A 144,179-nucleotide genomic window follows, 5' to 3' on the forward strand; every position below is an offset into this window, starting at 1 on the left:
GACTTATCACTCCAAAAGTCTCATCTCTGGCCAAAAAAACTGTTTATCATAGAATACGTGTTTGTTTTACCCCACAGCTAAACCTCAGGCTGTTGGTTAGGTTTTGAAGTCCTTCCTGTCAGAGGCTGAAATACTAAGATAGAGTCAGTGCTAATGTTTCAGTTAGAGTCAGAACAAAGCATATTCCTACTGGAGCAAGGAAGAACATCGGCAGGTACAGCCAGGTATGATGCCTCATTATGCTGAAAGATCCTCCTCTTCAATTCAACAGGACTCCTCTGACGATGTGAAGAAGGTGTTAAGGCGAGAGAAGAACCGAATCGCAGCTCAGAAGAGCAGGATGAGGCAGACACAGAAAGCAGACACTTTACACTTGGTAAGGAATGGGTGTACAGTGTGGCTAGCAGACACCTTCACATATCCGCCAACCTCCCTGACAGGTCACTGTAGGTCAATCCCATGATGCTTTGTACACAGCAACCACATAGCAAATTAGAAGAATTAGAAATATGTTCTGTATGACAAAGCCAATTTTAATGTTCAGTTTAGCCCTTATAAAAGTTTACCCTGGTAAAGTGTAATAAAGCATAGTGAAAGCATGGTAAAGCATAGTGGAATATAGTAAACCATATTAAAAAACATGGCAAACCAGGGTAAACTATGGTAAATGAATGGGAAAGCATGGGAAAACTTCAAAAATACCATGGTAAACTTTTATAAGGGAGGGTTTGGGGCAGCATGATACAGCATGAAATAAAGTATTATTTCCTATTGATACAAACTAATCATGAATTAGTCCTCCTTTATTTAGAACGTAGGAACATTTACAGACGAGAGGAAGCAATTCGGCCTAGCAGTGCTGTTCAATCAAGTCAGATCTTAAAGGCTCCCAATGATTCAAAATCAATAACATGAACTGTCATATTCTAACCTTTGTTTGTATGACTTACTGTAACTTGTGTACGTGCCATTGGTTCAATTTGCTCTTGCGAACTTGAAGTTATGTTTTTGTTAATCTGAAGAAACATGAGATGCCCCACTGTTTTGAAGCCCACTGCTTCCACAATTAGGGAACCATAGAATCCAGGAGGCCTCTGAGTAGGGTACTGACCCCTGGCTGGAAATAAGACTGGTTTATCATGAGGGTTCAACTCAACAGGGCTGCATTTGGAAATACTAAAAATAAATGTTTCAACTGGAAGCCTTTCTCAATAAAGATTTCTAGTTGAGCTATTTGTCATTGCATTTAGTTTCTTGTAGTATTTCTAAATATCACTAGGTTAATCATTTCTCTAAAGAGCTCCAGATAATGAAGAAAGCACAGGGAGGAAGTAGCAGATTCGCTGGAAAGGGCTTCCTCAGCTTCTCCTATTGCTGGACAGCAGAGCTTAAAAAACTAATTCATGAGAATTTTTTTCATTTCTAACCTTGACAGACTTGAGTCATTGACTCATGAGCGGTCCAGTGGCAGATTGAGAAATCTCCAGAGGCTTAAAGTAGTTGGTATCCTGAGAGATTATGCGTATGGCTGTTCAGACAGCAACAATATTGTTTTCCAAACTTGTTGAGTTTATTTGTTTCCAGACACACTTTGCACATAGGCGATCTCATACCTCACTAACCTGGGCTTTACACTTCTGTGGGATTAAGTGATAATGTCATCGCCTATAACGCTTGTTTAGATAACTGAAAGTGTCCTTAACATTCAGTTTTTGTGAAAATCTCAGGCCACCTTCAAGTCTGTTTGTTTTACAATGAGGTGTTCATTGGAACAGTTGCAAGCCTGCCTCCTGGGCTGTGGTTGTAAATGGCTATTCCTGGGTAAGCAGCAGTGTTGATTACCTCAGTAGCTGGACCTATTTGCATTGCATCTATTTATACTTTATTCAAGGATTGTGTACTTCTACTATAACACGTTCTGTCTAGAAAAGTGACCAAAATCATACATGGTTTCAGAGTCATTGTGGCTTTTCATTGTAAACTATTGTGGCTACTCATTGACTGGATGAACATTCTAGCGTTACCGGTAGTGCTTTTAGTCATCCGTTTTCACAGGGAGGAAAATGAATTACACAGAAACAATCATGAAACAACTTTCTCTGAAGTGCAGGACAAATGCATTGAATGATGTGCTGGGCAGACCTCAGGCATTGCCAGTCAAAGAACACTGTCACCCAACGAGTACCAGTAAATGAAATCCTGAGACGGTGAGCAAAACATGAGACGCATTAATAAGAATTAATACCATTGCCTTTTGAGTTCATTGATGAGTTCAAGAATTCACAGCACACTAAAAGCAATTATAGAAGCTGAGAGATTCACCTGAAGTTTAAATTCAGTCTTTCATTTCTTATATGTTCTCATAACTTTGATCACCTCTGAAGGTATAACATTGGAGTTCTAAAATCATTTCTTCAATAAGACATTTTAAGGGTTTTCCAGCTATGTGTACAATAGTGTTGTGTCACAGAAGCAGGTAATAAGATATGACCTACATAGTCTCTGCTGGTTATATTGTGCTTGACCTTGTAAGCACTACTTTCCAGCATTGTACAATAAAGGGCTCCCTGAACCTGGAGCTGTTAAACACTTTTTTACTCATTCAGATATCTGCTGATAAGATCTAATATTATCAGATGCCTTTGGTCCCTGTTCAAATTCTCATGCTAAGAGGAAAACACCCACTTACTTCTGAAGAATTTTGTGTTTTATAAACCTTGAAGACCACAGAACCTGGGGACATGAAATTGAAACTTGAAACAGGTCATTCAAATGAAGTGTAGTGGGTAGGAAACATTCAACTTTTCCAAAACATATCACAGCATAGGTCACTGTTTGTGATCTCCTTGATCCAAACACCTTTAGCTGGTGATAGCATTGCAATAAAAAAGAGGAAACGATCTAGGTGTACTGTAGTAGGGTTTGGTATAGCTGTTGGCACCTAATTATTTTAGTAATGCTTCTCAACAAGGCCGTTCTAAAAGCCAGGACTAGGTGCCGTACAATTCATTCCTCCTACTGGCTGGATTTTCCAAACCAGCCACATATGCAAATCTCTCAAAGACCGGGATGCTGTTTCCTTGTACCAAATGACTGAATGACCTTTTTTGACCTAAAGCAAAAGTACCGAATGTATCTTTAGCCTCGTATTTAAAATACTGGTGTAAATGAATAATGATTCCCCCAAATATCTGTACCCCCAGGGGAACAAACAATTGATCCCCCTACATGCATGTTTGTTATTTATCCTATTCTTTTTGTAAATTGTGCCTGTATAATGCTAGTGAATGTGAGCTATGTTTGCAGGCTGTTCTCATGTATTATTGTATAATAATAATAATAATAATTATTATTGTAGGTGAAACTGGACCTGTCAGAGGGGGGCTGGATGGTACAAGTGTAGGGTTAGGGGTAGGGTTACAGTTCAGGTTAGGGTAAGTGATTTTAAAATGAAGGTTGTAGATGAAAATGTAAGTGAAAAATCAAACAAAATACATATCTCAGCAGAATGCACGTAATTATGTAAGCTGAGAGGTAAGTTTCAGTTCAAGTTTAATTTCAGACTTTCATTTCTTATATGTTGTCATAACTTTGGAACATCCCTGAAGGTACAAAACAGTATCTGTACTGGACAGAGTTCAATTAGTACGAAAGACAATAAATCGCAGATAAATGGACTAAACTTCATCCATCGCTCACCAAAATAGACTTAATAGGCCTATATGCCTTTAACATCACTATAAACTATTGGAAACAATGGAAAAACAACAGAGCAGTCTAAGCTTATAAATGTCATTGATTATTAAATGTTCTGTATGTAGTTTGTACATTGATTTACTAAGTAATGTCCATTTGAAGTTAATCTACATCAGAGACTTTTGGATCTAAGAGCCAGCCATTGGCCAGTAAACCGTATTTATTGTTCAGTATATTCTGTGGTTTCAATTTCACCAGCAAGCTCGATAAACAGGAAGCAGCGAATCTGTTTTTCCCCAACCAGTGACACGTTTCCTGCCCCTTCTGTGGTTTTTCTGCTTATTTTTTCTTCAATGAAACGTTTTTATTTTGGAAGTGGGCAGATTAAAATGTTCAGGTGTCATTTCTGGTAACAGGCAAGCGCAACGAGCTAAAATGTGTGACGTACAAGGTGCCTCGCGTGGGGCTTGCCCTGGACCTTGTTTACAGTAAGTCAACGCGTGGTAAAACCTCCATATGGCGTGTAAAAGCCTTTTAGCTGTGTAAGCTTTCCCCACACACTTTAGAAAACCAATAACAGCATGCGCCCCATTGGTCTGGATTTGTAGTTTTGACTACAGTTCAGTCTACAGCGCTGGCCAAAAGTTTTGCATCACCCTATAGAATTAACCATACAGCATTGTAGTTTTCCATTTACTTAACATTCACTGATCAGGCTTATTGTATTCTTTAGGTCTGGAAAGACCTAAATATACATATAAATGTATACATAACTTTTTACATTACTTTTTAAGTTCTTTTACCTTTTATTTGAACCCTTTAAGGTACAAGGGACATCTGTGTCCCACAAATAAAAAGGATTCTACCTTTCTTATTTTTGCAATGAGGTGCATGAAACAGAGTTTAAGGTTTACTGACAGGTTGGATCTGGTCATCCAAATGGTCAGTTTCCTCCTCGTGATACTTGAGTCACTCTCAAATGTATTTTGAGAAGAAACCATTTGAACAACCGCTCAATTCCTTGTGTACATTAAGGGGTTAATATACAGGTATGGTCAAGAGTTATGCATCACCTAGAATTTTAGGATTGAGACATAATAAAAAAAACCAAAAAACTATATGAACATAATTTAGATATTTTCTTTAACATCATGTAATCAAAGAAACTACAAAATGATATTGCAAAAGTCTGCCGGAAGCCATGACAGTATTTCAGGTTAGATTTTGAAATGCCACTTTTTTCAATTTTTGTCTGTTTTTTGTTAAGTATATGGAAAACTACAAACAGTATGTAAAATTCAATATGTTTACGTAACATTATTCAGCAGGTTCCATTCGACTTCATGAAGCACAATTAGACAATTCTATAGGGTGATGCCAAACTGCTGGCCATAACTGTACACAGGAAAACAGGTGCTTGATCGTTTTCTTGTAACTCTTTCAGAATGACTCATTCTCTGTTGTTATTTGTATTCTTCAGGAGAGTGAGAACCTGGTGAAAGAAAACGCTGCACTGCGGAAGGAGGTGAAGAGACTGACGGAGGAGGCCAAATACCTGACCTCTGTGCTGAGCAGCCATGAGCCTCTGTGTTCAGCACTGAGCTCCCAGGCATCCGAGATCATCTACTCTCCACACGGGGCCTTCCACCAGCCCCACATCAACTCTCCACGCTTCCAGCACTGACCACGGGAGCACTCCACACTGCCACGGTGTCAAACTCAGGGAATAAGAGTCCAAGGGGTCATTTCCTGTGGAAAATAATATGGGACTTGCTAATTTAGAGTCACAATGACTCACGTGTATTTGTTGTTTGTTTTGTAAAGCACACGAAGCAAAGATTAACTGAGCACATCTAGAGCTTGTGACGAGATTGAGTAACTTGAACTGTGGCACAGAGACATGGCTTCGAAGGGGTGGCCTCATTATGTTCGGTGTTCTTCTCAGTGACACACAAAACGATTGTAAGTGAGCTTTTGTTAAAGCTGATCACTGGTAGTTAATTTATAAAACGTGATGAGCAAAATTACGCTAACATGACTCCCCCCCTCCCCCCCCCCCCCCTATATTTTCATGTATTGAATGGTATTTTCGCTTAGCTTGCACTGCCACCTCATGGCTGAATGTTGAAATAGCAACTAGAGAAAGTTTAGTGTGTGGTAGAATTCTTATTGAATTCACAGTCTGGGTCATAAACAAATTGTTTCTGATTGTAAGATCCTTTTGTAAATACATTCATCGTACAAGAATGTTTTAAGAGATAAAAAAAATAGGCTGCCACTGCCTGCTGATATAACAGAAAGCATATGCAGTAACTTTGTAAGTAGTCATAACGTTTCTTTAAAAAATTCCAGCTATATAGATGAAACTGAATGAAGTTTAGTTTTGACACCTACCTCTCTTTCAGTTTTTGGTGTTGTGGATTCTGCCAATGCATGGTTATGTGGTGCACCCTAGCTTTTGGAATTTCACATCCCTGCTATGTATACGTTCAATATTACTGTTTTCTCAATTGCCCTACCTACTCAATTTCTAAACCCCATAAATCAAATGAATTGTGATTGACGGTTTCTTTAATTACTGTAGCAGCAAAATCTGGAAACACATCTACTACACGTTCAACTAAAATCTGAATGCACTGATAGAAATACTGACATATCACTTGCATCACTGTAATACTGTCATTTGAACTGCGTTTGTATTTTGTATGTTAAAGAGTAACATGCACTTGCTGAATTAACTCAGGAAACCAGAGGTTTAGATTTTGTTCTTATTATATTCACATGATATTTATTGAAGATTGTATCCAAGAGCTGTGGTAATGCTTTCTCCATATTACAGGCCGTATTTTCAAAGCGTTTCATTCTATAATGAACTCCTATTGGACAAAAGAAAAGTATGTTAGTGTTACAAAATAAAAAACAAACTCCCTTGAGAGCACTCAAGAGAACTTCAAATATAGTTTGGTTCCAGTTTTGTAAAATGAACAATGGGACTTAATTAAAGAGTAAAAGCTTTAAAATGATGGCCTACGTTTCTTAACGTTGTGAACTTCCGGTGGTAATCATAGACATTATAGATCACACAAACAGTCCGGAGTCAGTTTTAAACGTTGAAAGAAAAATAAACCTAATATTTATACTGTATAAACCTTGTTTTGGTCTGGACACCAGGTATCACTATATGTCAGGTATCAGGCAGTGTTGTTCTTCGTTATAATGTTATTATATTTTGAATGTCAGACAAACATGAATGTATTTTTTATAGTGATTTTTAGAATGGTCAGGTCTACTTTTGTATCAGCAGGGATTATAACTGTAAAGTAGTGTTTGAAAGTATTTTGGACATTGTAATTGCAGCTTAATCAACTTTTTAAGTGTCAAAGTTTGTTGGTAATTGCAGCTTGTAGTTTTCAAAATAAAGCTTAAATGACAAAATGTAATGTGCAGATTCTTCTAACCACTAGAAATGGGATGCAACGTGTGTTACTGTTTTCTCACTGGTTACCCAGTACTAATTGAAGTAGAGCCATTTACATGGGTTAGAAAGGGATGAAAACTTCCTGTCCTATGTAAATGTTTCAGAAATTGCCTTTTAAGGGTTAATGTCATAGAAATAGTCATTTATTTCCCATACTCAGTGATAAACTTGAAGCAAAATAACATAACATGGGGGTCAATGGTCACTTTGCCTTAAAAAAAAGTATATCTTTTTTTAATACATTATATGTGGTCTGTAAATGTGGTCACTAATGATACAGATCAACCCAAACCTTAGTTAAGCCTTATATTTTTTCAAGTTAAATTATATAAGCTTTATGTTTTCAAGTAACACATGCAAATTCCAGTGCATACAGTATGACCTAATCTTTCCTAGGTTTGAAGTAATTTGATGTGACAGGACAAAGGAAAGAAATAGCTCTTGACGGGCCGCCCCCACATAACGGTACAGCTACACCCACACACTAGGCCCCCCACCCCCATCCTGTGTGGTCCCAAAGTACACAGAAAGACATTTGATCAACTCTTATCAGTGTTCCCCACATCTATCCCAATCTGCATGCAGTCCCTCACTGAGATGGGAGATATGCAGCTTAAAGCAGTAGTAATAACATTTCATGTATCTTTTTTTTTTTAATTGGAAGATTTCAAGAAAGTGTATTTATTAGGTTCACCACAGAACATATGTACAGAGTATCTAAAGATAACATTTGTTAAAAGGACGTAATGAAAACAATAGGATTAGTAATTTTGTACAGAGCTTGCCGATATTATCATTATTCAATGAGCTAATATCATTAGAAAATCATATTCTACATCACAGCGTTTTCAGAAACTGTTTTTTTTTTGTTTTAAATTTGGATTCATAACCAGCACTGAATTATTTCTCCTGTGACTTTCTGCCTCTGACTCGAGCATGCCAACATTATATTTTTAATTTCAGTTTGTGTAAATGAGTACCTCATCACTGAAAGTGTTTGAATATTAAACAGTGTGCTAGTGTGAGAAAACAGGTATGTGTAGGGTATCCTGTAATGGGCTGCACCTTCATTTGATTCCTTCATTCCTTCATCATGGACTTACACAGATGACGCCAGGTTCTGAAAAAAACAAAAAACAAAAAAAGAAACACCAGTTGCCTCTCAAACAATTACCCAGTGTAATAGTGCAATGTCCTACATTTACATTACAACAATCTCTCCACAATATAATAACGAGGATCTGGGATGAAAGTAACCGTCTACCCAGAAGGCAACAGTGTCTCAATCACACAGAATGTGGAGGTCAAATAGCTTGAATTCAAAACAGACAATTTTAGAATGATTATCTGCAGCCCGCAAAGCAGGCCACAGAATACTAAAACGATGCTTTCCGTCCGTCTTTCACACTCCATCACTCACAACCTAAGTAGGCTACGGAGGTCATTGTCAAACAGTTAGACTGTACAAGTATTGTTGGAAACTTTTAACATTTGACCTCCAGGTCTAGGTCATAGAATACCAAGCCGATTATCTGTTATCAACGTTCACACGATAAAAGTAGAAACAGTGATCCGATTTGGATAAAACATTGTAAAATTCAACAATTAGGCACGAACTTAGTTCCTATTGTATTTGAAGTATATTTGTGCATCGCAAGTAGGTCAAAATGCCTCTGTCATCGCTATCAAGAACCAAAACCATTGATCCGATAATGACCGGCTAATGATGACACATATTTACCAAAATATAATCACTTTGTGAATATGGTTAAAAATTACTGCAGATGTGTGAGATTTGCAACCACTAGAGGCCCTCATATAATATGGTAATAGCTTACCTGGCAAGAATGAAACAAAAAATTGCGAGGAAAAGCAACGCCCATTGTGAAGAGCTTTTGTGGTAAGTTAATTATCTTCAGATCTAACTTTTGTTTTTCCTTGATTCCTTATATATTTTTCTGCATAATATGCCAAATAATTCTAGGAGGGTTGTATCATTTTGGGACAGTAATATTTATTATTATTATTATTATTATTATTATTATTATTATTATTATTATTATTATTATTATTGCTAGAACATTGATTCTATCTATGTAACACTTTCAGTTTAGATGCATTATAGTGTACTGTTAGTTTCTAATTATGTAATAATAATAATAATAATAATAATAATAATAATAATAATAATAATTTCTTATTACGCGATTATAAGGACCCTTTGTATAAGCTTGCACTAGTTTTAATATAAATACAACAGAGGATACATGTAAATGAGTACTGTAATTTTAATATAAGTGCAACAGATACATGTAAATGAGTACTGTAGTTTTAAATCCCGACCTTTTGAAACGTGTACTTTTATTAACTAAAAGGAAAGCTTTGGATCCTGCGACTGACTGTGATAGGGGTGTAAACGTCATTAGGATCATTGTCAGGCTGCAATATTTATTTATCATATTCTTTTGAAATGTTACTATACATTATTTTTGTACTCATCTGTTTTTTATAAAGAGGTTAACGTCTTCATGGTTGTGTAAGATACAATCGGTAAAGCTGCAGAGGTCCGCTCTGCAATCATTGTGGCAGATAAGGTTGTTTTTGTATTGGTCTGTATACGTTTTGTGTTTGTTTAATATTTTTTAACAGAAGGGTCGTTGTTTTTGATAAGCACGTGTACTTAGATGAATCTATGCCTAATATACATTTGTATTGTGTGGAGTAGTGGTTAGGGCTCTGGACTCTTGACCGGAGAATTGTGGGTTTAATCCCAGGTGGGGGACACCTAGATTACTCCAGTGAAGACCCAACTGTGTAAGTGGGTAATTGTATGTAAAAATAATGTGTAAGAAATAATGTAATTGTATGTAAAAAAAAATAATAATAATAATAATAATGTGATATCTTGTAACAATTGTGAGTCGCCCTGGATAAGGGCGTCTGCTAAGAACTAGCCTAAATAATATTTGTGCTTATATTTTGATTAAGACTTTTGCAACATGTGACTGCCACAGGGAATGACAGTAAATATCTGTACTGTAATAAGTGCTGCTGCTTTGTTTAAAATTCTGTATTGTTTCTATAAATTTCTGTAAATTAGGCTAAATTATGCCACGGCTATTAAAGTAAATTAAGTTTGAAAGAATATTAAATGGACCATTAGCCTACTACATTTCAGTTTTATAACCGCATACGAATGCAATGAGGTATGACACAGGCCCGGTTTTTGGGATGGAACCGCATAACAGTTTCACGTTTTGATTGGTCCATGTCTGTCACATGAATATGTCGTCACACGAGTGGAAAAGCGTGCAGGCATTTTTAACATTGTGATCAGATAGAGAGAGTGATCTGCTTTCCACAACCTTACCATTAAAATATAATGTGGTATTACACTGTACTGATATTACAAACTATGAGGAATTACTTTATATAAATTATCATGTTATGCACGAATGTAAGAATTGGCTTTCTGTGGTGGTGTACTTTTTTCTTTCAAGTAGTATCTGTAATCGTTTTTGCGATATATTTTAATATAAAACATATACGCTATTGCAGTTTTCTTACAGGATACATTAGTTTATCTCTAATGTAATCACAGTTTTACATATAGACTGCCCCTGTTTTTATTTACGTCCCAAATTCTGGGCCGCTTTGCTTTTCAGATAATGTCCCAAATTCTGGGCCGCCTTGGTTTTTAGATAACGTCCCAAATTCTGGGCCGCTTTAGTTTTTAGATAACGTCCCAAATTCTGGGCCGCCTTGGTTTTTAGATAACGTCCCAAATTCTGGGCAGCCTTGGTTTTTAGATAACATCCCAAATTCTGGGCCGCTTTGCATTTCCGAATTCAGCCCAGTTTTGGGGAATCAGCTGACAGCCGATTTTCTAAGTCATGCATGCACAGTTTACCATAAACTGGATCGTGAATTCATTTGAGAGTAACCCTTAGTACATTAATCAAAGTTCATGTATTTTTTACTCTCCCCAGAAATCTTTTTTTTTTTTTAATGAAAAAAACAAAAATGTAAATGTTAAAAAACGTATTTCTTATTACATGAAGAAACTACATTGCACTGAAATACATACATGAAAATTAATTTAAGCAGTCGTTTTCCTTTATTAAAGGCTAATATTAAAACACATTTTTGGAAAGGAACATGGTATTCCGAAAAAAGGACATCTCGTTTTCTTATGTAACGTCCATCAATATATTGTAGTGTTTCAGGTTCTTTTTGGACAGAAATGAGACTGCAACTGTGAGTAGATGAAGGCAGTTTATTTTGACAATAATTAAATAATCACAAAATAAAATCATAAAGTGAGGGAAAGGAGACTGGGAGTCGAAAGTGAAAATAAATGATTGTATTAATTTTTCTTTTACCCTACCCTTCCCAGTCTTTTCCCCGCCCCTCTTGTGCGCAAAACCTGAACTCCAATTCCCCTCCACACACGTGTACCACCATGCAACCCCTGCACGCATACACCCACCATGCAACCCCTGCACGCACACACCACCATGCAACCCCTGCACGCATACACCCACCGTAGCAATTCTTTGCAAAATATATTTTCGGGTATTCAGCCACATTCATGTCTATGGCAGTGTTATAAAACACATTTTCAGGAATATCTCTCGAACCCGAGCACGTAGAACCACCATTCAAAGTGATATAGACTCAGGGGAGCACCCCAAACCACCCCCTAAAAAGGTGTGGTGGTTCACCCAAAAACTCATGTCATGACGAAAAAATTCACTTTGCCAAGCCGTCCTGGCGTTTGAACCATGAAAATGGTGACTCCTTGTGCGGGGCCCCATGGGGCCCCAACGCAAAAAAAAAATCAAGTTCCTAACCCCCACAGAACCCGAGATACACCCTGTCAAAAATGTCCAAAAACTACCCTTTTCGGGGTCATATCTCCATGACCCCGGGGCCTAGAAACCGGGTTGAACTTCCTAGGGTCATGTCTGGGGGCCCTCTTTCACAGGGAGCCACCCGTTTTCAAATGCTACATTTTCAACAAATTTTCACATTTTCAGCATGATGGCATGTCAAGGTTGCATTTCCAATAGCTTTTGAGCTCCAGGTTGGCAAAAAAAGTCTAAACTGGTGTCCTTTCTAGCTGGGGACACGTCACTTGGGGCAGGGGCCCCGAGGTGGACCTCCATACCGATTTTCAAGTCTTGGGGACCCCCGGAACCCGAGATACAGCACCCTAAAAAATGTCTATGGGAAATCCCATTATAAAACCCCTTTGGGGCAACGCCCACCATCTGGCGGTGGGGTGGCGTATGAACCCGTGGCTGATGTCTTTCTTTAGCTAAGACTCTTGTGCACGCAAAGAATGTCCTTCTGAGTTTGTTGGCCCAGGGGTCGTGGAGATACGGGTACGATAAGAGACCACCCCCTTCCCTATGGCAAATCCCATTATAAAAATACCATCGGGGTAAGGCTCAGCTAATGGCGGTCGTGGGTCTTACGAACTCGAAGGAACCCATTTTCTTTAGCTAAGATTGTTGTGCATCTAAAAAAGAGTACATAAGCTCCAATTTAAGTCCATTCCAAGTGTTTTGTGATCACAGTATCAGCCTGAGTGTATCGGAGCACAGTTTTGCACCAAAAGCGAGGGGAGGCGAAAAAAAGCACTATATACCCTATTCTTTAAGATATCACTTTGCAGTGCAAATTTGAGGAACGCAACCACTTAGCAACTTGCAAATTGGTACTGCAATTTAAAGGCCTGTAGTGTCAGACTGGTAGTGCCTAACTGATTCAAGTGTTTTTGGAATGATTCTTGCAAAGACTGATTTATAAGTAAAAAGAGAGATTGACAAACAGCATTTTGCTTTATATGCAGAAACGGGCAACTACAAGAGGGTGTCAAACAAGCTGTGAATGTCCCAGGAGGCTACAGAGTACCTCTGAGTATAAATCCAGATGCTCGCAGTACCTGTTCTTAGATGTCCGAAACCACTGTATCGCTGTATAACTGTATACCCTGTAAATATCACTTTTTATTGTGTATTTGAGGAACACAACAAATTACAAACTTCATTTGAATTGCTGTGCTATCAGAATATCAGTGTATAACTTTGCTGGGTATTGCAGTGTATGCTGGGTATCAAAAGGCCTTCAAACTTTTACAAAAGGCCGTCAAAGTTACAAAAAAATAGGTGTGCTCCTAACCCAATACTTGTCTTTTTAATTCTGTGCATCCAAATACTTGTAGTTAAAAGTTTTAAGAATTAAGCTTACTGTTTGTTGTTCTGTCCTAAACCAGCAGTTTGTCACCCAGATTTATTAAATAAACGGGGGGGGGTCATCAGATTATTCTCCATTTTATTGTAACTGAAGTACCGTTCAGTTGAGCGAAAATTGTAAAGGGGTACTCGAGCTGAAACCTCCAGATAGAAGGGGTACAGTTTCAAAAAAAGGTTGAAAACCCCTGACCTGCAGTATAAACTATCAGGAATAGATAAGGGAAATGCTGACTAATACAATACAATAGGATTTATTTGAAGTTGTTGAAGGGCACTGGTCTCTTAAACCCAGAAGTTCTGATAAACCCCTATGCCTCACTATATATTGACGGATATATTGATATTACTTAAGCAAATGAGATGACCTTTTTTTTTTTTTTTTGGTATACCATGTTCCTAAATGTTTTCTGAGGCGAGTAAAAAATACATTAACTTTGATTCATGTACTCTTAAATGAATTAACGGTCCAGTTTATGGTAAACTGTGCATGCATGACTTAGAAACTCGGCTGTCAGCTAAGCAGAATATCTCAAAAACTGGCCTGAATTTGAAAATGCAGAATTCGGAACGTTATCTGAAAACCAGAGCAGCCCAGAAATTGGGATGTTATCAAAGCGGCCCAGAATTTGGGACGTTATCTAAAAACCAAAGCGGCCCAGAATCTGGGACGTTATCTGCAAACCAAATCGGCCCAGAATTTGGGACATTATCTGAAAAGTAAAGCGGCCCAGAATTTGCGACGTAAATGAAAACAGGGGCAGTCTATATGTAAAACTGTGATTACATTAGAGATAAACTAATGTATCCTGTAAGAAAACTGCAATAGCGTATATGTTTTATATTAAAATATATCGCAAAAACGATTATAGATATATGCTACTTGAAAGAAAAAAGTACACCACCACAGAAAGCCAATTCTTACATTCGTGCATAACATGATAATTTATATAAAGTAATTCCTCATAGTTTGTAATATCAGTACAGTGTAATACCACATTATATTTTAATGGTAAGGTTGTGGAAAGCAGATCACTCTCTCTATCTGATCACAATGTTAAAAATGCCTGCACGCTTTTCCACTCGTGTGACGACATATTCATGTGACAGACATGGACCAATCAAAACGCGAGACTGTTATGCGGTTCCATCCCAAAAACCGGTCCTGTGTGATACCTCATTGCAATGATCTGCACTACAGCTCCGCCCTGCTGGTGGAAGGCGGAGTTTAGACTGTCGTACCACGTGGGTTAGATTTACTCAGTTTTGCCGGTGTTGGAATGCGGTATAAAACAGACTGGAAAAGGGTTGGAAGGGGAGACGAGAAGTATCACTGTGGTGATTGTTTATGTTTTCGTATTTGAGAAAGTTTAAATATAGGACCAAAACGGAAACTTTTAAAAAAAATCAATCCAGGTCGAGTTTAGGAGAAAGAGGGCCTTCCGAACCAGACGACTTTCACAAGTGGAAATTAGTTTTGAAGAAGTTGACTTAGTTTTGAAGAAGTTGAAGTTGTGTTTTTTTTTTACACCATGTTTTATTCGTTGTTCGTTTATTACAGTAAATGAGATGCAGGTAGCAAACATTTGGCAAAACGTGTGAGCTAACGCAGTGTATTCAAGGTTTTTTTTTTAGTTTTTTTAAAAAAATTTATTTAACAAACCTCATGTTCTGTATATTTCAGTATTGATGAGTCTGAAGAGCCAAGCAATAGCTTACGCACATACAGGGATTTCCGCTGAAATGAGAACATATAAGCGCATGCACAAAATAGTCGTGAGCGTTAAGAGAGTCTGAAAACGAAAGTTTTTATTTTGACTCGTATAAGCGTTGAACATAAAAAGAAAAACTACACTTAAGAACGCTCTACGTGGTACCATATCATAACACAAACTGCGTCCCGTGACCATTGTACTTAAGCAAAGTGACATTCCAAGGGTCGCAAGTAGCTTTGCTAGTACAGTGTAAACGCTTTGTGAAACCTAGCCTACGCAATGCCCGAGAAGATCACATATTCAGAAGGTCAGCTGATAGAAAATCAGGATTGTGAGAGTCTGGAAGATATGAAAATATCGAAACCCGTAAACGCTGAAATCGCCCCAGAGACGCAGGAATTAGCAAATGGGAGTGAACAGGCGCCGACCACTCAGCTTTACAAGAGACGCTGGGTCATACTCTTTCTCTTCAGCGCCTATTCAATGTGCAACTCATTTCAATGGATTCAGTACGGGATCATTAATAACATATTTATGAAGTTTTACAACGTAACCTCGTTTACCATAGACTGGATGTCCATGATCTATATGTGCACCTATATCCCCTTGATATTCCCAGTGACTTGGCTGTTGGATAAAAAGGGTCTGCGAGTCATAGCGGTGCTAGGGTCCGGTTTGAACTGTGTAGGGGCATGGATCAAGACAGGCAGCGTCAGACCGGATCTCTTCGGCGTCACGTTCTTCGGGCAGTTTGTGTGTTCGGCGGCCCAGGTGTTCATCCTTGGAATGCCGTCTCGGATCGCATCTGTGTGGTTTGGGTCTGAAGAGGTGTCCACCGCTTGTTCCATCGCTGTCTTTGGGAACCAGGTATAGTATGCTATGTGTTTAGTTTTATTAAATGGTTACAGTTCCACTTTTAGACTGCGTGAATGTTTAAAGGAGTTTTTTTTTTACTCCATATTTTGTTCATTCACTTTTCTGTTAAATTCCAGCAAAAGTTGGTGCATAGCAGTTTGATCCAGTCCTGATTTTACTATGAGTTTGAGACACACCTGCCTGAGCTTTTTTTTTTTTTTTTTTTTTTTTAAAACCTGCACACAGTGGCTAATCAAGCACATATTCAAACCCTGGTAAATGAATCAGTAAGCCTATTTACACACAAGTGTGTGCTATTGCAGGTGTGATTAAATAATCCGTGTGTATTCTCAACCTGTTCTGTGGTTTCCAGTGTGTTGTAGGAGCTGAGCAAATGTAACACACAGCTCCTCTTAATTCATTTAGTGCAACATCTTGGGACTGGATGGCACAGTGTGTTTGCCCTTTGATAACAGCTGCTTTTGTCTGATCTAGACTTGCATCCGGTTAGGTGGGAAACACAAATAAAAACATGGAAGGATTTGGTGTCTTGATGATAAAAAAAAATATAGATATTTATAAATGTATACATGTTTTTTGTTAAATGTTTAACTAGTTTTATTGTGTATGAATAGCTTATCTCTGGAGATATATATGAGATTGGTAACACTGTGAAAGTGGACAATGTGATTTTTTTTTTTCTGGAAGGTGAACAATTTGAGGTTAATTTACAAAGGTTTTGTAATTTGTTTCATATATTGGGTTTGCATGAAAAGAGACTGGCTGGAAAAAGTGTTCAAGCTTAAAGAAGGCAAACTCAGGAATAATCAGTAGACTTCAATTTAAAACAGTTGACGGACAATCTGATGAAAAGCCCTTTTGTTACCGAACAGGCTGGACAGACCACTCGCCTGTGAGTGCAGGTGAGAATAGATTGGATCTGTGGTTTTCTAGCCTAAAGGTGATTTTGCAAAATGCCTTCATTTGAAACTTTTAAATTTGTATAAAGTTATCTAATCTCTGTAAAGATAATGGGACAGCTATTTGCAGCACAATAACTCATTTTAAGTTATCTCAAAAAGCACCAGTTATCCACAGATAAAATGAGCTGGAATTGTTTCTGTTAAGCCCAGTCATGCGTGATCTGTAAGACAAGCAAACCAGTGGTTTAGGAGAAGAAAACACAAAGAACAATGTGCCAGGAACACAGAATTGAAAGTGCTCACTTGCAATTACCATTGACAGTCATGTGATTGTCCTATTAATGTGTCTAGGGGATTGTAAAAGATTAACTGTGAGTGCATGGATTCGTACAGTTGAATACAAGTGCATAGACGCTGCATCCATAGGAAGATTTTTCACTATGATCTTAGTTTTGTCTTCAGCCTAATTTTGCATGTGCAAATCTTTTCCAGTTTCCCAAAAGTTTGGGGGCGGGAGGGTCCTAGTAAAGGACTGGAACAGTGTTGAGCTGGTCGTTCTGTAGACTTGGTCATATGGGTGTCATTTTCTGTGTTTTATAATATTCCAGCCACTGTATACTATACTGCTGGAGTTTAGACAGAGTAGACGTATAGTGTTATTGCCTAGGTTAATAACACATTTGACAAAAAAAAATATGGATGTAAAGAACTTTTAAATTGTATTTTTATAAAAACTAAAACCATGCCTTTGTTTTCCTAGACTAAAACAAACTAAAGAAATGACTTTGAATCCAGATAGTATGATAAAACTCAAGGCCACAGCTGTTTGTGAAATTCCTTCAAATGAGACTATTGACAAAGCCTTGAGTCCAATCTAGTAGCAACAGCAGCAGCCTGCAGACGCCCTGGCAGCGTGGTCTCTGGACCCCTTGTACCAATCCGGGCAGTGACATAGTTTGAGGGAACAGGCCAAACAGCTGAGGCCTGTAACCTGAGGAAATGGAGTCGCGTACACTTTTATAAAACCCTCGACTGGTTTCTACAGCAAGACAATTTAAATGACTTTATTGACTCCGTGCTTCATGTAATAAAACACAGCAAAGGTCAGAACAGACGGTTTGGTTGGATTGAAGATATACCAATACATTGCATCTAAGATGTGCTTGTTAAGACCACTGTTCCCAAAATAATCCTGCAGTACGAACGATGACCTCAACTGGTGGCATTGTCCCCACTTCCTAAGTTGGTATGTTGAATTTGGCTAGCTGTGCTGGTGTGAAGAGCTGTGCATCACAGCTGTATTCACACAGAGGACGTGTATGGAGCCTGCAGGTGTTTCCACTCATGGCTGAGTGCATGAATATACTGCACTGCTCAGTAGGTTGCAAGTTATTGCAGTAATAGTTTTATCCACTCTGGAACATTTACTGTATAAACCTCCACCTTTCAATGCCAGCAAGTGAGTAATGGACCTGTAGGTTTAGGCTAAGTGTGAGGTATTGGCATGCCTTTTACCTTCTGTTCTTGAATTACATTACAGACTTGTGGAAAATACATATATTTGTCAGTAGGTTTAAAGCACATTTTTTATTAAGTCTTGTAGGTGTGTGAAGAAAGTATGAAGCAGTTTATTTTCCTGCATCAAGTTTTGTATCTCCTTTGACTACGGGAATGGCCTAACAGGCAAAACAGGTTAATTTGGCAATAAATCTGTTTCTCTTGTTCCTCTCTCTGTTTCACCGCAGCTGGGGATTGCTGTTGGGTTCCTCATTCCTCCTCTGCTTGTTCCCAACTTGGATGACTTTGATGAGCTTGCACACCATGTCAGCATCATGTTCTATGGGACTGCCGCCATGGCAACTCTGCTGTTCATCCTTGTCATTTTCGGTAAGCGATTCATTAGATTTTTTTATAACTCAAAGGGGTTTGGACATCACATGATGTAGGTTTCAGGGTAGACTCTTTGGTTGCCGTATTAGGGAGGGAGAAAGTGTTATTGGTAGACAAATACCCCTTTACCACTGGTATATCCGAGCCGTGAGGGCCCCAGGTGGTTTTCCGCTGGCTATTTGTCGATCCGAGCGAGATCCAAACCGCGGTTTAGTTTAAGAACGTTTCTGACAGAATTTCTGTTGATTTCACCCGTCGTTGCATTCCAGTTGTACTCGGTGATAAATTAAAAACACAACCATAACCTGTGGATCCGCCGTTCTCAACTCAAATACGACGCCTCTTCGTACTGCACCATCTACATGCAGTATGTTTGTGCAGTGCTTGTTGCGTCACGCTGGTTGCATGGCTCGGGCTCTGCAGTGGAAAGACAATCAGGCTCCTTGTCCCTGGGGTGGAGTGTGGTGCGTATGCAAATACACAAAGGCACTGTATTTGGTGTCCATGACAACACAACACAAGGTACCCCACAGTCCCGTTCACCACAACGCTGCTGTTTCACCCAGGTGCTAGTGCCCTGTTCCCTGGTAGGCTCGTCGTGGCACTGTTCTCCCACCCATCCAAAAGAGCTCCACTCCCAGCGTCCATGCTCCACTACTCCCTGGAACCCTGGGTTAAAAAAAAGTCTGGTGTAAAGAACACAACACAGCGTTCCCCAGTCTGTCTCCCCAAGCACATTTCCCTGCGGATCAACACAGTTCCCTTCTATGCTCCAAGCCACACCCCCAGCAATCCTCCACGACTAGCCGATTGTGTCCATGGAAAAACACTGGCTTTGCTGAATGTGCAACTTGAAACTCCTGTGTGATTGCCCTTCCCAAGATGGTCGCCACAAGCTGTATGTCCCATCTTGGTGAGGACCTGATTGCTCTAGTGTCAGCAGCTGTTGGGATGCCAGGTTTTACCCCACCTTATTACCTTCACCCTGCTACACTGCTCCTAAGCCACACTGGGATGACTCGGTTGTACAGTGGAAAAGAACAGTAGTTCTACGAAGAACTGTTCTCGCATGATCCTGCAGCGATAATAAAAAATATATTGGTAAAATGTAAAGCAGTAAAGATTTATTTTTCTCCTGTGAATGAAGTACAGTATTACAATATAGTGTGGCAATGCTATCTTCTGTAGATGAAGGCAATGCTAAGCTGGAACGCATTGTTTTTTTAATGTTTTTTTTAACTAATAAAGTGCTTTTTGATGTGTGAGTTGCAGGGTTTTCATTACTTTGTTTATTTTTTTTATACCCCTTCTATAGAGCAGGTACCTTAAGACCGCTAATGCCACGTTTTTATTTTCAATTTTAAATAGATATAAAGAAGTTTGAAGAAGCTGCCCGGCTTGAATCCTGTAGTGTGCCTCAGTCAGCGTATGTGTTGCCTAGTTACTGATTCTCATTTTAACCCTTTGCGGTCCTATGTCGGACCTGGTCCGACATTGCAATTTTCCCTTTCAAGTCCAATGTCGGACCCTGTCCGACATCATCAAAAAGACCTCTAGTCTCTAGTCGTTTTTTCTCCAGAAAAAGCCGAGAAAACCATTCAATGACCGAGTGAGAATGATAGGAGCCGAGAGAAGCCGAAAAAATAAATAAATAAATACATTTTTAAAAAAGGGGCGTATCTCATAGATAACACGGACATAAACAAACAAGATAGCTGCTTCTCCATCCAGCGCTCAAAGAATATCAGACATTTGCAGAGCTTTTTTTAGATGTTATAGTAATAAAATAATGGATCGCATTATTGAGGAGTTTGGTGATAAAATGAGTGATCAGGAGATGATTTATCGGTATGCACTACTATGAAGAGGTATGTGAAAAATACAATGAACAATGGGTGGGGCGGGGCTGGAGATGCAGTACTGAGTGTCCTGTTGATGTGCAGTGCCTTTTAAACCTGTTTTACTGTGAAAAAAAATACTTTTAAACAGCGCGTATAAAATAAATTGCGCGTGTGAAAATAAATTGAACCTGAATAAGTGGACCGTTAAGGGTTAAACATGTGCCAGTGGGGGGTGTGTCTGGCATTTGCCCTTGCTGTTTTCTGATTGGGAGAGAACAGAGGGCGGCATGTGCTCTGCTAGCTTTGACTTTGACTTGGCGAACGCAGGACCATTGATCTCTACCACCGACCCAACCCACGGTTACACATTGACACCCGCTGGAATCATCTTACTACTTCTAAAAATACACCAGTCTGTTTAGAGAGCTCTCATTAACAGCCATGAAAACACAGAAACTCTGTGTGAAAGGGGTTTCCGAAGTGACATTGCCCATATTAGAAATAAAAAAACAGGGCTGTGTTGCAACTGCTTCATAGAGTAAAGCTTTTATCTATGAACCAGGGGAAATGTCTTCATTTTTTGATAAAAGAAAATGTACGAAACTTACTGCTTGTCAGGCTTGTCTTTGCACTGTCAAATCACCAAAGCATTTCAACATTGTATTTGTTTCTTTTTAAATACAAAGTTCCAAGTGTACGAGCTGCTTAGCTCGTACTCCAAGCTACATAGTAACCATAAACGAATAAATTAAGATGTGTTTAGTAAGGTCAACATAAAACTGTTGCAACATGATTTTTTTCTCAACCTATTACAACACTTTTCTAATGCAAGACACATTAGACTGATCCATGCACAAGCCAAAGAGATGGTCTACTTGACCTGGTTTCCTTGTATACATTCTAACTTATGATTTTAAGAGCTTTTAAAATTATGGATGGATCAGTACTGTACATAATGACTTGTTTTACCACATAATAATAAACCTGCAATCTTCTGACAGCCCAATGTTTTTCTGGGACAAAGAACAATCAGGCTCTATGTATAGCTGTTAGAGACTGGAGGGCTGCTATGCACGATACTGCCCTGTGAATGCAGTCAAAAAGCTGTCATCTACAAGACCTGTTCTCCCAACACGCACTAAACAATGTCCAGCTGTCTGTTACAGCCATTTCCTTTGTATAGATTTTTCTTGTTTTGATGAATCAGTGTTTGACTGCGTGAAGATGAGTGGGAACTTTGACCCAGTGAGGAAATGAACCCCAATTTGGACTTTGTATTTTAATTGTCCAACTTGTATTTATGTGCTAGGCCCTTGGGATGGGAGTGCCAGATTCATTTCTGCTTCCAACCTGTAAGTAAAGGTTAGCGGTCTGCTTCTGTGCTGTGTTGCTGTACAGTGTGACGACAGGGTGACTGTTTTATGATCGACTGAACTTTACTCTTGTGGTGCAAACTAAAAAAGCCTTGCCCCAGTGGCAGCTAATGGTCTCTGTTCACAAAGCATTCACTTGCTTGTTTTAAAACGTTTTTTTTTATATGCAGTACTCTCCCAACTCATGTCTATTTCTTATGCTGTGTGGGCTTTGCATTTGACGGTTCTTTGCATTTGATATATTCACGCTGTACACGCTGGTCTACAAAAGTTTGGGCTAACAGACAGGGAAGACTGGTAGGACCAGCTTTGTATTCAACTTTGTCTTCATCTATAATTCTTCCACTGTCCCACCTCATGTATATATACTGTACCGGTCATGCCACTCAAAGCCAGGCTTTGGTTTTATTGACAAAAACACTGGTGTCTAGTTTTGAAATTGTTGGACAATTGGTGCCCATCCACGTTCAGTCTGTGGTCTACGGTTTTACTGGATTACTTTAGATTGCCCTGTTTAAAGTGCTTAAACTGGCAGTCGCAATTATGGTGTGCAGGATTACCGCTCTCCTTGGAGAATGTATTATTATTATTATTCTCTTGCTGAATGTGTCTTATGTAACATATAATGGCTACCACTGTGCCTGTAAGGTTATTATTTCGCCTCTTCTAATGTAGCTTTCTCTAGGCGCGTCAAAGAAATTGATCTGCTGCTGTTGCTTGAAAGAAAAGCCCAGTGTTTGAGGCATTTGTGTTGCTGCTGTTATGAGCACAGATGGTCTGCACGTCCTGTCCAGGGTGTCGTTCTTGCTGAAGTTTCTTTTGTAATTTTCTTCCCTGTCATTTCCTCAGTTTTCCAGGAACAGCCCACGCTCCCCCCCAGCAAAGCCAAGGCAGCTATCCAGGCCATCCCCAGTGAGCAGTACTCCTACCTGCAGTCCATCCTGAAGCTCATCAGGAATCCCCCCTTCATCCTGCTCATCGTCACATACGGTACGCCAGCACAGCACTGGCACCCCTTTACTACCGGGGACACTGTTCAACTTCCAGGGAACTGTGGAGCGTGTAACCGATTAAATATATCCAATTACAGGGATGGCAATAAGACTCCCTTTGCATAGCGGTTTCACCCGTTCTAGGTTTGAATACATGCTCGATTGGCAACAGTGTATAAGTAAGAAGCTCAGATGACGGTTGGATCAAACTGCTGTGCAATGGGATTTCCATCCCTGAATTAGCTTGACACAGCATACCAATACTGGGATATTAATGGCTTGCTGCATTGTCTCCTCTAAATGTTAAGGTAATGATGAAAATACCTGAAGAGTCCATATTTGCTGTCGTAAGTGCTGCACAGTCCACGTGAATACATTTCGTACAATTGAGTCCTTCGCTTTAACGTGACCAAAGAGTGTGTAAGGTAATGTAGGTCAGTTATTCCAGTGTTAAGTGTGGGTGTCCGGATTAGCATGAACATAATCCAAGCACTTAACCACTAACACTGACTCCTTTGTACAGCACATTCCACCAGTAAGATGTCATCTGAAGGTCACTAGTTTCCTGAGGAAAGTTTTCTATTTTATATGATTAATATTCCTTTAGGTCAAACCCTTTGGACTCGGGGTCTGTCTGTCAACAGCAGGACTGTCATGTAATCAGTAAATATCCAAAAAATGTCCTGAACGTTTAATGATGTGGATCGATTCCCAGCCAGCTATACAAGGTTGGACTGGATCTCCAGTCCGTTCAAAGAAGTTTGTCAAAAGAATAAATTGGAGTCTTTAAATGGAATGTTTAGCTTCGACAGGAAAGAAATAGCTGCAGAATGTTCTAGATTTAGACATTTAAAAAGCTCGGAATGAGCAGGTTAAATGGACAGCACTGATCCTCAATATGTTCATCACTGTATGCTTGCTGCATTCCCCTGGTACCAGGGTGTGCTGTTGATTAGAGAAGTATGGCCCTCTACTTCCCCTCTATATACACACAGCACATTCAAATAATGAATTATCTGTAACCAGACTTCTTTCGTTGCAGGTATTAATACGGGTTGCTTTTATGCTGTATCAACACTACTGAACAAGATGATTATAGCGCACTACCCAGTACGTACAATCCCGTGGATATTTTACACTTTCCAAAGGTTACAAATAGCATCACAAACCAGAGCTGCAGTGCTTTCTCTGCTCTGATTGGATAAATGGTTCCACACTTTAGAGTCTTGGTTTGGACATTCTATTGCATAAGTTCTTGAGAGTAACATTAGTTAGGAGTATGTCTGTCTTTACTGACGTACGTATGTCACATGGGCATAAGGTGGCTGTACAGAAAGTAATGGGGATGTACGTTTATGAGGCAGATGGCTTTAATTCTGTATTTAGGGCTGTGGCTGGATTTTCAATACATTAAGCCTGTATTGCTGAAGTTGTCTGGCAGGAAAATGTTATTGAAACAAAAGATCGAACATAAAGAATGAAGATTAAGTTTGAGCATGAATGGATGAGTAACGTATACTTCTTTTTAATAATTCTAATATAAAAAGAACATGATTCTGCTCATGTTGATGATCACCGCTGTTGAGAGGTTTTAATAAACAGGAAGCTGCCATCACTGCAGGAAATGTCACGTACAACTTCTATTTTAATCCAGGGCTTTCATCTTTCAACTCGGGGATACACTTTTTAAAATGTATTTATTAATTATATCTGTTAAATCATTAACTGAGGATAATGATCATTAAAGTGCAGCACTGCTAATGATATTTTTAGGTAGTATTTTCAGTGTAGCGTCTTACTACTATGAGTATTTCTAAAGCTATTTGCTCGAAGGTGCTTCTTTCCTTGGATAAATAGAAGCTAGTGCATTAAAACCTGAATGTCGTAACCTGATTTTTACATTTTCAGGGTGAAGAGATCAATGCAGGGAGAATTGGTCTCACGATTGTCCTTTCCGGAATGGTTGGGTCACTGATCTGTGGCATATGGCTTGATAAAACCAAAAGTTACAAGTAAGACTTGTTTTAAATTTTTTTAATGTATGTATTTTTTTTTTTTTATCTTATTCCTGTTTATTTAATATATAATTTTTCACAATAGTCTGGGACTGACAAACTGCTGAGACAGAAAACCAAACAGTAGGCTTCATTCTTAAAACATGTCTTTAGATGCACAGAATTAAGACACAGTATTTACTAATCTTTGGAAACACTGGTATTTGCTTTCTAATACAAAATAGTCGGCACTGTAAATGTTTATCATGTTACTATTTACTTCCCACCTCAGCAAATTATGTGCCGTTTAAAATGTTTACAGCAGCCTATCAAAAACATTAACCTCAAGATAAAACTATAATTACTAACAATAAAAATGATCTAAAGAGACTTCTTCCTTCGTTTTTATTTTGCAAGTAAGAAATGTATCCATTTCAAACACCGAAAACATATTCAACCAGCCGCTATTGCTGTTACTAAAATGCAGCCGTGGTAATAAATACAACAAAAACACTCAAAGTATGAGTATTGTGATGACTATTTATGTTTACCGGAGCATTTATACTTCTGAAAAATGCAGAAACACAAGATCATGAGCAGCACACAGCTCTCTCCTGACTTATGACATTACAGTGGGCATCCTGCAGGATCCTTCTGGCACCCTGCTGCTTGCCACAGCTTGTTGTATACAGGAGTCAATATAACAAGAAGGTCCAGGATACAGGTAGCAATATCTGACCTATCGCAAGATAACGCTGTCTTCCGTGGCTCAAGCTTCCTCTTTTGGACGAAGCAAAAGTTGCTGAGCTAGAACTGTTCCCAATCTAATAAGGAAGACCTTTTGTGGTGCAGTTTACTGTGTATTTACTGCAAGGTCAGATCTGAAACTGCTGAAGATTTTCTGTTTTTTTGTTTGCTTATGTGATCTGCAAAGCATTCCCACCACAGTTTCCGTTGGTTTCCGCTGTGCTTGGATTCATTACTTTGGTAAGTGTGCCCCCTGGTTTGCTCCAATGTCACGTGTATCTGCTGCAACTTTAACACACTTCCCCCAGAAAACAGCAATTCATCATTTTGATTAACTCTTAATGCACCAAGAAAACAAAATCCAAAAGGAGACCCATTATACAATACCCTCCAATACGCTTTGGCAGGGATGGAAATAAGACTTGCATTGCATACAGTTTGATCCATACCTGGTTTCAATTTGAGTTTAAGACACACCTGAGCTCCTTACCTATACACTGTGGCTGATGGAGCCCCTAGTAAAACCTGGAATGGGTGAAAATGCTGTGCAATAGGAGTCATATTTCCAACCCTGAGCCTTGGGAATTTGATGGAGGTTTGTGCATCTTTGGAGTATGTCAGGAGAAGAAACTGGTTAATGCTGCTACAAAAAGCAATGGTATACTAAACACCTTTCATTACAGTTCACTACAGGGTGAGAACATTAACATTCAAGTTACCCTAACGGCTAAATCTGCCTGCATATAATTACAATTCCCTACTTGAAATGTTTGAATTTTTATTTCCAAGGGAACTTGATTAAAAGTTTTAGTGGAAGCCTCTTTTGGTTCCCAGAGAGCTGAATGTCACATCGTATAGTCAAGTCATCCAAATAGAGTCTGACAGGCTTTATCTAAATGTCCTTTGGGATAAATCCTGAAGATATGTAGTGTGAAAACCTCTTTCAGAAATGCAGTGTTCTGTCCACATTGGACTTAACTGCGGATTATATAAAGTTTTATTTGGCCGTGTTTTGGAAATAAGTAGCGTGCAGTCAGCTTCAGGAACGGAGGATTTTGTTTGTCATAATGAACTAGTTGTGAATTTGTCCCTTATCAGATAATCCTCTTGAAACCACAAACGAGAATTGCCACAGCAGTTATTATACAGAACGGTGGATTCATAAAATATTTGATTTGCCCAGGATTAAACACAAAGGATTTAGCTGTTAAATGGAACATACCCTTAAAAAAAGAAAAAAATCCAGTATTGTAATAAAGTGTAGTACAATGCAGTATTCCAACTCAGTAACTTGTAATTGGTGTATAATATTGCAGCACTGTGTTATTACTGCAGATTTTCTATACCAAGGTAGTGCTGTAACTCCGTGTTCCGTAATCCTCTTCAGCTGTTTCTACATAGATGTTTACAGATACTTGCATACAGATTCTATTTACAATCCCTAAAGGTAATTTCAGATCCATGCTTTCTCTATGGAATTTTGACACTTATTTTTCAAATGACATTTTATAGGAAAGGCCCTCAAATACTTAACAACCCTCAATATGTATAAATGTTGTTTTTTTATTTTTTTAAACTGTTTGGAGCACTACGAGAGCACTGGAAACAAAAGAGAAATTTAAAAATAGGTTACCCGGTTTGACAGGTTGTGTACAAGCGACATGTGATGTTTTAGAGCTGTCCTCCCCTAGAATTGGATCAGACATGTGCATAGAATAACAAAGGGATTTGTTTAAACCTGTCTGTCCCAGTTGCTTCACAGGAATCAACACCACAGAAATGTCAATACTCCGAGCCAAGCATTTCAATAATGATCCCGCATGCAAATCACGCTGTCTTTGTTTTGCATACAGAAGTGCCTTGGTTTTATGATTTTAAGAGACCCAGTGAAGCTAATTTTCCTCTATAACCCTTACTGTGTTGACAGTCCTGAAAAGGAAGCAAAGCTCCTTTTATTGTTGCATGATCATCACTGTCTCACTGATGTTTGCTTGAGATGACTTGGTGCCACTTTGAATTCATTCCACTGCTATCTTTCTGGGCCAATGCTTTAGCCCTACACAGATGCAAATATTTTCCAGTAATTGTTTTTTTTTATACTAGTAATATCAGTTATTAAGACCTGCCACGGTTTAGATTCTTAAAGTAGATGTCACAGACAGTGTTTAATGTATACTGTAGTTCTGAGTAATGACTGTCGGTTTGTTTTTGTGTTTTTTCCCATCAGAATGACGACCCTGATCGTGTATGTTATGTCCCTTGTTGGAATGGTAGTCTATGCATTCACACTGAATCTGGGTCTATGGGTAGTGTTCATCACTGCTGGGTCACTGGGGTAAGTTTGTACTGGGCTTCAGCATAAATTTGGATGATTGACCAGTTGTTTTGATTGTCTTTAGGGCCATTTGCCTTTTCAATTTGATTATAAATGTAATTCCTTCAGAAGGCGGACACAACTCTCGTAGAGTTAAGTGATACTTTAAGTGTAGTGTAGGAGGAGGTAAATAGTCTGCATTGTAATAAACGATGAGGCCTGCAGAGTTGTTTATTTTAGAATTTGTAATGTTTACCTCGGAGTTCACTGCACTTAAAAACAAACCATCGCTATTATACATCATTACTATAGAAAAAAGACAGTCAAAAGTGTTTTGTTTACTTTCTGTTGCTTGTTACTTTCTCGGTTACCCGAATAAATCCTAGATATTTTTTTGCTTTTTACTTTGCTCTCTTCTGTTGTCTCCATGATTTCCAGCTTAAATTAGTTCCATTGGATACACTTCAGAAATTAAAAAGCTGTAGTGAATCTTGACGTATCCCATGGCAACGGAGCGACCTGGTTGGCATGGTGTATAATTAGATTTGGTTACACAGCTGTGGAAGGTTATTAAACTAATGAGGTTAAACCAGTCAGTAACAGTGTAAGCTTTCCTATTGAGCTCTAAACACTTAAAATGTAAAATTCGGTTTTAACAAAAAAAATAATAAATAGGAGCTATGTAACTGTATGTTGTCCAATTTTTAGGTTTTAAGAAAACTTTCTGTGAATTGAGCTTTAAAAACTGGTTTAGTTTGTCATGCCAACTTGTTTGACATATATTGTAGCTGTGATATGTAATATATTTTATTTAAGGAGCCAGTTGGCTCTTTTGAAGTGTACCTGGTGCTCCCTCCCATGGAGATTATGAGGTACTGCAGCATTGTGTCTTGTTGCATTCAAGCATGTGCCTCGTGTCTGGCTCTTGTTTTCCAGGTTCTTTATGACTGGGTACCTGCCCCTAGGCTTTGAGTTTGCTGTTGAACTGACCTACCCTGAATCAGAAGGTACCTCCTCAGGGCTCCTCAATATGGCTGCCCAGGTAACGTACAACTGAACAGCCCAAAACATTTACTCTCCTAGCAGAGCTTTTAATGACAGTGGTGGAGCATGAAAAACACTGTGTAATTCAAAATATCAAAATATTCAAATAACAGCCTGAATCTGAGTCAAATCCTCAGGCAGTAGATACTAAACCTTTACCTGCGCAGAATTCTAACGTGAAACCTCTCAACTTTTTTTTTTTAAACAGGTGTTTGGGATCATTTTTACCATAAGTCAGGGGAAAATCATCGACAATTTTGGGACTTTACCTGGAAACATTTTCCTCAGTGTTTTTCTTTTACTGGGCACTATTATGACAGGTAATACCTTACATGCTGTTAAATTACAGGAAGTCTGAATACTACACATCTCCATTGCTATACAGAACAGATATTTACTTGCATTAGTGCCAGTAATATGGAAATTGAACATAATAATTCCTATGGAAATTACTTGGTCTGAATTTGCTGGTATTCCCTATACCATACTTCAAAATAATACTTTAGGACTTTTTCCCACCTTGTTCATTTGGAAGTGCTAATCAATTTTTAGTGTTTGTGCTCAAATCTAAAAGATCTGAAACATCTGACAGTCAAAACTGAGGGTGGCAGGTGGGCCTGCAGTTTAATAGGAATGTGTTTGTTTTGGTAATAGCTCATTATATAATGCATTACAACAGAATAACTGTGTTTCATGCTGTTTCCCAAGGGAAATGTACAAAATGATTTTGGAGACCAATCCTTTAAAACTCCTTTCAAATCCTAACAGAACAGCCTCTTAAACAGCTTAAAATGTACATTTCACTCCTGTTTTTTCCCCAGGTTTTATAAAAGCAGATCTTCGCAGACAAAAGGCCAACCAGTCAGCTGGACCCACTGTAAGTAACTCCTAACCATTCAGCTCTCCAGCTCGTGCATGTTGCCTGCAGTGGGGGTATGCGATTGGATTTGGTTATGTTGGCATGCAGTCTTTTCTGAAGGTTAAGTGCATGTTCAGTTACTGGGTCAAAGTTACTGTAGTGAATCTGGAGTTTCTGCTGTAACTGTTGGTCTTGTTTCTCATGCTAAAGAAAACCCCTCTTGCTTGACCCCGGGACTGTGCTGAAGTGTTCATGCTTGTCCATCCACATGCTGTTGTCCTTCGCTTTTGTCTTTTCGAGTTCATCTTGTGAGCTTTAAATTGGTTTATCATGAACCTAATACAGTACATGATGTTTGGGAAGGAAACTTGTCTAAAGTGGGTGTTTTTTTACAAGCCCTCAGTTCTGTTCTGGTCAGGTGAGTTGTCGATCTGTTTTGTGTCTGTGTGATGAATCTTTTATAAGGAATCTCATGCAGACATTCGGAGCAGAGAGAACACCACACTGCCTTTGATTGTAACCCTGTCAATCCGCACCACCCCTGAAGACATTCTCACTAATGCTTTTTTAAAAATAATGACATTTCCAAATCTAATGAGAATAGCTTGCTCCTCAAACTGTTGCAGAGCACTATCAATGCATTGCAATGTACTATGTACTAACATTCTGCTTTGGCTTTTGCTGATTGGCTATATTTAATTAAATTGTATATTTTCTTGCACAAGGTATGCTTTACTTAAATTGCTCACCTTGCTAACTTAACTTCACATTAATTCCTGTGATCAATGCCCAAGTGACCCCTAGCTGTTGTTCAGTCCCTAGGGAGTAACTGCTCCAGGGATTATGGGGGGACTGCTGCAGCCGTGCCAACCTTGAATAAATGATAAACAAATCAAACAATCAAAAAGCACTGGAAGGTAGGATAACCCACCTGTAGCATGATCAAACACTATTCAATTTATAATTTCATTGAACAATTCATTCTTTGGCAGTCAATTTTATTTAATCAGCAATTCCTGATGGCTGATAATTATAACAGAGTGGAGGAGGTATCACTTCCTGGTATGCCCACTAATCATGTGCATGTCTAAAGTAGGATTTTTTTTCATTAGAAACACCAAACTGTTGGTCTGTCGTCTACCATTTATTATCTTGTAGTATTACTAAATTTCTTAAATGATTAACTATATAAAGGTGTGGATGGTAAGTTGCTCTGCTCTGAATGATAGTTCTGTAATATTATTTAATATAATTTGCAAATGAAAATGACTGCACAAATACTTGGTTGGTGCCAAATTTGATTTAATGTTTTTTTTTATTAATTGTGTTGATTTATGGTGTTCACATACTGAACCCACAGTCTTAGCCATGAATTAGAAAGTATTCCTGATTTATCATCCAAAAGCATTATTGATTAGTTATTGGGAGTGTGAAGATCCAGGGTAGCGACTTATAAAACCGTGTATAGAAAATATCCAAACATTGCATTTTTTGCCAAGGCAGTAATCAATGCTAAAGAACAACCCACTAAGTACCACCAATAACTTGTAATAAACCTCATAGATATTTTGTGTTGGTGCATGATCATGTTTGTATGCGTGTTGTTCTGTGAGGATGTTGAAAGTTGCAATACGTGAAAAACAGGACATGCCAGAAAAAAAGTTTCTTTTGAAAATGGTGTTGAGCAAAAAAACATGTTCATAATATTTTATGGGGGTTGGAAGTAAAAAAAAAAAAAAAAAAAAAAAACAAACAAATTAAAAAAACACGCTCTTAGTATTTTACGCTCCCCTTTCCCTGTCAGTTTTAGTCCCAACAGGCAAGACTGAAGATATTCCAGATGCTCTATCCAAGCCTGGACACGTTACTGGTGTTGGCAGTGTAATAGCAGGCGTTTCTCACCCCTGTATTTTACATTTAAAACATTGGTTCACACTCCTTAGGGAACGTTTCAAGTAAAGTTATAGAGTTGTTCTGCCTTACCACTGGGGTTTGTAATAACCACTCCATGTATTTTGCTTGTAATACAGAGACCGGAAGGTGATTTGCAAGATTCGGCCTCTTCTCCAGTGATCATAAAGGAAGAAAAGTTTTAGAGAGGGGGCATCTCATCTCGCACTACCCAGCCCTCCTCTAACTTACCTTCCTGGTGTCTTCACAGCATAGGGAAACTGGGAATGAGTTTATGGGGCCACAAAGCTGGTATTGAAAGATACTGCATTCTTTGCTAAATGTGTGTTGTCTTTGTTTACAGAATCCTGTGTTTTCTATCAAGGAATTCAAAATAGTATTTGCATACATACTATTATTCAGCATTAACAGTTGGGTTTTTACTGGAGCAATCTAGGTAAAGTACCTTGTTCAAGGGTACAGCAGCAGTGTCCCCTACCTGGGATTGAACCCACGAACCTCTAGTCAAGAGTCCAGAGCCCTAACCACTACTCCACACTGCTGCCCAGTTACTGTAACATCTCCACCTGGTTGCCAAAACTTGTAATTTATGGGGGTGGGATGGTTCGTGTTTCATATAAAAATCTAATCTGGATTTTTAAAAAACTTTTTTATACAAAAAGAAACAACTGTCCCTTTATACAATCCCAGATGGGCATACTGTACATGAATCATTCAGGTAATGATATTTATTTTAATAATGTACAATTTATTTTTATGCCAAATATTACTCTTTGGAAGTAGTTATAGTCCTGAGTGCAGAAACCAAGGTATTGATGGCACTACAAAGCAGCCTGTAAAGAGGACTACTATTGCTTTTTAAAGGGGAAATGAGCTCCCCAATAACCCAGTTGTGACGTTCATCTCCTTACATTTAATATTGTGTTTTCAGTCATTCCTGTTCCATTTACTGTGCTCCACACCTCATGCTGCTTTTAAGTTACCTTCCTGCAGATTAAATTATAAACCATTGATTAATAACACTAACCACATTATATATATATATATATATATATATATATATATATATATATATATATATATATATTATAATATTTTTTATAAAGTGTATTTTAATGTTTAATTGGGAGTCTGTAAATCTACTAATATTTATGGATATGGACAGAATAGTACTAGAATAAATTGGTAGTGCCAACACTGAAAACAGTCTGTGTGTCCAGTTGTCTTACGTGTATAATAAAATACAGTTCAGTGACTTTGGAAATATCAAAGTTTCCTAAATTTAAACTGAACCTTGAATTTATATTTGTTTAACTATTAAGTCACACACGAAACATATTTAACAGTTTATTTTTATGGATTTTATTTATTTATTTTTTTAAAAATGGTCTTGATTCTATTACGTACATATACCGGTAAACAATAAATCCAACATGCCCCTGGCTTGTGTATGTCACTGCAAGTAATAGTGTCCCGATTGTGTCCAACATGTACTCATGCACACACCACGTAGTAAGACAATAAACAACGTACCTCACCAGAAGGGAGAGGACATCGTCGAGTAAGATGCAAGCTTAAATACAAGGCGCCATCTAGAAACTTTGACATGCCAGGAGGTGTCAGCAGTAAGATTTGTTTCAAGTTAATACATATATATATATAGAGGTTAAGATGTGCACAGTAATTACATTTTTTCCTGAACCTTCTCCTGTCCATCCCCCCCTCCCAGACATTCAGTTTCTTTTTTTCTGACGGGCTCCCATCACTTCCTCTGGCTCTGCCACACACTGAAAACCAATCAGCATCCCACCGATAGAAACACCTGTCAACAGAAGAGAGTGGTAGCTGAATATCGCTGAGAGCTGTAAGCACCAGCGAGGTGGAATGCCTATTCCTTCACATGGGACATGTTGATATATCTTGAGAGAGTATACACAGGGCAGGTATGCTGTAACGTGGCCATTTAATAACTGCTGGGATAGTATACGAACAGGCAGAGGAGGCACCAGATGATGGGCAACTACATTCTAATACTAGCACCATGAGAGACAGGGGGTCTGTTACTGCATTAACTGCTCAAGAGTTGCATGCAGTTTGTCTGCAATACTTTTTGGGAGTACTAAGCGACTGGATAGCCACCCTGTATTACAAGTTGCATGCTGTAGTGATTTTAAAGGTTATGGTCATTGTACAGAGTCCTGGTAAATTCCACCTCGGTTCTACTTACTTGCTACTATTAGAGGTGCCATAACACCAATTGTCAGTGGAGCAGTTTTGTAAATAAACGCCTCGGACAGGAAATGACCAAGAGCCAGAACAAAGGTACCCAGTGTGATGTGATACAATCTGTAAGATATAAAAAATGTATAGGGTTATTAATTACAATAATACTCATTGTTTACACCAGCTCAACTTTAGCACTAAACAATACCAGTAATGCCCTTGTTGAAACCAAATATCCTTGGACCTGAGGTTAAACGGTTTCCCTGAAATAGTTGTGCTGATCTGAGTCTGTATTCATTATAAGCGAGGTTTTAGAAGTAAACACAAAGTAATCATATTGCTGGTTTGTGCCCAAATACTGCAGAAGTTAAATGAATAAGGTTATTTAAAGAAATTAAAAATAAAATAAAAATAAGAAAAGTAAATTCTCCCCAGTACACAAGTTTTTTTTTAGTTTTTTTATTTTGTATATCTATCTCTCTCTCTCCCCGGTACAATATTGAAATACAGAGTGCATTCATACGTTTTGTTCTGTATGTCCAATGCACAGGCACATCGAATGACAGAGGAGAGAAGGGTCCAGATTCCAAAGGTTCGAGCTTGAAGACCATTTACTGTACACACGCAAAAAAAAACAACAATGACAATAAGCATATACATTTGCTGTAAAATTCACAACAGACTTCCATTAGATTTTCTGGGGCTGAGAAAGTACTCACCAAACTCTGGCATTCCGGTGTATAGTTTCTCCGAGAGGAAGCTGTGATCGCGAAAACTCTGGACTGAATTTCCCAAGGCAATCACTGACACAATTACCAGCCAGCTGCGGAGCACATTAAGGAACCGACCCATTTCAGCACACGTCTGGTACCTACAAACCACTACAAAGGGGGGAAATACACATACAAATCACATATAATGTGTTTATTTATATTAAAAAAAGATTCCTTGAATGGCCATGTAGTTTAGTTGTTTATACAGTATGTCTCGGGTTTTGCATGATAAACTCACAGCACAAAATATTTGGCGCTCCATACACAGTTACAAATATGTGTTCTCTGTGCAATGTTGGTATAGTAATAAAGACACACTTGTAACCTCCTTTTACTGCATGTGGTGGCAGGAGCGTGTATATTCTGTCTCAGTTAGGTATTGCATGTAGCTTTGAAGTGGTGATGAAGCTAGCGATCCCTACAAGTAAAATCTGTAAACAAACTCGAATGCACTGTATAAGCAAGGTAGGACTAGAAACAGGGCTTGTTTTCTAGTAATAGTAATTTGCAGGCAGCATTGTCGATGAATGTAGCAGACAGATATTTCTGTGTGAAAATGTGCATGCTTTTTTGGAGACATCCCCTATTCAAGCAACCCGTCGTTTTTGTCATTGACAGTTCATTTGTCAATTGTTTCGTCCTTAATAAATCAGCGTAGCCTACACAGATTTATTATCTCTGGATTTGAAGAATAGTGGAATTCGCAATCGATATCCTCCAGTTCCTCTTGCCAAAACATATTCTACTGTGAACCCCTGTTAGAGACAGGTCGTATCACACGAAAAATACATATCTGAAAAAGAAACCGCAAATGCATTCATATCTTACTGTTTAAAAAAAAAAAGAAAAGAAAAGACACAACACCACAAATTACATGACTAAACCTGCACCGTGGATCTCATAAAAACGTTGCTAAAAAATAAGTAAAATAATTAGTATGCATTACAGAGTACATTAGATGAATATCCTACCTTAACAGCGTACCACCTCAGGTATTAATTGGCTATATTTGTAAAAACTTTTGTCAGAAATGCGACGAGTCCTTTGGCTGAAATGTTATTATTTCGTAAGGTTTAGTGTGATAGACACGTGTCATGGCTAATCATAGACGTCCAATGTAACACCACCAGGTCGTTAGGTGTACAAACGTCATTGTGGTACCGCCTTACTTGAAGTATTCCACCAGTCATTGGGTTGCTGCCTTCTTTAAGAAGACAAATCATTTTGAAGACCCGGCGCGTTGCTATGCGACGCGTTATGTACTACTCATAGCGGCGCATGCTCAGTATATTTAAACACTTATGTGTCTGACGTTATAGCAAAGCTACACATATTTAAAACTACCATGCGAAAATAACATAATGTATGCAATTGTGCAATAGCCACAAGTTATAGTATTATTATTATTATTTATTTATGTGACAGACGCCTTTATCCATATTAAAATAAAGCAGTTTATTTTCTGAAAGTTATTCTGGGATTCGTTTATTTGTTACAGATGTAAGTATTTCAATGTAAATATTTAATAATGTAAAAGTGATGCTGTACAACAGTACAAATGCAGATTCTGTCTAACTACATGTATAACTAAATGGAGGTTACGGGAATGTGGGTTCTACTACCAGACACAGTTAAACAAATCGCATATTTCCTACGCTTGACAAGATATGTAAATTAAACTCAAATGCACAGTTTAAAACTACAAATAAAATACATGTGTTTTTTTACTTTTATTGTCATCTTCATCAGGATATGTTTTTGAATTACAGGCAGAAGTTGTAAGCAGTAAAACTCGAAACGTCATGTTCGTAATAATAATAATAATAATAATAATAATAATAATAATAATAATAATAATAATACGGGTTTTCAATAATCTGTAAAGCCTCTTGTTCCATCCAAGTGATAAAGGAAACCGCTCTCCACATACGCAGCTACGCCAAATACTGTATTTAAAGTTGATGTTCCAGCGCGCAAGCGCAGATCACACACAATGACTTCTGTCTGTTATTTAACACACTACAACGTCACGTCTCTTTACGTTGCGCAGAGTCTTTTCGGGAAGCGCATGCTCTGTTTGTCGGGCACCCGTTGGTTGTTGTAGTTACAGCTGACAGCAAAACTGAACGGGGGATTAAGTTATTACATCATATAAATTCGGCGGAGACTCATTTATTTAAAGAATAAACAATGACGTGCGACAGGTAAATAATAATCTCGGTTCTTCGTGTATCTGTTCTGTTATTGTTTGTTAAAATACTGTCTGTATACAACGTAAAAGTAAAAAGCAACTACAGAGGCTAAGATGCATAAGGGTTAAACCCAATTGTACAGTGAATTTCTGTAAAGACTAGGAAAGAACTCGCCTAAAACAGAATTGACCTTAGCTTTATCAACGAAGCAAGTAAACCGCTACAAAATAAAAAACGACATGCAGACAAAGCATAGTTTGTAAAATGATAAGTACTGTGTAGTGTATGTTTAAGTGACATTTCAATGTATCGCATAATCCTACAAGTGTCTTGACTGTAATACGTTTGGTGTTATAAAACTAGTCCGTGAAAGGAGTTAACAGTCCCAAATGTTGCTAAATGATATAAAAAAATATACCAGATAAGATAAGCTTGGCTACACGATATTGTTTGTTATGCCTTGGGGGCCCAATTACTACAGTAACGGTGCAATATCAATTATATAAAATGTACTGCGTTGTGGTTTCAGTGAGATCTCGAATGCACTGTATAAGCAAGGTAGTATTGGTTTGTGTTTTGAATACAATCATTGGAAATTAATACCTGTATAGGACTTATTTACGTTATTTTATGAAATGTATAATATACAATAATTATGTGAATAGTTTTGAATGTAAAAACGTGCATTGATGTTTAAACAATACACTGACATCTAATAAAATAAACTCGATGGGTTTGATTTTCATTTACTTTTGCAGTGTAAAACAATAACTTGTTAAAGTGACCTGCCCTGACCTGACCTGGTTAGAGATGTCAACACTCAGAATGTGGAAAAGCTGACATAAAGCAGATTGCATCACCAGACAGTGCCCTGTTAAGTGTAGAAAATGCCAGCAGTGAGACGTGATAAAGATAATTCAGGGTCTTCCTCGGAAGAAGAGGACCCAGAGTAAGTAGATCTATGTATTGTGTGCACTATCCAGTACATGTGCTTCCTGTGATGAATTACTGTGCTTCACTCTTGTTGATTCAGTAAGAAAAGGGCTGCAGTTAAATAGCAGTTAAAATAATATTTTCTGGAAAGTTAATAATGTTGACTTCTAAAATGACAATACATTTAAGTATTGGTGTTTTCACATCTTTTTCTCAATACATTCATTTTGCTTTGTTGCATAAGACTGTCACTGATTGGGATTTTGTGCTAACAAATTGAGATAATTAATAGCCTGGCATATCTGTGCCTTGCAGTATATGATTGCAGTATATTTGACTAACCCCTATCTAAACTGAGCATCCCCATAAATTGAAGATATAAAGACCACCCTGCACGCAATAAGAAAGCAAAGTATTCTGAATTTGTTAAAAATATCTGAGACATTAAAGACATTCACAAACACTTCTAGTGTTTGTCAAAGAATTGTATACATTTATTTTAGTATTACTACAAATTCTACCATTGAGTGTTTTGTAGATATGTATATAAAATCGTGCATTTTGAAATGAACATGGTCGTTTTGGAAAGATTGAACCCTATCTTTATCAGATACAGTAAAAAGTAACTACACAGAACAATTCTCCTAAACATTTCTAGTGCAATAATTTCATAGGTTTCACAGGCCTCCATTAACACTAATCTTGGACTACCTTGCCTTAGGTAGCAGTGCAGATTGGGTTCTGTGAAACCAGTCATGTCACTTGTGTCTTATACTTACAGTATTGGGACATGCTAAAAGACGGCTTACTGGTCAGCTATTTCCTAGACCCATATAAAAAGGGGTTTAAAAAGTGAATACATTTCCATGTTAGTACTTTAAAAAGCAGTTTTAACAGGGTATGTTTTGTGTTTTTAGGGATCACCCTTGTATAGCGTGGAGTGGAATCAGCAAGAGAATCCCAGTCTTACTTTTCCAAGCAGAAGCAATTGTAACTAAAGATGTCAATGTCCGGTCCATCGGAGGTAAAAAGACCATGATTTTCTTTATGGAAACACACATAAGATGGCTACGTTTAAATGTTAATGTTTATGATTTATGTTATTTTATTTTACAAATAAAAATGAAAAAACAGATGTTAACATTTATTCTGTCAATAAAAAATGGCAAACTTACTTGTGGTAGGAATTTCTAATAAAAACTGTAATAAATATGAAAGGCAATTCTACTACATTAATTGACCTATTAATTTAAGGAGGGGTGAATTCTTATAAAAACTGTGTTTTATGAAAAGTGCGATATTTGTAACAGTGTGTCATTTTCATTTTCTCAAGAGCGGTATCATTTGGCCTACAAGATTGTTCGAACTGAGAGCCGTTTGGTTCGCAGTATTTTAACAGTTCATGGATTTCATGAGGTAATGTCTCCCCCCCCTACCTCCCCCAAGATCATCAGTTGATGTGTGGCATTTCTGGCAAATGGGATTTGGGCCATTGTCGACAGTAATGTGGCTGTTAGTAATTTTGGTTAACTGTGTTTAGGCATTCAATGTTGTTATTCTTAGGTATGCATACATTCAGGAAAACTCAACTGTTCTTTGACACTTTGTTGTTAATGACGCTTTTGTATTCAAAGCATTTTTTTATTTTGCATTGTAGTTTAGTAAAGAGTCGACTACAACCCCAAACACTGTTTTTTAAACTCAAACCTCTTTTTCTATAATAGACTTGCATGAGCAATTATCAATGGAAAAAGCCAGCTGTGAATAATCTGTTCATCAGTTTTAGATAAAATCAAAGCCAAAAAAAACCAAAAAAACACCCTATAGACTTGACTCTTTCTACAGGTGCATCCAAATAGTAATGATTTCAATCTGATGTGGACCGGATCTCATCTCAAGCCCTACCTTCTACGCAACCTTCAAGAGTTTCAGAAAGTCAACCATTTTCCCAGGTGATATGAAAGCTTAATCAGGATTTGGTGACGTATAGAACAACACTGTTGAAAAGAATACACTTAATGTTGTCCCATCTGCTGTGCTCTTACACCATCTGGCTAACTTTGACCAGCTATGGTATACCTATTTTAAGATCTATGGCTGATTAAATGTGATCCACAGGAATTAGTTTATGTGCTAAATTAGGACCAATTGTGTACAACCATGCATACAAATATAAAATGTAATTCTTTATAAGAAATAATTACATTTTATTGTATTCCCTATAATAAAAACCTGGTGCTCTGAGAAGTACTTTAATACTATTAATTGTATAAGGATTTTTGTGGAACCGTGCATATTTTAGTTCATAATTGAAACCATCAGTGATATGTCAACTTGAATGATCAATACCTTGAAAGTAAGTGACCTAAACTAAAGACATAGAACTGAATATTCTCTTGTCAAAGTATGTTTTTATTTCTTTATTCCAGGTCGTATGAGCTGACAAGGAAAGACAGACTTTTTAAAAACATCCAGCGAATGCAGCAATTAAATGGATTTAAAAACTTCCACATTGTCCCACAAACCTTTCTGCTTCCCGTTGAGTATCAGGAGTTCTGCAGTAAGTACTTACATTTTTTAATAGATTATTGTGTCCATTTTAAATGTGCACACACAGGAAGTATGTTTTCACAGTTTTTACATAATGAAAAACTAGACTAAAGTTTCAGCAAGTTTTTCTCAATGACCCCTTGGTTTTAGAAGATAACGTCCCATTAAAATAACCCCAGACCACCATTTATTGCATGTCCAATATATTAAATACCAATATTTATTTCTTGTTTTACTTTTTTGCATTATCTATAGCAGTGGTCCGCAACTCTGGCTCTCGAGAGCCAATCCAGTCCAGGTCTTTACTCCAAGCAGGTTCTAATGTAATTAATTGAAGCTGCTAAGAGGCAATTAACTAATTTAGGACCTGGTTGGAATAAAGACCAGGACTGGAATGGATCTCAAGGCCTAGAGTTGAGTACCACTGCTCTATAGTGTTCTCTCCAGGGTTAAAGAAGGGCAGGGTAGGTTTCGGTGGGAGGGAATGAGATTTAATAGAGTATTAGACCGCAGAAACATGTCTAGTGTAATCTTTTAAAGTATGGCACAATAAATATTCAATACAATGCCAAACCATGTACTGTACTTGTTATACCTTTCCATAACTGAATGCTGATGTGCTGTGTTTTACTTTGTTTTTTCTAGGTGCATACTCAAAAGATAAGGGACCATGGATTATAAAGCCTGTGGCTTCTTCCAGAGGACGTGGGATTTACCTTGTCAGCAACGTAAGTTCTTTAGATGAACTCAGCGATTTTTAATTTTTTTTTTTTTAATGAATATAGTGTGATATGCATTTAGATTAACTTTAACCTTAGTGTTAACCCACCACCCCACCAAATGCGATTTTGGGCTGTATTACAGTTGTTATGTTAAGTAAATGAAAAAGTGATTATAATTAGATGTAGTATTTCAAAGTGTCCTACAGGTGAATGTAGTTTGTATATGTTATGCATACATGGATACTTTCAACCTTGTGACTGGGAGAATGATTACAATCAACATGGGGACCACAGTTCCAAGAATTAATGAAAGGTGTTTGTCCTTTTTGATATGAAACATTTAACAGGCTAATAGTTCAAATTACCATAATGTTGGGTGGATAAACTTTATATATATGTATGTATGTAAAGGGTAATCTGGCTATTCCTTAAAATTAAAGCAATAGTACTGTCGCTGCTAATCAATCAATCAATATTTATTTTATATAGCGCCTTTCATAGTGGACCACCATCAAAGCGCTTTACAAGATAGTGAGGAACAATGCATAATACATTAAATACAGTGAAATACAGGGCATAGTACATTTAAACAGTAAAAACACAGAGTCAGTGTCATACAGAATCATACGAATAAGATTGAGTGAAAAACCTGAAATGGCTAAGTGAGTCTTTGAATGTTTCTCGGGGAGTAACATTTCATGTCTTTTTATGCTAATCTAATATTTATTAGTTTTTTGTCATTTGGCCAGCAATGTCTGTTGGCAGAAAAAAAAAATGCAATGTAGATGTTTTATTTCTGATATTTTCAAATAAAACTTAACATTGCTTATAGTTTACGTGAAGGATCTCAGTATTAACAGTATAGCTATAGCAAGCTCAACCTGTTAGGAATGACAAGATATTATTATTATTATTATTATTATTATTATTATTATTATTATTATTATTTCACTTTTTTAGCCAAACCAGATTCCCTTGGATGAGAATATTCTTGTATCGCGGTATATCAGCAACCCTTTATTAATTGATGGTAAGTTTTAACAACAAAATAAGAACTACGGTATCTCAAAAAATAAAATACACATTCTTAGAACTTTTATAGAGGATATACTGTATGTGTGTGTGTATGTGTGTGTGTGTATATATATATATATATATATATATATATATATATATATATATATATATATATATACATACATACTATCAGGTGATATATATTACTTGACGTTGTAGTTAGTTAAAAAACAGATTCTTGATAATTAACAGCAACTACAGAATAATTATAGATTAAATACTGTTTTAGCTGATTGTTGTTCTCTTTGCTGTCTCTTCTTTCTGTTTAGATTTTAAGTTTGATGTGCGGTTGTATGTGCTGGTAACCTCTTATGACCCTCTTACCATTTACCTCTATGAAGAAGGACTGACACGGTGAGTTATTTCAGTTATTTAATTGGTTTACCATATTTAACAACAGGTTAAAGTTGTAATGTAATGTATTTGTGAAACACTAGATGGCAGCAAACCCATTTAAGTCTGGCTTGTTCAGTAAACTGTCTGGATTAACAAGCAGCGATCCTTTCCCAATAGACTGAGAAGCTTCTTTTTTTGAGTAGAATGTAAGCAAAAGTGGATTGCTCATATAATTATATGAAGAAATAGAAAATAAAAAAGCATCCCTTCTTAGGTATGTCTATCAAATGTTTTATCTTTATATTTATATGACTATTGATCTGACACATAGGTGATTTTAAAATATACAGTGGTGTAAATACTTAAATGTACATACTTTATATAAAAAAAAACCTTAAATATAATACAATTATGTACCATGTAACTTTTATTGCCCAGGGCAAAAGTAATAAATTAAACAGCACTTTCAAAACAAGAGACACTGAGGAAATATATTTATTATGGTCCAGTGGTTAAAGAAAAGGGCTTGTAACCAGGAGGTCCCCAGTTCAAATCCGACCTCAGCCACTGACTCACTGTGTGACCCTGAGCAAGTCACTTAACCTCCTTGTGCTCCGTCTTTCGGGTGAGACGTAGTTGTAAGTGACTCTGCAGCTGATGCGTAGTTCACACACCCAAGTCTCTGCAAGTCGCCTTGGATAAAGGCTTCTGCTAAATAAATAAATTATAGAGGAGCACTAGTCATTATTTATGGTTAGTGCAGTCATATAATTATGATGTGTAATGATTCAGTTTTAACTTGTTACATTTCCTGCACAATCATGAAAATCTGATCATGTTTCTAAGGAACAAAAACGTCTTTATAATATTCATAAAATATATTTATCTTGTTAATCCTGATTGACTCTGATGTGCATTTGGAAGCTGCTGCTTTGCTGCAGTATCAGCTGTGAGTAATAACTGCTGGCTGTACTCTGTTTTCATCCTTTTATCTTTAACATTCCTGTGGTTTTGAAGGTATTCAGGTAATCAGTCCATGCCAAGGAGTTCTCCATTACTTCGCACTCTCTGTCCACTCCTGAGAAATACACAGCAAGTGAAAGATTAACCAGTGCCCAATCATGTTTCTTCTTCCAGTGCATAGCTTTTGAATTGCTACAGAAGTTCCCTTTGACCCAACAAGTTTGACCTATTTCCATAGCATCCTTCTTTTTAGTTTTAAGGGTAACTTTTTTTAAATTTTTTTATAAAGGATGACACAGTTGTTTGTTCAACTGTCTAGATAAAGTGTGATTTCTGTCAAGTTTGATTTAGGAGTATGCAATAAAAAATAAAAACACTTCTGGTAGACGTTTTACAAAGCTGCTGCCGCAGCACTGTCAAACAATTTTACTTCATATTTTCTGGGTTATATAAAAAGCTATATCTCTATCTATTGTACTTCATGTTTACATTTGATTAGAGGGAGAATTTCTCTTTATACTAGCTAAGTAGCACAAACAGATTGTACCTGCCGTGTACCTGGTGAGTTAGTTTGGCTGATCAACACATTTTCACTCCCTGTATTTTAATCTGTACAACTGTTACATTTGCAATCAGCCCACATACAGACGAACATTCTGTTCATAATGCTTTGCTTTTAATCCACAGGTTTGCTACAGTAAAATATGATCGAGCTACAAAGAACATTAAGAACCAGTTTATGCATCTGACTAACTACAGTGTCAACAAAAAGAGCAGTGACTATGTCAGGTAATGATAATGCACTGCAAGGGCCATTTTCTTCATCTGTGGTCACTAATCTAGTTGATTTTCTTTTACTTGATAACCACAGTAAAAAAAAAAAAAAAAGAGAAAAAAGTGTTTGTATTTCTGAATTTAGAGACTAATCAGATGCCTCAAAAACGGTATCATTTGGTTTACTGTACTTTCTGTTCTATTTATTTCTGTTTTATTTTTTAGCTGCGATGACCCGGAAGTGGAGGACTATGGGAACAAATGGAGCATGAGTGCTATGCTGAGGTACCTGAAGCAAGAAGGGAAGGACACAACATGTGAGTTCTCGTGTATAACAAAGTGAAACTACTGTGCACTGCACTGCACTAGGAGACATTTTAGGACTGTACACATGTGTAGTGAGGTACCGTGAAAACATGCTCGGCATTCAGTAGTTAATTAGGAATAAACAGCTGATAAGCTAAATTAGTAAAGAAAGTGGATTGCCACATTCTATATCCACTATATGCACATGTAGGAATTTAAGTTCGACATACAGCACACAGACAGCGGCATTCATATATACCCAACAGATTCCAAAACTCTCCCTGGCTTGTGCTCACCTCCAGAACCAGTTTCATTCCAACTGAATAAGTGCTTCTCTAGATAAGTAAAAAATTGTAACTGTGACATTCAGACAACCTCCAATACCCCTATCATGCACTTAAAAACTTGTGCTAATTAAACATTTCATCAGAATTGGACAGGGGGTTAAAGCACTGTATTGGTTATTACAACAGTATTGCCAACATATATTAGAATAGCTGTCTTTTGAATGTGGTGCAATAAAAAAGGCATTTCAGTGATTATATTGTACATACCTTTTGAAGCTAATAGTGGTACTGTCATTTTTTGTTTCAGCGCTAATGGCCAAAGTGGAAGATCTCGTGATCAAGACAGTAATTGGTGCTGAACTTCAGATTGCAACATCCTGTAAAATGTTCATGCCTCACAAGGGGAACTGCTTTGGTAAGGACCAGAATTTCTTGCTAAATAATCTGAGTAATATTTTTGCTTTTAATCTGTGATCTGTGACCCCTCAGAGAATAAATCCTGAGCTTATTGTATATAATGCACCAATGTATTTGTTTTGGTTCCCACCCGGATCAATCAAAAAGCCAATGCAGGAGGTTGGGGGTGTTGTTTAAAATAAGTGTTGCTGGTATTTGGTATCTTCCATTATAAAACCACTGTTGCTGGCGCTATAGGGACTTGGCAAGGCATGAAGACTGAGCTGTCTTGAGGGTGGTCCTTAGAAAGAAGTACAGTTATAGCTTTGAAGTAAGATTCAAAGCTACACATACTAGGCATCCAAATACATGTTTAGGCTGAATTCATTCTTAACTCTACCAGCCTATTTATATTATGGGCTTTTATTATAAACTTATCTATGGTTATTTTTGGTATCTTAAGAACTGCCAGCATGAAGATTTTAATCAACTATTAAGACATTGCTTTTATGTTTTGTAATCGAGTACACAGGTGTTCTAGTGGTTTTTGACTGTGCTACTAAATTAGCAACCCTGTGAGGTGTTGTTTTTTTTTACGTTCTATTTTCACTGCCAGCCGCTGCTATTTCACCTGCTAATATCTCATAAACCATGTAGCCCTTTTCTGTGGCGGTATTTTTATAAAACGGCTGCAATCCCACTGTGAAAACCTCAAATGTTAGATTTGCAGGGTTATATGAATGTGTTGTTGACCATGAGTTATTGTCTAAACATTTGATACCAGCTGTGTTCTACGGATACGATTGCCAGTGTGGTACAGTAAAAATCTGCCTTATTACCATTCTTTTTTTTTGTTTTTCACCAGTGATGCCAAATTACCAGTTTTGTTTTTCAAATACCCCATTTCTGTTTCACTCGGGTCGCTATAAAGCAAACATATATTAGGCCTTTTCTGTTGTGGGCTGTTTGAGCTTTAATGTGCATTTAGGTTAATAACAAAGCCATAATTACCATTCATAGCTTCCAATTGGCTATAAAATAACCAAAAAAACCAGGATCCCATTTTGTATTTTTGTCTTTCTATAATTCAGTGGTCTGTGACAGCAATCCTAATTTTATTTTGTACCTCAACAGATAAGAATGTTTGTCAAAATATTTTTTTGTGTAAATGTTAAAAGCATGGCTGAAAGGCTATGCTTATAGCTTAGGGCTAACTGTAAAACAGCTCTGTAGATTAGGGTTTTGAACTTATACACCAGTGAACAATGTTTATATTGCCTGTTTAAATAGCAAAGATTAATGAGACTTCAACACATACGCTGTTTGGATATAAATGCACACAGTAGTAATGGCAGGTATTTACACTGGGACAATGAGTGCAAGCCAAAGGATTGAACACACAATAAACTAAGAGCAAGGGCAACAACCAGATGTAAGGATGCACAGCAACACAGTAGTCATCCAAAGAATCACACATGCGATCAAACAAGCAAGAGTAAATCGTCTAAAGTTCAGTCACGGTTGGTCTTTTATGTGATTGTTTCCAGCACTAGTGTGTAGGCAGTAAATTAAACTAAATTAAAGCCCCCCACGCCCCAGACCCTATCAAGACATCCTGCCCCCAAACCATATTCATTTCTAAATAACCCTGTGTGTCAGGAGGTATTTAGGAGCTAACTGTAAAAACTTGATTGTTGGGAGTTTTGGCTTTTCTCCAAGACTCTCTGGCTGGTACCAGTGCATGCGTTATCCTCATTCTCAAATAATATTACCATACCAAGTGGATTCCTCTGTTCTGTTGTCTCCTGCCAAATTCTGGTTCCTGTCTTTTAAGGCGTGTATATTTTGCTTTTATTTTCTATGCCTGAATGCCAAACGATTATCTTAAAGTATTTTATAGTTTCTATATCTGTTTTATGGGTAAATTGCATTTTGAGTGTATTTTTTGTTTTGTTATGTAGGTACAGTATGTCACATTCATTCTCCTGGCAAACGAGGCATTTGACCAGATGACTACAACATTTAGCTAGTTGAATAAATGACCATACAATTTGTAGTTTTTAGGCTTTGTTTAAATGCCTGGCTAGACAGAATGAAAGTAACTTAAGTTTTGGAAGCCTATACATTCTTTTTTTCTTGCTGGCACTTCTACTATCCTTTAAAGTCTGGCAGTCTTTCAGCATTTTATTTTCGTCAGACATTTGAGCATACATTTACAACGTACATTCCATCAGTTTTTTTTTTTTTTTTCCTAAACACCTTAAATTGTTTGGTGTTTCACTGCATTAAACCTATGTGTGTTTTGTAAATCTGTTTTGTCTGACTGAGTGGGTGTATTCAAATGAAAAAGCTACATTTTGGCAACACCTAGTGGAAAACATTCTGACATTCCAGTGGTCCTTTTCCTTCTGGTATTACCTTGATTGTAATCTAAATTAATTTGGTAGTGTTCTGTTTTGAGAGGTGGGGGTTAAATTGAGCTTTACAAACACCCAGGCAGACAAAGCTAGAAAGTAAATGTCTGTCATGTCTTGAAAATGTGGTGGAGTACTGTTAATGTAATATAATACAAAAGTTGTGTCATCATGGGCAATATGATGGAAAACAAATTTGAAATAAACAAATTCAACTTGCAAATGAAGATTATGGATGATTGCCACACTTTAAAAAAAAAAAAAAAAAAAAAAAAAAAAAGCTTAAAGGCCAGACTTTTTGTCTCTCTCAGCTAAGGCAACAGTTTATTACTTTCCTCTGTTTCTGATTTATATGTTAAAGGGCGTTGAGAATATTTGTGGTTACATTAACAATGTTATTAATTAAGTTGTTAAGCCACAGAACTAATCTGCCCATTAACGTCACGCCATGGTTTGTGTAAATTGTGTATCAACCGTGTCTGTGGGTAATAAAGCATAAATAGAGCCTTTGAAGTCCTGTCATCTATGTGGAGACTGTGAGCGTTAAAAAAAAAAAAAAAAAAAAAAGTTTTACTGTATATCATGAAAATGATGTCACACATTTGTTATACTAGTATAATCTATTATTTTGGAAAATGTTTTGAAAATGTTTTACTTTTTGCTAAGCAACTTCTGTTTTGACTTTTGTTTACTAACCCTAGGGATCCATAGACCACCCCCCAATGTAGTTCAGCATCCAAGAAATGCATAAAGGTGTTTCAGTTATTTAACAGGATGGGCAGATGTAGGTAAACCTCTTTGAAATGATCTGCCCTCATTGAAAATAAAACTTTTGATAAAACAGTGCTAGCCAATGGGTACCATGCAGAATCTGTACAATGTACATCCCAACATTCCAAAACAAATGTATCCTTTTAAGACATATTTAAGGTCACTGTGTCTTTGTAAACAAAGAAGATGATCTCACAGTAATTCCCTTCTGCCATGATCGAAATTTTCCAATGTCAGTTTTCCTGTAGAAAACCCAATGATGGTGATGATGATAACATTTTATAGTGCTTTTCAAACACAAAAGACTCTCGATTTTGTTTTTCCAAGCAAGTCCCTAACAGAACATTAGGCAAACGTGCTGTCTGCAGTATACCTACTTCGATTTCTTTGCATTGTCGAGAGCACCTCGGCATATTTATTTTTCTTCTCCACTAGATGGCACAGGTTCTTCAGTTTCAAGTTGTCTACTTTTGGAACCATTACAGTTCTGCGTTACAGCATGATGGATGTTCTATGTTCTTCACTGATATAATGGTAGTACAGTATGTGGATTTCTTCCATGTTCATGAGTATTTTGGGGACTGTTTAAGAGGCAGTGAAGAAAATATGCAATGTAGTTTACTTTCTGAACATGAGGTTTTGGTTGTTTGAGTGGTTGTCCACCAGCTTATCTAGTTTGTTGGTCATGATAGATTTGTGGTTTCAAATGCATGTGTGAAGGTCATGACCAGTTTTGCCAACAAGTTGTTTAATAAGGGTGCTGAGTTTGTGTAATTTTAACTGGTCCACAGGAGGGATTATCATTCAGCTGTTGTGTAGAATATCTTGGGAACAGTAGCAATCTGCTTCACTTCTGGCGGGGTTCCTCTCTTTTGAGGGTTATATCTTTAGCTTTTATCTTCTATAGCTCCATGCCAATGAAGTGTTCAAAATGTTTATCTAAAGTTTTTTTTTTTATTTTGTTTTGCAGTTTCCACATATATGCTAAGATTGCATTTCACAGAATTTGCCTTTTGATTTTGTTTTTAAGTTGTTTAGTTTTCCACGTCCCTCTAAGCTATGGTTTGCACAGTGTTGATATTTTTCAATAGAGATTGAATCTAATAAAGCTGAGAGGAAAGCTGCTGTGAGCGTGAGGCAAGCCCCCATGCGAAGGGCTGTTTTAATGATAGGGAGGAGAACGAGTGAGAGTCACTGTGTTTGTACACAGGGAACTTCAGACTTTCAGTAAAAGGGGTTTATTGTTTAACCTCCTGCCAAGCTTGGCTTTGGGGTGGAATATACAGGGGCACTTAGGCGCCAAGCCTTTTCTTATTAGGAAAAAAACTCTTAAACTTTTAAACTGCAGTTCTTGGAGTGAAAGGCTATGTGAACTGTTTGTGCGTAGGAAACATGCTTATTTATTTATTCATTTATGCTTTGTAGGTTATTATAGTGATTTATCTTTGTAATATGTAATTGGCTGTAGTACAAGTATTGGTAGTTTTAAAACATAAATATATAAATCAATATATTGTCAGATTTTGCATTTCTGATTGGTTGGCTGGTAAAATTGTAAGATATGTTTGGGTAAAATCCATAAAACATTATTTTTAACATTTATATAGAGGATACACCATAAACATTCACGGAGTACTGTAGTTATTCCACGAATGAGGAACGCGGAATTCACTCATGAGTGAAATAACTAGAGGATGCTATGAGCATTCATGGAGTATTCTGTTTATATGTATAACATTTGAAAATAAAGTATGTTTAAACCTATATTTTGTTACTTTACCTACATCAAGCGCTGCATCTGCTTGGCAACACAGCGTAATATGGAAAAGTGCGATTCGTTCAGCCATTCTGTCGTTGGATTTGAATGAATGCAGATTGATTCGAAAATGAGATCCGGCAAGAAAAATATTCCCTCAGGACCACAGAATCAGTTGTGTACAAAACAATTATCAGTTGATTTACTGCATGTGGGTATCCAACCATAGATTATATTTTTAAAAATATATGTATTCCAGTGAAATGCAATTAGTACAAGATTTGAGTACAGTTTATTCTTCTTTAGTTCTCTTAAACAATTGTATAACAATTTTAATAACTTGCATGGTAGGAGCCATACTAGAACTGGTTTAGTAAAAAGGAATGGGTCATTGTAACAGGATGGCTTGGTGGTGACGTCCCAGACCAGGAAGCTGACTGACACACACAGGTACTGCAAGCTGAAGTGCTGGTGTGCCTATTTATTTAAACCACAAAAATAAATAAATAAGGATATACAAAAACAGTGTTTACAGAGCAAAATAAATGTTTAAACAAAAACAAATCGCAAACACAAAAATACCTCCACCCAAACAAGTATCGTGCTGGTCCTTCCAGCACGAGTAGCAAATTATTATTTTTTTCTTTTCACTTCTTTCTCTTGGCTCTTTTGCAGAGCCTCCTCTCTGAACACACACCCTGATCAGCAAACTCAACAAAATAATACATTAATAATAACAATAAGCCAGTCTCTTTCAAATCATAAACATACAACAATACATTTATCAGCAGGGCATTGCCCTGCCACCTATTTACGTGCAGGGCTCTGCCCTGCCACTGTCATGTATCATCTTTTTCTTCATTTTAAATTGTAGATTGCAAACAGATTTCCTCTGCATAAATTTGCAGTACATGCTAGTTGTCAACACACTGGAATGTTACAACAGAGTTGCAAGATCCTACCTTGAAACTGAACAATGCAGGGAGTTCTGTTAAGGTATAATTGCTTATTTGTATTGTTTGTTTAACCTATAGAATTGTATGGGTTTGATGTCCTTATTGACTCCAATCTCAAACCTTGGCTCTTGGAGGTGAACCTCTCCCCATCCTTGGCATGGTAAGTGCTCAATACATGGCTAGCAGATACCATTTTTAAAATAAATTGTTACCTGATCTTTGTATCTTAAAAGTAATAATAATGTTTGTGTGAATTTCACAGTGATGCTCCTCTGGATCTGAAGATAAAGGCCAGTGTGATTTCAGACATGTTTACTTTAGTGGGTGAGTTTTCAATTATTTAAAATCTATAACATGAACATTACTGATCTGTTAAACAAAGCAACGATATACTGCAATGGCGAAACAAGATTCAGACCCATTACAGGAATTTTAGCAAGCGTTTCCAAAAGAGGAAGAAAATCATTTCTGAAATAAAGCCAAGGATATAACAAATATACCAAGGTGTGTTTTTTTTTTTTTTTTTTTGGAATTCTCTTAATGCTAACATTATTAGTCTGTCATCCCCCACATGGTCAAAAATGGTGTCGAACGTCATGAAAGTGAGCATTTGTGGAGCTCCTCATACACACCCTCCCTACCCTGCCCCTTTCTCCGTCACATGGGCTGTGTATCAGCAGCTACACATTGAGGAAACACCTACCCAGAATTTGGTCCATTTGAGCTGGAATGACCCAGATATAAGAACTGAATCTTTCTCCCTGTCTTATGTTCATCTCTCCTATTTACGTTTGTTTATTTCTGCTTGTATTTGTACTTGGTTCTGTACTTCAAGTGAGTGGGGTGAGACAAACATAAAAAAAAAATATTATCTTCAATGTGGACATCCATAGGATTAACTGAACAATGTTTATTGTTTGATATTATCGCACATTAAATTAAGGTAGGTTTAATTTGTTTTGTACTTTTTGCTGTTAATGTTGCTTTCGGGGCAGGTGTTGACATTAACAAAAAAATATCCTTAATGGAGTCGGATAGGTGATGATTAAAATCCATGGAGAAAGAAATATTTCACTAACTAAACAGACCTTGAAGCCTAGCATCTCAAAAACTGTTACTGCAAATGCACATTTATGAAGTGTGAATGCAATATGCAATTAAGGAACCTAAGCGGCCATTTTTGCTTCAGTCAAGTTGCTTTTAGCATAAAATCTATTTAATTTGTGTTATTAAATTTGCTTGACATCTGTATTTTGTCTTGTTGAATGAACAGCTTCAGCAAAAAAAGGCATATGCCTCAAATGTGTCTTTTATCATTTAGATTTTAGTATGTTTTTAATTTTGGTTGGCTGGCAAACCTTTCTGCTTTAAGAAAGTGCTTAGATCCACAATGTTACATAACCCTAGTCTTGAGTCCCCTGGTGATGTCTTCATTCTGGATTTGTAAAAGGCTGAAAGAAACAGTTTTTTGACACTGAGCATTGCAGATCTGTATTATTTCAAACCACTGCAGATAAACTACAAACAAAGTGACTAAGGACTAAGTTCACAATCTTTTGGGCGGGATTTATTTTGGTTCTACTGACATCCAGCATTGTAAATTTCACGGCATGCGGGCAATTGCAAAGAACATTTTGAGTTTCATGGTTTAAAGGAGGGATTTCTAGGGTTGGGACAATATTTAAAATATCTGAAATGACAATTTTAATTATTGTGGTGTTTGCTCATTAGGTTTCCGCTGGTTACACAAATATAAAATCCAGTAGTCCCTCGCTAAACCGAGGACAGGTTACCTGGGAAATCAACAAAGTCTCGCAAAAGCCTCAAAACCACTGGGTCATCGTTAGGGCGGAAGTGGCAGCTGCTCAAATACACTAGAAGACGTACTAATGCAATATTACTAGAACAGAGGGAATACTTGGAATTACTTGTGGAATAATTAAATGAAAAATAGCATACAAAATTCAGCTGTCATTAAAAAGCGTCTTAATGAATACAATATCGTACATTTCTGATAACTCGGTAATTATTTTTATAATGCACATTTTTATATCGTGACTTCCATTCAATACGATATTACCAAGTTATCGTAAATCGTCCCAACCCTAGTCCCATTTCTAATTATATTAATGTAATGTAATATAAAATGTTTCTTGAGCTCCAGAGATGTGGTGCAAAGAATTACACACAGTCCTTGCTCCCAAAAAAGTTGCTATTGTACATCTGTCGAAATAATTGCTTAAAACTGAAGGATATTTGACATTTTATCATTAACACATGAGAGCATTGGCCCTTTTATATGTACCTTCTTCAATCCAGAGGATTTTGCCTGTAGCAGGTTCCACATTATTTATTTTTAAATAGGGCGTTTCCCTTTCATCAAACCTCGCTAGCAAAAAAAAAAAAGGACTTTTCTGCTGCCTGGTGGTTTGCACCGTGGAGACAGTGGGCAACTGTTTTGCTTTTAAACCCGTGCAGCACTTATTACAAGTTGTCTCTTGAGGCTAGTATAAAAAAATTCTGCAATAGGATAATAACATAAAAAAAAAAAACAAAGGCATTAATAACTTTTTCAAGACAGCTCAAATAATAAAATTGTCAGCAGAAGCTTACATTTCACTGAATCACTTTACCCAGCCTCAGACACAAACATGATACCAAGTTCATAAGCAAATTGACTAGATGGCAGTAGATTATCTTGGTTTTGGTTTTCAACTGAAATCTAGATTATTGAGAATCACACCCTAAAAGTAAAGAATTACCTGCCTATTACTACAATATAAAATCTAATGGGTTGATATCCTTTACTTTTTGAGGATTCTATCTGCAGGTGCTGCAGAAACCACTGCTACTGATTTTGTTTAGTTTTTTCCATCTTTCTTGCTTTCAGCAGTTACATTAGAGGAACGCCTAGTGCACACTACAATGCTTTTCATTCTGTGCATATGGGTTGAATTCACATCCACAAGGTCATTAAGTAAAAACTGAACCATACATCTTTGGTTATCTTTTTTTTAAGGATGCATTAGTGTCATTGGATAGAAAATGAGCAGTGACATGTAAAACATACTTAATCTGTTATTCACAAACAAATGATAGCATTTGGTCCAAGTCCCAGTTCTATAAATAGTGACAGTATCATGTTATTAATTTGTGTTTTTGTGTGTAACTGTCATTCAGATGTAATGCACATTTGTAGAAGTAGTAGTTTTTTTTACACACATAATGTGCACCAGAAAGCTGTCCAAGGTGAGTTTTGATATGGTACGAGAACAGTAGCTGCTTTGGGTTATTGTATTAATTGTATTTATATGTTTAGTGATTTTATTTAGTAATTTCTATGACTATAGAAAAAAGAAGAGTATTTTTCAAGTCAGTTGGATATACTCAAATATAGGCGGTTTGTAGTACACAAGACTTCAATAGCCAGATAACCACATACAAACAATCTCCACTTCCTCTACATTTTTTTGGTCAAAATATAGCACTGTTTAAAATTTAAATAAATAAATAATAATTCTAATTACAATTTTGTATTTTTACCATCAGGCTTTGTTTGTCAAGACCCATTGCAAAGACAGAGCAGACAAGGAAGAATACACTTTGATCCGAGTTCAAGGTATCAAGCCTTGAAAGCCCAGGTAAGCAGAGCAACCAGGACGTGCTCAAAAACTAGACCCGAAAGGGTAAAAAAGTAAACCAGTACATTACATGATGCATCGTATTTTATGCTCATAATAACACATGGCGGTTTACGGTTACCAATATTCTGTATCAAAAGCACTCCTTTCTTATTGAATTAGAACTAGAAACTGTTCATGAGTTCACAGGCATTTCTTTGTAATTTTAAATAGTTCAGAGATCTGGTGTATTTACTTGGCCTTTGTTTCATCAATGTCAATTCAGCAAAGTTGTTTCTTGGCCCTACATTAGATGTATCCCTGGCTTAGAGGATTAGGTTCAACATGTACAGCTATTGGATCTATAATGCAAGCCATCTTTTTTTTCAGCAAAAAACACACCTTCTCTTTGTCCAGACTTATGGCATGGATATTTTGCAGCAACAAGAAGACGCTTCAATATTCTTAGACAGGCCTTAATAAAAATTAGAGAAATATGTATGCAATATGACAGTGGCATTCCTTTTGTGATGGTTAATGAATAGTTAATGAACTGCAAAATATATGTGAAAATTTAAACCTGTTCAGGTTAGATATTCAGAGTGCATGGTGTCGCTTAAAGGGTTTGTATAACATGAACTTTGAATTGGCAATATTAGCATATTTGTGTTTTTAAAGAAGAGTTTAATTCTTTATACATGTTGGAAATTATATTGCTAATTCAGAGTTTATGGCAAATTTTAAAAGAAGCAATATACTTTATTTCTTCATGTTTATCAAATCGTATAAATATTTTATTAGGCAACTACAGTATTGTTTTACATTTTGAACAACTTCATTTTGATTGTTGATGGTGGCATTAATGCAGATTTATGCATAGTTGGATGGTTTGAGTCTTTATAGCTAAGCCAAGCTTATGGAAAATGGTACTCACTGAAAACAGCTACTAATGTAATTATATTCAGTGACATCATCTTACCAGCAATGTTCTCTCTGAAATGTTATTTAATTATTTTTGAATGACTAATGTTTTCACTGGGCACATTGCTTAATGGGGCCACAGCAAAGGATTTTCTTTGGGTTTATTGCATTATTGTATAAACTCAACTGTCCTGATCCTTTTAAAAACTATATATATAAGTTTTTGCTCAAAGAGCCAACTTACCAACGTTTCAGTATGTTTAACATATCTTTGTCAAGGGAAAGCGTGTTTGAAAACAAACATTGAAGGGGTATTTATAGGCTTTTGATGCCATGGTAACCACACGTTTATTTCTCTTGAGTCTAATGTCTTTGTGATGTCATTCACTATATAGCTAATGATGTAACAATCTACTGTTCCTTTCTATTTAAACCTTCAGGAATCATGGTATCTAGTCTATTTATCAATTTATTATCTTCTGTTCTTCTATAGTGTACATTATCTAATTAAATTTTTTTCTAAAACTGCAAACTTGTAAGTCATCCATGGTGTGTCTGTTCCTTATAAAGTAATACAGTATCTGAACTGAAGAAAAGCTGCGCTGGCACTTTATAACACAGACATCTTAGTCAGCATTCGTTTTATAACTAAATAAATATTAGGCCTATTATGTTGTTATCTTTCCTATTGTATTTACTTTTTTTGCTGTGAGGTGGTGCGGCTTTCTCCAGGAGATGAGACGCTTCAGCTTATATATATATGTATGTGTGTGTGTGTGTATATATATGTTACAGTAACACCACACTGTAGTTGATGTTTAAATGTTCTGTGTAGTTTGATGTCTTGTCTTTTATACAGTTTTTGTGTCCATACTTTTTGTTATAGCGACCTTTATCTGCACAGCCTAGTACTGCAAATATTAAACTGGTAATTTTTATGCTTAAAAAAAATAAAAAAGCAGCATAACCACTTTTTTTTTTCTTTTTCTTTCTTACTGCTGGTCAATGTTGGTGTGTGTTGATTGCTACCAATCATTTAATCATGGGTAAGGAATTACTATAGTTTTTTCAGTTCATTCTGAATGATTTGCAGAAATGAATAGGTGCTTTGCAGCTCAGTTGGTTGATGCACATGCCTTTCTGGTCTCCAGTCTATAATGTCACAAATGCCACCACATGACTGGGCAATATCGGCACCTTTGCAGGTAGTCTCCAAAGTCAAGGATTGGATATGTTGAATGAAGTACTCCCGTATTTCTATAGTAATTTGTGTTCTGTGTTAAAGAATGAACTTCTGTCTTTATAGCTGCCAACCCAGCACCTTTTTTGGGGAAAAAAGGCACAATTTCTCAAAGAAAAACAAATAAGTGATAATTAACTGATCAATTATTGATTCATATTGCTAAATTGCTGCGTACAAAGCCTGCTTTAGTGGCCTGAATGCAAAGAGCAATGAACGTCTATGTGGTGATAAATTCTGTTTCTGTGGTGTACCATTTAGAACTAAAGTGCTTTTGCTTAACTGCTGTAAATGGGTGCAAGTCTGTGGGTCTCTATTTCCAGGTAATGTATTTTGTACTGCAAAACATTTAACTTCAGAAGGATAATAGTAACTTTCCCATGTTAAAAGAACATGTGTGTTTTAAAATTGCAGCGTCAGCGTCCTTTGTCAGCCAATGATGCAGATAACAATGAGCCGAAGGAGAAACTGACTGGAAAACAAGGGGGAAGCACTCTTGGACTGACTACAGAGGAGGTAAACACACTTCATGGCAATGCAGTGCCTGTTTTAAATATATAACAAATTAAATCAAGAAACTTCTATTACCCTGTTCCCTTTCAAGTATGAAATGTAACCGTTACTGAATGGGTATTTACCTCCTAAAGACCCGAATCCTGAAAATTGTATACCAGAGCTGCTCAGCGAGCCTGTGACGTAGTCCTGGCCCTCCCCCAGGTCACAAAAGGACTGCACTCACAGATCTCGACGCCATTTTTACTTTTAAGACTGACCTGATCGGAGAGCCTTGTTCAGATAGGTACATTGCTGCTTCTATCTGTGTGTGTTTGTGTGTCTTTATATATATATATATATATAATATATATATAATTTGTGTTTTTACACAAATTCTATTTAAACTAATCTCTGTAATAGTTTTTACTAATATTGTGTGCACTACAGCCTGTTGCTTGATACGTCCCGCTGCAGCCTTATGTCCTGCGTGAATCCAGCAGCTCGTGTCGCTTCTTCCCAGGGATCCAGCAACATAAGTCGGCTGACTTTGTGTTCTCCTTCCAGGCTGCATAGCTCCAGCTGGAGCTTATTTTATTTCTGTTTTTTTTGCTTTTTAGCACCATACAAGATGTTTTATATTATGTAATTATTAATTATTGTTTTTTGTTGAGAAAGTATATTCTCAGTCTAACTTCCGTTTCTGTCTCTCCCTTTTGATTAGAGTATCTGAACTGAAGAAAAGCTGCGCTGGCATTTTATAACACAGACATCTTAGTCAGCATTCGTTTTATAACTAAATAAATATTAGGCCTATTATGTTGTTATCTTTCCTATTGTATTTACTTTTTTTGCTTTGAGGTGGTGCGGCTTTCTCCAGGAGACGAGATGCTTCAGCTTCGCTTCAGCCCCGCTCCAGCAACCGAACCTGGGGCGAGCCCATTCCCTCTTCCCCTTGCCCGACCCTCTCTCCTTCTCGCACTTGGTTTGCTTGTCTGTCGCTTCGAACTGAACTCCCGACCGCCGTTTAGCCAGGCTAGGAATATTACTTTTTTTTTTTTTTTTTTGTAAAAAATATAGCGTTGATTTACATGGTGCTTTTATACATGGTTAATTCATGGAAAGTTACATATTGCTGCACTATATGTGCATTATAGAGAGGAAGTTATTTTATTTGGTATTTTAGTCAGATGTGTGTTGTGTCCCTGGTTCCCTGAAATAGAAATGTAACCATTAACCTTCAAGGTCGCTGTGTCCATGATTGCAGAGTGGTTTGAAGGAAAAATGACGCTGAGACCTGTGAGCGCAGTCCTTTTGTGCCCGGGACAGGGCCACGACTGCGTCACAGGCTTGCTGAGCAGCAGATGTTAGGAATATATTAAAAATATGACTTTTGAGGTTGTGCGTGTCATACACATACTGTTTTACTTTTTGGGGTTGTAAACCTCGAAAACATTATAGAAATCGTAATACTTGCATGAAAGCACTGTCTCGCTCGTTCTTACAAAACACACTGTTTTGTTATCTAGATGCACAATTACTTAAATAACTTTTTTTTTGATAGAAGATAAACTAAACTTTTGTTTTCTTATCTTTGGTACTCACTCAGCTCAAGGTTCTACGACGTGTAAAGGAGGAACATGAGAGACGAGGGGGGTTTATCCGAATATTCCCAACTGCAGAAACCTGGGAGCTCTATGGGTAAGAGTAATTGTGTTTTTCATTGCAATCCTCAGTCATTAGGATACATGCAGAAATCTGGTGTAATAAGGTTATTTTAGGTTAGCACCATTTATGAAGTTTTTGCCTACAGCTAGTTTTATAGCATTAATATGTATTTTGTAATTGTGCAAACAAACATCATGCCCTGTACCGTATGTGTTAAATGACTGAGTGAAAGTGATCTGAAGAACAGCACAATAAAAATAAATAAACCAGTCACACACAGTTAAAACTTCATTAGCTTTGTTACAAAAAAAATTAAGTTGCTGCTTCACAGCTTCCTTGTTTAGAGTGCCTTTAACATTGCTGCTGTCAGGATATATTTGAAAGCTTTGTTTGTGGTTATTATTTATTACTCAGTAATGTGTTAAGAAACCGTTACTTGTAAACTATGCTGTGTGCTGCTGCGGCCACCACAAATTAGGTGGCGTAGCACAATGGGCATCAGACACTCTGGAAATGTTTGTGAATTTTATAGCAAATCGTTTTTATTGGTAAAGCTTAGATGCCAGGAAAAGGAAAAAGTCAATGCAATATGATCACACAGCATAAAAAATATTTATTAGCACACAGTGTAGGTTGAAATTTGCCAGGCTTAAAGACCCAAGTATTTCTTTTATTGTTTTTGAACATTTTAGTTTATTTAAAAAACAAAGTTTCAATTGCATAGGTGCATTTCTGTTTTCTTTTTAAGAGGTTATCTGGAGCATAAAACATCGATGAACTACATGTTGGCCACAAGACTGTTTCCAGAAAAGTGAGTATCCTAAATATCTAATGTGACTTTGTTCCTACCTTTATTAACTTGCTTTGTAGAGCAAATAAATAACATACAACTATCGGCTTCCTTTTAGCCATTTATTCTAACAAAGGCACCAAGATGACATTTATTAAGCATACCCGATATTCCACAAGTAATTGTTGCCTGTTTAGCTGCACCAGCTTAAGTAAGCATGCAAAATTAAAAATAAAATCCATTGACACTGAACACCAGTACAATCAAAGCTGCAAGAAAAGGCAATGTGTAATGTGTCTGGCTGTTGATTTTTCATTTTGATTTTCCCCAGATCTGTAAGACCAGTAGCATCAACAAAGACACGGTAAGTTTACAGGCCTACAGTACATATGATACAATATTATAGGTAATAGTGACAGTGTTTATATTTGGCCTTGTGTCCAAACGCATGTTTTGAAAATGTTGTTTATACTGACAGTTTGCTCTATCTGGCAGCACAGCTGCAATTCAGTATATAGTAATGCGTCCAAGGTGGTTTTAAAACACTACTCGCTTTCACTAGAGAAGCATGTTGCAAATAAGAGAAACCACACTTCCCGTAGGTAGTGACATGAACCCTATATTGTATTTTTGTACTCGGCCACGATCAATGCATTTAATTTGAAGTGATACAGTTTTGTTTAGTGCTACAAAAAATGAACAATGTGGCAGCCCTACTGAAGATGCAGTATATGCGAACTGTATCAAACAATTATATTTTTATTTAGGAATGCTTTGAATGGACAAGTTGCGCTGGGAATGAGTTTGTTTCATGTGGAAACTGAACAGCATGTGGTACAGTATGAACGGAAACTCATGTCACTGGAAGCACGTAAGAAGAGAAGACATCGCATTGCATTCAGGTCAAGACTTGGAAAAAAATCAGGTAGGACTATAAAATGGATTTAACCTTCAGATAAAAGCATCAACATCCAAGTCTTGCGTGGCATGAAACAAATCCAGATTAATTTCCAAACTTGCTGCTTTATTTTTCTTTCCTTTTGAAAGTGGCGTTTTATTTTCATTACAGTTCTGTTTCTAAAAAAAAATAAAAAAAAAAATGTAACCATTAATTAAACTTCAAATGTCAGAATTTACTGAAGCAGATTATATTGATGGCTGTTTTTACTGAACCTTATCAGCTCTTCTCTTGAATTGTAAAAGTCTGTGAAACTAGTCATTAAAATATTCATTTTGCATACTTTCTGTTGTTGCATATCATTACATTTCCTCACTAGTCGACACTTTTGTCTGCTTTTGTTTACCTTCAAATTCCTTATAGGAAGTACTAAAGGGACCAGAGTCCCTAAACAGGAGAGTACTGAGAGTGAGGAAGAAGATGGCTCAGAGGAGGAGGAGGAGGAGGAGGAGGAGGAGGAGGAGGAGGAAGAGGAGGAAGTGGTGGAGGTGGAAACCGAGGGTACTAAGCAACAACTCAAAGACCATAAAGAAAAACGGGCACAACCACCTGCATCTAATGACTTGGCTTCCAAGGAGACCACTCCAATAAACACTGAGCAAAAAACTAAAGGCAAGACATCGAAACATGAACATCCAAGCAAGACAAAAATTAACCTCCTACAGATTCTTCAGCAAGGGCAGAATCTCAGGTCAGTATAAAACATTATTATTTACAAAGTATCGTTTTATACTTGAGCAATAACAAAGACTCCAATTTACTATTGATATAAAAAATGTTTTGCATTGCAACGCTAATTTGAAGTGTATGAACATGTCTGAGTTTGTAGAAATTCCTTTCAACATGCCAATAATTGTGGCACCTGAGCAATTACTGTACAGTATATCCTTGTCTATCTTTGACAGTATTTTTAAAAGAGTCGTGTACTGGCAACAGCTATTAATCTTAAGACATGAAAACAATGCATTTTTATGCACCATTGAACTTGACATTGTATAAAGCATCACTAACATTTTTTTTTGTAGATAAATGCTTTGATATTTTATATTCGTAATGGTGTGGGTTGAATTCCTTTTAATGTGTTGTCTATAGAACAGTTGTTATTGCTAGGATGAATGTAATAGTGTTATTCACACATTTATTTTCTTCTGCAGTAAGGTGCAAGCTCGTATGGCATTTTCATCATACCTCTACCGAGTTCAGAAACGACTTATTACAGAATGTAGTACGCAAGGTGACAGTTCAGCTGCGGCAGAAAGAGAAGATGAACAAATGGTAAATGCACCCTGCAGTATTTCAGATAAACAAGGAGTAAAGAATCCACTGCAGTAAAAAGAAAATCTACCTTCTAACTTTACAGTTTGATGCCTTTTGATTTTAATATCCTTTCCTGATTCGTTGTAGCGTATACTTTCCTACCGTAGGTGATTTATTATTATTTTTTGCAATACTTTTTTTTCCTAGGAGTTGGTGATTCGTTTCCTTAAGCGAGCAGCCAGTAATCTCCAGCAGGCTCTGCAAATGGTATTGCCAAGCCGACGACTCCCCCTCTCTGATAGACGATGCATCCTCTCTCACCAGCTCGGAGAGTTTATCCACTGCTACAACAAGGTAAACCACACAATACAAATGAACTCTTATGAAATTCCATCCGGGTGATGCTGTCATGTTACTATTTATCTCCAGCCGTTTGCTCATTTTATTATAGTTATTATTTGATGGATTCTTTTCTTAAGGGTTAAATAGTTGTTGTTTTTTTATATTTAAAAAAGCAGGGTTATAGGAAATACTTCAGAAATTGAACAATGGCAAAAAAAACTGTTAGAAATAACTTCTTTTTTTTTTTTTAAATAACATTTTTTATGTTCAGGAGACTGAGCAGATGGTGAAGAAAATAGAAAAACTAAAGGAGAATGAACAATGTGTGAACCCTGACCTATTCCAGGACTTTGTCACTGAAGCCAGGTCAGGAATAAAATCCCTTTTACATTAGTAATAAGAAAATTACTAATATAATATACAGGAACTCTTTACATAGTAACAAGGCATTAACCCACTGCAAGAGTCAAAAAATGGGAAAACACAATTCTCATATTACAAACTGTTTTTATAACTTGCCAAATGAACATTGTTTTTGTCTACTTTTTTATTGTTTTATAAATAAAATGATTATTTTTTTTCCATTTTAGTGAGAGTGATCTAGAAGAAGTTTTAACCTACTACATGCACAAAAACAAATCTGCTAGTGTTTTCTTGGGGACGGGATGCAAAAGTGCCAAACCTGGCACCAGTGAAGGCTCTGGAGAGCATGTTAGTGATCAGAGCCAGAAGGGTGGGTACCTTCCAGTAAATGGCCGTTTTATATGTCATTTAATGTACCTTGATCCTTAGAAGGAAACTTTTAACTATATATACTTCTAGTTTAGCAGCAACTAAAACTTTGGCTTTTGAGTAATAGCTGTGAAGACTGTTTACAACGGCATTAGAAATGCATTGTTTTACTGACTGGCTGCTGAAGAAACTCTTAGGTCTGTTCTGATGGAAATCGGCCAGGGCATTCAGGGTAGGTAACCCTGTTGGACTGCATCTTTATTTGAAGTGCACCCCCACACTCTTGGATGTGGGTAGATGGAATTGTTCCAGGATACTCCCTGTCAGCATTCAAACAAAGAGACCTCTTGGCTCAAAGGCAAGTGCTCTACCCATGAGCCAACAACATCTGTTACTGTTACTGATACTATTAAACTGAGTGACCTTAAGTTGTTTTTACATTTCGTTTGAATGGGAACTATAGCGTTCAAGTACAGAGAGGTCAAAACAGTTTTTGAGACTCTGTATTTTGGCTTGTTCGACAGCGATGTAAGCTTGTGTTCCTATTGACTTCTTTGAGGTTTTACGTACTTGTTGTGTAATAAAAACAATGACTTTCTTTAACAGCTTTAACAGTGTCAAAGGAGGAGGAATCGAGTGCCTCAGAATCTTCTGCACCTGTTCCTGCCCATAATTCTTCACAGCAGAAGAGCTCTGCCTTGCATCATTGCAGATCAGAGGCCTTAGACTGCAGCCAGATTCATATCCAGCCTCCTCCTCCTCCTCCATCAGTGCCTCTGTCTACCCAGGCTGTACACGCAGCACCAGCAGCATTCCTCAGCTGCAACCCTTCTCAGCTGTCCTCCAGAACTTCGTCAGCCACTGTTATATCCCACCATGGCCCAAACAAGGAGGTTCTACCTCGCTGCAGGTCGAGCAGTTGCTGTACTCAAGAAAAAGTTTCTTCTTTACCAAGCGCAATGCAGATTTACAGCCAAAAACTCTCCTGGTCAACCTCGGCAAGGCATGGTAGGCATGGTGCATTGGTGAATATTTACAAATATGGTAATGTTTAAATATTAAACAAAGCCTCTTTAAAACGTTAAGCGTTTAGGAGTAAAGGCAGCACTTTGAACATAGTTCAACAATACTCCTCTTAATATCTTGCTATAGTGCCAGCAAAATTTGAATTAAAAAACAAAACAGAGATTAAAAGTTATTGTTAAAGGTGACATGTCTATGCCTTTCTTGTTCTCAGTTTCTTTACAGAGCAGTCCCGGAAAGTCTCAGCCTGGCTCCGCTGGGGTGTATAAGGATGGAGATAACCTTTCCTCCCAGTGTGATACCAACCAAGAAGCCATTGCAGCAGCGCTTCAGAGACTGGCAGAGAAACAGGCTGCCAGACAGTACTCTGCATCCAGTCACATCAGTCTCCTGACACAGCATGTGAGTAGATTTACAAACTATGTAGCATCTAGCACATTCTTCAATTCAATATAGTAGATTATAACTAAACTTCAGAAAGGGCTTCTGTCATTGGTTAGCAAATGCTGTTTTTGTTTTTTTCTTTGTGGTGGAAAACTCTTCACTTAGAAAGGTAAACAACAGTATTTATTACTTTGTTTGCTTGTTTGTTTTTTGAAAGAATGAGACATCTACCTGGGCTTGTGTCATTGACATACACAGTATAGATTCATATCCCCATTTTCGATGAGTAATTAATCATTCTATTTCATTCTATGTAATTCTTATGGAATTAGGGAGCTCTCATGTTGTTCCTAGTTGTCTTTTTTTATATTTATTTGCTTTGCAGATAGAGAATTACACTTGTACTTCTACCCATCTCCGAATGTGATTGGAAAATGGGTGATGAGCTCCCCTTATCTAGTCATTGATATATAAATGACAGGCTCAAAAGCCTTTTTTAGAAGGTGGGTGGGCTATGTTGGTAAATGCAGCATTTTAGCATTTCCATTGTGCTGCTGTGACTCGCTAATTTAAGCTACTTACCTGAATGTATTTGAACAGATTTTTATACTGAGGGGGCGCTGCATCTTTAAAAGGTGAAGCACTGTGTGAGGTCTCATTATCAGATTCACTGTGGGAGCGTGCTTTGTGTTGATATTTAACAGGCAGTAAGATGTTTGTGGTAATTGATGCTTATAAATGGAAGAATGCAGTGAATTGGCACAGAATCCAAATGACTGTGGGAGATTACATCTGTAAGAATCCCACCAATTATCCCAAGTCCTAAGTTTAGTTAAGGAGATGTTACTGGACCACACAATATTAAATAACAAAATTATGTATTCTTCATAAAAATTTGTTTTGGTGGATTGGTAGTTACAAATATGTGGAATTTTGTATTTAAATAGAGAGTTGTACAGATAGAGTATTTATTTATTTATTTATTTATTTATTTATGTATTTATTTATTGATATAAGCCCATCTCTTCTTGTATTTGAGATCCACACAAATAGGTACAGTACATGGAATGTGTTCATATTCCTTTAGTTTGGTCTTGAATTAGCAGTAACACACTGATCCTTAACTAGCACAATTATTGTTTCTAGGTAAAAAATCTCACTGAAGGAGTACACAAAAAAGGGAATTATTTATTCTTATTTTCTCAATTCCGTAAAACAAGCACAGTTCATGCAGTCTAATCTTCTTTATGATAGCTATTTCCCTGTACTTGCACGAAGAATGTAGACATGCTTGTCATCAGAGTGAAAACTGAGTAATATTTATACTGTTCAGCATTATTACTTTTGAAAATTGTGCATGGGATTAAAAATGATTTTTTTTATGTACAGATTTTTTTTGATGTGCCATGAAATAACAGACGGCTCTTCAAGGTTTTGGTCACCTTATTAAAAAAAAAAAAAAAAAAAAATGTAATAGGGTATAAGGGTTTAAAAATAAACCTTGACAAATGTGTTCTGGTAATATCAGGCCTATATTCAGTGTGATTTAAACACCTGCCTCGGAGGAATGTGTGAAATTTCCCTTACCCCACAGTAAAACCTTTTAAACTATTCGCTTACCTGCCCACAATCAGAAAGTTGTTCAAAAAATAAACAGAGCTGTGTCAGGGAAAAAAACCTTTAAACCAAGATTAATTTGTAACATCTGGTAATCATGGTTTTAGATAGACAGTGCTAATTGCCCTCTTCCTGTTATAAGTAAATCAGGCAGAATAATGGTCTTGAATGGAAGACCACCTGTATACTGTACACAAATGGAGACAAGTCCCCACGGTGTTCTTACATGTTTGACTGGAAGTTGGTTTTGATTGCTACCACACAAGTTGGCATATAGAAGAGGAAAATCACTCTTAAATTGGTCTGGACAGCAAACAATTTAAAAGAAAATGAACTGAATCACATTTTTTCTTTGAAATAACGAATTCAACAATTACTTCAAACACTGCAACAGTAAAACTAATAAACTAATTAGAAAAACAATCACCCTGAGAGGCAACATTTGTCTAATTAGTGTTTTACCTCATATATGAAATAACCAGGGCATGAATTTGATTTAGTTTTTTTGTATTTTTTTTTTTTTTCCACAGTTGAGCAATCTTAACCTGGCAAATGGAGCTGTAAACCAAGGACTTAATCCTGCATATCGGCCAACTAGTGTAGCAACTGGGCCTCCAAGAGCCGTACATTCAGATGCTAGATTGACCAACGGTCTAAGGTAAGGAAAACCTTTTGTAAATGTATAATGCTTTGTTCAACAGAAAGAATAACTTGCATCCGAGAGGACATATTTTTGACTACCAATTTCCAAAGAATGTACTTCTATTTTGCTGTACACTTATGCTATAATGGTTATCGGTACACAAAGAATCCTTATAGCATATTTGAAGTAGCATTTGTATACTTGGCTCTGACTGATGCCATATTGTCAACACTGGAATGTTAAAAATGAATTCCTGTTACCACTCCTTTTAGTGGTAATCCGTATATCTCAGGTTTATAAAGAACGATACCATGAGAAAAGCCTTGAAGCATGGCCAATGTAGTCATTACTTAGTATAAATAAAACAAAAACAGGTGTACTGGCTCATACAGCTTAACCATGTTACCTAAATTAGCTTATTTTAATTATTTATTCATGTGTATACCAGTTACACTTACACTTACCAGTGATCGCCCATTAGATCAGCTTAATTCAATCATTCATTTATGTAGGAAAGGTCCCTGACACACTTAAATGCCTTTGCTCCACACAGAATAAACTTGATTTCACCCCATAACCACAGACAAAAACAACTTTTATAATTGTACATTTTGTCAAAAAAAATAAGAGGAAGTTAGTCCTGAGCTATACTTTAAAAATGTTTGGCAAATATTAAATTGTCAGCAAATATTACATGTTAACAAATATCAAACTGTCAGCTTGTTCCATCTCCCTGAGGTAGGTGAACAGTCACAGTATATTAACCCTATATTGCCCCAATACAACTAGTTGGCTAAAAGCTCTTTTGAAGAGAACGGTGAAAGTATTAAAAGAGAACTAAGAGTGTGTAGTTCAGCAACCATAGAAATGCAGATTGCCTGCTTGTAGTGTGCTGTTACAGGGGTTTAGTCCACGCCAACTTTGGACTAGTATTGATTTGCATCGATGATACATCTATGTCTGCTTCCAGATATGTACTGATACATGGTATCCGTGGTGGTTTGGTGCAGCTTTGGAATAACTTTGCATAACGACATCAACAGCAGTCAAAACTGGCAATGCAGCACCAGACTAAAGAAGCATTCAAAATCTTGAATTTACAATAGCCTAAAACGTAAATTCCACAATATTGTGACAGTAAACCGTTTCCTTCGGTCCTCTGGGAACAGAGTGACGAAGGCACTGTGCAAGCCATGGAACTCCTCCAAGGGCTGCCAAACACACCTCCTAGTTCTGTGTGCCCTGCCCAGCTGCACCAGCATTCTCCAGTCTGACAGATATGCTCAAAACCTGTCTTAAAGTCTCTCTGCCAGGAAATTGCTGTTTCAGAAACAAAATTATATAAGACAAACACTTGTTATACATTTTTTTCTTTCTTTTTATTTTAAACCTTCCTTTCCTTTTTTCCCCTTGCATATAATGGTATTTTCCTTGGTATGGTATTTTCCTTGCAGTGCTCCATTAAGTGGCGCAGATTCATTCTAAGCAATGTTAACTGCCAAAGCAAACAGTCATTCTTCACCGAAAAGAGACTGGAATCTGTAGAATGTTAGACTGTTATATTGAATTGAGAAGAGCAGTGTCAGTGTAATACCTGAATGTGCAAAGGGTAACATAAAATAAGTACATGCTGTCCTTTTGGGTGTGGGGTGTGTGTGTGTGTGTGTGTGTGTGTGTGTGTGTGTGTGTGTTACATTAATGGTATGAGCATACATGCCTAATATACTGGCAATTTCCCTTTAGGACTTGGGAACTTGGCCATTTATTACAGTGAACAAAAAACATTATACTCAACCTTTATAAAAAGAGGTCTCTGTTACTTGACTGTATCCGACATTATAACTATTATAATTTTACTTCCAGTACCATATCTTGTAACAATTACAGTAACTGGATTGTTGTAGGGCTATTATGATGGTGTAATGTTCTGTAAAAAACAAACAAACAATAAAACACAAAATGGCACTTATTTTCCACATCCAGCCATGAAGCTTTTGTAAAACTCGCCCTTGAATCACACCATTTTAATAAGTTGGTTGTGTGTGCTGAGAGAAAATAAATGAAAAGTGCTCTCCTGATAACTATCCCACAGCAATCACACTTTCAATGAAGACTGGTTTTTATTGGACATTTCCTTTTGGTTTCAAACCCAAAGACCATAAACTAACAGTTTAATGGAACACATGTGAACACATGTGGAAACAGCTGCATTGCCAGATGGTGTCATAATGTCGCACACACCAAAACCTATAGAAGTGTAGACAGTTCTACTTTAAATAGGCCTAACTTCTAACTGGAAATTATTTCTAACAATATGTTGCTTTTCTGTACAAGATTGGTAGTGAACTTACTGCTAAGCTGTGTTAAGGAGAGGTGCTCTTTGTGATAATACATACAGTACTAGTCATAACAATTATGGCTATCTAGTGTGATAAAGGCTTTTAGATTTTCAAGTGTATAATTGTTTAAGCTTGGAACTGTTTGACCATATTAAGTTTAGCAATTGTTGAAAAATATAGGATCCACAATGTAGGTTCTTTGCTTAGCAAACAGACACATGTATAAAATTCCTCAGCTTTCCTTTTATGATAATGGTTAATGGCTGATTGAATGACATGCCTCAGTATCATACCTGTAAAGAGAAATAATTAAATTCATTATATATTTATAAATCTGGTGATTTTATTATGATAATTCCCCTCAGATTTATTGATAACCAAAAAGTTATGATTGCAAAACACTGGTGGAGGGTTAACCTGTGTGTGGTAGCTCTCTATTTTTACAGAGATATATGAGTGACAGTGTCTCAGACAGTTTGGCCCAGATCTCAGATTCTGTGTTTTTCCAGTCCAGCCCTTCCTTATGTATGGAACTGTCAGGGAATTCCTGGAATGTCTGGCTTTTTCTCTTTTTAAAATGTTTTTATTTCCAGAAAAAAGTTTTACTAGAGAAGTTAATTTTTTAATAAATATTCCAGCATGGAAAAGGGGGAAACTTTATAGACAATGAAGTTCATTATCATTAAAATGAAAGAAACAGATCTGTGTGACTCGCTTGGACCTCATGGTTGCTTCCTGAAAGATGTGCTGTGCTGTAAACTGTGTTACCTTCCTGTTCCACTCAGTTTAACACTGTTACAGAAAGCTGTACAATACTAAAAGGAGAAAGCCAGCTAGGTTACAAGTATGGGTTTGAGAGAAACAATGCTGAATGGCTTCCTGGTGAACCATGCAGGAAACTTGAAATACACCATATTAAATTTGTTTTATTTCTTATGGTATAAATAGGATGGTAGATTCCAGTCTATAATGCACAATATTTATCTTGCTTGTTTCATCATCACCAGAATACCACCACTCTATGCTCTGCATGTCATAGGTAATGCACCTTATTAGATGAACAAACAGTGGTAAGGATTCTACTACTGGAGATTCTGTGTGATAGGGAAGGAATGTGTTAAACAGGAGATGATTTAATAAAGAAGAAGAATGCTGAAAAACTTACCAATATAGAATGCTGAACAAAATACACACTTCTGCAACTCTCTAGGAATCTTTCTGCAGCTTTGCAACCAAGCGCTTGCTCTACCATGTACTCGCCAAGAGAAAAGTGAAGCAAGCAATATTCATTGTGTTGGTTATGCAGAATCTTTACCAATCTTGCACATTTTCATGTACGAAAGTAGGTGAAAAAAAAAAAAAAACATGGTATACTTTTATTCAATGATGTAGAAGGCGCTACTACTTAAATTTAAAATTGATACTGTTTCTTTAATATAAAATTCCCTTAGTCCCTGCACTGGGGCTGAGGTGTGTCTGCCAAACATACTGAAACTGTTAAGTGTACCGGCTCTTTAAGGAAACCACAGGGGTGTAGCATGATGGGTTTCAAAGAGAAATGATCCCTTTTGAAGTTCTGTTTTCAGTATCTGCCAGGTATGCTGCCTCAGCGGTTTGGAAACTGTTTCTACACTCAGCTTTTCATATAATCATCAGAGAGCAGAGGGGAATTTTATAAAAACAGACAATATTGAATAAAATCACAGTAAGAGATTTACAGAGACGCACTTCAGAGTGAAAAACACAGCTTGCAAAACAACAGATTTGCTCCTCACATTTTATTTACCAAAAGGCAAACGTGATTGAATTTGAAGCCTGTTCCACAGTGCCTTTAGATCGTATCACATTACTAAGAAGGTGAAATATAAAATGAAGTCACTTGTTGTGGGCACTGAACAGGTTAAGACCTAAGTTTGATTATATTACATTATGAATCTCCAATTACTAGTGTGTGTGTGTGTGTGTGTGTGTGTGTTTGTGTTTGTGTTTGTGTGTGTGTAGTCCACAGTCCACTATATTAATGAATAGTCATCTCCTCCAATAAGAATTAACTCTTGTTGAACTTTCCCATGTGCGGTCAATAGGGTATACGATTGGAAGTTTCCTAGTTGTGCAGGCTGACAGTCCATAATTCCTCCCCCAGCCAGTGTTTTAATAAAATGAAGGCCATTGAGAGGGAACTGAATGTCAGTCTTGTAAGGCACCCATTAACACTTTTCATAATGTTGTTGGCTACGTCCTAGTGGCTATACAGTATATACCAGTAATTGTGTACAATTAGGCTTTACCAGTCCCATTCAGTAAACGTATAGATATAATCTAATTAGATTATAAAATACTGTAGCACACCTCTTACCAATTGTAAAATTGCTTGTTAAGTGCAATACATAGCTCTTTATGTATTTCTGTATAGAATATTGGATACATAGATCTGACCAATATCTGTTTTTAAAAACCGTACAGAACGTGTAGGGGTATATCAGAATAGTAACTTGTGTTTTTTTACTGTATTTGTGTTAATTTACTGTAAAGTAATCTTACTGTTGGTGTAAACGATGTGTATACTCTTTAGAAATGAAATTGTCCCTGAATTAAGGAAATACAATAAAAAAAATAAAATAAACACCATATAGTTGTATCTGTCACCAGTCTCATAACCCAAGGCTGTATTTATTGTACTGTAGGTAAATACCGTGCCCAATCCTTTACAAAGTAAAGTAAAGCAGGCTTATTTTGTGTTGTTTATATATCAACATAAAGCAACTATAACAGTTTTTAGGATCCTGCATTCCTAGCTCAGCTGAAAAAAAAATCTCAAACTAGAACGGAAAAAAGCAAGGAAAGGAATTTTTTTGTTTGATGTCCTCCTTTTAATAAAAAGGTTTTTATTCACCTTAATCTGAACCAGATGTGGTCCTTTGCACCAGACAATTCCTGAAGTTTAAACTGAAGTAATTCCAGTCCTCTGATAATGCAGATGTGTTAATGAGTGGACAAGAGACACTGCGATGGCAGCAGTTCCAGTTCCGATTTGGGTTAACCTCTTCCTTTCCAGGTCTGGTTAATCACACATCCCTGAAATGGGCAGCTAAATTCTGCCTTTTTCTATTCAGCAAATTTCCACTGGCTCACTGCTGGCAAGTAATTCTTTAGATTTTTATTGACAATATAGTACATTCTATGTTTGATACACTTGTCTGTGTAGTCACTGGGAACAAAAATAAATACAGGTAGGTGGTGGAAAAAATGTAAATTCTTTCCATATTGAATTTGCTGTGAGCTGCAGAAAAAACACAGTAGCTGAGTGTTCGTGCCATTTTATATTACTGATTTTCAGCTGCCTCCTTTTTTTAAATGCTATAATCTTGCTCAAACACAGGAAAGTGCGAAGGAACACAATATACAAAGTGTCCCATAAGTCAGACATCGACATCGAATCATATTGTGCATCATGCAATGTGTTTACACTGTGTTCAATATGCCCTCGTCATACATGCATACATTCACATCAGAGTGATCTGAATTCGTTCCTCTTTGCTTAGACATTTTATTGTTAACTTACAGTAACAAAACTTTAACTTGTGAGTTATTAAAATAAGTATTTTTTTTATTGGTATCTGTTTTATGCATACTGTTTGATATTCATGAAACTGTTCTAGACTGTTGTTGACTTCTTTTTAGGATTTATAAAAAATATACCACTTGAAGAAAACATTCTTTAAATGAGTAAAAGCTTTCTTATTTATATTCATTCATTCATTTTAGTAATTTCTTGAGAGATGTTTTTATATATACATATTAGTATATTAGATGTGTTCCTGGTTATTTTACCTAGCCACGCTTATTGCATTAAATAGAAGGATTAATCGTCTTGTGTCACTCATGTAAATCATGTATTATACCTCATATTGCCTACCTGGGAGGTGGTTGGTATTTTAGTATTTTAGTTTGGTATTTCAGTCACAATGCCCCCAGGGTGCTAAGGAAAGAAAATCCAACAAAAAGAACACATCAAAGGTTTGACCGTTATCATTTTGGCTATGCAGAATCTGAAGTCCAAACTTCTCAGCAGACCAAAACGTGGTAACTGAAGTAAAAAAAAAAAAAATTATTACTGAAGACTTTTTAAATGTAAAAAAATAAAAAGGCGGGGGTACGTTGTGGTCTAGAATCCCTACATTAAAGAAATCTGCTTGAAAATGACTGCTAAACCTTCAAGGAAGATATTTTGGGGTATCGGTTATCTCTCCCACATGCAGAGACATTGAAGGCATAAAGTGCTGGGTTCAGATTTCTTAAAGAAGACTGAGAATCCATCTGTCCTGTGGGGTGCTGGTAACTGTCGCATTGATTATTAATTGAGGTGTTAACAACTCCTGCCATATGGTGCCTAGCTGTATGAAACCGTACAGTAATTATATATACCAAAAAAACTTCACGGAAGAGACTTGAGCAATGTGCAATAGAACAAAATAAGTGTGCACTGCTGGTAAAAGTGCATTTTTATATTTCTCTTCCTACTTCCGTATACATTCTCTATTTGAAACAGATAAATCTAGTATTTGAGAGCTTGGGGAAGTCAGACATTGGTTACAGATTGGGGACAACAACATTATATAATTTGAGGATACTAGTGATGTTGCAATAGAATTAAACAGACAGTTTTATATTCCATTGCATTTATGTACAATTTTAATTGTACGTAACTGAGGACCCAGGCAGGATTTACATTGTTTGTTTGTTTGTTTGTTTGTTTGATTTATTTATTTATTTATTTATTTATTTTTTTTTTTTTAAATTTAGTAATCGCCAATTATTATTTTCTCCCAATTTGGCATATCCAATTATTTTTAGGCTCAGCTCACCACTGTCACCCCCGCGGTGACTCAGGAGTGGCTAAGACGAACACACGCTGACCTCCGCAGCGTGTGCTGTCAGCCGACCGCTTTTTTTCACACTGCTGACTCACTGTGCTGCCACCTCCGAGCTACATCATTGGAGGACAACGCAGCTCTGGGCAGCTTACAGGCAAGGTACTCGGCCAGACTACAGGGGTCGCTGGACACCCTGGCCGACCTAAGCCTATAACGCCCCCCCCCCCCCCCCGGGCGGAGCTCGGCCAATTGTGCGCCGCAATTTGGGAGCTTCCGTCTACGGTCGGCCTTTACCAGGTGCACCACTCGGGAGCCTGTCAGGATTTACATAATTACAAAACAGCACTTGTGCGTCCAGATCTTTTGTATTATATGCTCTAGCAGAATCAGAAATCGGACAGTACAATCTAAACACATTCTCACCGTTATTGAATTGCACACACACCATGGCTGCTGGATGACAATGTCTACTTGGGCTACTTTTTTCCTAAACACTCTCTCTCTCTCTCTCTCTCTCTCCTGTAAAATGATGATTTTTTTTTCCTTTGATCTTTAATGTGATGTATTTGGAGGATAGACTTTGTCATAACAGATGATATTATAGTGTTTATTTTATTCGTTGTAGTTGTAAAGCTATGCATACAAGAATGTCTGAAATGTATTCTGCGGTGTAGCTAAGAAAGCAATGTGCTTAATTCTTTCTTAAGACTGATTCTGCTGTTAGATTTTTTATTTTTATTGAGAGAATTAGATGATGGTCTTATGCCAGAGTAAACCAACTTCATAAGCTAGGATTTTGGGAGAATCACTATTATTGGGGTTTTCTGGTGTGCTTGGTGTATGTGTTTTTTCTTTTTTGTTTGTTTTTGTTTTTTTACATCACTATGGCACAATCCAATATTTAGCCTATAAGACAAAAAAAAAAAAATCTCCTTTTTACAAAAATAAGGCAAAGGCACAACTGCTGTAAAATATGTATGTAAAATATGTAAAATAATTGAAATGTTATTTTCAGAAGGACCACAAACAATTAAAAAAAAACAGTTTAGGAGATCCTTTTTTATTTTTTATAAAACTAATAGAATCTTTTATCTTTTAAAAGGGCCCTAAAAGTAGATGCATGGGAAGGAGAAATGGAAAACGCATATAACATGGTCACCGGAGTAACACCTCAGCACAGGTACCAACCCACTGCTGGGAGCTACCAGCTTCAGTTCGCAATACAGCAGCTTCAGCAACAGAAACTACAGTCGAGGCAACTGCTGGACCACAGCAAGGCAAGGCACAGGGTAACGCAATTTCTACACTCTCTTATTACTTTAAAGAATGTAAAAGTGCCCAGATGAAAAATTCAATTTTCAAAGGCCAAAGTTGCACAGACCATGAGTAGTAAATTATTGTTGTTTACTGCACAGGAAGTGTTTAATCCTGTTATTGCTTACTTATTAGGTGTTCAGATTTCAGAGTGGTACAGAGTTTTACTTAGATTTGTCAGTTCGATTTAAAATTCAATATAATGTTTATTTGGTTACAAGAACAGTATATTACTGTGCTACTTTTTTTGCTTACAGTGCTACTATTCAACTTTGTTTACACTAGGTTATATATCAGGTTTAAAATGAATAAAGACTGGATTGGTTATTTTTTTAAGTGCACTTGTTATGACGTCAGTATTTCAGCTGAGCTTTGCTCTAATTAATGTTAGTGAGGTGATGTTGTTTTTGGCACAGGACTGAATGATTACGCAGTAGTTTCTGTGAAAGTGATCCCTTGTTAAACCCCCACCCCCACCCCTCAAACTCCAACAGAGTTCAGCGGTTCAGAAAGAACTTAAAATCAGTAGGGTATTTCAAATCATACATTCAGCAGTTTGGAACCAGGGCTATGCTCAAGGAGCACAAACACATTCCTTTAAAAGAACATTGCTAATACACTGCTCTTAATATGGTTAAAAAGTGTATCCTTTGTATTGATAGACACATGTGCATCATTAATGTAGAGCCATAACCTTGTATGCAGGTTGTCAAAAATGATTTAAGCAATTCAAAGAAGCATATTATTCAATTCACTTTTCCTAGCCAAAAAAACAACGTCAAATGCAAAGGCTTTCTTGCATGGCTTTCCAGGATGCGTCAAATTTGTATAAACTGCCTTTTGATGTGAAAAACTAAACTGTTAAACTCCAGAATATTTATTCAGAGGCACAGTGTTCTCTACATCAGGCGATGATGAACCCAGCCTTCTTCCTTGTCAGGAATAAAAAACCTGGCAGCTTTCTGTATGCTGCTTGGAACCTGATAAGAGGCTGTATTCATAAACTCGTAGATATACATTTTGCAGTCATCTGTAAATATGGAGCTAATATGTAACTTGCTAGATTTTCTATCTTGCCATGCTTTACCTTTTAATATTTCCATGCATTATCAATCAAATAATTAACTCATACATACAATTAAGTGGGATAAATATTGTAGATGCACGATAATTACACTCCTTTTAATATTTGACACTGGCCTCATGCTTAGTTTTGTGAATTCAGTAATAATGAACCAGAGGGTCATTCTGTGCAATGAAATTAGTGGTTTCCTCAGAGGATTTGAAAACAGGGATCTTATCCTGATGATTTTCTGCCAAATGCACAGCTGGCTTCTCGATAGCAGAGTAAATTGGCTTGCACTAACCTCAATGGAGTATGTGTCATCTTCAGCCCCACCTCTTATAGTTAGGATTTGCCTTGGAGAAAAACAAAGTTTGACTCAGTGGGGTCAATTAAGAGGCTGATTCCTGAATTTATTATTTATTAAGTCATTGAGAAAAATGGATACAAACAAAATAGGCTTCTGCTAGAACGAACAGCTGTTTACAGATGCTTAATAGAAAAGAACTAGCAGGAATTTTGGTTAGCTGCTATGGAAGCCAAGCTAAGTGGTAGAAGTTTAATAGTTGCACAGAGATTTGGGTTGCTTGTTATTGTGTGGTGTCTAAGGAAGGAGGGGGAGGGGGGGCTGACAAATCAGATTATTTTGTGGAAAATTATACTTTTACATTGACACCAATGCTTTTATCCTAAATAACCAGATTTTAATCCTGCAAATCTGTTTAATTACCTAATTTTACTGACATTTATGACATTTATTAACAAAACTTCTGCCTAGATCCTGTTAGCAAATGTGCTGTTAGGAACACTTTCCTCTTTCTTCAGTTTCCTCTCCTGGTGCTCTGGTCCATGTTCCATTTAACGGGTGCAGACTGCAAGGCTCCTCCACAAGAGCTGGCGTCTGGCCACCTGGCAGTGAAAGAAAGGTGCCCTTCCTGGCCCTGTTAAACTACTATAGAACTACAATCTTCTGACTAACAAATCTAGCATTTCATTTATCAGCACATTAAATTGTTTCAAAATACTTCTTGCCACGCTGCTGTGCTTTTGAAACTCGTTCTGGGAAATTATAAATTGAGTGAAAAAAAATAGTTCCGAAATAAAATCTTTCATCAAGGCAAGTGGGTGCTTCCATTAGATTTATCTTTTCTTCCCTCTTGCTTATTTCAGGAGCTTTTGCCTTTTCGAGGACTTTTCTACAGCACCTTTGTGCTACATTTAAAGAGGTTATCCAAAGTTTACATAACTGTATAAAATCTCTGAAGTCAAGACAAGTCAACCAATCCACTTATTAATAGGTTAGAGTTTTGAAAGACCAAGGAAATACAATAACAGGCAAATTGCAAAACTATTTGAACTGCCTGACCTTATAAACCAATACAAAAATCTAATAAAATAGAGCATAAAACCAACTTGTTTGTAAAGAAACCAAGAACAAAATGAATATACAATAACTTAAATACCGGTACATTAGGTCAAATTAATTACTCTCATGGGGTAAACCACCAACACTTAAGAATTCTATGTTTAATTCAGTTGTTTTAATTAAGTAGGACGTACAATGTTTGGGATTGTTTGACTTTTTTTTTTTTTTTTTTACACAGGCCATCCTTGCAGAGCAGCCTCCATCGGCTCCCCCTACTGTCCCATTGTCAGTACCAGTCAGCTCTTCCAGCCAACGACCTGTGACCAACAGGACTAGTCCCCAGCTTTCAGCTAATCCTCTGAGACCAAAGTCATTCCAAAACACCAGCCTCCTCGCACCAAAACCACCCCCAACCAACAACAGACAAGGTGTAATGAGAAAAGTAGCAACCCAGCGTATAAACAAGTACGTATTAATACTTTTGGTCCTAGTCTTGTAGCATCTTACTGGGGGTCTCCCTGAACTGACTGTCAGCTGTGGGTCCAGTGACATTTTTGTGGTATATATTAACATGTATAAGGAAATGAAGTGGGTCTGTCTATATATGAGACCTTTTACAAGCAGAATGAAAACAACTTCAGCATGAAAGATGTTTGTGTGTGTGTGTGTGTGTGTGTGTGTGGAGATAGATAGATACAGATATACAGAAGTAATTTGCAAGGGCATCCTCACACTGCCCCTGTGAAGCTGCTCCTGCAGTAATGAGTGTGTAAGGCAAGCGCAGAGTTAAGTAGGTAGTTGGGTGAAGTGTATGCCGTTCTCTGTGTTATTCTGGCAGAGTGCATATTTACCCTCCCTATGTGGAATTCCAGGCCCACTCACAGACTCAACTGTCCTGCATTTTTGTGGTTAGTGCTGTGTGACAGGGGAGAGTGTGGGAAAAACGGAAACCTTAAGACCAAAAATGCACTGACAGAAATAAAAAGGCCAAGATTTCTTCAGAAATAAAGAAATACTGTCCAAGGGACACAATAAAGCCACATTGTGAAAGTAGTTTCTGTGAAACATTTTAAACATCCTTCTGGGAATAATTTCCTTTAGACTTTACATCAAACCTGGGTGGCATTCTTTATTTCTCCTCTGCACCTTAATTTGTTCCTATTGTGCAGTGTTTCTTTGGAGTTTTAATTTAAGACTATAATAAAAGCTGTTTACAATAGCATTACATTCTTCAAACAGCATTACTTTTAATAGCTTCCCCTTTTGAAACAAAAAATACAATTAAAATTTGAGCGCTATAAATCATAAGCTTGCACTCACTGGTAGTGGGGTATTTCTTTAATAGTTGGCATTGACTGAATCTGAGGCTTATGAAAAGATTTCCAAATCCAGGTAAAGCACATAAAAATAAAGAAAAACTTAAGTCGTTTGAAGCTATTGGCAAAGTGAAAGGCTCTGAAATAGACGTTGGGTTCAGTAATCTCATTCCTCTCTTAATCAAGCCAGAGGTGTGATAGTCTCTGTATGGCCAGCTTGACTGGACCTACCAATGCATCATATTATTATTATTATTTAGCAGACGCCTTTATCCAAGGCAACTTACAGAGACTAGGGTGTGTGAACTATGCATCAGCTTCAGTGTCACTTACAATTACGTCTCACCCGAAAGGCGGAGCACAAGGAGGTTATCATAAAACATTGTTGCCTGTTGTAAGAGATTGCCCTCTGCTGCCAGCAATGACCATATTTAAAACCTTTTGTATTTTATTTAGTCGTTATGGGCTAAGAGATTGACCAGTGAAAATACTTTAGGTTGGATGTTTATTTTGCTTTCCAGTTGTAAAGCATACATAGAAAAGTAAAAACTGATTGTTCTTGTATTGGCTGGAGTTTGTCCGAATTAGGACAGAGAAATGGTTTAGATAGTCTTGTCTCGCTTAATATTTTATGAATGAAGTTATGTCTGTAGGAATCTGGCTTTGGTATTTGTATAAATACCTCTGATGAAGACAGTGTGACTGTCCACAGTTAGGTTGTTTTTCAGTTTTTTCTTTTTAATTACTTTTATTTCCGGGAACCAAATAAAATATAAAAAAAGATATATCAAGTTCAGCCGTTGTTTGTAGTTGATGAATGGGAAAGTGCAGTGTGTTCTCTGCTATAAATAATCATAAAGGTCAAATGCTTTCTCATATCATTTTCAGATAATGTATGTTGGCGGAGTCTTAATCACTCCTGGTAAATGGTGAACACAGTGGTTTGGGGAAAAAAATAAATAAAAAATTCAAGAATGTAATTTAAACCAAACCTCAGAGATGAGTTCAGTGTTAGAATGAAAAGAGTGCAGTGCTAATCCATGAGCTGTTTGAATAGTGATCCCTTTTAATGTGAGGTTAGAGTGAAAGAACCTTTGTTGTTTTTCTTTGCTTCTGTAAAGCAGGCCAAGCTGAATCGCTAAACTACAGAAGTCTTGGCAGGGGTTGAATCTGTTTCGGGGGCTGAGTTGACCCATTTTAAAGCCTTGTTAGCTGACTGGTCCTTTTTATAAATGTGTAACGTTAAATAATTAAGATCTTGCAGGCTTCAGGTTCGACTTTCTTGATAATGAGGAGTGCGGTTGCACCCCTTCATGGAACCCTCTAATAGATATAAATTATTATTAGTTAATTAGCTCTAATTATTGTATGCAACAGTATTTAAAATATAATACTTGTGGAATTGTTTATATTTCTTGTTTAAAACAGAGTGTAGTGGTGGAATGTTATAGCGACGTAGCTGAAAGGAACTAGAAGAGATCTTCGTATAATAATGAAGTATACAGTAGCTCAGTGGGAGGAATGCCTGTGAGAGAATGCACAGTGCCACATTGACCCACACACTCGCTCTGTCCTGCTGCCTGCTCAGAGCATTGAAAGCGCTGAGTAAACATTTACTGGGGGAGCTCTGCTTTCCACATCCTGAAAATAGAACCACGAGACCCCCAGGACCCTCCCTGACTGCAGGCCCTCAGAGGTGGTTCCAAAATGACTCTGCCACCCACACTGTTTCAAAGGCTTTCAGAGCTGGTATGTTGGCGAGCTACAATCACAACTTTATTTGAAAAGCTACAAAAAAAAAAAAAAAAAAAAAACCTCCCTTTTGGCAAATGTACTGTCTGCCAATTTAAAATCCTACTTCAAAGTTGTGTCCACCCTTAAAGTGGCTATACCCACTTTTTTTTAGTTCATTATTTGTTCACTTTATACTCAAAATATTATTATGTAATTCCAAAAAGGATGATAAAACAGCCTTTGTGCAGTGTGTATAGGCTTATGAAAACATAGTGATAATTCATTTATCTTAAGATTTGAAATGTGTTTTGACTTTCAGAGTGATTTCTTCAGAGGGAAATGCAAGCAATGCACACAACGTGCTCTATGAGCAGGTCTCAGGAAACTCAGGTAAGTTTGTTATAGTGAAATTACGAGCCCTATTCACAAAGCTTGATTCTTTGGGTGGAGTAAATGCAGTGATCTTTCTACATACACAGGTAACTATTCTTGATTGCCCTACTGTATAAAACAATACAATATGATCCAGACACATTTCCTCCAGTCTCCATGCACATTACACACTTTTGTTGTAGTTGGTAACTTGCTAAATAGTCCTGTCCAAAAGCCGATTGTGTCAATGGATCCAGTGAGGTTCAGTGAGTGAATGTTGTTTTGCTATTTAAACTCTATATAACCACCAGTACTGAATATATATTTAAAATTTGAAGATGAATGTTCTGGCTCTTGTAGAATATTGTTCCCACTGTACGGTTGCACAACTATTTCCATTTTGGTTTTGGAATAAAACAAGGCTAGAAGACCTTTGAACATTATTGCTTTGACGATGATATTAAGCAGTTTTGCAAAGCACATCTGTTAGTCTGATCAGGGAATCGGTACAGCAGTTTGCCTTTCCAGCGTTCTATACATTTATAAGTCATGGCATCTATCATCTTGGTATCTCAGAAAGAGTTCTTTCTTTTAATTGTTAAACACATTTTAAAAAAGCGTCATATACAAAAAGGCAAAAAAAGAATTTAGGAATTTAGTAGAATGGGTTGTAGCCTCGGAAGCAGGGAAAGTAGCAGTATTACATACAAGAAGTGCTTTGGCTGATTTAAGCTTAGTGATGCAGTTGAAGGGTTCTACAGCTGCAGCACCGCTGTGGTTGGTGTTTATTGGATCTGTTTATAAAGACTGCACAGCTTCTGAACAGATTAAATCTCACACATTTTGTTCTTCCCTTTGTACCCATCTCAGTGTATTCAGGTTCTTTGATTGGTTTTGACAGGGAGTCATAGCAGATCCATACAGACAACATTCTTTCTGATCAATTGTCAGGCTGCATTAATCATTATAATTCTCTTCCACATAGTAGCTGGCGCTCAGCTGTCATTAAAATTGGTGCGATGTGAGGGGCTGTCAACTTTTATAAAAATAGTTTTAACACTTGGTGCACAAAAGGTAGCGCATATGCATTTCTGGAAAATCTCACTAAATTCCAAAGAACATAGCTCTGAGTAGCTATATTGCAAGCTGTTAAAACTAAAAAAACTATTCAAGTACAATACTGTTCTTCAAAGATAACATGCAAGACAACAGCTCTGGGCTTATCCCCTGGATAAACTGCATAAAAGTATTATTATTATTATTATTATTATTATTATTATTATTATTATTATTATTAGCTACATGCAGTGCTATAATGCACTAGCTATGATAACCTGCTCTAAATTTAAGCTGTAGTGCCCATGTCAGCTTTAATTCAAGTCTTGTATGTGAAATAAGTAGCAGTGTTAACCTATCAATCGACAAATCAATAAGAAAGTTTTGTGCTGTGCCACAATACACCACCAATAGACCTGATTCGTGACATCAGCTGTACCATATTGAGTTTATACCGCACTATAAATTCACCTGAACTGCAAAGCCCGTTCAAAATGGACCTCAGCCACTTAATACATTTCCTTCATCAGCAGTTAACTTTTTTTTTTTTTTTTTTTTTTTTTTTTTTTAAATTTTGCCAATTGACTAAATTTAATGTTTGTTATGATTAGAAACACTGGCTTTTAACATATTAACAGTAAAGCTGTATATACTAGAATAGGACAGGAAACTGTCTGTGAATGGGTAACAGTGACACTTTCAGCAAGTAAACTGATCTCTGCTTTTAGACTTGAGGTCTCCTCCACACACCAGACATGATGCGATTTGTCCGGTGATAAAATGGTATTTTCGCTGCGACGCTACCTTTCACACCAGTGGCGTCAAAACAACTATTGCTGTGTCTATATGAGACAAAATTAGTTAAAATGTATTAAAATTAAGTTCATGTTTTGCAATATAATATTAAAAATAATAACTGAGTTGCGCGTCTACATACACACACACACACGCATATCTGATGATATAATATATATATATATAGGCAGCGTGAACGTCTCAGATTTGTTTGGTCATGGTGCGGTGGTGTCGTACGACGTACGGTGTCGTTCACGTGTCTCATTGTGTCCGGTGTGTGCAGACCTTTGGTCTTCCACTTATGCAGACACTTCCTCATAGACAGATATTCAGCATCCTATAATATGAAGGCACCGTTTTATTTAATTGATCTAAATGATGGGGGATCTTTATATTGTTGCTGATTTAAATCTTCTCAAGAAGTGTGTTCGAGTCTTTAAACTGTGGTGGTATTTAGGTCCACCGCTGCTCAGATCAATTGAATAGACCCTGTGGTCTTATAAATGAGAGTGTTTTTGTTTGAAGTTTAGAATCATGGCAGGTGGACTTGCACTTTCTAGACTTTAAAATGAAACACACAGCCAAATTATTCTTCCATTTAAAGTGTAATTTCCACATTGGTGATCCGTGCTACAGTAGATCTATTCCCAAACCAAGACCCTCATTTTTCAAAGCACTAAAACATTATTTTCTAGCTTTCCTATCTCGTCACGTTTTCCTTTATTGTTTTTAAGAAATGGAATTTAATGCAATTTAGTTGAGTGAAATGAAGGAAAGGAATATTGTCCTTTTTTGATTTCTTCTGTTGAAGTAGCCAAAAGCTTCCAGAAGTCATGTCATCAGATTGGAAGTCAGGGAGATGTTTTCATTTTCCAGCTCTGTCAGCCCTCGCACTGTAAAAGAGCACCAAAATAAACAGTGTCTGCCGAGAGGGAATGAAAGAGAATACTGTTTCAGAGCGCAAACACTGCAGCCGGATCGCACTCAGAATTCCTTTTCTATTGGATTCTTGGAGCTGAGCCAAGGAGACATGCAGGGGGGGCAGGGCTGCTGACCAGCTGTTCATTTCTGCTGGTACCTGCTTGATTATAAATACAAATGATTAGTTAATAAATCAGTGCACTAGCACTTCTACAAAAGGCTGAAGTATTTTTTAGAATTGTGCTTTTTAAGAAAATAAGAGTTCTAAAAATAATTAAATAAGAGTTAAAGAATGGAGGAAACACTTTGAAAATATGGTCAATATTCCTCCACGCATTGTTACTTGGTGGTGGTGGGGAGGGTTACTTTAAAAAAAAAAAAAAAAAAGTGTATATATGCATATATATTATATATAATTAACATATATAACTAACCTTAGAAGTGAACTAACATTCACAAATAACAAAACTGGATAATGTGCTCCTCTTTTTTCCAAGTCAAATAGGAAACTGCTGATGTTTCAGAACTTCACATAAACAACTTTTGAAAGTTCATTCAAAGGCTCCTACACACACCTGCAATGTTTTTTTTTCAAATTCTGAATCAATAGCAGTTTTATTTCACTGTGAAAAAAGTGGATCAAACCTTTGTATTGAAACAACATCTTAGTCTGTATGTCCCAAAATGTGAAAATCAGTGTACCGTTTGAAATAAATACAAAAGTCAAATATAAAGATGATTTAATACTAAGTCTACTGTTTCATTGAAACTATGTGTGACAGTTTAAAATGATAAATGACCATTAAGAGAAAAACATTTCTTTTTATGGTTGAAGAGTATATGAGCAACCACTTCTTAACATAAGCATAACATAATAGTACAATGTACAGTATATGCCACCTGTTCATACTTTTTAAAACTGATACAATACATAATCTTAAGCTGAATGTTTTTTCAGTCAAGTACATTTTTTTTTCCATAAGTTTCATTAGCAGATCTGTCAACACTAATACTGAAAGACTGCATATGCTTTGGTAAAAGGGTTCCAAGTTTTTATGTTTATAGTATTAGTTTTGTAGGCAAGTCAAAAAGCCAACAAACTGAAATATTTAATTAATTTACAGTGTGAATTGATGTCTTGAGACTATCTGGCTTTGGCTTTGCTTCAGTGAAATCAGTTTTTGGCATCAGTTCAGTGTGCTGCAAACTAGGAAAACATTAAATACTTTGATTTCGATGTTAACACCATGGTTCCTGTATCACTGTACTTTTTTGGTTTAATCTCCCAAGGGAAAAAAAAGCAATTGAATGTTTTATATACAAGTATACATTTGTCATTTTTCAGTAAGATGAACACTCAAATATGAGACCTAATCTAAGACTCAAATCAATAAATGTTTATCTGGAAGTAAAAGCTAAGGGAAGTTTTTAAGTTCATGGTTCCTGGTCATTTTTAATTCTTACGAGGTAAAAAAAAAAAAAAAAAAAAAAAATCCTTCTAACTTCAGTGCTTGCACCACACCTTTGGGAAAGTTCTTTACTTATTTGCTGCTGTTTTATACACCTTTGTCTCCTCTTTTTTTTTTTTTTTTTTTTTAATAGGTCTGTCTGTTTATAACCGTATGATTCAGAATCAGTCGCTGAAGAACAGGTGAAGGATCTATCCATGTGCTTGCTCTGTCCCAACACATCATATTTGTAGAAAGACTGAAGGACATCCAACAAGGACTATACGTATCTCTCTAATCAGTCAGAAACCGTCAAACTCTGGTAATGAGATAGATCAGAATGATATCACATGTGGTGCTGGAACCATTGACTGGGTATGTTATGCAGTAATCAACAAAGGGAGGAAACTGATTTACTTTTAAGTCCCTAATGATGCATTATGAACCAGGCCAAGCTGAGTTTATAAACTGTCACAAGGGAGTAAAATAATCAGCCCAATAGTATAATTAAATATATATATATATATATATATATATATATATATATATATATATATATATATATATATATATATATATATATATATATATATATATACATACATACATACATATATACATACATATATAATTATTATTTATTTCTTAGCAGACGCCCTTATCCAGGGCGACTTACAATTGTTACAAGATATCACATTATTTTTACATACAATTACCCATTTATACAGTTTTTACTGGAGCAATCTAGGTAAAGTACCTTGCTCAAGGGTACAGCAGCAGTGTCCCCCCTCCTGGGATTGAACCCACGACCCTCCGGTCAAGAGTCCAGAGCCCTAACCACTACTCCACACATTTCAGGATTTTAGAAATGAAACAATTTCATTGTGATCAAACAAAGAAGTGACCCTTTGTTTTCCCCACAGTTGAAATGCACTCTGCCCTTCCTAAACTATCTAGGCACTCCTGCTTATTAATGGTTCCTTGGCAGTCACCATTCCAGAAACACATTTTAGGGTTAAAAGAAATAACAAACATCCAACCCATTCATTCTGCATTGGAAGTAAATTTATATCATTTAGAGTACTGATTTTCAGTTCCGTGAGTTAGTCTCATATCATATCATTATCATATATTGAAGTTGACAAAACCTTTATTTTTGAAAACCCTTCAAATATACAATTTGAGTAATGTTTTTGCTATTATCATAATGTTTTTTTGAAGATTATTTTGTTTGTTAATCTAAAACAAAATACAAATTGTATTTTTTTTTGTAAAGAATGAACAGACATTTGTAAATGGACCTCTTTTGTAATATTCATGTTAACCATGTAATGTTCTGTAATGAATGTAAATATGTGTGTATTTTTAGCAGACTTTTTTTTATTTCACAATAAAAAAAAAAAAATCAAAAGTTATTAAAAATATTTTAAATGTATTACATCACAGCTGTTTTTATACTACATAAAGTAAACTCATAAACACCTAAAATATAGACACAGTATTTTGTACAGGTGCAGTTTAATTGTATTGATTTCCCTACAGATTAATACTGTGACTGAAACTATAGGACATATTCACATCTTTAACTCTGAGTTAGCAACACATGTGGTACTAAACACTTTATTTAAACCATCAAAACATGCAATAAAGAGTTCATGAGTTAAATATTTTTTTGTGTAGGACCCAAGATTTCTAACTTCTAACTATGAAACAATTAATGTATGTCAGTGAAGTACTGAAATGGGTACTGTAAAACTAGAATTGACCCTTTAACTTCAACCAGTTTTTCATCTCTGATCATATTGTAGCAGTATTAATAAAAAAATAAGTTTAATTTGTATATTGTTGGTGGGGGAAAAACAAACAAACCATCAAATACTTATTTCAAACTACATGCAAACAAATCCAAATGTCCAAGACCTTTTTTTTTTTTTTTTATATATAAAGTGTTTTAAAGAGTAATATTTTTTAAAACAATGACAGTTTGATTTAGTGATGATTTTAGTGAAATATTCACTAAGTGGCATACATTGTTTGTCCGCAAATATAGTTCTTCTGTTGATGAGCAGATGTAAAGGTAAACAGAATAACAATCCTATTTTGCCATAGCTTTTTTTTCCAGCAATTGTGTTTTTTTTTTTAATACTATTTTAAATCCATAAAGTTTAACAGCTTAGGGTTCACATATGTGCACAGCGCTAATTTCCAGCATGGAGATCCTTTGGTACTCATTAGGTTTTAAGTTGTAACCCTCCCCCCTTGCCCACCCCCTCTCCCCTCACCAATAGGTAGCTTCACACACAACGCTTGCTGCCATTTTTTTTCTTCTATTTTTGAATCCTCTTTCTAGAACTTCCAATCCAGTAAGCATTTTCATTGTCTTCCTTTTTATTGGTTGTTACTTTGTCAAGTCGGCATACCGGCAGCTCTCCACATAACGGATTCTACACAACTGATCTTAATTAGGAACATCACAGCCTTTGTCTTTTTTAGTTTTGTTTTTTTTCATATAAATTTTTTTTTTCAGGACATAAGCTTAATTTGCTTGTGTATCAGTTGTAAAAGTCACTTTAGAATGCTGAAAAAACTTAAAATTGTCACTTTCAGGAGTCCATGAATTGTAAGTCTTTATCCTTTAACAAAGGTTAATATTAAATGTCCTTATTTGAGCTGTCAAGGCATGGTAAATCAGCTTCATGTCCTTGACAGTAGCCAGCCATTTTGTTCTTTCAGAAGTATTCTCTACCATGTTAGGGGATCCTTCGGATGACAGAACTCTCAGTTCGACAGTCCTGCTGAATGGCACTTATTTGTGGTCGCTGATGGTTGGTTTCAGCTGCATTTGCAGGATTTTACAATCATGTTGGAGAGTTGCTCCACCTTGGGAGTCCGTCCTACATAATAGAGGATAGTCAGGGGTTCGAGGTCCTGAGGAACACAGCAGGGGGAAGCCGATGCTTCAGGATTTAAAGTGTTGTAGAGGCCCAGCACCTGTGTGAACAGAAAGAAACATGAACACAGGATATGAATATGAGTCAACACCTCATCATCTCTTAGGATGGATAACGTACCAACACAGTGGGTATGACCATGAACATTATTTAAAAAACACTGGAATTCTAAACAGGACTTTCATGTTGATTGCTAGCATTATATTATGTAGTACTTTAGCTTCAGCCCCAGAAGTAACAGTTTATCTTCCAAGAAGAGGTCTCCTGCTCTAAAACCACTTGGCCTGGTTGAAAACACTCTGTTTTGAAGGAGGTCTCTCACCGTGCTGTGTGTGGTGTCAGCACTCCTGAGGTATGGGCAGGGACCCGAGCAGAAATTAGCGTAGTAGCCTTTGGGTTCGTGGATCCATTTCCAGCCCAGGTCCTGTCGGAAATCAATGTAGAGTGGACGCACACAGCAGTTTTCTTCGTAATTCCTGCAAAGTTTAAACAAACAAATTTAAAAAATGTTAATGGTCTGACGTGGGAAAACCTGAATGAAGCGAGGGAGGCATTGGCAGTGCCTTTCCATTCACACAGAACAGTTCTACATCATTGACGTATTACAATGAATATGTGTTTGTAACACCTATATCCAATTTAGTTTAAAGACGAAACCCTTTGGTTTCATAGGCAAAAGAAAACTTAAAAACACGGTTAATCGTAAGATTGTTTTCCATCCGACAGTATTTGGTAACATCCTGTTCAGAGCGCTGGCTGAGTCCTCTATCTGGGTCTCACACTGAGATAAAGAATGGAGAGGCCTGCACTTACGTGAAGCAGTAGTTGGTGTCGAGGGCCCGTTTGCGGCGGTGACTGCTAGATTGGGTGTCCAAGCGGTGAGGGGGCAGCATCATAAGGATGAGGTGAGGGTACAGCTGGTCCTTCTGTTTCTTCAGCTTCCCCAAATCCAAGCGGGTCTGCTCCTCGTATTCACCCTCCATGCCTGGGGATAGAAAACATTAGATCAAATAAACTCAACTTCCTGACAAGCATACAAACTTTTGGGAAGTTTTCTAGAAAAAAGAAAAAACTCTCACAGATTCAGAAATTCTAGATGGAGCTTTATTTTTTATTTGAGTGATTAGACTGGTCACATAATCTGCAGTTAAACTAATGATACAAAAAGCAGCCGTGGTCACTTGAGACAATATATGACGCTTCCGTTTTACTCTCTTCCAAGTGTCTACAAGCCCTTAGCCTCTTTAGCACATTACTTCTGGGTACCTTGCCAGCCCTTCACAAATGTTCCCTTTGGTAACCCCAGAGACCACCTTTAAGTAAGATACCATACGGATACCCCTTTCCGATGTAGTACTAAGAAATGAGGGGAAATCATTCTTCATAGATTGCAAAACCTCCAAAAATTGTATTTTATGTGAATCAAAGAATAACTAAAATGCCTTGGTTATTCCAAGGGCAGCATGGGATATTATTAGAGAAAGGTACACATATATTTTGTGTTGTCTTATCTAACATTTATACATGTGTCTCATTGTCAACCAGTACTCCAGTGACCTGCATTTACCAACTTACAGTAACAGTTCAGTCATTACTTCTTAAGAAGTCTTGGATGGTAAGGGTAGTCAAATTAGACTGGCAGTACATTTGTGTAAGCGCCTCCACTGTATCATATAGTGGATAGTACAGCTGTTCAAATATTGATTAGGTATTTTAATGGAACCCACCAGGCTCCTAATATGATGCAAACAATTATATTAACGCCTCACCTTTAAATTTGACCTCAAGTACCTCGTTGATGTTTTCAATGATGTCCCCGTTGGGGTTGAATGTGTGACAGGGGCAGTGCACACTTATCTCCAGGCCCAGATTGGTCTCTGATGAAACATGACATGAAATCAACATCGAAGCCCACTGAAACTGCCCCCCTTTTCAGAGCTCAGGGGCACTAGGTACACTCTATCCTTGTTATCAGTTTCAGAATCACTTGTAATCAGGAGGTGAAGACAGTACCCAAAGCATTCAGGTTGTTTTCTGAACGCTGAACTGAGCTTTAGCATTGGCTTACACTCCTAATTATGCACACAACGTTCTACTCAATTCATTCTCTTTAAACCAACCAATGAAACTGGTACAGAACTGTAGTGAAGGGACTAACCTCTATACATTAGCCATTCCCTTACAGTGTCAGTTACATCAAATGATATCCACTCATGCAAGCCCTTTGTCAGGATGTTTTTCCCCCCAATGTAACGCTGCTTTGCGATGTGGTCATCCAGCCTTAGAATCTGTGAAATAGAAAAGAAGCAGTTAGATATCACATTTCAAATAAATTCCACCAGTTATTATTGTATCAGTTTACCTGTGACTAGCAAAGGCCTTATTCACCCCTAAAAAAGCAATACATCGAGCATGGACTTTAGCAATTTTGTGCTACATTTTTAAAGATATAACCCTCTTAGCCAAGCTAATAGTACCCTGCTTTTTGTAAAGAATTGATTAAGTGGCTCCCAGCTGTTTGTTTTCAAAAGCATTGCAACTTCTTAAATACTGAAAACCTACTATAGACTGCACTCATTTTACTTGTGTTCTGGTCTAATGGTGTCTTTTTAGAAGATATTATACAGCATATGAAATATGAATTCCGCTGTTATCCATACCTCTAGCTCGGGCTTGCTGTGTTCATTCTGTTGCCACAGCTTCTCTTAAAACTGATGTTATTCTCATTTGTCAACGAGACATGGTAAACTGGAGGTAGTTCTTTACATACCCCCTCAATGGTAACACAACGCATTGCAACACACAATACTCAATTAAAAAAAGTCAAATCTACACAACTTGCTGCCCGTCATACCGCAGATAATATATCTGCTGCGATCTCAACACACTTACAAGATTCTGAAACCCCTGACATTTCTTTTATTATCTCGCAATTTAAGCATTTTAGCTTCCTGCAGTGTTATATTTTGGCCTGGCAGCTCTCACTGAAAATGGTATGCAGTTGAGAGGCTGTCGTGTCTAAAGCAGGAAATGATGGAACTTGATCACGCTCTCTCCTCCCGTGGGGGCATTGGTGGAAAGTAAGAGAAAATATCCCCAGAAGACAGGTGCAGATGCTTCCTAGCTAATATTTCCTTCGCACTTTTTCTTGTACCCCATTCCCATTCTATAACTACGCATGGATATGATGTAGTATTAAAATAATGCACTTTATCCTTTATAAATCACCTAAGGGTATCAAATTATCAACTGCATCTTATTTTCTGTGGTTACAATATGTTTGTTGCACAATATGCCCTTCATAGAAAATGCTTGTCTGGTCCACAGCTCTTTCCTGTTGCATTGTATTTGAAACTTGGCTAGGCAACCTGGCTTTAAAATTGCTTCTATGGGGAAAACTTCATAACTCTGAACTGAGGTATCAAGATCCACCATGAATAATACATGTATAAGTGTTTGTTAGAACCGCAGGAGCTTCAACTCAAGATAGGGGGGCTGGTAGCACTGCTGCTCATGCTAATAATTGTAGCGCCTTGCTCTGCACTTATTTAAATGTCTTTTGTGAAAAAGACACTGAAACTGTACCTTTACACACCTGGTAGAGTTCAATTCGTTGCTCACTGCGCTTGGCGCTAGAGTTCGGCACCCTGAGTGCCCGGAATTCTGCCCGGAACAGGTTAGTGGAGTTCTTCTCCATGGAGGAGACGTTAAAGCGAAACACCTTTGAGGTAATCCCTTTGGGACAGTAAGGGAGGTCATCTGCAAAACAAGGAATATTTTCTGTGAGTTCTCAAAAAAAAATACGGAAATCATCTGCCATGCCTAACTCACAATTCAAACCGCACTGCCAGAATGTTGTTGTGTCAATCCGACGAGAGAGTTGCATTTTAAACTTGGTTCTAAATGCACAGCATCTGTTAACTGCACCCTGACTGGAATCTGAAATATATCTACAGCACACAGTAACAAGGTTTGATGGTAAGTGTGGTTATAGTGGGCATTCAAGATTCTGCTGTTGTCTGTGAAATAAACAGCAAAAAAATAATAAACTGGTGTTCCAATCCCAACTACTGCTGCTAAAGAAAAGCTGCTTGAATTTCCAGCAGTGTTTGGTGCTGAACAAAAGCATGGAAGGTGTTTTGATAAATATGGGTCTGCCAATCAGAGCCTCTCCAGGACAATGTCATGCAATACAATGTAATCCAATTATGAAAATGTGCAAACTATTGCTGCCAATATCCCCATTGTTTTTTTTTTTTTTATTGCATAACATTAATATATAATGTGCCTGAGCAGAGGCGGGGGGATTTCATACAAATCCCACAGCACCCTCCCACCCAGACATTAGCTGACTGTTCCAATGTTTCTGCTTCTTTTGAAGTGACCTTTCCTAGTTGTAGTCTTGGCTCTTGGCTATATGAGCCATGCACTTTCCAGTGGTCTGAAGAAGAGGAAGATAGCCCCTGCTCGGAGAGCTGATTTGAAATTCTAATCAAGGTTTTCATTTCCTTTTGGATGACCTTATTTTTCCTATTGCAGTGGTTTTAGGTGGATTTCACATTATAGTTTATTTTTGCCAAGGGATCTGAAGGTAATTTGTTCCATGACTGTGAGTGCTATAGATCACTGGAATAATTGCAGTGAAATGGGGGGGGGTAATTCATTGTCCTCTGTTATCAGTTTTCACATTGCGATGCAAGTCAAGGTACTGACATCAGCACTTTAGAAAAACTAGAACAACAAGACAGGTTGAAAACAAACAAAAATGTCAACATTTTAATGTAAGCTGTAATAAATCATTGGGAGAGCAGCTTCCTGGCTGCAATCACACATCAGGGTTGTGATGACCCCACAAATCATTCTTATGATGCCTAAGCTCTTAGGGTTTATTTATGGAACAAATCAGCAGGGGCCAAATACTTTTCTAGCAGTAGCTATTTTATTAACACTGTGCCAGGCATCAAAACTCACTATGCTAGTGCTAACTGTTCCCTGCTTTTATTATTCTATGTTTTCTTAAATATAAGAAGTCTTCGATAATTTTTTTTCTTGTTAGCATAACAATGTTCTTGCAAGATTTGGTGAAGCCCAGTTATCCGGCCACAATACTGTGGATTTGTGTAACAGGTATTAGGATCCTACCTAAAACCCACTTAAAAAGTCCATCAAAACTCACACTTTGACTCCATGAAACGTGAAAGCAAGTGGGGCAGGGTGGCAATGATTAAGTTGTCAGTTTGCTTCCAACTATAGTGATTGAAAGAACATGTATTTTGGGCACTAATAACAAACATCATAGTGACAATTAAGGATTGGGTATGCAAGGTAGCATAGCTCCACTGTCCCCACCCAGGGTAAGTAGAAAACTGGCAGAATAAATTTGTCCAAGCTCATCACAGACCAGCACCAGGAAGACTAAATTGCCCTATTACACAGCTAGGTAGGTATAAAGTTAACATCCATTTTATAAATGTTAAAAGAGCCATACTATTTTTGTATTTTATTTGTTACCTTTGAATAGCCAGTCTTGCATGGAAGATGCCAATTTTGAAATTTGAAAGCAATTTAGCTGGTGATGACATAAGTCCGGCAGGCATTTAAAAAGACTTGAAAAAACAAAGCCCTTCTCCTTTGCTTTTCCCTAAGCGCTCTGCATGCCTCTCGGAGCCAAGAGGCCTGGGCTCCAACACCAATGGAGATCATCATTCACAAGCAAATGCCTGGCTCCCTCTGAACCAGACGCTGTAGGGCTTGTTCTCCTCAGCTTACAGTTCTGGAATAGCCAGCAGAGCAGAGATGAAGGCTTTTCAAAATACATTACGTAACACAAGGGTGAAAAGAACAAAGAGTGAAACACACAAAGGCGGTTCAAACGGTGGGAGGACAGAAAGGGCCTCACCAGTGGTACCAGCTTCACATGTGAAGTGCTCAAATTGTATGTACTTCGTTGGGTTTACATTTTTTTCTATGATATGTTAGTTTTCCTTGATATATATGTATATTCTGTCCCTGTGACAGTGACAGAGGTTAGGTGATGCAGTGGTTAATGCACTATCCTGCGCTCCAATGCACCTCTGGAGGCCTGAGTTTGCATCTGGCTTTAGCTCATGTGAAAGGAGTAGTGGTTTCAATTTTGTCCTCACATGAAACCACCACGCAATTTGGTAAAGCTGTCAGTCTGTTCTTGGGAGATAACCAAGACTGAATAGCAGGGGTGGTCTCTCGGGTCAAAAGCACTGCTGTGGTACAGCTTTGTGAGAAAACTCCCATACGGTCCAACTCATACCGTGACAAAAGCTAACTGTAGTAACAGACTATTATTCCACAGGAAGCTTTCTGCTTGATGCATGGCACACATTGCTCTGTGCATTCCAGGTCAATTGCAATTTGACAGTAGACTATGTTCAAGGCCAAAAAGGCAATTTGAAAGTCTTCAGCGTTTTGAGAATACATCATCTAGTCTTCAGATGTATTCGAGGTAGTGTATGTATGGAAAACACATTAGTTGTGTTAAGTGGAATGAACTTCAATAAGTCGATTGTCAGAAGTTAACGAGCCACACCCAACTGCAATATAGTATGATCTTTAATGTGAGAATGTGTTTACATTTTTAAATGCCATGGTGATACAGCAACAGTGGAAGTTATAGCTTTAATGGCTTCGTTTGAGAGGTGCTGCACCTTGCTACAAATGAAATGTTAATTAAAAAAGTTAAATCTTTCAGACAAGATTCCGGATTTAAGATTTTCTTTAGTATCAGAAGATACTGTATCAAGTATGTTTGTAAAACGTGAAAAGTTTTCCCACTGCTATAAAATCATTTAAAACACATGTCTCGATACTAGGATGTCCAGGTGGCCAAACCAAACCCAGCACACACTAACCAATCAAGTCCACAGTATGACTCCTGCAGTCTGATGGCTGCTGTGCGGCACACTCTGTGCAAGGTCAAGAAGAGTAAACAATTCTCTAAACCATTAATGCTTCAAGACACATGCAATGTTTTTAATGCTTCCCAAAATGGAAGAGTTTTAAGGGCGAGGGCGAGGGCGAGGGCAAGGGCCGAGGGCGAGGGCGGTGGCTGTTTTGCAAGCTTTATAGTGAAGGCTAATGCCCAGCCTGTATAGTTTTGGTTTGTTTGAATCTTTGTTCACAGGATAGCGCTGTGGCCCAAGATGTTACCGGCAGGAATTAGAGACTCAGAGACAGAAGCTGCAGTTTAAAGCGCACATTTATTTAAAGAAACAAACAAACACAAAACACAGGAACAAAATAAACTGGTGCTAGAGCCAAAATAAAGATTCAACCAAAACAAAACTATACAGGCTGGGCATTGGCCTTCGATAAAGTTTGCAAAACAATACAAAAATCACAGCAAACTCCTCCAACAAAGTATTTATGTCTCCTTTTCATAGATGTGGCCACTCTCCAATTAACACCAATTACCTAATGATTGCTGGCAGGGACCGATTTAACCCCATCCCTGCCAAGGTTAATAATCCCAAATGTTATTAATCTCACTCAATAGATTTAGTGACTCCAGAATTTATGAAAAACCATCTCCATTTGGGAATTGGATGGTCGTCCACCCCATAGACTAGTGACAGTGTGGCACTTTATATGTAATGGTTTACTGCATGCCTATACTGTGTGCTACAATAGGAACATTATACTTAAAACTATGTTTGAGTAAAATAGATTTCGCAATAACTTTGCCACTGCATCTTAACCGTGATTTATTTATAAGATCCTCACATTCATTCGTGTCTGTGGCTCTTTACCCATTGCAAAAGCATTTCAAGTTTGTGCGTTTCGGAGCAGCTGATAAAATCTCATCTGACAGGGAGCAAGCGGTATTCTGATACAGAAACGCATCCCTTACAATGCAGAAGCACCACCAGTGAAGTGTCCACAGGTCCCGATACAAGCATTACAATGAAACCACTACTTAAAAGAAACGAACACGATGTGACTTTCTTTTTTCAATGATATGATGTTTAGAACACGTATTACATTGTAGAATGCATTTTAAACTGCACTTTTAATATAACTTAGCAAAGTTCCACTTCAATATCAAGAATTGAAATACTAATAATGCAATTTTACCAAGACTTCCTAATATGGGGAATTGTATTACTCCACTGTACTGTATTTAGTTACAATTGTATAGCCACTGTACAGCAGTGATAATACTTTAGCAGCTTGTTGACATTGACACTATGCATCTAATGAGAATATACAATATAAATAAATAACTTAAGAAAAAAAAAAAGAATCAAACAAAAAAAAAAAAAACCCAATCAATCAAGCCTTACTGTTTTCTGGGAGCCCCTGAATCATGTTGAACTTGTAGATCTCTTTCGCATAGTACTCCGTTTCTGTGTTATCCTGAGCACAGCTCTGCTGCCTGTCCCTGGCCAGCTCCTCTAGCAGTTCCTTTGTGCTGTTATAGAGAGCCAAGACCTGGAACGGGACCTGAGATGGACCCCCAGTATGCGGAGTGCTGGTGAGCCTCAGTTTACTCAGTATTTGACCCCGGATCGCCTCTACCCGCTTCTTCTTAATGTGGTCTATGTCCACCGTGGTGCAAGTGGAGATTGACAAACTAACGGTCACAAAATCCAAAAGCAGAAAAAACAAAAGTGCCTTGCCCAAATACATCTTTTCTTTATGATTGATATAATAATAATAATAATAATAATAATAATAATAATAATAATAATAATAATAATAATAATAATAATAATAATAATAATATAAACGAGAAGAGCTGGTTCCTGTCGATACCGAAGAGAGTCGAGATTCTAAACTGACTCTGAAAAAGTGTATAAAGTAGTTAAAATATAACATTAACCAAAACTCTTCGAAAGTTTGGAAAGTTTATCTCTTCGTATTTGCAATCAGGTGTGCTAATAAACTCTATGTCTTGTCGACTTCATTTTTACAAAGGGCGATTTATTATAAAAAAATACAATACTCCAGATCTTTATTCCAGCAACACTTAAACCACAATTCAGTAGGCAGTCTTTCGGAGATTTTGATCCATTACCTCTCAAACTTCCCTTTCGTATATGTTTCCTTCACTTCTTTTAATATAAAGAAAGGCATCTTTATTTTCCTGTTATTCTTCCTTTGTTTGCGCAATATTTTTCCATCTTTTCCAGCTTCCCTACGTGTCTCTGGCACCAGCTCCGAAAAGTACGCGTCTATGCTTTCCTGATTTCTTTTCACCCTGCCTCTGTCTTCTGTGTCTGTGTACGCTCCGAGTCCCTAGCCTCTGCTGAAATTTTATACTCACTTTTTCATGACGTTTCTGGAGGAGGGACTGTAAATTCTGACCCTTTATTAAACATAATTTAATCTTTTAAACAGGCAACAACTTACTGCTACTACAAGTGGCAACAGTGCAAACTTCAAATTACCAGGTCTGATACATGACAGCCATGTTATACAAATGAAGTATACACAAGTGCTATATATATATTGTTGTGTATTTCAAAAATGACGTTATTGAAATATAACAACATACATTCATATATGTAACTTGTACACACAAATGTGGATTATTATTGCAATATGATTAATATATTCATAGAAATAAAAATCATATTTTTAAGTTGTCCATTTTTTTAGATCTATCACTAAAAACAGTTTATTTCATCAGAAACTAATTCACAAACACTTGCTGCTTTTTCAACAGTCTGAGAAGTTATTGCTTTCATATACATCGCAAAATCGGAATAAACGAGACGTACATGTTTTGATATAATTAGTTTTAGCACCTCACTGGAAATACCATAAATATATATGCTTTCGATTCGAAATGCAAGCGAAGCGCGCCCTCTGGTGGCCGAACATAATAAAAGCCTGGTTTTTCTATGACATGAAACAGAACTGAGAGCCGATTTAATGTTCAGTTTTCTTTTGTTAATGCCAGATTCTTCGGTTTGCTAACCGCGTCAACGTGGAACTGACCTACATTATATATATATATATATATATATATATATATATATATATATATATATATATATATATATATATACTTCAGGTAGATATTCTCTCTCACACACACACACACATATTAAAACAAACTATTAACACTTTACTGCTTTAAAGCATTTAACTAGATTAATGAACTCTTAAGCAATAACACTACTCGTTTCTTTTTGGCCTTGAACATAGTCTACTGCAAGTTAATAAGCTGCTCCTTTTTCTATTTATTTATTTATTTATTTATTTATTTATTTATTTTTTACCAGTCTATACTAGCGTGGCTCATGTTATATATTATTAGTAGTATTGTATTTGAGAGAACTGACTGACCTGGATTCTGCAACGAACTCACAAGCATGAACTGTATTGAATTTTAAGGTTGTGTCAGATTACTACACTGAATTGAACTGAACATCGCTATATAAGGCAAGGGTCCAAGTCGCCTAAATGCTCGTTTGCTGGCTCTGTCCTGGAGAACAATACTAGGAGGATCTGGAAACGCTGGCGCATCACCAACTACCACTGACTAACACAAATAAACCACACGTTCTTACTGTACATGCCAGAGAGCTGACTTCATCACACTAGGATGGTTGTAGTTCCATGAATGCAGTACAGCATTGGCATCAATTCTGCACGTGGTGTTCATCTATTAATATCAGCAACCTGATTCTGTATTTTCATATGGAGTAGGAGTTTGTGAATGCAGGACATGGTACACTAGGACTTTTCAGCCACCAAAGTTATTATTATTATTATTATTATTATTATTATTATTATTATTATTATTATTATTATTATTATTACTACTACTACTACTACTACTACTACTTATGCTATTAATAACAGGCCTCGATAATTATAATAAATACATTATGTTAATAAAGCTGTCATTACTGTATTATTATTATTATTATTATTATTATTATTATTATTATTATTATTATTATTTGTAGTAGTAGTAGTAGTAGTAGTAGTAGTAGTAGTAGTAGTTGCTGCTACTACTGATAATAATATTATCATTTTTATACCTCTCTCCTGTTCATATCCATGTTTTATCTCGCCGCCGTTCACGTCGCCTTGGAAACTGTTGCTGGGGACGCTGCTTCCAGTTACCAGGAAGTTGTTGTTAGCGACTAAACTGCAAAGATTAAAGATGGCCGATAGTCTGGAGCTCGGAGACAGTGGCACGAAGAAAGCTGTGAGTGATATGTACCCTAAAGATCAGAAAAAAATGATACTGTATTTCTACCACTTGTATTATACATCGGAGCGGCTAGTTACTGTGTGTGTTCACTTGTCTTTGTACAAGCTGTCTTACACACGCACTTTTGTTGGCCCTCTATCTATGCTTTGTTTTAAGCTACAATACAACTAGCATAGCGTTCATTATACTCCTGCATTTTTACACTCAAAACAAGAACCTTTGAAAATATGTATTACGAGCCTTAACATTTATAGATATATAAACGCCGCTGGATTTAAAATGCAACACAGCTACATTTAATAAAACGGGAAGCAACAAACACTGGAAAAGGGTGAAAACAAACATACAGCACCTGGTGTATAAAGTGTGGTCCTGACACCGACAGTTAGTGGCGCGTTATTAAGTCTGTTGTGCAGCTTTTGTATTGTCCTTCAACAGGTACTTTACACGTACTACAGTAATGTTAAATACAAGTTCGGACCATGTCAAATCAGTTCTTTGTGTTTCTCAGTCCGGTAAATGCTTGCATGTTTTATTGTAAGCCATGGCTGCTGATACTAATTACTAAAAAAAATAACAATATGTGACTTTAAAATAATGAATTGTTGATTTAAACTGTTACAGGCAGCCAAGACGGGCCGTAGAGCACGTCACTCACAGGGGCTTCAGCAAGATGAAGCTCGAAATAGGAAAGAATCCACGTCAGCATCTGCTGGAGAGGTAAATACTGTGGATGCCATTTACACACCCTTTCGTGCTAACACTGCTGCTTACTTTAATTCAGTTAACAACATCATTAAATGAGACATTTAAAAACTCATTTGGAGTTAAATAAAGGAAAACCACAATTTGCTGAACAATGCATTCTGGTTCATTGAAGTCCTCATCAGCATTTCAGTTATTCAGAAAGAGGCTCATTTAATGCCTCCTCAAAGGTTAAACCTGAATGAAAGTAATTTTAGATTTAGCAACTTCATACCTGTCAACCCTTTTTGAGCCCTACTTTTATACCAGCGCTTTCAAACCCTTAAGGAATGCTTCCAAACCTTAAGAAATTCGTCTCTGACTCAAAAATAATAGTATAAAAAAATATGAAAGAAAAAAGAGACATTCTCCTAGTTTATTAATTGAAATCTGCAGAAAAAAAAGATTTTTCATCATTTGCTATGTTCATTATGATTAACATCTTTAACATCCCAGCCGTCAGGGGAAGCCCTTATCAAGCCACGAAATGTGGGTTTGCCCTCCCATTCCTTAAGGGACCGTCCACTGTACAACTTTACAGTTTTGTGTGTTTTTTTGTTGGTGGTGGCATTTTTGCAAACTGCTTCATAATTTTTTGAAGGAAGCAATCAGTGACGCGCCCGCCCTGCGTGTTTTTGCCTGACCGTGAGGTTTTGAATTGCCCGTAAGATTTTTATCTTACGGCCGTAAGACTTGAAAACTCAAAAAAATAAAACACAGTAAGAAATATGGGAAACCCGTAAGAGTTGACAGGTATGCAACACGATTTTGTTACCTGTAAACTAATCCAAACTAATATATATGTATATGTGTGTATGTATTAGCTCAAAGAATATATATGTATTCTATATATCTATATCTCAGGTACTCTTTCTACCTGGTGTTATTTTCAATATTTTTGTTTCTAATCTATTGCTGAACTTTGAAACTGTTAAGGAAGAAGAGGATGAAGACGAGGTACTGTAATATGGTATATAGAGTAATAGCTTTTATAAATCTAATTTAGTACTATAGCTTTTCAATACAAAAAAACCCCACCACATCTGTAGTATTGTTATTGTAGTATTTAGTTGGTATTTGTATAACAACTGTACAGTGTTTCTTGACATAGCTTTCAGTATGGGGAGTGCAGCGTCTCTGTACACTACAAGAGGCACAGTACATGTTGCTACTACATACAGTGTGTTTGATTTACAGTTTGGCCATGTTGGTAATAATCTTGTACGGACTATACTTTACATTGGAGAATTGTTCTCACTAGTTCCAGTATTTGGATGTTGTAGTACACAAAATGCTGCCTTTTTGTGTGTGACAATGTAGCTTGAACTAGAACTGCTTTTAATCTGTTTCATAATAACCATTCTAATTCCATTACAGTTTAGAAACTCCCTGAAATATAACAGCCAGTAACACAGGACTGTATTTATAAAAATGTAAAAAGCATAATACTACTACAAAATCCTATTTTCAAAGATGTTTCTTTTTTTTTAAACCATTATTTTGTTTATGAATAGCAGGATTCTGATCAGGTACTTGCATTTTTGTTTTCCCGATGGAGAAATTAGAGGAGTGGATAAATTGAATCTAGTATTAGCAGCATTTTTCTTTTTCACTCTCCTGTTTTGCTGCATGTGTTTGGTTTCTGTTTGCAGTAGTTATGATCTAGTAGTTAGAACCCATGTAAAATACTGTATCCAGTTCTGGCATCCTCGTAACAAAGTAGACACTGCTACACTAGGACTAAATGGCATGAGCTATGAGGTCAGGTTTAAGAATTAACCAGGGTACAAGAACTTCGTAGGACCAGAGGGTACAAATGGAAGTTGAGTAAAAGTTAGTTAAAGGGTGGGCTCCCGAGTGGCGCATCCAGTAAAAGCACTCGCTAGAGTGCAGGATGCGCTCTATAGCCTGGACGTCGCCGGTTCGAGTCCAGGCTGTTCCACAGCCGAACGTGGACGGGAGCTTCCAGGGGGCGGCGCTCAATTGGCTGAGCGTCGTCCGGGGGGAGGGAGGGTTAGGTCGGCCAGGGTGTCCTCAGCTCACCGCGCACCAGCGACCCCTGTAGTCTTGCCGGGCGCCTGTGGGCTTGCCTGTAAGCTGCCCAGAGCTGCGTTGTCCTCCGACGCTGTAGCGCTGAGGCGGCTGCACGGTGAGTTCGCAGTGTGTAAAGAAGCAGACGGCTGACGGCACACGCTTCGGAGGACAGCGTGTGTTCATCTTCGCCCCTCCCGAGTCAGCGCAGGGGTGGTAGCGGTGAGCTGAGCCTAAAAATAATTGGGCATTTCAAATTGGGGAGAAAATAATAATGAAAAACAAAATAATAATTGGCAACGACTAAATTAAAAAAAAAAAAAAAAAGTTAGTTAAAGGAGGAGGCAGCCCCAAATATTAGCTAGATTCTCAAAAACTACAAATTGTTATATCCCATTTTTTTCTGAATCTATTTGCAGTCGTAGGAGGACTATCATTGGGACAGAACCTTCTAGATGAACATGTTCTTTAGAAACTACCAGTGTGCTAGTAAGGTACGGGCCTCAATGGCAGAATATTAAAGTTCACATAATTGACCATGCACATTTGCTTCCAAATAAGCTTTGCTTCCAAAATACAAACTAATTTTCCTGCAAAGTAAAATTAGAAAGGGCGTATGACAGAGCTGCTTGTGTTTTTTTTTAAGCGCTGCCATTTGCAGTGTTGAGGTCCAGTTTTGTCCCCAAGAGTGGTAAGCTGAGCCAAATTCTCCAACAAGGAATTTAAGCAATGCTTTTGCATTAATCTTTCCAAATTAGGCCAACTTCCTCAATGTAAAAATGGGATTCTCGCGCCCCCTGCGACCCAGTTTCTACATAAAAAATACATTTTTGTGAGGTGTCGTGTGACCAGTTGGTTTATTTTTAGTCTCGATGTTTTATCGGCCGGTATTTTGTTTTCTCCCTTTCTTCCTCTTTAAAATAATTTCACTGATTGGTCACATTTTTCAGCCTTTTTTGTAGTTTTTAGATCAGTTTCAACTGTGGTTGAACTCAGATAACAGGCTCTTTGTATTTAGATATTACATATTTTATTTAATAAGAAACATATTTAGGTACATGTTCATATATGGCTTGACACTAAATCAGAAGGATTTGAATTAATGGTGCATTCCTTTAGTTGATAATACCAATCCCTGAGACAACATATTTTATTCATAGTTAACTTTGAAATAAGTGTACCATTTATTAGTTTGTACAGAAAAAAGGTCATTTGAAATACTATTTTTTTTTTTTTTAATAATTTAGTCGTTGCCAATTAGTTTTTATTATTTTCTCCCCAATTTGAAATGCCCAATTATTTTATTATGCTCAGCTCACCGCTACCACCCCTGCGCTGACTCGGGAGGGGCGAAGATGAACACACGCTGTCCTCCGAAGCATGTGCCGTCAGCCGCCTGCTTCTTTACACACTGTGAACTCACCGTGCGGCCGCCTCAGCGCTACAGCGTCGGAGGACAACGCAGCTCTGGGCAGCTTACAGGCAAGCCTGCAGGCGCCCGGCCAGACTACAGGGGTCGCTGGTGCGCGGTGAGCCGAGGATACCCTGGCCGACCTAACCCTCCCTCCCCCCGGACGACGCTCAGCCAATTGAGCGCCGCCCCCTGGAAGCTCCCGTCCACTGTCGGCTGTGGAATAGCCTGGACTCGAACCGGCGACGTCTAGGCTATAGAGCGCATCCTGCACTCTAGCGAGTGCTTTTACTGGATGCACCACTCGGGAGCCCCATTTGAAATACTAATTTAAGCGATTCTTTAACCTACTGCTTTAATAGTCTGATCCTACACTATGCCTACAATCAGCCACCCTAAATGTCCACATTTGCCATCTGTTGATTGTGAATAGTGCTATACAGGAGGATAATAAGGACATCTGGCAATGTACAAATCAATACGCATATTATTACATCTAACCCTATGCAAAACAGCCCCATGAGCTGACTTGTGACAGTCAAACTTATTTGTGAGTGGTGCCTTTTGTTGAAGCGTTCTCTAAGGGGGGAACGTTTTAAGGCTGATAAATCCTGTTAAAAGTTACATACATTTTAATGGATTTGCAAAAAAAGATTGTAATACAATGCATGCCTCCTTTGTCCTTGTGGAGACCCCCCTTTAAATGTATTATTTTTGTTAATGTTTTTTTTGTTTGTTTGTTTTTTTTATTAAATTCACTTGAGTCCATTGCTTTCAAGAGTAGCCAAAAAAGCATTTGACCATCTTGAATATTTCAACTTTGCTAACTCTCCTAAATCAAATAACTTAACTATGGTGACTTCCAGTTCAGTTTAGTTTTAATTCCAATTGAATGGGATAAGGAAAATTGATATTTCCTCTCAAGTACTAAATACTTGAAAATTCCTTAGAGAGATGTGCATCATTTGAAACCCCAATTTGGTTATGAGAATTGTGATTATTTTTTTTTTCATTCACACAGTAAGTGCTTTGTGGAATTCTTTCATTCAGATGTTTGTCCTGTGGCTTGTTCACAGTGCCGTGATCTCAGCTCATTTGTGCCCCTGTGCTATTTTTAGACCCAAAGGGGAGAGAGAGAGAGAGAGAGTAATTTTTCCATCAGTAGTTATTTCAGGTCATGCTCTGCTATCCTAGAGAAACTGGCTTCTGGCAAACACTCACCGTGGTTCCCACAGTCTTTATTTTATACTCTCATATTAGGAAACATAGATGTTTTACATTTAAGGGAAATAACATGAATAGCTATGACATTTTAACCAATACAAGTTACTGTGACGAAACTTGCTAAGGACATTTCTTTAGCACAATTTATTGAGAGTATCAAAATCAGGGGTATACATATATCAGACTTTATATATATATATATAATCTAGAGAAGCAGATTCAAAATTTGCCTTGGATGGTCTAAGTTATTGACAGTTTCAAATGGAAGCATACACTCTGTGTCTGTGTAAAACTTTTACTGTATGTGGATACAGTGACTACATTCACTGTAGATAATGGTGATCTAAAATGTTATGTTATTGATGGCTCTAATTTTGTATTTATGTCCATGGTTAGGTTGGTGTCCTGTCAATCCTGAAATCTTGCATGTCTTTTAAGAATTATTCTATAGAATGTTATCCTTAAATTGAAAACAATGTAATAAAACATACAGTGTAATATTTTATTTTATGGTTAATAGTTGTATTGTTCAAGATGCATTATGTGATTTTAAGTGTTTCAGACTACTGTAGAAAGTTTGAATGTTATACCCCTTTGTAAATGAAATGTTGCATCTCAAGTTTGTCTGGGAGAGCAACTTTTTAAATAAATATTCTTGGTTCTGTCCTCTAGGGACCCCCAACAAAACCCCCTCTCCGCCAAGGAGGCTGGGCAGATGACACCCCTGGCTCTGCCAAGTGAGTACCTTATTCCTGGTTCTAAGGAGTGCCAGTTTCCAGGCAGACCAGCTCTGTTTAAGATGAACTAAATAAACCTTGCTGCGTTTGTAGTATCAAGTGTATGCTGTCACAGGTCAATAATGGAAAACAAGTGGGGGGGGGGGGGGGGGTGCTTTTATTCTCATAATTGGCAATAGAATGGCAAACAGGTCAACCCTATAAAGAAGCTTGTCTATATTATAAGGGGAGCGTCGGCCCTATTTTACAAATTAATCAAATTGTACTGTAGTGAAACCATTCGAGTTTATACTGTATTCCTGTTAAAATCTGAACTCTACATAAATACATAACCAGCAGTTAGTTCTGTATGGAGGATGGATGATCTGGAATAGAGTTCTGGCTATAGAAATGTCTTTATTGTAATGGACTGAATCTTTTGCTATAAGGGTATTTATAAGAAAATCAAGTAGCTCATATTTTGTTTTCCCAGGGCTTTCTGCCATTGCTCTCAAGATGTAAAACAGATGTATGTAATTCATATATTTCTGTTGTTCTTTATTGTTTCTACATGTAATCTTTGTGTTTCTGGACAGTATTCCAGTATCCACCTACCCATGCAGACTTATTCCGGTTGTGTGCCTCGTTTGACATATCACTAATTCAGTCAGAGAAAGTAGCAGACTCAATTCATCTGATGGTAAAGGGTCAACGTGTCAGTCTTCTTTGCCATTTTAACACGTGCCTTCTTGGATGCAAAAGGGGGTGTAAAGGTGTTTGGACCTGTTCAGCCATTGATCCTTACTGAAGGGAAAGTAATGGTTCCTGTGGGACCCCAAGGACTTTTCCATTCAATGTCACACATCACTCTCAATCATCCCTGCCCTCCTCCTGTTAATTTCGGTGAAGAAACGCCAGGATTTGCCAATCTATCACTCGTAATTGACACCAAATGATCTGACGGTTTATTGATGAACATTCAGAGCCAGGTTGTCACAGTATATTTTATACTTTTTCCAGACAGTTTTACCATGTCCATCTTTTCTTGTTACATAAGTCTTAATCAAGTGCTCATAATGCGTGTTGAAATGTCCTCACCTTGGAGGCTGATGTGTCAAGGTCAGGAAGATGGTGGACAGTGTGCTTCTGCTTTTCTAACTTAACTTGGTGTTAAGTGACTAGTTACAGTGGCCAAGAAATTAAGCAGGCTTGTCTTTATCTGTCTGAAAGAGGAAAGCAGCAGTATGACAGTGCTGGTAAGACTGTGGTCTGTCTGTAAAAGTATATAATCAACAGACAGCATCTACTTTCCAAAGAATATCTGGTTTGTTTGAATTAATCTTTTTTTCTGCTTAGCTATGTGAAAGAAAATCAGTTTGTTCTTCATGTTTAAAATTACCAGCTGGCAGAGGCTAAGAGTTGAATTGCTGGTAGATTTCTCACAGCCAGTGCTTGACAGTGCCTCCTGCTCATGGGTCAGTAGCGAAGCTCCTTGCACGATGAGGCGACGACGACAAGATCTGTTTGTTCTCTCCCTTGGGAGGCAGCCGCCTGCTCCATCACCAAGGATAGCAGTCCACTGCTGCCTGTGTCTAGGCAGACTTCAGAACCCCTGGTAGAAGTGGTACAGGAGTCCATGACCTTCTGGAGCATGTGGTCACCACACACAACAGTGCATCTGGCTGGAAAGCTGGGATTTGTGTCAGCCTGTTCATTTTAAAAGCCTCAAGCTGGAAACACAATCTGCCTTCAAGTTCCTTTAAAATAATAAGAACCGTGCAAACGTGCATCTGACACCAGATTTTTTGGTTGTTTTAAAGAGCAGTTAGCAAGTAGGATTTAACTTTCCCTATAATATCTTTGCTACAATTACAAAGTTTCAGCACCTGATGGCACTGAGTGCTATTCAAAAATGCATATTAGGGCCATGGATTAGAGCAGGAGGCACACATTTCTAGTAGGAAAAAAAGTGAAATATGTGCATTTCAGTGGCTTGCAATAGGCACTGACCTACATTGAGATTAAGTTTCTTTGGGAGTACTATACATTGGAAAGAAAATGAATGGCAGAACAGAGGAGCTGAAGAAATTAATTAACCAACTGAAAAATGACATCCCATTAGACTATTACATTCTGGGCCATTGAGATCAGGGAAAAATTAGAAATGGTCTGAAAAATACAGAGGGAATGGAGCAATTTAAAGAAGGGGAAGATACACTAATAGGGATGTTCTTAGAAGGTGGTAAAATATTTTACAAATACAGAAGCTATCTGCATGGTACAGTACTAGTATCTGATTTTTGGCAATCTGTGACTTCTCTGAATTACATTTGGTTAAAATGTGTGTTACATTTCTTCTCCTATGATATGAATTTGTTTGTGTATGAATTAAACCTCATATCTCCTAGGGTTTTACAGGAGCCCTTGCTGGGTTCCCTAGCTGTACTGTAACAGTTGGTTTAAGTTACTTCTCTTTATGATCAGCAGGTGGCACCCCTCAGTAAGCCTCTGCACCAGCACAAAGGAACAGTATCGAGCAGAGAAATAAATCTCTGCTGCTTTGTAAAACCATGGTATAAAATGGCATTAAAAAAAATCAACCCAGTCTTTGACAAACTTATTTTATAGTTTATCAAACCTTCGATAAGCCGATGTAAAGCTTATGATGTGTTTCACTTGATTGTCAATAGTATTAAAGTTTATGGCATTTCTGCATGTTTTTTTCAATGCATCCCTTGGTGATAACATGAATGTTTCAGCACCTGCTTGCATTCAATTCTGGTTGTTTTTTGGTACTAGGATGGTGCTAATGATCAACTAAGATACTGATGTGCCATTGCAATGGTTATACGAGAAGGGAATATTGGGACGGGAACAGGACAGGGGTCTAAAAAGAGGACATTTACATTAATTAAAGAACTTGAGCAATAGCTCCAGTGGCTGGCCATCAACATGAATTAGTATGCAAAAACACATCGGTGGATGACTATATACTTCTTATTCGTCATTATTATATAAAGGGGATATTTACCAAGCAAATATATGCTGTTCAACTACAATTGCTAATCTGGTTTTATAAGCAATGATACAGTTACACATGTGATGAGTGCACTTGTTTTAATTTTGACTCACACTGGCACTATAAACTTTTTTAGTCGGCCAGTATGTCCTTTTTTTTTTATCACATTCCCCTTTTACATCTTGGGAAAAGAAGATTTTTTGTTTAATGAAAACTACATATATTTGCGTTTTAGCTTTACAGTCAGTAGATGTAGTCACTTAGTGAATGATCGACCGTCTTAAAAAAATGTAACTGTCATTTCATTAGCTTTACAAAGTGCTGCTTCAGCACCCTTCTGCTGTACTGCACCTCAGTAATATATCTGGGGTTAAAGGAGAATTAGCTCAGCAGGCTGTTATTCTTGAGTTTAAAAGGCTTAATCAAGTAAATTCTAATAAGATTTTCCTTTTCTTCTCTCCCAGGTCTGGAAGAAGACCAGCGGCTGACGAGGTTGAGGAGTATGTTTTCACCTTCATCCCCCTCCCCCTATAGACTTCCTTTAAGGCTTGTCAATATCAATTTGCCTTGCAATACAATAGTTTTTCTAACTTTTAATAAAAGCAGAAAATCTGGTGAAGCATTTTTGTCCTTTTTTAATGTAATAAATATTCATTTTCACTTAACTAATTGCTGAAATGACAGAACAGCAAAGCCCCTCCCTGATCTATTTTTAAAAGGCTGCTTAGCAGAACTTGGTTTCATTTGTATTTGAAGCGTGAAAGGTTTGTTCCAAGAAAAAAAGCTTAAATCGCTATGCCTTGAAGAACTTAATGCTACAAAAGGATGCCAAATCATGTCTGTCACATAGGAATCCACTCACCTGTTTATTGCTTGTCCATTTCATGGTATTACACATAGCATGTTTACAACGCCAATAATTTATTTTAATAGAGGGGCAGGGCTTAAAATATAATTGCATGATTGCCGAGTAAATAGAGAAACTGCCCTCTGTATTGTTAGGCTTGCAACCTACAGCCAATGATAGTATCTAGCGCTGGGGAATTTGGCAAGAGTGTTCCAGGCAGCCTGGAAAAAAAAAAGAAGAAATGTGCCGACACATATAAAGTGATCTTAATATCAAACCATCTGTAGCTTCACTTAGTTGAAAATTCATCATCAAAGTTAAATCCTCATCTTGAAACAACCAATGATGATGACCTCATCATTAGAGCAGATTGAAAGCATTAAATAATTCATTTTTCTGTACTTCTTGTTTTTGCAGTAGACGTTTGAGACCGCAAACCCCAGAGGGCTCTGACGATGAAGGAGGTGAGCAGATTCTGGACATACTAATGTGTGCAGAGATACCTGAAAACCTGACGTCATAGCAATCTGAATGACATTGCTTAAAAATGTTACTAATTGAGTATCTACAATCTTAGTGAAGTAAAGACTTCGGTATGCTGCCAGATTGCATGGTTATGATTTAACAGCACCTGCAGATCTTGGAAAAAAAAAAAAAAAATATATATATATATATATATATATATATACTTGATCAGGAATTCAGTTAAATACAACAGGATTATATGCACAGTTGTATATTACATTTTACAAAATATTTAATACTGTATATACACAAGCTAGATCTCTGCCTAGTAACTTGTAGATATTTTGAATCCACAAGGACAAAAGCTGCCATGACTTCTGCACCTCAGGGCTTGGTGGTCCTCAGCACAAACAGTGTAGGGATTGGAGAAATTTAAACAGACCAGTCAGAGATAATTGTTCAATTTTTCTACCCACATCAGCAGGGGAAATAACAGTGAAATTGCCTGAGCATTTCCCCTAAATTGCACCTGAGCGCAGCCATTCTATTTGCACTCCCTATTCCTTGTGTTTATTAAGATGTTATGCACATTTCAATGCCTTCAGATTTCTTAAGGCGTGTGTTGTGACGGTAGAAGGTTTGTTGAGATATATATATATATATATATATATATATATATATATTTAATTTAATTTAATTTAAAAATCAGTAATTTTTCAAGAGTGGTGACTGTAAAGTTACTTTAGAATAAAACCAGGTTAACTGTATTTCTTTAATCAGTGTCTATTGTCGCCCAAAACAAGAATGAGATAATAGACAATATTAACAAAGTGTTGACTTTGTTTAAAGTCTGTTCAGAGTTTGAAGAATAAAATAATCAGGTGTCTTGAAACTGCGAATGAATCAGACCCAAAATGATTGGATACATATATTATTTTATGAAGTTAATATTTACATCATAATAGAGAACAAAGAGTAGTGTTTCAGTATCAGGCTGTTCTTGGTGATGTCAGAGTGCATCTCTGTGCCTGTTTAGTAATATACAGTAGTGCATTGCTGGTTCAACAAGGAATACACTAAACATGCCCACCCCAAATGCTCCAGGTATCATCTGCTGTAGTGTTATTACTGGGTGTGTAACACTTGTGTTTTAAATGTGTGCTAATATTGCTATTCCTATCTCTTTAAACTCATCAGACAAACTATGACGTTTCTTTCAGGAGTGAATATAAAAGGTCATCTTTAGCTATCTACATTGGGGGGGGGGCACTACATGCAGGGTTGGCAAGTAACAAGATGTAGGTTATTGGACAAAGCATTCATCTGGAATTCTTTACAGCTCTCACCTACCAACAGCGGTATTTCAGGACTTACAGTCGGTAATGGTTTGTTTTGTAGGCTCTAATGGTTTGTTTTGTAACCGGTTTGTTGGTGATGCAGCTTTTATGTAAGTGAAACTTAAAAAGATGATTACAGCGCAGAGGAGCTCTCTTTATGCAGCGCCAGAGGCGTGGGCTTTGAAAATTGCAGCAGCCGAGGGTTAGTGAGATAGCTATACAGCTCTTGATTATTTTATCGTCCCCCAGGACCATAAGCTGACACGAGAGAAAGTGGCAGCCAGGCACCCTCATCCATCATGTGCCAATCACATTTCAAAAGGCTGCGATCAGAACAGACTGCTGCCACAAATGTTTGTGTCGCCAAGCTTCTGTTTTTTTTTTTTTTTATATATAAATGTAGTGCTTAGTTTTAAAAATCTTTTCACATACTGAGGTGCTACAGGTTTTGCCAATACCTTTATTATCAATGGTTTGCTATAAAAAAAAAAAAAAGTATATATTAATATATATTGCTTCAGCACTGCAAGTTCATTCCAGAGCACCAATAGTTTGTGAGGACCAACTTTATATCTAAACAGGCACGCTTGCAATATATGCAAAGCCAAACAAAATCTGGAGGTACAGTACGCAACATAGTTAAGATGTATGCAACATTGAAGTCTTAATGCAATGGAACAAATACAACCTATACAATTGAAGTTTTGATTTGCCTAGTTCATGTTTATTATGTATTTCTTAGCAGACGCCCTTATCCAGGGCGACTTACAATTGTTACAAGATATCACATTATACATTATTTCACATTATACAGATATCACATTATTTTACATACAATTACCCATTTATACAGTTGGGTTTTTACTGGAGCAATCTAGGTAAAGTACCTTGCTCAAGGGTACAACAGCAGTGTCCCCCACTGGGGATTGAACCCACAACCCTCCGGTCAAGAGTCCAGAGCCCTAACCACTACTCCACACTGCTGCTCTGATTAATAAAAGGACCTGAGTGGGTCATGAGCTGCTACATCACCCTTCTGTTGGTACCAAAGCAGTATCTAACTTGTTTAGATTGCAATTCATTTCTAGTGTTTTGATATAAAAAAAGTTTTTTTTTTTTTTAAAACAATATTTATACCTAAATGTGGATGTGAGTTTTTTTTTTTTTTTTTTTAGGAAAAATAAACATTTTTGGAAATCTTAATGCCAGAATCCAGGTAAAAAATGTTTATTGAAAAACCCTGCCAACTCTGACATTTATATTAGTATATCCACTTACCTGTCTTGTAGGTAATGAGTTTACTCGTAGTTTAACTTTTTCTTTTTACTAGCACAGTCTCTGCCAAAAGCACAAGGTTGATTTCAGCTTGTTTTCTAAAATCTCCTTTACAAAAATGGTGCTTTTATGCTTTGATGTATTTCATCCAGGATACAAAGGTGGCACTTTTGATTTCAATACTAAGAAGGCACTTGCCAATGAATGTAAGATTCAGTTCCACAGTTCAATATATTTAAGATAATCTGCAGTTAAATTACAAAAGTAAATTAAAAAACAATATTGTATAAACAGTAGTTTGCATGTTAATAAACTTAAGTTAACCTTTTCTCTCCATGATTCTGCTTGCTAAAAACGGGAGCCTTACTCCATGTCTTGAATCCATAGCAGAAAGGAAAACTGTTGATAACTGTTACTGACAAAGATTCTGTATAACTCTCACACCTACTGCAGAAGCTTTTTTTGTATTCCAACATTCTATGGAGATAGAAAAGTGGCCTTTTAAAGTATTTGCAAAGTATGCCCTGGATTTTTGATGTCATTGTGAAAAGACTTATCTTTGATTGGGGGTCGGGGGGGGGCTGGAATTTGCTGAATGAAATGCATTTTAAATGAGAGGACAAAGTGTCACAGAAACTCATGAATATGAAATACCAGTGCCGTGATTTCAGAAACACAGATGAATCCTGTCACATGCTAAATGAGACCAATTTCATTAATTAAAGAACCTTTTATAATTTCCATATTGTTTTTGTGCAGTTATCTACCCTAGAACAATGACTTTACCTGAGATTGAGATAACAATATGGCATGGTAGATTCACATCTTGGACCTTCATTTTAATTTAGACTGTAGGAGACTATAGATTTTCCATTTAGTTGCTGTTTTGGCTTACCTATGGTACTGTAGATTATCACAAGTCTGTTTGACATTACCGTGCACTCCTTGCCAGAACCACCCTTATGAATGCAGTTTTAGTGCATTCAGCCATATCTCCCTAAAGACTCAGACATGCTTTATAATATTTGTTACTTCAAAAGGACTTCAATTTTTTATTTACCAAGGCAAGGCCAACTGAGATTACCAAAAGTTCTTTACGATTTGCATTGTTGCTACTTTGAAATGTTTCGGTAACTGGGCATTATAATCCAATACAAAGTTGTTTTAAACGTCTTATTGTCTATCCAGTAGCTAATAATTGAACTCATACTGTTATACAAAATAATCGAACCTGGGTGGTTACATGGCTACAGACGTTACATTAATAAGTCACTGAGTGTACAGTTTCTTCTTGGGTTATCCAGCTAATTTTCCTAAAGGGTGTGTCATTGTGGTAAGAAGCTAATGTTACAAATAGTCTTGCTTTCCTTAATTTTCCTGAAACAGTTCATTGTGTAGTTTTTTAGAGATACTTGAGAAAACATGGCATCACGCCTAACTGGCATTGTCCAAAATGCCATTGTGTTATGTGAATGCCAAGCTTTTGAATTTAGAAGAAAAACATACATTTGCAGACCAAGATCAGCCTGCTGTGTTGCCTTTACACTGGGCAGGCACATGTCTTCCCAAAGGTTGGGGATTCATTGCAACTTGCTGTGCTGTTAGCCCCCTCATCCAGAGTCTAGACAGGAAGCTGCATACAGCCAAGCCTGGGATTTCAGCCTTTTACACCCTTGAGATGTGTAATACAAACCTCAAACCATTGAGCCAATCTTTTTTTAAAAACAAATGATGTTCCAGAAATCATATTAATTTAAACAGTTGTGCACTCGATGATGTATTCATTTGGTCTTGATTTTAAGGATTCCTGAAATAGTCTGAGCTCTGTAAAAAAACTTTTTTTTTTTTTAAGTCTGTTTTAAATTTCTGAAAACTCACGAGTTCACTCTGCCCTTCTTGGGAGCTGAGCCATATTATGTCCTGTTGCTTTTTGCCAATTAAAGAGAATTCCTACTGTTTGACCAGTGTGTTTGCGACTCTTGGCACAGCCACCCTGCCAAGGCACATAGTGACTTCCGACCTTACACAGATGGGCTCGTATAAAAATACTCTTGCACATAGTTGGACGCTGCCCGGGCTGCGTGCAGAGTAGGGACGTAGGGAGATGCAGAGTGGCAGAGTGGACATCAGGTTGAAGTGCTGCCCGCTTGAGGTCCTCCGGGTGGCTTGCAGTGACAGGGCACAAATGCTGGTGTAGCGGGGGGTTCTTTCAGGGGAGCCCCTGGCCTGAGCCCCACACTCAGCGGGAAAGACTGTGTCCTGCTACTTGAATATTCATAGCAGCCTGGCTGTTGTGACAGGGCAGCTCCAAGGAGGATATGGTAAGACAAAATATCAAATCAGATGCAAATTGTAAAAAGATCTAGGACCTGTTTTTTTTTTTTTCTTCTCCCCCAAAGAGTAAGGTGTTTTTTTTTTTTTTTTTTCAGTTGGGCAGTGAGATTTATTTAATGAATTTAAAAATTATTCTTTATCTGCTGTAGGGTCCAGATTGAAGGTTTTGAGGCTTCAACACATCAGTTAGGTTGTACTTTGTGTTAAATTAGAAAAGTATAAGTTGCTGGGCTTTAGAATAAAACCAGGTTAACTGTATTTCTTTAATCAGTGTCTATTGTCACCCAAAACAACCTGAGAGTACTGTCCCCCAACGTTTGTCTTATAGAGTGGACCAGATACTAGAATTGGCCTTTTCTTCAAATTAAACAACTGTATTTCGATTGTTTTTGTAAAATAACTTTGAAACAAGTTCAAAGCTATCCATAGCCCATCTATGTGAGGCATCATTTGTCTTCCTGAAAAGCTTTTAACCATATGAGGAAGGGGTTTAATTGCATTCTGATTCTACTGTGAGTCTGCTCTGAAGTTGAACATTTTTTACATTTCCAGATATCCCAGTAATCCCGGACCTTGAAGATGTTCAAGAAGAGGACCTCACAATGCAGGTTGCAGCTCCACCCAGGTAAATGAAACTTTAGACAGTTCCTTGCTAACTGAACACTATTTTACCAAAGCTCATATTAATAAATATGTTGAAGTGACTGCATGAGGAATGACTAAATAACAGCAGCATGTTCAGTTATGCGTGTGTTTGTTTTTGTTTATTCATTGTTTAAGCTATTTATTACTTATGAAGAACAATTGTTTCTTTTATAAATTATGAGGTAACAAGGTGACAGACACAACATCACAGATTTGTTTAAAAATATTTTAATTGTGTTATTTAAATTCAATCAGAAAAGTTGGAAATAATCAGCGCAGGTTTGCATGACTGGAGGAGGTAGAGGTATGATGTATAAGCTGTTCCACGATAGTTCAGAACACATGGTGATAAACATGAACGAAAAAGTACTTTTTTAAAAAAATTTATTCACATATATTCAAGGTCCTGCTGAAAACATACTTTTGCTGTGCAAGCGTGGCACGCTGTCATAAAAAAAAAGGTTGTTGGGATACAGGGTGGTTATACAGAAAAAAAAAAAACAGTAATAGTTGATTTACACCCCGGCTTGCTATTGTTGGAGAAACATGTAATATAATTTGATTTACAAGACTGAGAGACGTCCTGACACGTGTCTGCTTTGTGGCATAGCTGTGACAACGTTGTATGTTATTAAGCAATCCCTGTCTTTCGTTGTGTGATAATATCCACATTGAACTCATTGCTGGAGCAATGTAGCATGTAATGTGCTGAGAGTAGGACTGGCATGCATTGCTGGGCGACTGCTTCGCACGCTTCAAATTGAAAGTACAGATAAGCAGCTGGGCTTCATTTTATGTATTTATAATCCAGTTGACTTGGTTGCGATAACAAACAAGGATTTGTCATCCTTAATGAAGTCAGTAACATTTTGATTGAATCATCAAGAAATGTAAAAATGCTGTCCATAACAGGTGCACCTTAAGACTGGCTAAGGAAAGCTTGGCTTTGGAAAGTACAATTATTTTTGTCACACAACTGTACAAACAATAGTGCCTGAATTGTGTCGCCAGTTGAAGTCACTTCCCAAGAGGATGGAGATTAATTGTTCCCAATGATCAACAAACATTTTCATGTTATTTACAAATTATCTGCAACTCATTTTTAAGATGTCTTTGTTATTGCAAATAAATGGCTTACGTTAGTGTGCAATATGATGGAAGCTCCTTGTACGCGAGAGGAATCCAATCAGAGTTCAATTAAAATGTTCAAATTCCAATTCAGCGTTCATAATGTTTCATGAGGAACTTGGGTTTCATAGAGTAAAGCTGGGGATCTAAATCTTAAATTTGTTGCCCAAAATATCTCCTGCTGAACTATATGAAATATATAAAGGGCTTTGCCTAGAAGTCTGAAAACCGTATTTTTGTTGTGTCAGCATACAGGTTAACAGGGTGATGACTTACCTCGACCTGGACAATGATCTCATGAAACATTCGGCTTTTCAGACATTGGTAAGTCGACAAAGCAAAGAAATAAGCATACCAAACACAATAAAAAAAAAAATAATCAGTTTAGTCTGTAGTAACAAATAATCCCTGTGATCATGCTTTTTCTATTTACTAATGTCAATATAGTGAATACTGTAAACCATTAGCTATTGAGAAGGAACCACCAAATGCAGGTAAAAAGATGATTTAATAAGGTTATTTATACAAGATGCACATATTATTGTCTGTTACCATCCGTTGTATGAAAAAGTCAGTTGTCTTTTAGAAGTATTAGTCAATTGTCAATATCTTGTAACAATTGTAAGTCGCCCTGGATAAGGGCGTCTGCTAAGAAATAAATAATAATAATAATAATAATAATTGTTTTTTTTCAGCACTAGAGGGCTATTATAAGTCTTTATTGGTCAAATTCTGCCAGCTGTGAAAATAGACATTTTAAAGTATTCCTTTTACTAAGAAGGCTAATTATTTTATAACTGTTTCACACTGTAACCGCTGATTACAGTTTCTCCACTGCAAAGAGCCTCAGAAACCATTGTTTTCAATCCTTTGGGTGAAGACAACTGAATGCCGGATTAAACAAACCCGTAGTCTACAGTATATAATAGCCATTTGTTTACTAGTTAGCTCTGTAATCTATAAAACTGAATGAATGATTGCTATCATAAAAGTAAGAAGGAACATCCGCTTATTGACATTTTCAACGTATTTCCCCATTTCCAAATCTTTTTTCCCCTGCTTTTACAGGATGGAGAAATTGACCTAAAACTTCTCACTAAAGTATTGGCACCAGAGCAGGAAGTCAGAGAGGTAAGTTTTATACTTTGTATTTTCACCTTATTTGTTACAAAGTATACAGATGTAATGTCTGGTAGCCAGAGGGCTTTTATGGTGTCTCTTGGCATGAGGAGCAAAAAGAAGTCTTCAAGAAATTAAGCATCCCTGTGAGGGGAGGTTGTAGGAATTACAAAATCTCCCGCTACTGCTGAAATCGTAAAACATTTCCGCTTGCAAATTCATATTTTATGGGTTGTGGAAAGTAAACTCCTCTGGCAGAATCTTAACGATACCCTTCACTTTGACCCGAGCCCTGAGATGACTGCCATATTCGGGTCATGTGACTTTGGTTTTGGATTCATAGTTGGTACAGAGCTGTATTGCGAGTCTCTTGGTCAGGTTTGATCGTGGGTATCACACAAGAAGAATCCTTTTGTGACAGTGCTGCCGCTGCCATAGTTTTAATGGGGTTGTTTTTGCCCTCTACAGGAGGATGTTGGCTGGAACTGGGATCATTTGTTTACTGAGGTATCTTCAGAGCTGATGACTGAATGGGATCAAGGGGACAAGGAGGACCACAAACAAATGCCCTTGCTTGCCTGATTTTAAATGATATAAAGTTTGGGTTACTTGTATAAATATGCTGAAAATAGGACTCTGCATTTGCTTTCACACTTCTGTCCTAAGCAGAGGCATTTGCCACTTGGTACCAAAAGGGGATGATAACAAAATATTTCTTTATCTCCTTAGCATTTGTGTATATATATATATATATTTATATAGCACATGTATTCATGTCTAATTTAACCTCTTAAAAACAATGTACTTGTTTGTTTGTTTATTTTTAATATGGTTGATAAAAGTGGGGTTGCTGTGAATAAATCTTCATTTTTGGATGGTAGCAGGATGTCACTGCTTCGATTTTCAGTATGCAGAGCCTGGCTTTCAAGCACAGCTATAAAGTTTTGTCAGATATTCAAAAACAAAAGCGTATAAGAAAACTGTTTTGGAGACAGCAGAAATACATTTTATTCTATTGTTCTACTTTTCTGCAGTGCATCATAGCCCAATCTTATACATGATCATTATTACCTTGTGTCTTTATTTAACTGCTTTACTTTCTACGGTACATCGTACTGAAAGTTCAGTGTGGTCAGTCTTTACACATTAGTCATCATCAACCCAGTGCACATATGGTCATGTAGGCACATCAGCAGGCCATTGCAATTCTATAATAGGATTGAATTGAATTGTCAACAATGAGAATGAGATTTTGATGGAAGAGGATTGTCTTCAAACATGGCTCTAGAATAATATTCCTAGGCATTTGTACACTCTTATGATACTTGTGAGAACAATGCTTAAACATTTACTTTTTAGAAATTCAATATATTTCCCTGATTACAGCAACATTTTCTGTCTTTTGAAGTGTTGTAGGCTAAATTCCACATTTCCTTGTTTTTGGCCATTTAAAATAATACCTTTGTTTATCATCAGCGCCCAGATACATTTATGAAGCTGCAAAGTGAGGTGTGTTTCTACCTGTTCAACTAAAACTTCATATTTGGAATTGAAGATAAGCTCCTGCGTGCATGTTTTGCATTTGGAATGAGGAAGGGGATATTGATGTTCAATGCTATGGTCCAGTCCTGGTAAATGCTGAAGCATTGTCTTCCATTCTCCATAGTATATAACACACTGGATTTCCTAAAGCTTGTACATAAAGAGATTTGAAAAGTACAGTAACCTGATGTGTATAAACTTCAAGACACTCTTTCTGCATTGGGTTTGTTTACAAATGCTTAATTAATTCCTCCCATATGTTGCAAGCAGCTGCTGTGGTGCCCTCTTCTTGCTCCCCTGCAGAGCCATGCAGTCACCATCCATGTAGAGACAACCTCTAACTGTCTCTCCGGAGGTAGCAGCATTAGCAACTTCAATGCCAGCATTTTACTGTGATTTTGTTTTCTATGCAGAGGATGATAGAGCTGTAGCATTTTAGATGAGATTGCAAGCAAAACCTTCTGATCAGGGTAATGGTGTGCCTTTGCGGAACAACCCCCAAGCCAGCCCACAAATTAAACCGAGCCATGGTTTGGCAAGTACCTGATTCAAGCTCTTTTAACTGACCTTCCTTATTTAGTCCTGCTATAGAGCTTCTGTAGTTAAGAGATACAGTTGTAATGAATACTGTCAACTTTTAAATTGCCTTTGGCAACTAGCAAAACTAGGGTGAGTCTATGTCAGAAGCCAGTGCTTTGGATTATTCTTAGTTTTTTGCATATGATTTTGGAAAGATAATACATTATATAGAAGTCTTATTTTTAGAACCTCAAATATAACGTTAATGCATGTCTATACATTGTAGAGATTTGTGTCCTTGTCATTGAGGATGTGAGGTATAAATCATTTATGATTTTCATTTTTAGCCTTTGGAAGATCCAATCATGATGAAACTTGGGTAACTTGAGTATCCGAATCTGGGAATGCATGGTGGAATGCATGATACTGATTTTGAGTTTATAGCAGTGGAGATGGATGCATGTTACTAACAGTATAAAACTCGCAGTAAACATCATGTTTGTGGGAAAGAGAAGTTAAATTATTTGTTTGAGGTGGATGTCTCGATTTATAAAAACAACATTCTTAACGTTAAATCCTTGTGAATAAAGCCTACTGTTCATTTATTTCTGTTTTAAGTCTAGCAGGGGCAGTCGCACCTTCAGGGATGTCCATTGGTTTCAATCTTGAATTGTAGGCTGTGTATAAAAATCTACCCATCTGTCATTATTTTCTAAATGCGCATTGCGTTTGCTTTGAAGCTCAGTAATATGTTTAGAGGTTCCGAATGGTTCTGTGACTTGAATGTTTTTCAAGCCATTTGTATTAGCAAATGTATTCCCAAATTCAATACAGCACAGTTTAAAAAAAAAAAAAAAAAAGTTTTTAATATTGCTCTTCATTCAATTGTTTATTGAAAAAAAATGTTTAGCTAAAATGCTTTTTCCCAGCTAAAAATGACCAGTAATTGAATAGGGCCCAAATATGTTTACAGACTTGGCTTCAAAGTCGGAGGAAAATGATTCTTTGAAAATAAAGTAATTCCAAACAAAAGAAATGGCCTTGCCTCCTGCCCCCCATTTTGTGATTTTTAATTTAAAAAAATATGTTTTAATGCAATTGTTCAGTGGCCTTTCACAACACATTGTTACTCATCAGCTAGGTAGACTTATTGTAATGCTTTTTGGTATAGAACACTAATTAGGACTTTGAAAACGGATAATCTGTCTAGCTTTTTTAATATGTTAAAGTGCTGACAGAACTTATATATCTTATCTGTTCTTGATATCTAGCTTCCTTGTAGCCCAAAAACAATAATTTCTATTTAATTAAAAAAAAAAAAAATCTTGATCTTTAGATACTCTACTGATACAGCCTGCGCTCCCAGACAGAGTGAGGCGTGTGGAAAGATATACCATGAACTGATGTTATTGTGCTCCGGAGTTGACTGCTATGCACAGAAATGTCAGCGGCCTTGCTGTAAATTCTTGACTAGGAATTTCATAACTTGAAAGGTGCCATGATCCCCAGTGAGGCCTCCAGCAAGCCCTGTTTGAACCTCGGAGGCATTTACATTGGGGTGGGCTTTCAAGAGATAAAATGAACCTCGTTAAATCTAGAATACAGTGTGTAAAAGAGAATAGTGCAATTAAGAGTCAGATATTGACCACAGTGCATTGTAACCAAGCACAGTGCACCAGCCACGAATCAAAGTGGGGTTTTCCATTGCACAGGAATATATAAGGCTATATAAGGCTATATAGAACATAACTGCAAGTTCATATAAAGTCTAGATACAGGGATAGATAGATAGTGATATATAAATATTATGTATTTGGCACTGATTTGTATTCAACCCTATTTACAAAGCTTTGAGTCATTTAAAGGCTGTTATGAATGAGTTTGATATATTAATAAAAATGTTGTTGACTGAACATTGATCCTAATTCAGAAACTGCTGCAACTTGGCATGCTTTTAACGTATTTTGCCAGTACATTTTTTTCTGTTTCTTTACACATAAATTAATTTGAAGTATGAAAAAATTCCAATTGCAGTGTTGTTTCTTTGTAACTGTCAGAATAATTTTGCTAATATATTTATTTATTCAGAATGAGAAGTAGCTGCCATTGTTAAACTGTTATATATCCATAGCCCTCGATGAAAACACTACTGCTTCTTTCTTAACATTTCTATTAAAAAAAAATTATATAGCCCCTAGGTATGGAGATCAATATGACTTTTTGATAGAAAAAAAAAACGCTTTTGAAAATTGAAGATAAAACAGATGGTTTTGTTGTACAGTTAATTATAAATGCACCTTTTGTGAATTCCTGTCACAGCTGCAAACCACTTTATAAAAATGCCACCTCTGAACTGCTTTGTAAATGGAACATGTTGTTTTAAGATGAGTTGAAAGTTGAATGAGGAAAAGCGGAAGTCTCTTCAATTCTGTGTTGGTTTTATTTATTTATTTTTTTCAATCCTCGGTTTCCTCCCCAGGTGGGCTGTGACATAAAATGATTGTGAATCTGGCAGATTGGAATGCCCCAGGGCACCTTAGTTTTGTCAGGTTGTCAAAAGGGGGTTTATAGAGTACAAATGAACCAAGAACCTCATTATATCCGTAACGGCAGCATTGCATACATTTTTTTTTTTTTTTGGTTTAACGTGAATTACTGGCGGTGGTGGACGTTTGTCTTGTATTTTATTTTTTCTTCTTCTCTCCTCAATCCTGTACAGGCTCTTCATTTTTCACATGAGTGGTTTTCTTATCATTTCAGACCCTCTCTCTTGGCCTACTAGTGACTTTAAGGCAATAAAACACAAAACATTGTGTAAAACATGAACTGGTCCTCTGGCAGAAGGCCCTGCGATGTGTTCTCAGAAAATTATGATAATAACTCAGCCAACTCCAGTCTTTGGCAGGGGTTAAAGCAGTGCTTTCAAAGGGACAGGTCAAGGTGACGTTGACCATCTTACCTGCTGCTGTTGATAAACATCATTAATAATAAAACTGATGGGAGTTCTCACTGGTGTATATAGATTCCCCTCTTGCTGACTATTTATTTTGTATATACAATCCCCCTACAGTTTAATAAATGTAGACAAGGCATTTTGATGCTTGTATTATTATTTCTTAGATGCCCTTATCCAGGGCAACTTACAATTGTTACAAGATATCACATTATTTTTATATATAATTACATTATTTTTTACATACAGTTACCCATTTATACAGTTGGGTTTTTAGTGGAGCAATCTAGGTAAAGTACCTTGCTCAAGGGTAAAGCAGCAGTGTCCCCCACCTGGGATTGAACCCACGACCCTCCAGTCAAGAGTCCAGAGCCCTAACCACTACTCCACACTGCTATTACCCCTCTTAGGCCCCTGGCTTAGTACATATTATGATCCATGAATTGATAATCTGTTCTGCCAAAAAATATTTTAATCTATTGTACATATTAGTTTAATTTGGTTGTAATTGAAGTTGTGGGGTCCACAAATGGAAATGATCGGCACCCTAAAGCATTATGCGTGAGTGTGGAAAGTTTGTGGTTCATGTTATTGTCCCTCCTCCATGTTAGGTGGATGCCAGCTGGTAGGATGTGGGGCTCTTGCACCAAATAAACCAGCACATGCTGAATCCGAATTGGGCGCTGGCAGAGAGTGACTGTGGGTGAACTCACAGCTGCTGCAGTCCTGCCTTTCCCAGCAGGTGTTGCTAGTGGGCATTGATTCTGTAGGCATCTGGGATAGAGGTGGGTCAATGCCAGACGACTTTAGCTGTATAAAAATACAGTCATTGAAAGAGTGTCCAGAAACTACAGACTGGGGGGCAGGGTAATCTTTTTTTTTTTTTTTTTTTGTCAGCCTTCACCCCAGCAAGAAGTAATGGTAATGCCTTTGAATTGATGTCATAATACTAGATCTTGTTCTTTCACTTGCTTTTAAATACAGTCATCCATCTGGTGTTTTTGCTGGTCCCTTGTTCTGCAGTTTTGAAGAAGGGCCTTTAAGCTTTCTAAAGGATGGTCAAGACCCAGGTTCAAAGTTGCCTAGGGGCCTCGCAGCAGCATGGCAGCCCATGGAGCAGGCACCAGCTGTCTCGGGCAATTTGCATATGTCTGTATGAATTAATGAAATTAACTGTAGATTTCCCGAGTACCTCTCGGAAGACTGGGAGGCAGTGACGGCAATGGAGAATTGTGGGATTGAGGTCAGTTTTAAGCCACACAAAACTCAATTTGAAATGGTACAGCTGGAAAAGGACAGCTGAGTCTGGCAGTCCCCTGTCAGTAGAATGGATCCCCCTGCATTTCATTGTTGTTTACATCAGGAAAGTGAGACCCAGGTAATATGGATTTGGAAATCTGGAACCAGTAGAGGGCTACATATTGGTTTGTGGTTCATCTCCCAAAACCCAAATCGCTGATTTATTCTACACTACACTATAGAAATGCTCCACTCCTTCAGGACCAAAAAAATAAGCAGAACATTTCCATTTCACTCCAGTAATTAGTTAATACGTTGTGTTTGTGCCTATATGAACTTGCAATGGTATTTATTTTCCTTTTTTTCCTCTTGATCTTATGGTTCTAATGTACATGCAAATTCACAAAGCGCTTTCCACTGATGCTCTGTTGAAGAGATGTGGATTAGTCCTTTAGGTTCAGCATAATTGACAGTATCAGTCCACATGAGCTGTTTTGCTAACATGCTATTTACAGACACAAGAGGTAATTATCTAAAAGGTAATGTCTTTGTGAAGCAATGGATGCTACGTTTCATTATCTGTGAAGAACACTGAACAGTTAGTGCTTCATTATAGACCAGTCTGCCCATTTTCTAGTCTATTAGATAAAATCCTGTCATATATACGTTTATTATAGCACAGATTCCCAGTTAAACACTGTCTGCAGCTTCACAGGAAAGGAGAAATATAAACACCCTGAAGGGCTTTTGGATTTTAATACTAAACTGTTGTCAGTTTAATAGCCCCTGGATGAGCTTACCACCTCCCTCAGTGTAGTTATTAAAAGGTAAAATATTATTGAAAGGAAAATGGATTGATATAGATGGACACCCACTGAGACAGAGATAGGAGGGATCAAGGGTCAAATTGTTCCTTAGGGGCATGGAAGCCTGTTGAGATCACTGTGTGATTATGAATGGGAACTTCTGCATAGAGAACCTGCAGCAGAACGCTGGCATCAATATAGCAATATTGGCCATCTTCAATAAAAGTGAAACGATTGTAAAGTCTTATTTTGGCTTTTTTTCCCAGATGTTTTTGTATAAGGTACATATTTTTTTTTTATTTGCTTAATGATGCTGTTTAGGCTTACACTGTCGGTTCTTTCCATTCTTGCGTGCTGTTTCCCAGCTGCAGTTCTCATTTACGGCATTCGGTGCTCACACACAAGCTCAGCATTGCAATTAGTTACAAACCACAGAACCACAACTGAGGAAGTCTAGTTAGGGGCTTTATGTGCAGTTGAATTCTTCCCCAAGCATTAAGAAAAAAAAGTAGTTGGCTTATTTGGATACTTTGTTTCCTACTACTGAAATTAGATATCCAATGATTATAACTACCAAGCTGTGTTAAACGTAGCTACAATTCCTTTGAATAGGTAGAGGCAGAGCATGGCTGAAAAATAAATAATTTCTGCATTTATTGTACGATGCAAAATTATAGATGTCGGAACACAAAATACTGGATCATACTGTATGTAACTTGTCCATTGGCTATTGGCATTTACACCGTGGGAAGATTTGTCATAAACAAATGCGGTAACATTCCTTTCACGATTCATTCTAAAACACGATTATTAACCCCCACCACTCTAAATACCTCCCCATTAAATTTGTAAACTGAAAATATTAAAAGCTTCCATTAGCTTGAATAACTGCATCATTGTCATTTCAGGATAACACATTTGTGCAACACACAATATTCAGTTATGTTTTTTTTTTTTATTGGTATCACAAGGTCAAGGAGTTTGAACTGGGATCCAAGCTGGATCAGTGTTCAGCTTGCAGATCCAGATTGCATACATTTCTCTCTTGCCGTTTCACCTGACAGATTATTGAGCTGCGGTGTAATTAAAGCATACAATTGCAAGCTTCAACAAAATTAACGGATATCAACTGCTGCTCTTTAAAAAACAAAGACGGTTTAACATATTAACAGTTCACTCACAGCAAAGCAGCACGGGGGGGAAAATGAGGTGTGTACTGTTAAATGGGATAATGTGCTCTAATTTAAGGGGCTTTGTTACTGAGTTTTAAAAGCCCTTTCCACTGGGTACATTTAAAACAACAGCTGTGATAGCTCCAATCTGTCAATGCTCTCTTCATTTCCTATACAAGCTTCACCAAATGAAAATGTGCTTATACAATGACACAACACAAAACAGTGTTGTGTAGCTATTTTGTCAAGAAGCAACCCAACATTTTCAGTCATTATTATTTCAATAGGCAGAATGTTGATTATGTCATTTATCACTTAATGCAGTATAATATCTTCTGCCGTGCCCAAATGTCAATGCAATACAGATACGATGACAACGTGTTGACAAATCATGTGATATGCACATGTAAATCAGATCAGTAATAAAGGTAATATTGGTGTAACTGGAGTTGGCAGTAGATATATTGACAGTCGCTTGTCATAACACGTTTTAAAAAGCTGTGAAAACTGATTTTCGCAATTCACGATGGAAGGAGTTTGAGGCGGCTAACAGCAGGCTGCACGCAAACAAATCAGAAATGTTAAAGAGCCTCGGTTTACAGAACTGGATTGGAAAAAACTGTTTACGTGAATAAACTGCATGTTAATGCATTGAACACTGCTAGCAGTTCAGTCATGAACTGGCAGGAGTAACAACCTAATACACAAAGTGAACCTGACCTCACCTCACTGACCTTGACCAAGTCACTTGCCCTCATTGTCTGACCAACAATCGGCCAAAAGGCGGACCCCACTAGACTGGAGAAGTTAAATCTTTTCTAAATTAATAGACAACCAGGACATTATCAAAACTGTCCTTATATATATATATATATATATATATATATATATATATATATATATATATATATATGGTTATTCCCTCAAGTTCAAGCACTTAGGAGAGGATCTGCTGACCCAGTCAGGTAGTCTAGTCTCCTTCTTCTCCAAACCCACAATAAATATGTGGCCATCATTTATTTTAATTCACTCCTCTCTCGCTCAGACGGAATGGATTCTTAACCTTGTAGGACAAGGACACCCGCATGCTGCCTGCAACGCGGCAAAAATATTCTTCATTCTTCTCGGAAAAAAAAAAAAAAAATCCAGCATGAATATCACAAACTGCCAGCCCCAATGAAAAGCTCAGCTGAAAACACTGTCAATGAAACTCCGGACATAGTGCTTTGAAAGGGGAAAAAAAAAAAAAAACATCTCCAGTGTGATTTATTTGCCAAATCAGAGCACAATGAGTCGATTATGAGTTCTCTAATAAGAGTGAGTGTTTGGGGACTCTCTAATTGGGAATGATTGAGTTGCAGGCTGTGAGAGAGTGAAAAGGGAGCCGGTGTGCGGCTGTCATGCAATCATCAGCTAATCAGAGGTTTGAAATTAAAACTGCGCTCAGGTTGAAGAGGGGAGAGGCAGTGGACAGCCGTGCAGTACCTCAAGCCACAGAAGGAGTAGGGATCTAAGAAACATGCATAGAGAAACAAGTAAGAAATATAGAGTTTGCAGTTCAGCTTTTATCAAAATGTTACCAAACCATTCTCACGCCGTACAAGGTCTCACCTGCGCCAGTTTGTAAAACAGTCAAGCCCTATATCGCACTGGTGTCACTGTCAGATACTGAGCTTCAACTGGCAAGCTCAGGGTTTCAAAGGGAGCGCCCTCCTAACCATTGTACAAAATAATCCATCCCCCTGATCATTGTTTTGTTTCAAACTTCTAACACATCACCTCTCCTCACCTATCAGTAGTGTAAGTAACTTCTCAAACTGATGCTGGCTGATACGCTGGCTGTAGGTGTGCTATACCTGTGAAATAGCCTGCTGTATTCCTTTAGAGGGTGAAGGCTTCTGCAGGAGATGTTCATGTACTGTCCTGTTACCGGTAGACGGCGATACCTTGTGTAGGAAGTCTGTAGTAATTTAGCTTGATGTTTGCCTTCTGAAACAACACAGAAATTACTTTTCTCCAAAACTTTTCTCCATCTTTCCTATGTTGATAGGCTCATCTGATTGGTTCAGCCCATGTATTAAACATGTTATTCACGTGGGAAGGTTTGTTGACGGTGTGGAGCACAGGTTGTCTTTCCATCCAAAATACAAAAGCACTCGTCCAGAAGTTAGCAAAGTGGTAACAATGTCGAGGGAGGAAAAGCTGTTCTCATTGTAAACTAGAAAAGACATCTAGATTCACAAAAATCTACAGTGGTGTGTGTCACCGAGCTAGACTGGGACTTACAGTATAGGGCTGCATCAAAGTCAGTAAGTGCTGCTTATAACAAATCATTCAGCAAGCCAGGGATCATTAGTGGCAGAATAGTAAATGAGTTGGATGCCAGGTAGGCTGATTTCCTCATGTTGTCTGCACATGGAGTTCTGTTCATGATGTTGTTGAGCACCCTGTCTTCCAGCATATATCTAGATCCCTCAGAAAAAGGAACTGATATTTCACTATACCTCACCCTAACGTGTAGCTGAGCTGGCAGCACACTGTATTTTAAACTACTTTGTTTTTGTCTCAGTTTATGGTTTAGTTATGTTAATACATATAAAAGTATTGTATTTTCATGCAATGTGCCCGTCACTGTTAATGTGTTATTATGTTATTAATATTGAAGAGATAACTAAGTGCACTCAATGTGATCTGCAGTTACAGCTAACATACTGTATGACACTTGCTTTGTGCTTTCCTTTTTTACAGTTCTGGAAGTTAATAAAAACAAAGACAGTAATGAGCTGCTCCTGACAGCAGTCACTATGCTGTCAGTTCAATGGAAACCTTTGGGATTTTTCTCTTATCCAAACTGTACTGTGTCGTGTGACCCCAGGAGATTCCCAGTGAAAGAGTATGGAATTACACTCCTCCTATAATATGAAATAAATAATATCAAAATATTTTACAACAAGATGAAAGAGTTTTATTTATTCCCATATTGGTCTACAGATTACTTTACAGATATGAAATGTTGGTGCCAGAGTTTTACAAATTAAAAAGTTACATCTATGGAGGAAAATAATGGACAGAAATAGAAAGAATATTAGAATTCATTGCAATGTTTTATCATTGGAAACATTTCTCTCTGATGCACTGCACTGTGTTACAGTATGTTGTTAACTTCAAGTTACAAAGCTGATGTTTTGTAACTTGCCACTAGGGGGCAGTGTTTATCTGTAATGCTGAATAACAGACCATGACATTCTGCTTAAGGTATGTAAGCGAGCCTTTACCATAAAACAAAACTCGGGTTCAAGTACAGTAATTGTAAATTGTGATGTCAATAACATGCTAATATATTTATACATGTAAAAGGGATACTGATATAGTAATAATAAAAATACACAATTCATCAAAACAGCAAATGGAATAGGAGCTCCTGAAAAGGTACTGTTTTGCCAGACATTTTCTACATTATTTTAGTATAACTATAGATCTATTCCACAGCAAATGGGGAAAGATCTTTTAAAAATCAATCTTAGAATTTTGATACATTTTGCACATTTAAAGAATAACTGAAAAAACATACCTGTAATATAATGTATATTTAAACACCACAAATCGATAATACTACTACTTATTATTATTATTATTATTATTATTATTATTATAAATATTGCACGCTCAAATTACATTTTTGATTGGAATATTTTTTCCTTTATTAGGAACAAGGATAAAGTAACAAGTTATTGTAATTTTTTCAAAATCATATTTTTTTTTATATATGCTTTAACAATCTTATTCAAAATATTTTGATGCACTGTGTATTTTCGTCATTGTAAGAGTGCACATTAAATAATGAAAGGTTTATAGATATTTTTATATGGCAAAGCTCAGAGTTTACTGCTTGTGTTGCATTTATTTAATAATTTGCAGAAAACCCACCCATGCAGTGCAATATATAATGTAATAGAATATTTTAGTCACTCTTTAAATCATTTAAGTGATACACTGAAGATTCAATCAGGTCATATTTCAGTTAAAGAATTGAGCCGGTAGTGAACTCTGACATACAGAATCACTGCAGCCTCTGTACTGTCAGAATGGTGAAGGTGCCCCTTTCAATTCTGCCCAAATGGCAGGATACTGAACTCAGTGATATTTTATAACATCTTGATTTCTGTAGCCATTCTTTAATCTTTTGTAGCTGGCACGGAGCACAAGAATCTGAAATGTTTTTATGTGATCAATCGGAAATGCAACATTTTACAAGTGCAGTTTAAACAAACAAACAAATAAACAAACAAAAAAAACTGTGGTGGCTTTTAAACATAAATAAGATGAATTCTCAAAGACTGTCCTTTACTCTTCCTCCCGTAATTTCATTTGTAGCCAATATAAAATGAATAATAAACTGGCAGGGAGAAGGTAACAGCACAGGACTTATCCAAGCAGTGAAAACACACAGTATTAATGGTCAGGTAGGGATTTCATTTTACAGCTTTATTTATTAACATTTGGGGTTAAAAATGATTTCATCATATGAATTAAAACATCAAATACACTAATAAGAGTCTAAAGACATTACTGGAGAGATCTGTCAGCACAATAACTATTTTATGCCAGGGTTTGTGTGAAATCTGGTTAAAACCTCATTTGAAAATGTTCTAACTAATACTATTTAAACAGTACATCAGACAGAACCTTAAAACCAGACCCTCCTAATAGCGGACACAGTCAGTGATGTCACTGAATGTCCTGAGGTGGTGGGATTTCATTTTTGGGACTTGGTTTTGAGATATTTGACAACAACCATTCTAAAAGAAATGTATTTTGAATTCAGTGGAAATAATGATGCTGTAAGTTATATATTACACACTGCAGGGAAGCAGATCTGCATATTAAAGCACAATTGTACCGCAATCATTTTAAACACTATAAAGAAATACTTCATTTGAAATATGTTTGGGTAAAGATACTGCCAGTACACAGGAAGAATTCCCCCTGATTATTGAATTTTATTTGAACCCGTAGAAAGTGCTTTGACAAAATAAAGGCTGCCCATAATTGAAATAATCACTGCTTACCATTTAGTAACAGCAAAGCGACAACACAATCTGCCTTTATTGGTTTCCACACAGAGTGATCACAAGACATAATTGTAGGCTGATTACTAGGTTCTTAAAAGCCATCCTTTTGGTGAATGCCCGTCATGCAAACTGAATAATAAAGAAGAAAAAAAAAAAAAGGTTACTGAGCAATAATAGCTACAATATGGTTTTAATATTACCAGAACATTTGAAAATCTTGCATTTTTGCTCTTCGTCATTGCAAATGAAAAACACCAATAATGTACATATTTAAACACAATAAAACCTTTATTAAGTGTCCCCTGCTCTCAGCAGCTAGTAAAAAGCAACATTTTTTTTTTTTTTTAATGCAAGTGAATCTAGGAGACACCCTGAATAAGCAGTCACCTGTCTTAAATAGCCACACGTATCCTTTCCCTTGGAAGTGGTATTAACTGTTTAATTCAAGCTTCACTGCACTGTAGTGGTGTTCAGTTTATTTGCACCACAATCACCAGGTCACTCTTGAAAAAGATGTGGCTGCCTCAAAGACTTTTCACTTATATAGATCACACACAGTATCATGCATGCTAGAAGCTGAGGTTGGGATTTCGATTTTGTAACAGTCAGATCCGCGCTCGTCCCACCTGCTAGCCCTCGACTGTTTTTGATTTAATTAAAAGGAAGACGGGGCATCAATTTTGCCAGCGTTGCGCGGAGATGACAGTACACAAATTGAAAGTGAGCTCAGCGGCAGGGGCTGGGAGGAAGCCGGTCCATCATTAACATGGAATACAATTCTGTGTGCCATGTAACAAGATTAGAAACATTATCATCATTCCACCCCCAGCCACAAAGCCTCATGTCACCGGAAGGGAGAAAAGCGGGTGATCTTACCCAACCCCATCGGAGCTGTGCCTCTGATCTCAGCCGAGGCCTCTGCTCCACATGGGTTGAGATGTCAAGCGCTTCAATTTGGATGGGTTTTTTAATAATAAGATCAATTTAGCCTGTTCTCACGACAGTGTTTCAGCTGCCTTGTAATCTCAGCACAGCAACAAGAAACATATCATTACAAAACATATTATTAGTAGTAGTGGTAAACTTGTTATTAGTCATAGGGTCCATGGTAATTTAAAGCTACAGTACCAGTTTTGGTAAATTATTACATTTCTTAGTCTTGCCTGAATTGAATCATTGTCATTCACAGATAATGTATCACAATAGCTATGGTAATAAAAAGGTAAGATTTGAGTCATGTATTTGGAAATTATGTAAAAATTGCAGCAGTGTCAAATTAGCATTTTTGCATTTTTTTACTGGTAGCCTTCTGCACATTTGCTAGTTTCTGTAAAATTCCCGGGCTTACATTGCTGCATTTTTCCATAGTTTGACTGGGTTTTTTGACAGTGCAGTCTCCAGCTAACCTTCCAAATGAATGAATTAATTAATATGCATGTAAGGTTATTGGGATATGCTGTATATAAAAAATATACAGTATATATATATATATTTTTTTTACACCTTGACTTTTTTCTCAGGATAAGTAGTAGGCTTTACATTTTCATTTTGGTTTTGAAACATGGTTTGGAAATATATAACCCTTATGAATACTGTACTAACCCCAACTAAAACCCCTACTGCTTTCTTAACTATTGAACAGTTGAGGAGTAAAGGATTGAAGGTAGAATACCATCCTCTCACAGAGCTGACTCTGATCCCTGGTTTGATTATCTGACTCCCCTCATTACAAACAGGCTCATATCTTGGCATTGGAAATCACTGAACTACCTAAACCTGAGATCTCAGAACCGGCTTATCTGAACCCCTCACTTCCAGGAGTGATTACATCGTTTCACACACATTTAAACACAGCACTCAGATATAACTTAACTGATATACTTGTCAGTTTCAGGCTGAGTGAAATATTTCTCTTCAATGAGGGATTCAGAAGGATTTGGAGAGCTGAATTTTTCATGGTTCATCCACATGTATCAAAAATGTGTAACACCCTAAATCCTGATGAACACGTTCTTAGCGAACATTATTCCACTAAGCTTTACAAGAAATCCTTCTTCCACAGTTTAAACTACTGTAATTTTTCAGGATACAGCACTCACTGATTTATACCTTTTTCCATTTAATTTTTCTTGTGTGTGTATTATTCACGTTATACAAAAAACATATTACGTGACTCACAGAAATGTGCATTAAAACTAAGTGTTTATAATATGCAATTTATAAATGTGTGCTATATACATGTGAGTGTTATATACTGAGAAGTATGGCCATTTTCATTCTTCCCCTCCAAACCCACAAAATTAGTTTTGACAGGCAGCCAATTTGCAGGACAATAGAAAATAAATTTCATGTTATGCTAGGTGGAATCAAACATGAGTTACTACTACTAATAAGATTGCAAATGCTAAATAAAGCATTCAATAAGCGCACAGTTCTTTTAAAGCGTGGGCTGCTATGCTGTGCATTGAGAATATATCGGTGGTTCATTCTGATCATATTGGCTATGCCCTGTGGAAAAGAGCAGAGATTTCAAAAGGGTTAATCAGGATCAGCACTTTGTGCAGGCCTGCTCTGTTGAGGCGGCATCATTTCTTGTGATTTAAAAGCACACACTAAACAAGAAGCCATCATGTTTTACAGCATGGCAATCGGGCCTCATGTGGGCCTCGCTCTATCCCATTCTGCAAATTGACAGACGAGCAAACTCTTTCTGGGATATTATTAATCAAACATCTAACTCAGCGAGTGTTTTTGATAAAAGGAGGCAAGTGATAGATATAAAAGGCTTTGATGTATTAGAGTAGATGAGCATCGTCTTCTGCTGACAGATGACAGACACCCCACTTGACAGCTCCAGGAGTGTGTATGCTTGTAACTTTCAATCTCATTTAATGCAAAAAAATTGGATTGAAGGGGGATATACAGTATATATTTTTTTTATTTATTCCCTTTTTGGAAGGGCTGTGAAATGACATGGATTTGATCTGTAAAAAGTTTGTAAACCAATTCCTTGGTCTGCAATCAATTCTTTGGTCTGCATTGGTGCAGTGTAACAGCTGTTACACTGGATCAGTGCAGTACAGAGCAGGAAGCACCCAGTTAAAAAAAAACAATGTAATATAAAAGAGCTGTACGTACTCTTCTATTCTAATAAAACAAACACGTTAAAAGTGTTTAATCTTTGTAAAATTGGAAAATCTTTTTTTTTTGTATATATAATAATTAGGTTGAGAATTATAAAAAAATAAGTGATAAAAAACCCTGATATATTTTGAGCTTAACGCACCCGTGTTTGGACTACAGTTTTGGACAGTCTTCGTAAAACCGCAGAATCATTGCTATATGAACCATAATTAGATTGAGAAAAGTGTGAAAAAGGCAGATCTGTCTTTCATTCAATCATTATTTTTGAAATGTCACAATGAGCATGCCTTCCTCACTTGCTGCCTATGGGTCCTACATAGCATTTCCTATGATGTAATCATATCAGAATTGCCTGCATGTGTCTGTTGGTCATACAGCTTTTTGAAGCTGTGAGGAGCAGTTCTTGCTCATTACTTCTTAAAACCGGATTTGTGGGGCGGATCTGTAGGTGTCAGTAGGATTTGCAAGCTGTCTACAGATTAATTATATATATATATATATGCAGTATTTAGCATTAAACCAACATCCTTCCAATGCCATGCATAAATGAATGGGAGACCTGAAAGGCTGTCTTTCTCAGGCCCTTGGCTTGAATGTTGTACTGATCAGGGTGTGGCTCTTTAGTTCTACACCGTGGAATGGAACACTGCTTCTTTATTTGGAACACTGCTTCTTTATTTGGAACACTGCTTCTTTATTTTCTTAATGCTGTGGAAGCATAGGGAGAATGTTCCTATCATCCAAGTGATCATTCGAATGGATGGCAAGCTGACTTCATCCAGCTTGCTAAGGCTAGGTGACATAAGTCATAATTACACAGTGACAGTCTGAAGGAGCTCTGGTGCTGGCCTGTCTTGAGGCCGGTTAAATTGGGCCAGTAAGAGGTGAGCTCTCAGAATCGGATAAGTTATTAAATGTTTGGATGGACCTTATTTCCATTTTCCTAACTATTTTTGTCTCCTCCGTCATTCCAGATTAAGAAGCAGGCCCTGTGTGGCGTTAAAGTGTAGATTTGATATTGGGTGGTGTGAAGTCTGACGCTTATCGAGGTAGATTGTGGGGAAACGAGGTGGGGAAAGCATATTAGCTTTACACAGGCTCCATCGCAGAATGCTTCACAGAGCACAGGACTGATATGCTCCCAAACCTCTTTTCAGAGGCAAGTTCTGCTTGAATAGTTTGTAAGCATGGCAAATAATGATCTAATATGAAACATCAGCATAGAATGATTGTCACAAAGACGGCCGGAGTGGGTGGCGTCAGACCAGATGGAGGAAATAAATAAACAGAGAGATGGGGTTTTGGTAAAGCTGAGCGCGTGATTGCGCTCAGCATTTAATAACAGAAAGGTTTGAAACAACAAAAACACTGGACACGGCACTTGACGCCAAAAGAAACATATAAACAAAACGACTAAACACTTAACAAACGGTGCACGGAGACAAACAAACACGGTGAGAACAAACACTTATCTTTACTATCTTTCTAATGATTTTAACTCTCCTCTCTCTCTCACCCGTTCTCCTCTTCCGAACACCCAGCCACGACTGAGTGAAAATGTGCATCTATATATACTGTTGTGCTGGGATTCAATTACTAATTAATCATTCACTTGAATCCCAGCACGTGAATTAATTCTGTGCAACCCCGTGCTCACATATTACATTTAACCAGCACGTGAAGTGATTTGTGCTCTCCTCGTGCCTAAATACAAATCTACACTTTAAATATACGTGAAACACAGACCCGTTTATATCCCGTGTACCAATCTATACACCAACATTAACACACACACGCACGCAACATACAACACAGATCACACAAATGCACACAGGGGCGGGGCACTTTGCCACATATACCCCCCCTTGTGCGCAGCACACATGGCCTCAACGGCCACCTCCCCCCTTAAAAACCCAGCAGTCCAGAACAAAGTCTCGGGCTGGGAAGGGAGGCTTCAGTGGGCCCTTGGCTGGCAATGCTGTCAGCACCCCTGCCGGTAGTGGCACGGCTGACAGCCTGTTGGTCCCATCCTGCAGCGAAAAAGCTGCGGGGGCAGGTGGTCCCCCGACCTCCCCCTTCTTCGTAGCCGGCAGCTCCCTCCTGTGGGGCTCCGGCCACAAGAACTCCTGCAGCGAAACTGCTGCTGGGGAAAGTGGTCTCCAGACCTCGTCCCCCTTCTTCGTGGCCGGCAGCTCCCCTTTCTGGGGCTCCGGCCACCGTACTCCCTGCGGAGGTACGGGCAGCAGAGGCAGCTCCAGCTCCTCTGCTCCTGGCGGTGGTGGAGGCAGAGGCAGCTCCAGCTCCTCTGCTCCTGGAGGTGGTGGAGGCAGAGGCAGCTCCAGCTCCTCTGCTCCTGGCGGTGGTGGAGGCAGAGGCAGCTCCAGCTCCTCTGCTCCTGGAGGTGGTGGAGGCAGAGGCAGCTCCTGCTCCTCTGCTCCTGGAGGTGGTGGAGGCAGAGGCAGCTCCTGCTCCTCTGCTCCTGGAAGTGGTGGAGGCAGAGGCAGCTCCTGCTCCTCTGCTCCTGGCGGTGGTGGAGGCAGAGGCAGCTCCTGCTCCTCTGCTCCTAGTGGAGGAAGCGGTGGAGGTGGCGGAGGCAGAGGCAGCTCCTGCTCCTCTGCTCCTGGTGGTGGTGGAGGCAGAGGCAGCTCCTGCTCCTCTGCTCCTAGTGGAGGAAGCGGTGGAGGTGGCGGAGGCAGAGGCAGCTCCTCTGCTCCTGGCGGCGCTGGCTCCCTCCGCTGTGGCGGCTGGGCTGGTGCGCGCCGTGCTGCCTTCAGCAGCATGAATAGAGGCTGCTGGGGGACACCAGCCTCCTGCCCCTCTCCCCCCCAAAAATTTCCAGGGGGTTGGGCCTGTAACTCCTCCCCTTCCGGCCCTTGGGGCTGAACCAGCAGGCATTTTCCCTCTGCTGGTGGCTTGGGTCCCAGGGCTGTGGAAGCCCCGACTTGCCTCCCTTTGGGCTGTGGACGCACCGACTCCTCCCTTTTGGGCTGTGGACGCACCGACTCCTCCCTTTTGGGCTGTGGACGCACCGACTCCTCCCTTTTGGGCTGTGGACGCACCGACTCCCCCCTCTTGGGCTGTGGACGTTCGGGCTCCCCCCACTCAGGCGTAGGACGTTCGGGCTCCTCCCACTCAGGCGTAGGACGTTCGGGCTCCTCCCACTCAGGCGTAGGACGTTCGGGCTCCTCCCACTCAGGCGTAGGACGTTCGGGCTCCTCCCACTCAGGCGTAGGACGTTCGGGCTCCTCCCACTCAGGCGTAGGACGTTCAGGCTCCTCCCATTTGGGCTGTGGACGCTCAGGCTCCTCCCGCTTGGTCTGTGGACGCTCAGGCTCCTCCCCATAGCTGCGGAAGGGACAGTGGGCGAACAGGTGATCCTGGTCGCAGAGGAGGCACCCCGGCGATGGCTTGTTACATCGCCGTGGATGCCTGGCCCTTAGGCGGCACTCCTCCTCCCTGTCCTTCACCTCTTTATCCGGTTCCTCCTCCTCCTCACCTTGGAAGGGGCAGATCGCCACCGTGTGTCCGTAGACTCCACAGGCCATGCACCAGCCTTGGTCCTCGAGGCCCCCGAGGAGGTCCTCCAGGTCCCGGCAGCCGTCTCTCCAGCCTTCCATTTTCACTTTTTTTTTTTTTGAAACCAGTCCTGTGGGTTTTTTTTTTTTTTTTTTTTTTAAACACAAAACCCCCTCTCCTGGTCTGACGCTTGGAGGCGCTGTTATCCCACGATGACACCACGTGTCACAAAGACGGCCGGAGTGGGTGGCGTCAGACCAGATGGAGGAAATAAATAAACAGAGAGATGGGGTTTTGGTAAAGCTGAGCGCGTGATTGCGCTCAGCATTTAATAACAGACAGAAAATAAAAGGTTTGAAACAACAAAAACACTGGACACGGCACTTGACGCCAAAAGAAACATATAAACAAAACGACTAAACACTTAACAAACGGTGCACGGAGACAAACAAACACGGTGAGAACAAACACTTATCTTTACTATCTTTCTAATGATTTTAACTCTCCTCTCTCTCTCACCCGTTCTCCTCTTCCGAACACCCAGCCACGACTGAGTGAAAATGTGCATCTATATATACTGTTGTGCTGGGATTCAATTACTAATTAATCATTCACTTGAATCCCAGCACGTGAATTAATTCTGTGCAACCCCGTGCTCACATATTACATTTAACCAGCACGTGAAGTGATTTGTGCTCTCCTCGTGCCTAAATACAAATCTACACTTTAAATATACGTGAAACACAGACCCGTTTATATCCCGTGTACCAATCTATACACCAACATTAACACACACACGCACGCAACATACAACACAGATCACACAAATGCACACAGGGGCGGGGCACTTTGCCACAATGATACACTACAAATCATTATAGGATAATAAACAGGTAAGAAATAGACTATTAGGAATTTAGATAAAGCTAATTTCTAGCAAACAACGGAACATGGAATTTGCAATGCGTATTAAAAGGTAAGAACTGTACTGTGTTGAGCGCTGGACTCATGCCCCCCATTGAAAGTTGAACTCAAGACTCCACTGAGATCTGGGGTGCTTTCATTTGAAAGATTAGTTTGGAGGATTTGAGCCGGTTCAAATAAGGATACTGATGTTCCAATTGCACTTTCTCTGGTTCCACCAGCATGGCTCAATTTGTCCCTAGTTATGCTCTAATAAAAGCAGCAGGGGGCTGCTATAGTGTGGTTGACACACTTTGTTCTGCCAGCCGCTGGCTCTGTCAGCCGGTGATACAGCCACTCAGTGTGGAGAGATAGAGAGAGAGCGTGGAGCGTGACTGTGTCTTATTCACATTGACGAGTACCGCTGTTAACTGTCACCTCTCATTTTTAAAGTAAATAAGCCCTCGAAAGGAGTGTGTTAGGACGGAGAGAGTCAACAAAGAACACTGAGCTAGTCAGTGTTATGAGTGTCAGGAGCTAGCTTACTAAGATTAGATGAGCCATCCCTTTAACTTCAGGGCTTGGGTTTGAATCCAGCCCAGGTTGGGCTGACTCTAGGTCTTGGAAGTCCTCCTGAAGTCTACAGGCAACAACAACAACTAAAGAAAATGAATGAAGCTAATGCTGACCCTATGAGGATTTCAGGTAGTAGATTATTTGAGTAATAATTGTGTGTTTTGTGTGAGTTGAATGCCACTTGCATTCATGGTCTTTTTTTATTTCTTCTACTTTTTATTACTTATTATTATTTGTTTATTTAGCAGACGCCTTTATCCAAGGCGACTTACAGAGACTAGGGTGTGTGAACTATGCATCAGCTGCAGAGTCACTTACAACTACGTCTCACCCGAAAGACGGAGCACAAGGAGGTTAAGTGACTTGCTCAGGGTCACACAATGAGGGGGGAACTTAAATTTGAATATACGTTGTGTGAGGGCAGTGGTTTGCAACATTCTAACAATAAAAAAAATTAAAAAATAAACTACTGTTATCAAACTTTATGGTCTAAATTTTTACGATGTAAAATTAATTTATAAGATTGACAAGAAACAACAGTTTAGGCAGAAGAAGTTCATTATTTTCTGATTATTTCTTACTAATTTTATAATTATGTTTTCTAGTTTTGTTCTTGTGAAAACAAATGTATACAGTATGTAAACTTTGCAATGGAAAAAACAGAGCAAAAGTCAGGCCCTATACGGTTATTATAATAAAAGATAATAAAAAAACATACAGACCTTTAAAAAAAAAAAAAATCACATAATTTGGTTAAAAATATGTATAGATATTCACAGATAATTGTCTTGAAGCAAGTCCAAAAGACAAGGCAAGCAAGAATCTCCTTTCTGTTTCAAAGCTGTTTTTTTTTTTTTTTTAACCAGTTTTATACAGTTCAAATTTGCCTTTCCACTTCAAAATAGGGCCCAAATCCACTACCCACCTCATTGCTGGGTTGTTTCCATGCTCTCACACATGGTTAGAGTTCACCGAGGCGTTTGGATTGTAAGTGACAAGCAGCAGCAGCTCGCGAGCATGTCTGAAGTCAATTATTGCTTGATTGCCTGTCTGTTCATTTCACCTCCTTGAAGCCGTAGAGCCATCATTGCAGTCATCAGCCGCAGCCCGGCAGCTCTCCCTCCCTCTCTCTCTCTCTCTCTCTATCTTTTCCTACCCCTGTCCTGCCTGGCCCTCTGTCTGCTCTTCAGCTCAACCCCATGTTCGCAAATCACTTCTTCCCATGTCAGCAGGTAAATTGTTTTGTCCTCCCATTCCCTGCTTTCATTACCTTGTGTAAATTAAGCAATATGTCGTTGGCGGGTGCGAGCTGGAGCGAATGCCGCAGCGACGCCAAAATCATGAGATTTGGCATAATAAATGAAGACAAAGTGGTGGCAGGAGTGCTCCTTCTCTGTGCCGACTTGCCTTCATTATTCGCTTAACTTGCCGGAGAAAATGACTTAACCCTGACCTGTGTATTAAGTCCCATATTTGCTCCAGACAAAAGGCTTTTTATAGCTAAGAACAATTTATATTCCGGCAAAGAGGCTGCTTTTCTCTGTCAGTTTTCCAATCTCAGCTCTTGAACACACATCATTAAACTTGTCTTGCCTTCCTGTATTTGTCCATCAGTCCTGTTTTTTACATAAAATCTGGCAGCATTACTCGGGATCTGAAGGCTTCGACTCATTTTTTTCCCCTTGGAATGTTTGATTGAAAGAAATATCACCGGCACCCTATCTCCCTTCTCATGGAACAACGTGCTTGATAAAATAGTGTTCTCTCGCTAAGAATAATAAAAAAAGACTTGTGTATTAGAGGTGACTCTCAATCTTACCCTCCTCGGTCAGGAAAACCTCACCCCTTAAAGGAAATGACAGCTTTTTATAGTTATTCCCCCATATTAATGGTAAATGACCAGTGTAGGCTGCAGAAGCCAAATGCCATTCCAGCACACTATCTCCTTGCTGCCTACTATTATAGGGTTGGCAGCACAAGCTAGTCTGACTGTGTGATGGAAAGCTTTGAATACTTCATGCCCTTCAACACATAAGACTGAAACTGGAGAGAGCAGGGTACTGGAGATAGATTGGAAGGGCAAGAAACCCATAAAGAAACCATACACACAATGAACATTGAACACAGCAGTAAGGACCCTTGCATACTAAGCTGGGAAAATGGAACACATCAATCAATGCCTGCAGGTGTGTTTATGATAAAATATAACAAGGTGTTACAGAGATTTCTAACCTACTAAAACTTCACTAATACACGTAATACAGGACGGATCTTCAGTGTGGAGCCCCATGTCATTGTCTTGCTGAAGAAACAGGCTCACCATTGGTGGGAGTCCTTTCATCCATAGCTTTAAACATCTCTGGTGTACATTCTGGATCAGAACACATTGAACGTATTAGCTATTGGCTGAACCTTCAGCCTTTTTATAATTAATTTTCGATGTATTCACTATTAAACCACAAATAATCAATACCCCTGATTGCATTTGATCTTAATCAATTGGTTGTATTGTTTTTTGTGTTCTTGATCTTGTCGGGCAACACCTTTGAACATGAAATTGGGGTGAAGATATCAGAAGAGGTGTGGTTACTCATTTAACCTTCAAATATTGTATTTGTTCTTTGTGTGTTGCTGCTCATCACATAGGCTCCTCCATACTTCGTCATTAGAAGGGCAAGAGCGCAAGTGAATAATTAAACCAAATGAAAACAGAAGGCAGTGAAAAGTCTACAAGAATACTGTGATTCTATCTAGGCTTCTGAATAAACATGTTAACCCCCAGTCTTTAAGCAAGCTGACATCAGTTAACAATGGCACAAAACAATGAACTTGGAATCTCAAGGTACCAGCCCAGAACAAACACAGTTATTATTATTTCAGACACAAAGAAAACAATGCAGCCACTGTTTACAGGCTTGCTCGTTTGCAAATGATTGTGTTGTTATTGGCTTCTCTCGGCTGGGAGCCAGTAAACAACCCTTTCAGAATCCTAATGAGAAATTGCAAAGCTACAGTATTATGTTCCTGTCTTCAAGCAAAAACTAAAACAGAGCCAATGCCCATGACCAGCTACTGCTGTGTATACATCTGATCTGCAGCATTCAAGATGATTTCTAACAAAAATAAAACAATTGTTAATTTTATAAAATATTCAAAAAACAAAAACATTGTTGAACATTTTATGAAGATCTTATTTTAGTCTAAAGTGGATCAACTGAATAAAAAAAAAAAATCTGTGGACAGTTAGGTGTCCTGCTGTGGACTGAGAAGAGCCCTCAGAACACAGAAAACACTTTTCATTTGAAGCCTTTTAAACAGCGAACCCTTTTAGCAGGCATGCCTGTTTACAGCAATGCAGAATTTCCCAGATACACAACTGTTTTCATTTACAAAATACAATGCCTTATAAATCATGTCAAACCACCGTTAGGATTTTTATTTTACTTATGCCTAAAACACACAGCACAAACAATAACATTTGTAGCAGTTCTTCAGTAGCTCCGGAGTACAATCTTCATTTTCTGTGAGTTATAATAAGTTAAAATGTTGCGTGTGTGGTGCCCCTTATTATAAGATGGCTACTCAAACTGTGCGAGACTCTTACAGTACATGATATCTCTTACATGACAATAGGCACAACATTCACAACTATGCACAGTGTTACAACAATACTGTAAGTAATCAACACTACAATAATAGCTATCTCAACATTAAAACTGTTAAAAACATTTATCATACAATACTGTAAACGCACATTACAGGGCTAAAGCCAAGAGAAATCTTTAAGTCAATCCTCTTCTTAATTATTAGCTAGTGTGGTCACTGGGGCCGAGGTGTACGACTTCAGCATTAGCGGGAGTTAAGAGAACATGCCTGTTAAACCAGACAGGACTTCAGTTGTACTTAATTAAAGACTTACGCTGAGCCCAGGACTTCCATGTACAGTATAGGAAAGGTTGGCTTATAGAGTGGGACATGGTAGAAGGATGCCCTGCATTTATTCAATTACGTACTTTGCCAGGCTACTTTATTAGGACCTGTATCTAATATCAGGTTGGGACACTATTTGCCCTGGTCGCCAACCGGTCAGAAGTGGCATTGACTCCACAACTTGCTGGGAGGTGTCTTCAATCATTAACATTTCACCCAGTTGGTACAGAGAAGCAGAGGATCTTGATGACGAATCCATTGCTCAAGTTCATCCCGTAACATGCTCAATTGGATTGAGATCCAGGGATTGTGGTGGCCGTGGACGATGCCTGAAGTCTCTGGCCGTCACGCTGCTCAAACTACGATTTGGGCACAGTGGATGGGTACATTCTTGTCTTGAAAGCAACCTTCACCATCAGGGTACAAGTGAGGCATTGTTGGGTGGACTTAATCCGCAAAGCCATACCAAACACAATTGGGTACACAGGTGTTAATAAATCGGCAAGACAGAGTACAGAGACGACATGTAGAAGGAAACGGAAGCAGGTTTGCTGCATTTATTCCTGAATAAAGTTGTCCAAGGTCGCTCAAGGAGTCATGTACAACATCCTGCGATTGCAGTTTTCTTATGAATTTATTTAACAACTGTTTCTTTATCGCAGGAACGCGTATTCTTTTGCTTAGCATTGCCATTGAAATGAGCCTTTTTGTCACAGTTGATAATCACAGGCAGCAATAGTAGAAGCAGCACTGAC

General features: G+C 37.7%; 7 protein-coding genes across 13 annotated transcripts in view; 5 read left to right on the forward strand and 2 right to left on the reverse strand.

Annotated features, from left to right (window-relative positions):
- Positions 1-359, forward strand: part of LOC131698677 (jun dimerization protein 2-like) — a 19,464-nt gene extending 19,105 nt beyond the window's left edge. For both annotated transcript variants that reach the window (XM_058991826.1, XM_058991825.1), the window contains one exon: positions 272-359. The gene's annotated coding sequence lies outside the window, so the exon portion shown is untranslated. The remainder of the gene's footprint in view (positions 1-271) is intronic.
- The window catches only part of LOC117427967 (basic leucine zipper transcriptional factor ATF-like), a 9,447-nt gene extending 2,324 nt beyond the window's left edge, over positions 1-7,123 (forward strand). The window contains exons 2-3 of the mRNA XM_034046452.3: positions 272-376; positions 5,177-7,123. Of these exons, the coding sequence (XP_033902343.1) occupies positions 272-376; positions 5,177-5,380 (309 nt within the window). The 3' untranslated portion in view covers positions 5,381-7,123. The remainder of the gene's footprint in view (positions 1-271; positions 377-5,176) is intronic.
- A 7,504-nt stretch (positions 7,124-14,627) lies between these two features.
- Positions 14,628-33,068, forward strand: LOC117962631 (heme transporter FLVCR2-like). Of its 2 annotated transcripts, XM_058991831.1 has the most exons (11): positions 14,628-16,013; positions 18,670-18,811; positions 22,878-23,018; positions 24,063-24,130; positions 24,929-25,032; positions 27,989-28,096; positions 29,012-29,117; positions 29,328-29,439; positions 29,941-29,996; positions 30,794-30,895; positions 32,009-32,067. In XM_058991831.1, exons 1-10 carry the CDS (start codon positions 15,426-15,428, stop codon positions 30,860-30,862), a joined length of 1,494 nt encoding a protein of 497 aa, XP_058847814.1. In that variant the 5' UTR covers positions 14,628-15,425; the 3' UTR covers positions 30,863-30,895; positions 32,009-32,067. The 2 variants fall into 2 exon arrangements, with proteins under 2 accessions (XP_058847814.1, XP_058847815.1); XM_058991832.1 differs by lacking the exon at positions 30,794-30,895 and having other exon boundaries at positions 32,009-33,068.
- Positions 33,069-33,223: 155 nt separating this feature from the next.
- On the reverse strand, positions 33,224-36,022 carry LOC117962263 (ergosterol biosynthetic protein 28 homolog). Its single transcript, XM_058991836.1, has 5 exons — positions 35,857-36,022; positions 34,832-34,993; positions 34,636-34,726; positions 34,117-34,235; positions 33,224-33,711 (listed from the first exon to the last, which is right to left on the reverse strand). Exons 2-5 carry the CDS (start codon positions 34,962-34,964, stop codon positions 33,623-33,625), a joined length of 432 nt encoding a protein of 143 aa, XP_058847819.1. The 5' UTR covers positions 34,965-34,993; positions 35,857-36,022; the 3' UTR covers positions 33,224-33,622.
- Positions 36,023-36,158: 136 nt separating this feature from the next.
- Positions 36,159-87,539, forward strand: LOC117424546 (tubulin polyglutamylase TTLL5-like). 4 transcript variants are annotated; one of them, XM_058991830.1, is made up of 33 exons: positions 36,159-36,385; positions 36,936-37,089; positions 37,836-38,026; positions 38,928-39,034; positions 39,344-39,426; positions 39,856-39,962; positions 40,440-40,570; positions 41,206-41,288; positions 42,243-42,312; positions 42,629-42,713; positions 44,346-44,447; positions 44,658-44,749; positions 45,333-45,440; positions 51,397-51,478; positions 51,581-51,642; positions 54,868-54,959; positions 57,514-57,615; positions 59,201-59,292; positions 60,008-60,070; positions 60,381-60,413; positions 60,817-60,974; positions 61,371-61,698; positions 62,162-62,282; positions 62,472-62,618; positions 62,878-62,972; positions 63,197-63,339; positions 63,945-64,346; positions 64,576-64,763; positions 66,893-67,020; positions 75,321-75,495; positions 78,200-78,426; positions 81,331-81,401; positions 85,758-87,539. In XM_058991830.1, the coding sequence occupies exons 3-33, from the start codon at positions 37,965-37,967 to the stop codon at positions 85,808-85,810; spliced, it is 3,792 nt and encodes a 1,263-aa protein (XP_058847813.1). In that variant the 5' UTR covers positions 36,159-36,385; positions 36,936-37,089; positions 37,836-37,964; the 3' UTR covers positions 85,811-87,539. The 4 variants fall into 4 exon arrangements, with proteins under 4 accessions (XP_058847813.1, XP_058847812.1, XP_058847810.1 ...); XM_058991829.1 differs by having other exon boundaries at positions 36,161-36,385; positions 57,520-57,615; positions 75,321-75,507; XM_058991827.1 differs by having other exon boundaries at positions 36,162-36,385; positions 75,321-75,507.
- On the reverse strand, positions 87,510-97,830 carry LOC131698678 (transforming growth factor beta-3 proprotein-like). The gene is made up of 7 exons (XM_058991833.1): positions 96,870-97,830; positions 92,150-92,313; positions 90,713-90,842; positions 90,324-90,431; positions 89,368-89,539; positions 88,877-89,030; positions 87,510-88,594 (listed from the first exon to the last, which is right to left on the reverse strand). The coding sequence occupies exons 1-7, from the start codon at positions 97,402-97,404 to the stop codon at positions 88,436-88,438; spliced, it is 1,422 nt and encodes a 473-aa protein (XP_058847816.1). The 5' UTR covers positions 97,405-97,830; the 3' UTR covers positions 87,510-88,435.
- Positions 97,831-99,626: 1,796 nt separating this feature from the next.
- On the forward strand, positions 99,627-119,075 carry LOC117422718 (intraflagellar transport protein 43 homolog A-like). 2 transcript variants are annotated; one of them, XM_058991834.1, is made up of 10 exons: positions 99,627-99,751; positions 100,382-100,477; positions 101,438-101,458; positions 105,840-105,904; positions 109,367-109,402; positions 110,167-110,213; positions 115,713-115,785; positions 117,182-117,257; positions 118,002-118,064; positions 118,521-119,075. In XM_058991834.1, the coding sequence occupies exons 1-10, from the start codon at positions 99,707-99,709 to the stop codon at positions 118,632-118,634; spliced, it is 636 nt and encodes a 211-aa protein (XP_058847817.1). In that variant the 5' UTR covers positions 99,627-99,706; the 3' UTR covers positions 118,635-119,075. The 2 variants fall into 2 exon arrangements, with proteins under 2 accessions (XP_058847817.1, XP_058847818.1); XM_058991835.1 differs by lacking the exon at positions 101,438-101,458.
- Positions 119,076-144,179: the final 25,104 nt, after the last annotated feature.

This window comes from Acipenser ruthenus, chromosome 18, assembly GCF_902713425.1.
Source record: "Acipenser ruthenus chromosome 18, fAciRut3.2 maternal haplotype, whole genome shotgun sequence".
Taxonomy (NCBI): domain Eukaryota; kingdom Metazoa; phylum Chordata; class Actinopteri; order Acipenseriformes; family Acipenseridae; genus Acipenser; species Acipenser ruthenus.

Coding starts and splice junctions, on each gene's coding strand:
- LOC117962631 (XM_058991831.1), top strand. CDS start 15,426: ATGCCCGAGAAGATCACATATTCAGAAGGTCAGCTGATAGAAAATCAG. Junction 16,014..18,669: donor TCGCTGTCTTTGGGAACCAG/GTATAGTATGCT, acceptor GTTTCACCGCAG/CTGGGGATTGCTGTTGGGTT. Junction 29,440..29,940: donor ACTGGGCACTATTATGACAG/GTAATACCTTAC, acceptor TTTTTTCCCCAG/GTTTTATAAAAGCAGATCTT.
- LOC117962263 (XM_058991836.1), bottom strand. CDS start 34,964: ATGGGTCGGTTCCTTAATGTGCTCCGCAGCTGGCTGGTAATTGTGTCA. Junction 34,236..34,635: donor TTGGACATACAGAACAAAAC/GTATGAATGCAC, acceptor TATATCTTACAG/ATTGTATCACATCACACTGG. Junction 33,712..34,116: donor GGCACCTCTAATAGTAGCAA/GTAAGTAGAACC, acceptor TTCTGTTGACAG/GTGTTTCTATCGGTGGGATG.
- LOC117424546 (XM_058991827.1), top strand. CDS start 37,965: ATGCCAGCAGTGAGACGTGATAAAGATAATTCAGGGTCTTCCTCGGAA. Junction 44,750..45,332: donor AGAAGGGAAGGACACAACAT/GTGAGTTCTCGT, acceptor TTTTTGTTTCAG/CGCTAATGGCCAAAGTGGAA. Junction 62,619..62,877: donor TTATCCACTGCTACAACAAG/GTAAACCACACA, acceptor TTTTATGTTCAG/GAGACTGAGCAGATGGTGAA.
- LOC131698678 (XM_058991833.1), bottom strand. CDS start 97,404: ATGTTATATTTTAACTACTTTATACACTTTTTCAGAGTCAGTTTAGAA. Junction 89,540..90,323: donor ACTTGAGGTCAAATTTAAAG/GTGAGGCGTTAA, acceptor TTCTATCCCCAG/GCATGGAGGGTGAATACGAG. Junction 89,031..89,367: donor GACACCAACTACTGCTTCAC/GTAAGTGCAGGC, acceptor TAAACTTTGCAG/GAATTACGAAGAAAACTGCT.
- LOC117422718 (XM_058991834.1), top strand. CDS start 99,707: ATGGCCGATAGTCTGGAGCTCGGAGACAGTGGCACGAAGAAAGCT. Junction 99,752..100,381: donor ACAGTGGCACGAAGAAAGCT/GTGAGTGATATG, acceptor AAACTGTTACAG/GCAGCCAAGACGGGCCGTAG. Junction 101,459..105,839: donor AAGAAGAGGATGAAGACGAG/GTACTGTAATAT, acceptor TCTGTCCTCTAG/GGACCCCCAACAAAACCCCC.